The sequence below is a fragment of the Myotis nattereri genome (assembly GCF_964212035.1).
Source record: "Myotis nattereri genome assembly, chromosome: 11".
Taxonomy (NCBI): domain Eukaryota; kingdom Metazoa; phylum Chordata; class Mammalia; order Chiroptera; family Vespertilionidae; genus Myotis; species Myotis nattereri.
In genome coordinates this window covers 17,815,811-17,959,989 of record NC_138086.1, presented here as the reverse complement: position 1 = coordinate 17,959,989, position 144,179 = coordinate 17,815,811, and the positions used below count along the sequence as shown (strand labels likewise).

Genomic DNA, 144,179 nt, shown 5'->3' with positions numbered 1-144,179 from the left:
TCTGCCACCTGGGAGCAGGCCTAAGCCAGCAGGTCATTATGTCCCGAGGGGTCCCAGACTGCGAGAGGGCACAGACCGGGCTGAGGGACACCCCCTTTCCCCCTGAGTGCACAAATTTTTGTGCACCGGGCCTCTAGTACTGTAATAAAAGTTATGTGAATATTGTCTCTCTTTTGATACTGTACTCACTATTCTTGTGATAATGTGAGGTGATAAAGTGCATTATTAAGTCAATAACTTTCACCTTTTCACTTAAAGGAAGCACTCTATAGCTTCTCTTTGGCATATCTGAATTGCCAGTGTCACTACTCTCGCTTGGAACATTATTAACTAAAATGAGGACTATTTAAACACAAACACTTCAATACCACAACAGTGGATCTGATAACCGGGATGGCTATTAAGTAGTAACTAATCGGCAGGTAGCATATGCAACATGGAGACACATGACAAAGGACAATTCACGTCCCGGGCTGAACAGAGCTGGACGGCATGAAATTTTATCACACTATTCAGAATGCATGCAATTTAAAATTTATGAATTGTTTATTTCTGGAATTTCCTATTTAATATTTGTTGACTGTGGGTAACTGAAACTGCAAAAATAAAAGCTGAAGATCAGGGAAGGCGGGGACTACTTTGTTCATGCCCAACAGCACTACTCATTTTCTTCTCATTTGAGATTACAATAGTCTCTGGGCGAAACTTCACACTCACTGTGCTCTGAATGCTGAAAATTAAAGTTGGAGGCATGAGATATTGACAGTTTTTTATATGCATGGAGTCTCAGATGCTAGGCTCAAATGAGAAATACTTCTTTCCTGTGTAGTAACTGCAGGGTGTTTCACAATAACATTCTGAATTTTCTTGTGTAGTCAGTACCTTTGTGTCTGCTGGTTTAAAAGAAAAGTATTATGTTGGAGTTATAGTCCAACATGAGCTCAGATCTCACCAGCGGCTCTCAGCAGTTAACAGCATCTAAGTAAGCCTTGCAATGTTAATATTTTATGAAGGGACTGGCTTAAATTATCAATATAAGAACTACCTCTGCCAGAAAACTGTCTACACTCTGATGGCAATCCCACAGCAGTCAGCTATTTGCTTTTAGATTCTAACATCTATGGACAGCCAGGCAAGAACTAGTCAGGAGTGAAACTCATCTGTGTGAGATTAAAACAAAAGAATCTGCCTGGGATGGGGGCGGGGGGGGTGGCCTCCGCTTCAGGATTTTTCCTTTCCTTCCTTCATTATTTTTGCCTCACTGTTCTCAGGTTACATTGGCTTTGCACCTTCAATTGATGAAGATTTCTGATTCATCATGCTTTAACCAATCCATCTCCTTACGGCTGCTTCAGTTTCTTTGGATCACCCTGTTGCTGGTTACTTACATGAACCTAGACACCTGTTCTGCTCTGTCCCTTTTATCTACTTACCCAACATTAGATACTTCTCTGGCCTGGACATGCCATGTTCATCTGTGCTCTGCTTCCTTCATGCCATGTTTATATGTGTTCTACTTCCTTCATTATAGTTATGTGGGGGGCTTCTCCACCCACTACCTGAAGAGGCATTCACAAATAATGGTTTCCCACTTCTCAGTTTTTCCCAAATACCAGTTGTCACTCAGTTTATTAAAAGCACTGAATTTAAAATTTTTCACTGTGAAAAAATAGATAAGGGAAGAAAATGAGGTATTTGTTTCCCAGGGTTGCGTAACAAATGACCACAAACTGAGAGATTTTCTAAAAAACAAATGTCTTCTCTCAAAATCCTGGAAGCTAGATGCCCAAAACCAAGGAGTCAATAGCATTGGTTCCTACTGGAGACCCTGAAGGAAATACTCGTTTTCATGTTCTCTCTCAGCTGCTGGTGGTTGCTGGGCAATCCTTGGTGTTGGCCTGTAAATACATCACTCCTCTGTCTCCTCTCCTCTTCCTATAAGGATACTTTTTTATTGAATTGTGAGGCCTTCCTACTCCAGAATGACTGACTACATATTAATTAATTATATCTATAGCAACTCTATATCCTATCTAATAAAAGACAAAAAGGGTAATTAACCATACCTCCGCTATGCTTCCCATTGGCTAATCAGGGCAATATGCAAATTAACTGCCAACAAAGATGGCAGCCGGCAGCCATGCAGCTGAAGCGACCATGAGGCTTGCTTGCTCCAATGATGGAGGAAGCCAAGGTTCCCCGCCCGCCGGGGCCCAGCTTTGAGCCCGAAAGCAACAATGTTTCAATTATAGAAGCTAAACAAACCCCAGATACCTGCTTTCAACTGGCTGCGGCCTCAGAGCTGGGAGCGCCAGTGACAGCAACAATGTTTCAACTATAAGAGGTAAATAAATCCCAGAATTTAAAAAAAATAATAAAAAAGGAGAGGCTGGGAGCTTCAGTCACTGGGCAGCCTGAAAACGGCCCTCAGCCCCTCACTCAAACTGGCCAGGCACCCCAGTGGGGACCCCCACCCAAAAAGAGGTGTGGCCAGCCTGAAAACAGCCATCAGCCCCTCATCCATGCAGGCCAGGCACCCCAGTGGGGACCCCCACCTTAAAGGGGGTGTGGCCAGCTGAAAACAGCCATCAGCCCCTCATCCAGGCTGGCCAGGCACCCAAGTGGGACCCCCACCCTGATCCGGATCACCCTTCAAGGCAAACCAGCCAGCCCCCACCCGTGCACCAGGCCTCTATTCTATATAGTAAAAGGGTAATATGCAAACTGACCCTAACAGCAGAAAGACTGGTTATGACTGGTCACTATGACACACACTTACCACCAGGGGGCAGACGCTTAATGCAGGAGCTGCCTCTGGTGGTCAGTGCACTCCCACATGGGGGAGCTCTGCTCAGCCACAAGCCAGACTGATGTCTGCCAGTACAGCGGTGGTGGTGGGAGCCTCTCTTGCCTCCTCAGCAGCACTAAGGATGTCTGACTGCAGCTTAGGTCTGCTCCCCGCTGGTAAGTGGACATCCCCTGAGGGCTGTGAGGCTGCCAGAGGGATGTCTGATTGCCATCTTAGGCCCAATCCCCCAGAGAGCAGGCCTAAGCCAGCAAGTGGTCACCCCCGAGGAGTCCCAGACTTCAAAAGGGCACAGGCCGGGCTGAGGGACCTCCCCTCCCCCCAAGTGCACAAAATTTTGTGTACCAGTCCTCTATTATATATATAAAAGCCTAAGAGGCCATTACAACTGGTCGACTGAACAACCCATCGACCAGTTGCTATGACGCACACTGACCACCAGGGGACAGACTATCAATGCAGGGGCTTCCCCCAGGTGGTCAGTGTGCTCCCACAGCCAATTTCCCATGGCCAGCCAACCTCCTGTGGTCCCTCCCACCAGTGGCCAGGTGGTCAGTACGCTCCCACAGCCAACCTCCCAAGGTCCCTCCCCATGGCTGGCCGGTCCCTATCAGCCCCCATCGGGGCTGGGCAAGACATCCCCGATCGGAACCTGATCTCCGTCCAGGCTGAGGGACCCAACCCATGCACAAATTCGTGCACCTCTCCTCTAGTATCTAAATAAAGGCACATTCTAAGGTACTGAGGATTAGGACTTCAATATTTTTTGTTGTTGTTGGAGGACACAATTAAATCCATAACAAATAGTTATAGGCTAACCCAGTGGTCGGCAAACTCATTAGTCAACAGAGCCAAATATCAACAGTACGACTGAAATTTCTTTTGAGAGCCAAATTTTTTAAACTTAAACTATATAGGTAGGAACATTGTTATTAACTTAATTAGGGTTCTCCAAGCTGGCCTTTGCTGAAAATGTCCTCAATCTGATTGAGGTATGTTCGCTGAGGTCGACCCCGTCCAACTCTCCCATCCATACTCGTCTTGAATACTTGTTTCGTCTGTCTCCTTTCATTCATCCTCTCTATATGTCCAAAACCATCTCAACATACCTTTCTCAAACCTCGACACTACATCTTCTTTCACTCCACAACGTTCCCTAGAATTAACTTAATAAACTTTACTTAAAGTTTTAAGTCAACTTCAAATTGTACATGCGCACCCACACGGGGTATTTTGTGGAAGAGCCACACTCAAGAGTCCAAAGAGCCACATGTGGCTCACAAACCACAGTTTGCCGACCAGTGGGCTAGCCAGTCAAGATTGTTAGTAGAAATTTAGGACTATTCAAAATTATTAGAATTTTTAACTCCAGATAAACATACCCTTGCTCTTGCAGCTTTGGTTTAGTGGCTTTCTCTGCCTTTGTTTCTCACTTAAAAAACAACTTCTCAAATCTTGTTGTCTATGTATATTAATGGGATTTAGTTGTTTTGTTTATTTTGCTTGCCATGATTGCAAATAGCTTCACATTTATACCATCACAGGCTTACCTTTTATTCAATAAATATTTACGTTTCTTTTCATTATAAAATACTGTTTTAGGAGCAATAGGGGTTTTATAAAAAGGATATAAGGGCAACTCGTTCTTTTAGCAAACAATTTAGAAGATGACTAAATTATAAGGTGCTTACTGTACTAAACTTCTTAGAGAAAAAAGGTACAAATGAAATATTAAAGATTTCAATAGAAGTGAAAATGACATTAGCTGAAAGAATGAGGAAAGGCTTTCCAGAAAATACGGTTTTAAGTTTAGGTCTTAAAGGACAAATAAGGAGAAGAGCAATGAATACTGGATTAGGTGGAAGGTTGTATATCCTGTTCCCTAGAATTCTGTGATTTCATCTTCTCACAGATATGAAAATAGATAATGGCAACATTCCAGCCAGAAGAAAATCTAATTGTGGATAACTGAAGAAGGACAAGGAGTGTATATCCCTGTGCAACTGAGTTAAGGCTGAGGGAACCAACTGGAGATGGGATTGGAGAGATGGTACAACATATGTATGGCCCAGGCTAGTATCCTACAGCCTCAGCCCAACCTCCTGCTCTCAGGACCAATCTTGATCAGAAATAGGAGGTATACAAACACTTCCCAGACGACAAACTTGGGTTAAGTTTCAAGTCACCATTACTGCAAGTTCTGCCTGGTCCCTAAGCCTCCATCATGTCATTTGTGTCTGAGTCTATAAATATCTAAACTAGCACCAGGAGGAATGAGTACTCCTGTGCACTGCTAATGGAAATTTGAATTGTAATACCACATTTACAGAGCATCTTACAACATCTATTAGGAATGAAAATATATAAATTACTTACTCAGGAATGTACCCAGGTATTTTACCTTTGAAAAATCTATCCTAAGAGCTATAAAGAGCTAGTAGATAAGAATCTAGGTCCAGGATATTTATGATAGCACTAGAGGCCCGATGCACAAAATTCATGCAAGAGTAGGCCTTCCTTCCCCTGGCTGCAGGCATCGGCTTCCCTCTGGCACCCAGGACCCAGGCTTTCCTCCCAGCCTTGGCTTCACTCTGAAGGTTGTCCAGAAGGACATATGGTCTAATTAGCATATTATGCTTTTATTATTATAGATTGTTAATGGTGGCAAAAAAAGAAAAAAAAAACCTAGGTGAATAACCATCATCCATAAAGGATGATTGAATGAAATAAAATTTATAATAATTTAATTATCATGTATTAAATTGTTATTTAATCCAATTATTCTGTTTGTAAAGGATTTTTCTATTACTCTAAACATAGTATTCTTTCTCAATTTCCTTTATTAAATATGAGTACATATATATTACTGTTACTTTTGAGTGTTTTGACTAAAATCATGAAAACCATTTCTTTCATCCTTTAAAAATTCACATATTATAGAAGAAATGTATATTGTAGAAAATCTGAAAAAGCATATAAACAAAATAAAGAGAAATATTACTCGTTAATAAATCCTGCATACCTTACATTTTCTCAGTATTTTTCACCAAAAAAAAGAATCATATTGAACAATATGAAATGTTGTAGGTGAATTAGTTTCCTATGGCTGCTGTAACGAATTTTCACAAAGCTAGTGCTTAAACCATGAAAAATTTATAATTTCACAGTTTTGAAAGTCAAATGTCTCAAAAGGAGCCAGTTTGGCTCAGTCCCTAGAGTATCAGCCCACTGACTGATGGGTCCTGGGTTCGATTCCAGTAAAGAGCACGTACCTGGGTTGCAGGCTCGATTCAGGCCCTAATCCGGGCCTGTGTGGGAGGCAACCAATTGATGTGTCTCTCTCACATCCATGTTTCTCTCTCTCTGTCTCTCCCCCTCCTTCCCACTCTCTCTAAAAATCAATAGAAAAATATTCTCATGAGGATTAACAACAACAACAAAATCCCAAAATGATTTCAGTGTGAGCTGAAATCGAGTTGTTGTCCAGGCCAAGTTCACTCTGGAGGCTCTCAGGAAGAATTCACTTCCTCACCTTTTCCAGCTCCCAGAGGCTGTCTGGTTTCCTTGGCTCATTGACCCATCCCTCTATCTTCAAAGCCAGCAGATTAGCATCTTCAAATCTCTCTCTGGCTTTGACCCCTGCTTTTGGTTTTGCTCATATTTGTTTTATTTTGTCTTATCGCCTCCTCTGACTCTGATATTTCTCCTTTCCTCTAATAAGGACCGTTGTGATTCAGTTGCACTCACCAAATCACCTTCTCAAGATTCTTAACTTAATCACACCTGCAAAGTCCCTTTTGCCACATAAGGTAGCATATTTACAGGTTCCTGGGGTTCCCACATGGCATCTCCGGGGGGGCGGGGGCATTCTACCACAGTTGGGTTCTCCAGAAGCTGAGATTGAGTTTGGTGTGCAAGATGCTTTTCAGTGAAAGGGAGGGGAAAACAGATCTGACAAAGCTTCAACGCACCTCAGAAGTATTTCTAGAGCAAGTATTGCTTTACCTTTCATAGTGTTTTGTGTCAGGTCCCTTACACCCTGACCGGCATCAAATGCTGTGTGTAGGCTGCTGGGGAAGGGAGTGAGGTCAGGCAAAGCAGCTCTCTCAAGCTGGGCTGACCATGAAGCAAGTACCTGCTGGAAGCTGCTTGCCAAGCACACTCGCTGCGAGCAACAAATCTATCCTTGAAGGGGAAATCCTAGTGGCATATCCTATGTCACCTACATACTGTATTTAAGACATATCCATAAATTACTCTTTTATAGCTCAATTTTTCACTTAATATATTAGAACATTTCCAAAGGATTGTATGTTTATTAATGTCTAACGACTACCCATTCATAATGGATACCTTGTAGTTGAACATTTGGGTTATTTCCATTGTTTTTTATCTTATGAATAAGTAAGCCATAAACTATGAACACTGGAAATATTTAGTAATATTCACTATAGACTGGCTCTTTCCTACATGCCCAAAGTACTAATCACACTTTTTCTGTCATCCTCCATAACAATCATTGGGATAAGACATAGTAAGTCATTCCAAGCTAAAACTGCAAATTAGGGCAAAATGTATTTTTTCTGCCATTACAATCTATAGTCTTCCTTATAAACGTACTTTTACCGTAATGAATTTCCTATATCAGTGATGGCGAACCTTTTGATCTCAGCGTGTCAGCATTTTGAAAAACCCTAACTTAACTCTGGTGCTGTGTCACATATAGAAATTTTTTGATATTTGCAACCATAGTAAAACAAAGACTTATATTTTTGATATTTATTTTATGTATTTAAATGCCATTTAACAAAGAAAAATCAACCAAAAAAATGAGTTCGCATGTCACCTCTGACACGCGTGTCATAGGTTCGCCATCACTGTCCTATATCCTGATTGTCAAAGTTACACATTAATTCTAAAATAAAATCTGCCCCTGGCTCGTGTTTCTCAGTGGTTAGAGTATCTGCCCATGCACCAAAGTGTCAGGTCCAATTCCTGGTAGGACCACTTACCTGGGTTTCAGGTCCAATTCCTGGCCCAGGTCCAGGCACATGCGAGAGGCAACTAATCAAATATGTTTCTCTCACATCAATGTTTCTCTCTCTCCCCTTCCCCCTTGCCCTCCCTTCCACATTCTCTAGAAGTCAGTGGAAAAAAACATGCTAGGGTGAGAATTAACAAAACAACAAAAAAATCTGAATAAGTTTAGAAAATTTGAAGTTCACCACTTATTGGTCAAATTGCCTCCCCATTTCAGGTGCCCTGGATGCTCTCCATCTCCCACAGACCCAGTCTTTGGGCAGCTTTGACACACACGGACCCATCATCACAGTCTTTGCTTTTCTCTTCAGGCACAAAGGACTGTTTTCTCAGTCCTTGATATTTAAGCCTCGACCAGAATTAATATCTTAAAGCCATGTAGTCTAGAGAGACTTCTGCCTCCCTCTTACATTAAGCCAATCCTCAGTGCACATTTATATCAACCAAGAGAGCCAAGAATTCTCCAAACTCAGAGAAAGAGTGGCTGGGAGATTAACAACTTCATTCCTCTTTGGACCAAAAAAAGTTGTCTTAGGAGTCATGTCTGTTTATCCTTTTGGCAAATGCCTTTATTCAGATGCACTGAGATAATTAGGGCACATTTGGGAACAGATCCATACCAAATAGGAAAAATTTTGATAATATTTTCAAATATAAATTTCCTTTTAAACAGACACATTAATATTTTTGCCAGCATTTGGAAGTAAATTGCATTCGCAAAAATAACTCTAAGCATCCTTGAAAATATTCCCACATAATTGCTCAGGACTGAATGCTTCTTCCATGCCTTTTTCACTTTTAAAAGAACACCAATTTTCAGAATTCAATTGGCTACTAAATTGTCATGTCTCAGATTACATAGTCACATGTGATTCTTAAATATAATATAAAGAAATAATCAGGATAAATATTTGTAATGTTAAATGATCAGTGAAATGTATTAAAAACAATTTGAAGTTTGTAATAAAAAATCTCATGTATCTATGCTATTTTTCCTTCATTTAGAAAATCAAAATGAAATATACTTGAAGACACACAAAAAGTTATGTAATAAAAACTTGTTTACAGGTTTTTTTTAATCTTCCAAGGTAAGTAATATAAGTAACCTGAATATAAGAGCAGTCACTATAACAAATTATTGATGAAAACAAATAATAACCTATTTTATGGAAAGGTGTTGGTGGAGATGAAATTAATCGAATTAAATATGATCTGCCAGTAGGATGATAGTACTGAACTAATTAGTTTAACACTATGTGAAAGGAAGAGATAATTGGGCACAAAACCAAGATATCTCATTTTTAACAGACACTTCTGTTCCTTTTAAAGCATGTGAAGGAAATAACAATTTCCCAATGAATTTCTCACCTACCTCATTAGTTAGGAGTGCAAAAGTAGTACAAGCATCAGTGAGAACATTTAGCACTTCTATTTAAGTAGCCTTTGTTTTTTCATTGTAAGGCCATTTTTTTTTATAACAGTTAAGATTGTATTACCTTGAAACATAATGATTTTATAAGTACTGTCTACACCTGCCAACTCTTGCCCTGGCCGGTGGTTCAGCTGATTGGAGCACTGCCCCATACACTGAAAGGTCACGGGTTTGATTCCCGGACAGGGTAGGCAGGTAGGTTTTGGGTTTGATCCCTGGTTGGGGCATGTATGAGAGAAAACAAATCAATGTTTCTCACATCAATGTTTCTCTCCCCCGCCCCCCCCCCCACTTCCTCTGTCTTGAAAAACAACTAAAACAACATCAACAACAAAAACACAAAAGAATTAAAAAATGCAAATGTATCCTCCGGTGAGGATTAAAAAAACAAAACTGCCAACTCTTTTGTCAAAGCAACTGCTATTAATAGAAGCTGCCCAAGCAGAGACCGTGTGAAAGAGAATCATTCTCTGTAGGTCTTGGTTATAGAGCAGACATTTTGGCAACAGCGATATCAGCGATATCGTGTTTTGCACATGCTACCTCTCTATTTTTTTGTTGGGACAGATCGTAAATGTGTTGGGTGGACTTCACAGCGGAAGCATGGTAAAAGCACAGATCTTGAGAGAAGTCTGCAGTAAGGTCAACATTAAAAACTTTTAATTAAAGGAAAGAGAGAAAACACAGATCTACATGGATAGAGCATTCTTGTGGAAAAGGATGCTTAGGCTCATCCTTTCTATAATCCATATAAAGCCAGAAACTAAAACCCAAATTCATAGTGGTAGTGTTGATGTCAAAGGGTTGGTGGGTTTCTAAAAGCTATGGATCTTTATCTGAGGCTCATTCACCCCCATACTTGTATCCAGTAAGGTAGAACTTTGCTTGTTTCATACCTGAGTTGGACAAAATATCTATTATTGCTCTGATCTTTTCTTTCTTTCTCCGTCTTCTTCTCCTTCTTTTCCCATTCTTCTTCTTCCTCCTCCTCCCCCTGGCCCTTCTCCTCCTCTCCCTGCCTCCTCCCCTTTCTCTTCCTCCTTCTGACATAAGCTCACCTCTCTCCAGACCTGTTCTTTATTTTAATTAACTTTTCCTGCACCTGCATATTTTACCCTGGAAATTATAGAAGATTTGGCTTTTTGGTTTGATAGTCATCCCTTACTCTCTGACTCTCTTTACCTCTGGTCATACCAGGAGAAGAATAGGAATCAGAGTCAAGGAAAAGTTGCTGGCAGGAAAGTGGTATTAAATAAAGAGTCTAACAAAGCAATAAAAAAAAAAAAAAAAAAAAAAACAGGAAAAAAGGACATGAGGTCAAAGGGTGAAATGTTATAAACAAATTAGAATGTGGTGGATATAATGTTAGGATTATATTGCTAACACTGATGTGAAGTGCCAAGTACGTGTTGTAGAAGGAAGTTAGAAAGCTTAAACTTTGGAATTTGTTCCTTGGCATGACCTTGTCCATCCCACCCTATCTGCCCGAACAACTCTTATTTATTCCTAAACTCTCTCAAATTGTCTCTCTCATAACTCCTGCTTATTTCTTTGATAACATTTGCCATCATCTGTAATTAATGTATTTTATTAATTTATAAACATGTTTATTGACTCTATTTCCTAATAGAATATGTGCTGCATAATGTTAGGAGCTTCTCTTTTCCTTTTTATAATTTACTAGAGGCCCAGTGCACAAAACTTGTGCACAGATAAGGTCCCTAGGCCTGGCTAATCTGGGCCTTCTGGCTGCCGGCGAAGGCCTTCCTTTGTTCTGTGCAGCCCCCTGGTGGTCAGCGCACATCATAGCAAGCACTTGAACTGGTATCCCAAACTCCTGAGGAGACACTTTGCATATTAGCCTTTTATATATATTCTAGAGGTCCAGTGCATGAAATTTGTGCATGGGTAGGGTCCCTAGCGGCTGCCGGCTGCTGACCTGGGCCTCCCTTCCCCAGCTGCTGGCTGGGGCCTTCCTTCATTCCGCACCGCCCTCTGGTTGTCAGCGCGTATCATAATGATTGATCAAACTCCCTGTTGGTCGAACTCCCTAGGGGACACTTTGCATATTAGGCTTTTATACATATATAAACTAGAGGCCTGGTGCATGAAATTCATGCACTGGAGGGGAGTCCGTCAGCCTGGCCTGTGTCCTCTCACAGTCCAGGAGCCCTCAGGGAATGTCCGCCTGCCAGGGAGTGGGCCTAAGCTGGCAAGCGGACATCTCTCTCACAGTCCAGAACCCCTTGCTCCTTACCACCCACCTGCTTGCTGCTCCTTAGTGCTGCTATGGAGGTGGGAGAGGCTCCCGCCACTGCTGCTGCGTTTGCCAATCTTGAGCCCGGCTTCTGGCTGAGCAGTGTTCCCCCTGTGGGAGTGCACTGAGCACCAGGGGGCAGCTCAGGCATTGAGCATCTTCCCCCTGTGGTCAGTGAGCATCATAGCAATTGGTTGTTGTAGTCATTCTGCCATAATGATCACCTAGGCTTTTATTATATAGACTAGAGGCCTGGTGCACAAAATGTTGTGCACTCGGGGGAGGGGGGAAATCCCTCAGCCTGGCCTATGCCCTCTTGCAGTCTGGGACCCCTCAGAGGATGTCCACCGCTCCCTGGGGGATCGGGCCCAAGCTGGCAGTCAGACATCCCTCTGGCAGCCCGGCAGCCCTCAGGGGATGTCCACTTGCCAGCGGGGAGCAGGCCTAAACTGCAGTCGGACATCCTTAGTGCTGCTGAGGAGACAGGAGAAGCTCCCACCACCACCACTGTACTGGCAGCCATCAGCCTGGCTTGTGGCTCAGCAGAGGTCTCCCTGTGGGAGTGCACTGACCTTCAGAGGGCAGCTCCTGCATTGAGTGTCTGTCCCCTGGTGGTCAGCGTGTGTCATAGTGACCAGTCATTCCCAGTCTTTCTGCTGTTAGGGTCAGTTTGCATATTACCCTTTTATTATATAGGATAGAGGCCTGGTGCATGGGTGGGGGCCAGCTGGTTTGTCCTGAAGGGCATCCAGGATCAGGGTAGGGGTCCCCACTGGGGTGCCTGGCCAGTCTGGGTGAGGGGCTGAGGGCTGTTTTCAGGCTGGCCAAGCCCCCCACCCCCACCCCCCACCCCCTGGCGACGGAAGCTCCCAGCCTCTCCTTTTTTTCTTTTTTATTCTGGGATTTATTTACCTTCTATAATTGAAACTTTGTAGCCTTGAGAGGAGCTCAGAGCCAGCCAGGGCAGGCAGGAGGGAAGCTTGGCTTCCTCCATTGCCAGGGGCAATCCACTCCTGCTCACTCCAGCTCCATGGCCACGGCCCACTGAAAGCAGGTATCTGGGGTTTATTTACCTTCTATAATTGAAACTTTGTTGCTTTGAGTGGAGCTCAGAGCCGGCTGAGGCAGCGGGAAGCTTGGCTTCCTCCATCATTGGGGCAACCAAGCCTCCTGCTTGCTCCAGCTCCGTGGCTGCCAGCCGCCATCTTGGTTGGGTTAATTTGAATATAGTCGCTCTGATTGGCTGGTGGGCGTGGCTTAAGGCATAGAGAAGCTATGATAAATTTGCATGTTTGTCTCTTATTAGTGTAGATAGTCAGCACTAAGTAAGCACAGTGCCTGGCACAAAATTGTTGCTTAATAATTTTGATAAATGCATTCATGGATGAATAAATGAATTCAAAATCTAATTCAGGCATCAAAACCTTTCTGAAGTTTTTGCTATACATCTTAGTAACTCATTATAGTGATAGCACCTTCCATGTAAAACTATATTATATTCAACTCTAAATGTTTTTAATTGGTTTTAGAGGAAGGAAGGGAGAGAGAAAGAGAGATAAACATTGATGTGAGAGAGAAACTTTAATCAGTTGCCTCCTACACAGCCACAACCAGGGATTGAACCTGCAAGCTATGTGCCCATGATTTTTGGTGTACAGGACGATGCTCCAACCAACTGAGCCACACCAGCCAAGGCATTATATTCAATTTTAATAAATTAATGTTTACTTACACGTTAAAATAGAATATGAACCCCTTAAAGGTAGGGCCCTCTTTGGAAATCCAGACACTTAGTACGTAATTTTGTGAATGGATTTACAATTTTGAGAAAATATTAGGTTCCCAGAAGCATTTTGACTACATGAGAAAATTTAAATTTTACAAGTCAACAAATATGGAAAATAGACTTCCTTATAATTCAGATAACAGAGAGATTTATATAATTTGTTTATGGAAATATATCCTATTGTAACCACATATTTTCACTTTACTGTAAATTCCATAGTCTATTTTAAGCACTTCCTTGCTAAAATAATTATCTGTTTAATATAAGCAAATTAAAAGCTACAAAACATTTTTGAAATATTCTTTTTAAGAATTGGTGACTGGTTTCATAACTCCTTCACCTTCTTCAACTTAACAAACATTGCAGTATCTGAAAATAAGTGTGTACTTCTCTATAATGCTTAATAAAAATTTTATAAGTACCAGAAACTTCTTGGCAACAGATATTAGTTTAAGGGAAAAGTCCATTTTCCACCATTTTGAAAATGTTTTACTTAATGAGATGCCGTATATTCAATCAAATTAGAAAGAGATACTTAGGCTACAAAAGTGTAGACATTTTCTTTTTTAACAATAGAAATAAAGAACTCTGGTTAAGAAAAATTACTTTTTTTTTCTTCATTATGGACATTAACTTTTGATCTTTTGCCTAAAACTTTACTTAGATAAAATACTCAATAAAAAATGTAAGGTGTTTATGCTTTAGATTTCTTAACAAAAGATTGATATTATTGGGCACTATCCCAGTTTGCCTGAGACTGAAGGGTTTCCTGGGAAACAGGACTCTCAGTGTTAAAATCAGGTAAACTATTGCTGTTCACCCTAGCATTATATATAGCATTATTATTTTTTCCTTTTTTAACTTAAATATATACTTGGAAGATTTTCTAGAATCTTACAAGAATGTGTCCCTAAGGTATAGTTAAACAGAGGAAGGTAACTCATTTCTGTTTGAAAGGTTGACATTTTTATGTTTTATTTTTACCCCAAGATGGTGATGATTATTTATTTATAATAGTTGTAAGAATACGTGGCAGTTACAAGCATATAAAAGGCAAAGCTTCTGTGAGGTTTCCCATCAGACTCCATATACAATATACTGTATAAGAGCAAAATCAAAGATGGAAAGGGTTGGAAAAAATCAATACTGGAAGTCTTAGTGAAGGAAATGTATCCTGAACTTCCAAGGTGAGATGTCAAGAAATAAAAAAAAAAGGAAGTTTGCTGAAGTAGGCCTATTCTAGTTTTAAACATTTTGGGAATTATACATGCATAAATACTCAACAATGGGTTTCTAGATTTTTCTCTTACCATTGTTTTCTAGTGAGTACTTTTTTAATTTATCGTCTCATAGTGACGCTCTTTCACCTTATTGTTTTCTGACTTAAATTGTTTTTTCCCGAGTGTATATAGCTACACCAGCTTATTTTGATTAATATTTATTAGAGATATAATTTTTCTAACCCTTTCAAGTGTACCATATCGTTTATTTTAGATGTGCCTTTTATAATAGCTTATAACTGGAAATTTGTAATTCAGTCATAGAATTTCCTTCTTTTAATGGTCAAGTTTATTACTTATTGTGCGTTTTTAGTTTTTGTTTGTGCTACCTCACTTTGTGTTTTTGTGCTTTTTTCCTACTTCACTGTCTTCAATTGGGTTGAACAAGTGTCTTCATTCTATTTTTTCTGCTCTAAATTATTGGAAGTTATCATTATTTTTGTATTTTAGTGGTTCCCCTTAAATTTCTAATATGTGTAACCTAACCTGAAAAAGTCTAATGTTAGTATCTTTATACTCCTCATTGCCCATTGAATTGCCTTGACACCTATGACAGTTAAGTTTATGTGTCAACTTGTTTGGGCCACAGTGCCCCAATATTTGATAAAACATTATTGTGGATTTTTCTGTGAAGGAGATTTCGGATGAGATTAACCTTTAAATCAGTTGACTTTGAGTAAAGCAGATTACCCTTCATATTGACCTCATTGAATCAGTTGAAGGTTTGAATAGAGCAGAGACAATCTGCCCTCCAGCAAAAAGGAATTCTGCCAGTAGACTGCCCCTGGACTCAAACTTCAATTTTCCCTTCATCTCCAGTTTGTAGACCTACCTTACCAATTTTGGATTTGCCAAGCTTCCACAGTTGTGTGAATGAATTCCTTAAAATCAATCTCTCTAGTCCTAGCCAGTTTTTCTCAATGGCTAGAGCCTCAGCCTGTGGACTGAAAGGTGTGGGTTCAATTCTGGTCAAGGGTACATACCTCAGTTGCAGGCTCCATCAGAGGGTGGTCTGGGTAGGTGCAGGAGGTAACCAATCAATGTGTCTCTCACATCAATGTTTCTTTGTCTCTCCCCCTCCCTTCCACTCTCTCTAAAAATCAATGGAAAAAATATCCTGGGGAGAGGATTAACAAAAAATATTTCTCTCTCTCTTTCATCCCCCGCACCCCCCCCCCCCCCCCCCGCCGCATATATTTGTGTACACACACACATCGTATTGATTCCTTTTCTCTGGAGAATCCTAACTAACACAGCACCATCATTAAAAATCGCTGGCCTAGCCCGGCTGGTATGGCTTGGTGGTTGAGTGTCAACCTATGAACCTGGAGGTCACGGGTTCGATTCCTGATCAGGGCATATGCCTGGGTTGCAGGCTCGATCCCCAGTATGGGGTGTGCAGGAGGCAGCCAATCAATGATTCTCTCTCATCATTGATGTTTCTATCTCTCTCTCCCTCTCCCTTCCTCTCTGAAATAAATAAACTCAGTAAAAATAAAATTTAAAAAAATCGCTGGCCTTAATTTTACGGATTTATTTTTGAACTTTCAATTCTATTCCTTTTATTCCATTTACCTATATGTCTATCCTTATAACATAAGTACCAATATTAATACTTATGTTTCTATTTCAGGATTCGTACAGACAAGGTTTACACATATTAACAAGTAGTCTAGATCAGGCTTCAACCCTGGCATGGCACACACTTGGTTGTGAACTCATGAAATGTTTGTGTTTTCTGCCCAGAGAACTGAACGGACAGATGATGATTTGATTTAGATTAGTATTTTGTAACCCCCTTTTCACCAAAATTGAGAAACCAGAGGACTCCAGATTTGTACAAGTTCCTTAGTTCCAATTCATATCTTACATGCCCCAAATGTTTCATCTTTTGCGCCTCAACACTTAAACTCAAGTCTTTGGGCATTGTACTCCATCTCTGTATTTGACCATCACCTCCTAGATGTACAGCATCAACCTGTGTTGTTAATGGATCTTTCTTTTTTTAAAAAACACTTTAAATTTTCTTTTGTTCATTGCAAACATATATATATGTTTATGTATATAGATTATTTTGAGCTACAATATATCCATCTTTTTAAAGTTTTTATGAGGATAGACATATTTTGCTACAATCTTTGCTAGAAGCAGAATTCAAATATATTGATTTGTTTTTGTTTGACAACTTTAAAGGGCTGGATTAAAAATTCAAATACAGTTGGGAAAATATAAATATAGACTGTATTCACCTATAGAAACAAGAACATGAATGTCTTAAATTCTATTAATATAAAAACACTAAATTTGTAATGTATTGCATGTACAAAGTCATTATCAGGATTAAATGAGGTGGTCCAAATGAAGATATTGGTAACTGCAATAAGTTAGTAGCCACTTAATAATTTAAATTATTATATGAATTTTGTTATTAGTTATACATTGGATTACATGTATTTATGACTTACCTTGGATGTTACTTAACACTCACTATAGTATTACTATCTCCCTAGGGGACAGAAATGCATTTAAAGTTCTAAATGACTAATTTACAAATGGATTTTGAAATAAAAAGAAATTAGTGTCATCATTTTATTTTATAAACAAGGCTCTATTTACTTGAAGGTAAAGCCATTTATTCAAATACAAAGGCATGATATGTTCTAGTGTAGCAAGCAATTTCTAAATGTTCTCCCTCCCTCACTGCAATAAAATATGGCAATGCATGATTTAAAGAATTGATTTCTAAGGTCTCAGAGGGAAAAAAAAAAGAGTTTAGAGAAATTTTGTAACTATTTTACTCCAAAATTAATTAGCTATGGGGAACTCACCAACTTCAATTTTTTTAATCCTCACTCAGGAATACTTTTTCCATTGATTTTCTTCTTCTTCTTCTTCTTCTATTTTTTTAGAGAGAGAACGTGGACAAGAGGGAGGGAGCAGAGAGAGAGAGGGGAGAAAGAAGCATCAATGTGAGAGAGACACATTGATTGGTTGCCTCCCACACACTCCAACTAGTGCCAGGAATTGAACCTGAAACTGAGGTAGATTACCTTAACTGAGAATCTTACCCTCAACCCTTCAGTCTGCAGGCCGACCTTCTAACCACTGAGCAACCAGCCAGCTCCCAGTTTCAATTATAAATTCATAGAAATGATGCAACAAACCACAATACCCTTGAGAGTGTTTACCTTTAATTCTTGAAATAGAAATCCATGTTCTATTCTAGTGAAGGGGCAATAAAAAAAAACACCTAATATTTTATTTTAAAGCTCTTTTATTCACAGTGATGATAATGTTACTTTAAAAGTTCAGGTATGGTCCTGGCCAGTGTGGCTCAGTTGGTTGAGTGTCATCCTATGCTGGTTCCATTCCTGGTGAAGGGGCACATACCCAGGTTGTGGATTTGGCCATTGGTCTGGGTGCGAGAGATGTCTCTCTCTCACATTGATGTTTCTCTCTCACGCTCGCTCAACTCAATAAAAACATGTATTTTTTGAAAGTTCAGAGAAGAAATATATTTTTAACTAAAATTTTAAACATTACAATTTTTCTATCAAAATGTGTTTGATGGGGGCTGCGAGTAGCCGGGGAGAGGTCAATGGGGGAAAAAGGAGACATATGTAATACTTTAAACAATAAAGGATTTTTTTAAAAAAATCTTTGTTTCTGGAAAGCTTTTCTTGCTGTCAAATACATGTTGAGAAACAATAAATCAGTATTTTAACAACAAAACTGATTCTTTTCAAATAAATGTTTCAACAAAACTTTTATTCCAAATCAGTGATCTTCTTACAAAATAATGAATGATTTCACATAGATCCAAAGTATCTTCTAACTACACAGCTTGGTTACTTCTTTTTACCTGCTTAGAGAGATAGCAAGCAGGTGTTTATATTAACTGTCTATGGGGGTTACTGAGGAAAAAAGATAAGCAGAAACCAAGATACACAAGGGGCTTGGTATATGTATGAACTTATAGATACGGTTTACTCCACCAAGCAGAACAGTTGCTAAGATATACACCTCATAACTATATTGACCATTGTGTAACCACATTGTATAACCATATTTTGACAGGAGCAGATGGATATTTCTACAGAATGTAAAATTTTGCTTTATTTTATATATATATTTTTAACTTGTGTTTGGGGTGAAAATTGATCCTCAGTTAAGCATATTTCCAATTTATCAAAATAGGTATCTGGTTTTGCATTGTAGGAGAGAAAAACTAATTTTCATTCACCCTTCTAAGTTCTTCTGGCTGATCTCATAATCAAATTGACATGAGAAAGATTAACTGGGGAAACTAACCACACTTAATCAGGTATGTCCATATGGGTGTTCTATCGGAATATGAGGACCATGGGGAAGTGGAGTCTTATCTGCTATTTTGAACTAAGGAGAAGGAGGATTGGGATTTCAGATGGACTCTGAAGGGCAGGAAGGCAATTCACATAAAGATGTGAAGGAAACATTTGCTGGTCTACCTTTAACTGTGGGTCGCAGAAAGGGCTTGGATCAAAGGGGCCTTGCTGGGTTCCTCCCTATCACACAAAGGTTACATTAAACTATAGTTATCTATGATGATAACTCCTTTCCTGGAGCAGGTCCTCTATCGAAATTCTTTTAGGCAGTTAGTGGAAAGGTCAAAACTTCTTCCTGAGTCTTTACAGATTTTGCTATTATAAGGGGAAGGTTTGTGGTGCCCTTTAAGGAATAGAATATGGAATACTAAGTCTAAATTTAAGGAAAAAAAGTAGTATTGAGTGGGATATTTACTGTTGATTGAGATTAACCTTAGCAAATTAGTAAATGAGATTACTAATGGTGGAAAGGTTACTTCCTAGAAGTATGAGACTGATGTATTGCTACAAAAGGTGACATTTTAATAACACAGCATGTCTGTGTCCATGTTTACTCACTGTTATTGTTTTCTAATCCTCACCCGAGGATTTTTTTCCCCCATTGATTTTCAGAGAGAGGGAAAGACGAGAAACACCAATGTGAGAGAAAGACATCAATTGGTTGCCTCCTGCCTAAGCCCTGACCAGGGCCTGGGCCAGGGAGAAGCCTGCAACCTAGGTACATGCCCTTAGTCGGAATCGAACCCAGGACCCTTAGGTCTGCAGGCCGATGCTCTATCCACTGAGCCAAATCAGCTAGGGCGTCATTGTTGGACATCCTTTTGTAGTTTGTTTTAGGCAATCACTATAAGTCATAATTATGGACACTGCATCAGAGTACATAACCTTGGAATAACAAGGACATAGAGTTGTATATCCATATCTACTATAACATCTAAAATTGCATATGGATAAGGACTGAGAAGACCCATGGATGAATTAACCCAGCTAATTTTTAATTTTTTTGTTTTGTTTTATAAACACAAACAGCACTTACCATGTGCTGGGCTTTGTTTTAAATGCTTTTCTATTATTAACGTGTTCGGTCCACTTAGTTCTATGAGGTAGGTGCTATGATTATCCCAGTTTTACAAATGGAGAAACTGAGGCAGAAATGTTGAGAAAGTGACCTATGGACACAGGTAGGAAGGAGTGGCGCTGAGATTGTTTGGCTCCAGAGTCCATGTTTTTAACCACTGTTGTGCTGACTCTCTCCAGTGGTTTTCCCCCTTAATGTTTTTGTTGTTGTTGTTGTTATTGTTCAGTGTTTCTATGGTAGATATTTGCTAATACAAATCAATAAATTCCTAAAAAACAAATAAATAAAGTAACCAGCTTAGCCCTGGCCTGTATGGCTCAGCTGGTTGGAGCATCATCCCGTACACCAAAAGATCATGGGTTCAATTCCCAGTCAGGGCACATACCAAGGTTGTGGGTTCAATCCCCAGTTGGAGTGCATATAGGAGGCAGCCAATCAAAGTTTTGCTTTCACATCGATGTCTCTCTCTCTTTCTTTCTCTCTCTCTCTCTCTCTCTCTCTCTCTCTCTCTCTTTATTTCTAAAATCAATAACAAGATATCCTTAGGTGAGGATTGAAAAAAAGAAAAGTAACCAGCTTAAAATAATATCTCGAAGAGGCATATTTGGGTGGCAAACTCTGCCCTCCCAATCATAATTCTTTAGGTTCCATATTGTAGAATGAAGCTTTAAACAGGTGCTTTCTCAGCACAATTGATGGCTGACATAGCCTGCCTTAGCTCTGTGAGCTTATTTCATAAACATTTGTTTTCCTCTGTTGCATGTCTAAATTGATGTCAATCTCATTTTCCCATAATTAAATCTTTTAAAATTTTTAGAAGTGATGTTTTATTATTATGTTAGTTAACTTCCAAAGAACACTTATTTTCATGTGGAAAAAAATTTCACATTTAGGTTTTTTTATTTTTAGCATATCTGTTGCTTTAGCTCATTTGCTTTTATATCATGCACTAGAGGCCCGGTGCATGGATTCGTGCACCAGTGGGTTTCCTCAGCCTGGCCTGTGCCCTCTCACAATCTGGGACCCCTCGAGGGATGTTGGCTAGCCAGTTTTGGCCCAATCCCCACAGGCCCGATCCAGACAGGAGGGAACCTGATCCTGTGCATTGAGCATCTGTCCCCTGGTGGTCAGTGTGTGTCGAGCAGTCGTTCCATCGTTTGGTCACTTAGGCTTTTATATATATAGATTATTTAAGAGTTTCCTTTGAGTTGTTTGAAGTCAAATAACAATAGTGCCATAAAATAAACATAAGTGTTTCTGTGGTAGATATTTGCTAATACAAATCAATAAATTACTAAAAAACAAATAAATAAAGTAACCAGCTTAGCCCTGGCCTGTATGGCTCAGCTGGTTGGAGCATCATCCCGTACACCAAAAGATCATGGGTTCAATTCCCAGTCAGGGAATATATCTTTTCATAAAAGATATATGATGCAATAGTGTCTCGGTTAGATAAATAAAAAATGCCATTTTCCCGCCCAAATGACAGAAAAAAACCTCACTATATTTATCTAAGAACTTTTTTGTTAAGGTAAGGGAAAAGGTATAACTGCCTGCATTTCTCCTATTTGAGAGGTATAAATTCAAAGTTAATTTTCTGGTCCATCCCAACAGAGATTTTGAAAATGATGACAATTCCCTTGACATTAAAAATTACAAATTAGTCCTGAAATAATTCTTTAAAATATTTTTAATAAATTAGCAGAACTGTAAGAACAATGTCAAATACAATGTATAAGTTTTTGTCACTTGTTATATTTCAATTTTCTACAGATTCTCATCAGTATTATAGTATACCTAAGAGTTTTCCTGAAATATGTCCATTCACACAAAAATTTTTATGATCAGTATGACCTAATGATTGAACATAAGAGTTGAGAATAAATATGACATTTTTATTTTAAAATATCTTCACTTCTCAGCTGATTTACTTTAAAATTTCACATGAACTCAGTTATACAAATTATGAGAGAATACTCTTCTCACTGTAGATGTTGCTCTTTTCACAAACTAAGGTTTAAGTTATCAAGTAATATAAAACATCTAGCCCTGTGGTTGCAGAGAGTCTTCCTGCTGACAAAGCACCAGCTTCTTGTAAGTGGCTTTAAAGCCAGAGCCTAGAACAGTTTAACACTAAGTGATGCATGAAGTTCCTCTACTTAACTTAATAAAGTGTTTACTTAAAAGTATTTACATGCTTGCAGTTTTATTCTAAAACAAAAATCCTCAGATCCAATTATAGAAATGTAATTAAATCACTTTTTACTTCTTAGAATCTTTCTTAGATGCTGCTATTTAACTACTATACAGAGGCATAGATACATGGAATAAACTGACAGATCTGAGGGGGGGCTGAGGGCTGGATAAAAGAAGGTAGAGAGATTCACCAAAGAACATAGATGCATAGCCCATGGACATAGACAATAGTGTGGTGAAGGCCAGGGGATGAAGAAGGGGGACGAGGTGGAGGTGGGCAAAGGGGGGAGTAAATGGATGACATCTGTAATAATGTCAACAACAAAAAAATGGGTTATCTAGAACTAATGAAGATAATTAGTAAAATAAATTTTTTAGTATAAACTGATAAAACTTTTCACTATGCTGACAAAAATGTTATCTCTCCTACATAATAAAAGGGTAATATGCAAATTGTCCCCTCTACCAGGAGTTTGACCAGGGGGCAGGGCCAGCCTGCCAACTGCCCAGGGCCCCTCCCCCCAGCCAGCCCCACCCTTGATCGACCCCACACACCCCAATTGGCCTCGATCAGTGCAGGCTGGCTGGACCCCACCCATGTACAAATTTGTGCACCAGGCCTCTAGTATACATATAAAAGGCTAAGCGACCATCCGACCGTCTGACGGGTAGCTATGACACGCAATGACTACCAGGGGGCAGATGCTCAACGCAAGAGCTGCCAAGCTGTGGTGACATAGTGGTTCTCAGGTGATGCACCCCAGAACCAAAGAGGAGGGAGCCCAATTCCAGGGTGCATCACCCAAGAACCGCCCTCTTGCAATCTGGGACCCCTCGGAGGATGTTGGAGAGCCAGTTTCAGCCCAAGGGACTCCACCTGCCGGAAGGATCCGCTCACTTCGCAGATGCCCTTCAAGTCGCAGCCCTGCCCCAGGTGAGGCCAGCTGGGGAGAAACCAAGGGAGGTTGGCTACAGGGCATATCCGGCCCATCTCGCCCAGTCATGCCCCGCCAGCCACCTTCAATGTGCACGAATCCATGCACTGGGCACTAGTCAATAATAATAACATTGAATTCATTTATCATATAATAAAACTACAGTGTAACTACAGATTTATACATTGGGATAGAAGAGGACAACTTGGTTATAAAACATGGAGTCTGCAGTGAGATTTTTCTAGGTTCTAATCTTGGCTCTACTATTTATAATCTAAGATTTTTGGGGGGGGTAAATTATGTAACCATTTTGTACCTCAGTTTAGTCACCTGTAAATGGAATGATAGTGGTACCACCTCATAGAGCTATGATAAATGTTAACTGGCTTGATATTTCCATTTAAAACAATACCTGGAACATACAAATACGTGTTAAAAGAGAAAGTGAGAAAATTAAAATTTTGAATTTATTTGAGCAAAATTAAATTAAAATTTGTCAGCATCCCATCTAGCAGATAGAATAGAGCTCTGAGGAGCCGTGCAAAATAAACGACTTTTATAGGCAGAAGGGAGCAGAAAGAAGGAAATTCTACTAGGCGAAAAAGTGGATTGACTATTGAAGTTACTTTCTTTTAGGGGATGGCAGAGGTTTACTAGTGCTGATCAGGTGATTTGTGATTTCTGATTGACTGATTTCAGAACCCATTGCTAGGAGAACCGAAACTGCGATTAAGTTTCAGTTTGGTGACTTGGAGCTTAGCATAAGCAACTTTATTTTTTTGGCTTATTTCCTTGCTTTTAACATATATTATATATGTGTTCAAGAAATACTTGATATAATAATGTGTTATTATATCAGGTGTAGCATAAAAACCATTTTCAATTATGTGATGTCTGCTATCTTTATGGCAGTTAGATTGTTCTAGAGAATAACTAATACAAGTTAATCTTTCATCCAGAGGAAAAATAAAAAAAACAACACCATACTTATCAAATTTGTTAATAATGTGGAACTGAGAGCATAGCTAATAGTTTGAATAACACATCTTCATAAAGACCTGTTAGAAAAAAATGAGCTGATTCTATCCAGATAAAATTGAATCAGGAAAAACAAAGTCTTGCGTTCACATGTTTTTCATCGAAATGCCGAGTCTAAACTGGAGGACTTTGTTTTACCAGAGGTTCTATGGTCCAGTGTTAAAAAGCAAAGTTCAACTCTGAAAACCTGAAGATCTAATTATCTTTATTAAGTGATTCATGAATTGGGCAGCATCCCACCTAGCAACTAGGAAGGCTGTCTGAGGGATTGTAGAAAATGGTCAGATTTCATAGGAATGGGGTAGGGCAAGGGAGTTGACCAAAAAAAAAAAAAAACCACAAAAAACAAAACACAAAAAACCTGTTTTTGACCAAAAGGACATCTTCTTTTGTGGTGAAGAAAATGGCAAAGGTTTTTACAATGCTGATGGCCTCTTCTTTGGATGGGGGATGGAGATGACCCCCTAGACAGATTACTTTACTGGTACTTGACCAAGAAATTCCAGACTGGTTGACGAAGATTTTGTTTCTGGGAGCAGCAATTAGGTCAGGTTTTACATCTAGGTTCGGTAGCATGGGCTGTAGCATAAGTGACGCCATTTTGGGTTTCCATTTTAATGCTAGTCAATGGCAGGCTCCAAATTTACCAGCCATATGATACTAGTAGTTGCCAAATTAACTATTAAACTTTAGACTGAACGAATAAATATGGCCCAGCTAGAGTGGCTCAGTTGACTGAGTGTCGTCCCATGCACCCAAGGGTTGCCTGTTCCATTCCTGGTCAGGACACATGCCCGGGTTGCAGGCTCGATGCCCAACCGGAGGTGTGCAGGAGGCAGCCAGTCAATGTTTCTCTCTCAGCAGTGTTTCGATCTCTCTCTTGCTCCCTTCCTATCGCTCTAAAATCAATTAAAACGTATTTAAATTTACCTGGTAACTGACATGATTATCTATGGCTAGTTAATTGGCTATATCCAAAGGAAAAACAAACCTCTCATATACTTATGACTAGAGGTAGTTTTGCAACTTAAAGAAGACTTCCACCCAAGTGAGGCTTCATCCCTCCCACAAGGACAGAGAGGTAGGGATGAGTGATGGTTCCCAGGTCCTTGAGAGACATACCTGCTTCATAAAGTTGGTAGGAGGATTATTTAGCTTCTAAAAAGATTTACATATATTTCAACAAGGCAGAGAAAGAAGTTACACATTTTCTGAAGTAAGGTCTTTAAGAGAAGCGGTAAGGGAGAGTTTGTTCCCTTATTTTCAATGTGGAGAATTTTCCATTATATTAAATTTATACCTGCCCTTGAAATGTAAGGGAGAGATTGGAAAAGTGGAAAAGCAAAGAGAGTCTCATGTACCAGCAGATTTAAGATGTAGAAAATAGCCGAAACTGGTTTGGCTCAGTGGAGCCTGCGGACTGAAGGGTCCCAGGTTCGATTCCGGTCAAGGGCATGTACCTAGGTTGCGGGCATATCCCCAGTGGGAGATGTGCAGAAGGCAGCTGATCGATGTTTCTCTCTCATCGATGTTTCTGGCTCTCTAGCTCTCTCCCTTCCTCTCTGTAAAAAATCAATAAAATATATTTAAAAAAAAGAAGTCTTCTTTCCTATTAAAAATAAAGATGCAGAAAATACAACTGGCTAAAAAGAGAAATCAAGGCATACTTTGTTTTATTGCAATTTTCAGATGTTGCATTGAGAGAGAGAGAGAGAGAGAGAGAGAGAGAGAGAGAGAGAAATATCAATAATGAGAGTCATTGATTGGCTGCCTCCTGTATGCCCCCTACCAGGGACCTAGCCTGCAACCCAGGCATGTGCCCTTGACTGGAATCAAACCTGGGGTCCTTCAGTCCACAGGCTGACGCTCTATCCACTGAGCCAAACTGGCTAGGGCATATATTGCATTTTTTTCGTATTGAAGATAAAACCTTCTACCAACAGAAAGATTACCACTCCCTGAAGGCTCAGATAACAGAATTTTTTTTAGCAATGTAGTATTTTTAATTAAGGTATGTACATTGTTATTGTTTAAAGACATAATGCTATTGCACACTTAATAGACTACAGTATAATATAAACATAACTATTATTTGCACTTGAAACCAAAAATTTGTGTTACTCACTCTATTGTGATACTCATCTTATTGTGCTAGTCTGATACTGAACCCACAATATCTTCTAGGTATGCTTGTACCTATAAATGAGTGACAGGAAAGGGTAGAGACAGAGAAAGAGAAACATCCATGTGAGAGAGACACATGGATTGTTTGCCTCTCGCAGGCACCCCAGTCAGGGCCAGGGATGGAGTATGCAACCAAGGTACATGCCTTTGACCAGAATTGAACCTGGGCCCCTTCAGTCCTTGGGCTGATGCTCTATCCACTGAGCCAAACTGGCTAGAGAATGATTTTTTTTAATTTAAAAATTTTTTTTTTTTTTTACATTCTGCTCAGTCCCCAGACTGGCTTCATCTTAAATCTGTTGTTGTTGATGGTGGTGGTGGTGGTGGTGGTGTGTGTGTGTGTGTGTGTGTGTTCATAGAATGGTTGCCAGGAGTAATTGGTTTACATGTTTTGTTTTGTTTTTACTTGATTTGTCAAGGAGGGAGAGAGAGAGAGAGAGAGAGAGAGAGAGAGAGAGAGAGAGAGAGAGAGAGAGACTCTTCCAGAAGACCCAGCAAATATCTCTTCACCTCTCCCCAGTTTGCATTGGGTCATATGCTCATTCTTTTTTTGTTTGTTTGTTTTTTTAATATATTCCATTGATTTTTTACAGAGAGGAAGGGAGAGGGATAGAGAGTTAGAAACATCGATGAGAGAGAAACATTGATCAGCTGCCTCCTGGCACACTGGACGTGCCTGCAACCAAGGCACATGCCCCCGACCGGAATCGAACCTGGGACCCTTGAGTCCGCAGGCCGACGCTCTATCCACTGAGCCAAACCGGTCAGGGCAATATGCTCATTCTTGAATCTGTAACGGTGGGAAATAATATAGGATTTTTCTGATGGAGAAATAGATGGTTTGATATAAAGAATACCTGGGAGAAATGGAAAGAAAAGAGGCATTTCTAATTTAAGGGAAAATTAGGGAAGAGATTGATCAAAGTTAATGTTATTAGTATCTGTAAGTCTAATATGAGTAAAATTAGCAGATATTTGTCATACATAAAAAACTCTTGATGGTCAGAAATAAATGACAGGAAAAGAAGAATAAATTTCTTTTTCACCATTTCCTTTTATTCTAATAGAGACATAAAACTCTGTTAAATCAACATGTCTCTAGACATTAGTCCTATTTCACACCATCTTAATATGAAAATAAGCAGGAATAGTAAAGTGTTTTTCTCCATCTGTTCCCTTTCTTTGGCTATGCTAGGCTCTGACACTGCACTCTGGGTTGAATATACCCTAATTAAAATGAAGTTTTACAAATGTGATTATATGGTAATCATTTCTATTCAGCTTTAATCATAGGAAAAATACCCTGGACTAATTTTTTACTATTGAGAACTAAATAAAAGTAGGGCCAACACAAATGTTATTTTATTCTCTAATTAATCCAGTAGCTATAACCCTATCATTCTAACAACACACAATCTTTGATGGGCCATTGTGGGGAGACAAGACAAACTGTCATTTAGACATAAAAAATTTCACTGTTATCATATACAATTGAAAAATGTATAAAATCCCTCAATTTTCATCAAGAGAACTCTTTGCTGTTGACTTTTCCAGTTCCTGAAAAAGTGTATGAACATAATGAATAAGTGCAGATTCTATTTAAACCAGCAATAAAAACTTCTAACAAAGTTACAAAATGTCTTTCTGTGTTAAAAATGCATTTTGAATCTAAAGTAAATGGTCTCAAATATTCGTAATAATGATGATAACTTTAAAAAAGCATGCAATCTGCTAATGTGTTTTTCATTATTTAAAGCTATTCATTATAAAGGTTTTAAAGTTGCCTATTTCGGATCTCTCGTAAAAAAAGAGGGGAAAGAAAAAGGGAAAGATCAGACTAATTGCTAAATGCTAGTGTGCCCTCCATCTTTTAGAGCTGGACCATCATCTTTTCCAAGCAATCAAACCATCAACACAATTTTTTAGTCTGAGATTACATAGAAATAAGGTTCTTTGTATGAACTTTTCTGGTATATTCTCATGGTATAAAATGTAGGGAATGGCCTGGCTGGTGTGGCTCAATGGTTGAGCATTGACCCATGAATCGGGAGGTCACAGCTCTATTCCCAGTCAGGGTACATGCCAGGTTTCGGGCTTGATCCACAGTGGGGTCAAGAGGCAGCCCATCGACCATTCTCTTTCATCACTGATGTTTCTCTCTCTCCCTCCCTCTCTCTGAAATCAATAAAAACATATTTTTAAAAAATGTAGGCATGTAGAAAACAGGGACTCTAAGCTTAAGACATAAACCCCTACGTCTACAGTGTTAAGGAGCTGAAACAGCCCTAACTGGTTTGGCTCAGTGGATAGAGCATTGACCTGTGGACTAAAGGGACCCCTGTTCAATCCCTGTTTCAGTCAAGGGCATGTACCTTGGTTGCAGGCACATCCCCAGTTGGGGTGTGCAGGAGGCTGCTGATCGATGTTTCTAACTCTCTATCCTTCTCCCTTCCTCTCTGTAAAAAAATCAATAAAAATATATTTTTTAAAAAGCTGAAACATCTTTGTTAAATCTACCCTTCATGTGTGTTAATTTCCAGTAAGTCTTTTCCTCTTATTTTTTCCATCTCCCTCTATGTGTATGCTACCTCAATTATTCTTGTATCAATCTGAACATAAACCAAATTCCTTACTTCCTTACTGTGAGAACAATAACTTTACATTGTTAAGACAATTTTTTTTTTTTGTAATGGGTGAATGGAAAACAGCAGAGGCATCAAAGAGTGACAGCTCTTCTGAGAATCATCCATACCGTCTGGCCTTGTGATGATCCCTTCTCAATGTTTATCTCTTACCCACCTCTAAGAGAAGCCTGAAGAACCAACCATTTTCTTAGACAATGTGGTTCTTACATAGGCACCTGGAGAACTCCGTGTTTTCCTATAAGCTTGTCAGAGAAACTTTTCCTCAATTAACACTCACAGTAGTGTTTGTGAATCCATTTTTTTCTATCTCAACATAGCTTTGGTGTAACTTAATCAAAATTTATCTCTTTTGAGACAGCCTATCTCAACCCTGTGCCTTTTACAAACTATGAGCCACTTAGGTATCACGTGTCATGGCCCAAAATAGGAGAATGACCCATTCCTATTCACAAAGAAGTCTTGTTCCTTCTTGCTTAGCCCATGCCTTTCTTCACACATTGGGATTCCTTGTTACGCTAACTTGGCTTTTAGACGTTTATTTCCTCTTTTCAGAGAACCATTCACACTTCCCCTAGAGTTTCGTTTGTCCCCTAGGATTCCTGAGGAAGGGCTACATTTGATTTGAAGGAAACTAGAAGTTTTGCACTTCTGGTGCTCATTAGTTATCAGTGAGAATCCCTCTCTCTCTTTTTTTAATCCTCACCTGAGAATATTTTTTCCCATTGATTTGATTTTTATTTTTGAGAGAGAGAGAGAAAGAGAGAGAGAAAGGGAAAGGAGGAGTAGAGAAACATCAATGTGAGAGAGACATGTTGATTGGTTTCGGGCTGGGGATTGAACCCATGACTTTTTGGTCTGCAGGCCACCACTCTAACCACCTAGCTAAACCGGCCAGAGCAGAGAATCTCATTTTAACCATTTTTAAAATTGAACATTTTTACATTGTGGATTATATCAAAACTTTCTTCTTTACACCTTTAAAAATTATAACTTTTCGTAGTTACAGCCTTGTCTTGAAGTAGCTTTAATGCTGTGTCGATATAGAAAAACAGTAATGGATTGTTTTGGCATATATGACTTCAATGCGTTTGTGTAATTGAGTCAATCTCTTTTTTCCTCTCTTATTATCTTGAATTGTACTGTATATTCATGTTCAATTTTCTTTATTTGTAGGACAAACTAATTGCTAATCTTAGGGAAAGCAATATAGGTTCTTGAGCCTTATGCATCCCAGTTTCTGCCTCTAATTAGGAGACTAAAGAAGAAACAAGATTGAAATTTACTTGTATGTGTAAGAAGTGTTTAGTCCTAGAGAAATGAGAATAATCACAATAAAAGCAGTTATAGACACTTTTGTTTGATGTCTTCATTATACTAGAAAATGAACATTTATAGAGTAAATAGAGGAAAAGAAAAAAACGTTAAAAGATTAAGTTGACAGAGGATAAGAGGGAAACTAAGAACATGTGGTAGCAAAATGAAAACACTTTTTAAAAAAAGATGAGCAAGAAAGACTATTGTCCTTTTGGCTTAGAAATAAAGAGGACTTCAGTGATCTTGATGGGCAGTTTCAAAATATTTAGGCCCTACAATGTACCAGGCACAGCAGAAACTCTAAGCAAATAATAATAAACAATTCTCTCTCCCTTTAATAAGCGTAGGCTGTGGAAGAATGTGTTTAAATGCTGATGGCAAAGAATTAAAAAAAAAAAAAAGCAGTTGAAAATACGCAGAGAGAGACAATATGATTGATGATGGAGGTAAAATGAAACTATCAAGATCCACGTGGAGGTCTTCCCTTATGGGGAGGAACAGTTATTTCTAAGCTGAGTGAGGCCAGGATAGGAAGAGGGGCATCTAACTAAGCATAGTTTTCCCTTAAAAAATACCTTGTCACTGCTGATTCCTGCAGGGTATATAAATATGGGGATGGGAGGGAAGATAGGCTAACACCTAACTAATGCTTCCTGCTGAAAAAAGTGACTTTAAAAACTGTCTCCTCCTGCAAATGTGTGTCTGCAGCAGATATTTTAGTTCAGATTAGCTTTGAAAATATTGATGTAATTCTTTATGATGGTTTTGCACTAGCTGGTCTCACTGAAATGATCAGAGGCACGAATCATAAATTGCACAGGGCCTGGGGGGGGGGGGCCCTCCCAGCCCAGGCCAGTTCTGAATGCCCCCCAGGAAGAACTCCTTGGTTATAACAGAACTTTATGGTTGCACCTTTCTCCTCCCAATATGCTCTTCCCGCTCATGAAAGGGCTTCCCATGGACTAGCTCGCCTCCGGCACATGGCTAGTGGCGGGTGCTGGCCTGCGCTGCACCCCTCCCTGCCCCGCCCCAAGGAGCCCTTTCAGCTCAAGCAATGCCTGGCCCGCTGTTGGCCTGCGGTGAGCAGTTATTAATTATGCACGAAATCATGGCCCTATGAACAGTGAAGAGGTCCGTCAAGCCTGCCTGCACACAGCCTTGCTCACCGCTGGGACGATTTCTTTGTAGGATGTACACTTGGGCCATTGCCCCCACCCCCCCACCACCCCCACCGGAGGCTTCCAGTCCAGCAAACGGAATCTCTGATCCCACCCAGGTTTGGGAATAGTTTTTAATTAGTCACAGGAATTACAATCAGCTCCCGCCTCCCCGGCGGCCGCTTCCGGCCCGACCGCGGGAACTGACGGGGGCGGAGCTCAGGGGAGGCGGGAATCCGAGCGGACGCTACGGTCAGCCCCTCCTCCCACCCCCCTTCCCCGTCCCCGTCCCCGTCCCCGGGCCAAGCATGTCAAACTCGCGGCCGCCGGGCCGCATGCCTCGTTTAAATAAACGCGTGACGCGTTTCGTGTTCGGCTAAACTTCCAGGGCAGCGGAGACGCCGGGAGCCCTCAGGTCGCCTTCAGCGGGCGCGGGAGAGAATGGCAAGGTGGCCCCTGGGCCGGAGCACGCATGCGCGGGAGCGGCGCCGCCGGCGAGCGTGTGACGTCACCGGCGCGCCGGTCTGAACGCGGAGTTTGGCTCCGGAGCGCGGTGAGTACAGTTCTGGAGTTGGTAGTGTGCATCCTAGGTGGGTCGGGACCGGACCTGGCCTGATAAAGAGGCTGATTTCGTTTGGACCCAGAGGAGGCGTCGTTATTGCGGAGAAGCTCTTCGTGCGCGTCGCTGTCGGAGCTGCGTTGCCCAGCGCCCCGCTTGGGGTCGGGGAGCCCTTCGTGGGTTAGTCCCGGTGCCCGCCCCCACGGAGGCTGCCGGCGGGGGAGGTTGGCGCGCACACACCCAGTGTGAGTGTTGCATTAGTGACTGAGAAATAAGACTGGACCCACAGTGCACACGTGAACGTCAGTTCAGCAGTCATTTCTTTTGATTGTATCGGGCGGGAGGAAGGAGGTAACGGGTATGTTTTGGAGTCATTTGCTTTTGGTAGTGCACTTTGCCTACGCAATATTCACACTGTCAGAACTTCCCTTGCCCAGCAGCTTGTGCTTTTTAAAGCATGGTGGTAAAGGCTATTCTTAGCACAGTTATCACCGATATTAAAACTGACTTTTAGAAGTACTTTTTAAAATACAAAGCTAAAATTTCTGTTCTAGTCCATTGATCTATATGGCTGTTCTTGTGCCGGTCCCAGGCTGTTTTGATTACAGCCACTTTGTAGTATAACTTGATGTCTGGCATTGTGATCCCTCCAACTTTGTTCTTAAGATGGCTGCAGCTATTCGGGGTCTTTTTTGGTTCCATATAAAATTTTGGAGTATTTGTTCTAGATCTGTGAAACCTGCTGTTGGTATTTTAATGGGGATTGCATTGAATCTATAGATTGCTTTGGGGTAGTATGGACATTTTAATGATGTTGATGCTACCAATCCATGAACATGGTATATTCTACTTGTTTATATCTTCCTCAATCTCTTTTTTCAATGTCCTGTAGTTTTTGGAGTACAGGTCTTTCACTTCCTTGGTTAAGTTCATGCCTAAGTATCTTAATTTTTTGTTGTTGTTGCAATGATAAATGGGGCTATTTGTTTAGTTTCTCTTTCTGAGAATTCATTATTGGCTTATAAAAATGCCATCGATTTCTGGGTGTTAATTTTGTAACTTGCTACATTGCCAAATTCATTTATTAAATATATAAGTTTTTGGTGGAATCTTTAGGGTTTTCTATGTACAATATCATGTAATCTGTGAATAACTAGAATTTTACTTTCTCCTTTCCAATTCGGACGCCTTTTATTCCTTCTTGTCTGATCGCTGTGGTTAGGATTTCCAGTACTGTGTTGAGTAAGAGTGGTGAAAGCGGACATCCCTGTCTTGTTCCTGTTCTTAGGGGAAATGGTTTTAGTTTTTGCCCAGTGAGTATGGTGTTGGCTGTAGGTTTGTCATGTATGGCTTTTATTAAAATGTTTAGATATGATCACTCTATTCACACTTTGCTGAGAGTTCTTATCAAAAAAAGGTGTTGGATTTTGTTGAACGCTTTTTCTGCGTCTGTAGATATGAACATGTGATTTTTGTCTTTCAATTTTTTATGTGATGCATCACATTATTGATTTGCGAATATTGATCCAGTCTTGCATCCCTGGAATAAATCCTACCTAAGCCATTATGCTCAACTAATATTTGAAAAAGAAGGCAAGAATATACAATGTAGTCCAGACAGTCTCTTCAGTAAATGGCACTGGGAAAATTGGACAGATACATGCAAAAAAATGAAACTAGACCACCAACTTAAATCATATTCAAGAATAAACTCAGAATGGATGAAAGACTTACATGTAAGACGCGAAACCATAAAAATCTAAGAAGAAACCATTGGCAGCAAAATCTCAGACATCTCTCATAGCAATACGTTTACAGATACAATATGTTTACATCTCCTAGGGCAAAGGAAACTAAGGAGAAAATAAACAAATGGAAATACATCAAAATAAAAAGCTTCTGCACAACAAAAGAAACCATCAACAAAACAACAAGAAAGCCCACTGAATGGGAGAACCTATTTGGCAATGAAAAATCAGATAAAGGTTTATATCTAAAATATATAAGGAATTCATACAACTTAAAATTCATATACCTGTCAGAATGGCTATCATCAACAAATGACAAGCAAATGTTGGCGAGGATGTGGAGAAAAGGGAATTGTACTACACTGCTGGTGGGAATGCAGACTGGTGCAACCACTGTGGAAAACAGTATGGAGTTTCCTCAAAATATTAAAAATTGAACTCCCATTTGACTACATGATCCAATTTCTAGGAATATATCCTACAATACCTGGAATACCAGTCAGAAAGAATGTGTGCACCTATGTTCATAGCACAATTTACAATAGCTAAGATCTGGAAACAGCCCGTCAGCAGATGAATGGATAAAAAAGCTGTGCTACATTTATACCATGGAATACTATGCAGCTGTTAGAAAGGACTTCTTACGCTTTGAGACATCATGGAGGGACCTGTAGAGTACTATGCTAAGTGAAATAAGCCAGTCAAAGAAAGACAAGTATCACATGATCTCTTTCATATGTTGAAAAAATAAGCTGATGAACAAGATATATCCAAAGACATAGAAGCATAGGAACAGCTGTGGAACCTCAGAAAAGATGGGGGGAGACTGGGTGGGTGGGTGAGAAGAGATCAAAGAACTTGTATGCATATATGCATAACCCATGGGCACAGACAGTAGGGTGGTGAAGGCCTCTGGAGTGTGGTGGGGGCAGGCTAGAAGGAGTCAATGAGGGAAGGAAGGGGACATATGTAATACTTTCGACAGTGAAGATTTAATTTTAAAAAATAAAATACAAAAGCAAATAGAAGGGGATTAAGTTTCAGTGATTTAGAAGAATGTGTATATTTATCCTTGTAATAAAATTATAGCATAATCCATTCTCTAGCTCTTGTCCACCAACAGTGATAACTAACTAAAAGGAAAAGCAAAGCAAAACTAAGACATAGAAGCTTAAAGCAAATATTGACTACATTTTGTATAAAACACTGGTCTCTGTATTTTCAGCATCAAGATATCAACTTCCCTGATTGAATTTGCTTTGGACAGCAGATCTGATATGCCACTGTAAAGCAGATCTGATATGCCACTGGAATTAATAAAAGAAGTCAATGGGGTGCCTGAAAATGAGCCACTAAATAAACTACACAAAGTAGATTTCAGATCTCTACAGCTAGGTTGTGATTATAGCAAGAAATATGTCCAGGTAAGAATGTTTATAACTCAGAATAGTTAATCTTTTGTTTTTAGTAGTTAGACTGTTGTATGTCTAGGTGTGTTTTTTCTTTGTATTTCTCCTGCTTCTTAGTAACTGAGCTACTTGGATCCATAAGTCAATGTTTTTCATCAAGTTAGGGAAATTATTGGCTAACTAGAGGCCCGGTGCATGGGGTTTGTGCACTGATGTGGGACGTGGCCTGCAGGGATGGCCCACCATGGGAGTGCCACCTCCTGGTCAGCTGAGTGCGGCTGTGGACCTGCTCCCACTGCGGTAGCAGCTGCTCATCTTGGTCAGCCGAATGGCGCTTCCACTGTCAGAGCGCACTGACCACCAGGAGCAGCTCCAGTGTTGAGCGTATGCCCCTGGTGGTCAGTGCACATCATAGCAACCTGTCAACTACTCATTCTGGTCATTTTGCCGTTTGGTTGCTGGGCTTCTATTATATAGGATATATAAAATTCCTTGGAATTTTTTCCCTCTGACATTATTACTTTTTTCTCCTTCTGGATGTCAGTTACATGTATGTTTGTATGTGAGGGTATTTGCTGGTTACCTACAGGTCTCTTTTTCTTCAGCATTGTTTTCTTTTTTAGTGGAGAGAAATTTTTAGATTGAGTAATTTTTATTGATCTGTCTTCAAGTTCACTGAACCTTTTTTTCTTCCATATCTAATATTCTGTTACGCATATTTAGTGAACATTTCATTTTCATTATTGCACATTTAAGTTAGGGACTAAGGAGAAAATGATGGGAGGTTGGTGAGAGGCTTATTAGTATAGTACGTCCAACAGTAAAGGAAAGAGCAAGAAGGCTACATTTTGGTTTTGCCCTTCTGATCAATATTCTCCATGTAGATACTTGCCTCTCATCTCTCATTGGAGGTACTTCTCTTTTCCTAGATTTCTGGTTGTTTGCTTTCTGTTTTCAATTCTGGTATGTCAAGAAAAATTGTGAATTTGTTCATTGTTCCACTTTTTCTCGTTCTTTCCAGCTTTGTACCTCCTAAGTGAAACTATTTACCTTTACTTTGAATCATTTTGTGCTGCTGATAGTCATATTTTCTTTTTTTCTGATGCTATTAAGTTAAATTGATTTATGAACATAGCTGGTTTTTGTTGTTGTTGGCTATATCAAAGTTGGAATATTAGTTTAGGAGATATGTATTATAGGATCTATTGTTAAACTTTATTAAATCAATTATATTTCTGTGTGTAAGTTTTCAAAGAGCCCTATAATATATTTGATCATGGAATCATTAAATTTTAGAGCTAAAAGAAATGATAAAAACTATCCAGATTAAATAATTTATTTTTCTGAAACTCTGATTAAATAACTTTTTTTGACTGACAGAGTTGCTTAGTTAAGAAGCAGAACAAAGACTAAACTGTATTTGTGCCTTAGTCCATTGATTTGTCCACACTGTCCTTATTTATGAGATTATCATTTTTTACTTTAAAATGTTTCCTTAATAAGTTTTAATTTCTTTCTAGGGGCAAACTCTTAATCTTTTTCTTTAGTAGAAAACAGTTTTACAGGCTAAAATAAAGTTGAAGTTGATCTAGTTCATCTTTATATATAAAATGAGGAATTGTTAGTATTTAACTAATGGATTAAGAAATTAATTTATGGGGGAGGTACAGGGTTAGAGATCAACCAAAGGACTTGTATGCATGCATATTAGCATAACCAATGGACATAGACACTGGGGTGATGGGGGCTTGCTCTTGGGGGTAGAAATTGCTGGGGGCAGTCAATTGTGGAAAAAGAAGACATGTAAAACTTTAGACAATAAAAAACAAACAAAAAAAAGAAATTAATTTATGAACGAAAGTATTTTTAGGCCCTCATTTTTCTCTACATAAATCATTTTCATGTCTTAAAAATACTGACTTAAATATGGTACTGTGATTTCTTGCAAGATAAAAGTCAATTGCCTTTAAAAAATGATTCCAATCTTATATCTTGTTGTTATAATAACCTCTTTTGACTTCTGCGTAATTCTTTTTCTCTCATTTCAGGGAAAACTTTCACATATCTCTTCTTTAACCTATGGTGGAAACAGAACACCTATTTTGAAGATTGGACTACAAGGTATATAAGATCATTTCTATTAAACTTTTTTCCTGTAATTTACAAATGGGTAACTTTGTATATAAATGTATACACACAGATAAATACACACAGAAGTGCAATTTTACTTATACGATGATATAATTGAGTCTTAGCATTCGGCCTTGCTGCAGTGGTTACAGGAAGTGATTCCTAGAGAATGAAGATTATGGAGATTCTTTCCCAAAGCCTAGAAGATCCAAATGATGTGACTTGTACAATGTTTATTTCTTATAACCAAGTAATTTTTATTTTCAAAATTACAGATATCTTAGTTTTTATACAGCTCTTTTACTCTTCAATATATGGGTGCTGGGGGAGAAGACCACACTTGTCTAAACTAAAACTTAATATGCCAAAAACTGTAGTTACTAGAAGTTCAGTAAATGAAATATTTGTGGGGTGATATTGTTATATTAGTATAAAAGTTGAACAATTAATATCTTGTTCAGTTTCTTTTGATTATAAATATGGGAAATTAAATAGAAAGTGGTCATTAGGTGATATTTATAGAGATTTATAGAACATATTCTACTTGAAACTTGTTATAGTTTTGGTTTTTATGCCCAGTAGCATTGTCTTCATTGTGTTTGAAATGAAAGTAGTAAACCAAAATTGAATTGTAAACATTGTAATTATTCTTTATAATTACATTTTGAAGTAACTATTGTTTTTATTTTTTTTTCAAAATATTTTTAAAAATATATTTAATTGATTTTTTATAGAGAAGAAGGGAGCGGGATAGAGAGTTAGAAACATCGATGAGAGAGGAACATCGATCAGCTGACTCCTGCACACCCCCTAATGGGGATGTGCCCGCATCCAAGGTACATGCCCTTGATCGGAATCGAACCTGGGACCCTTCAGCCCGCAGGCCGACGCTCTATCCACTGAGCCAAACCGGTTAGGGCTTCAAAATATTTTTAATTGATTTTTAGAGAGACAGTAAGAGAGAGAGAGAGAGAGAGAGAGAGAAACATTGATATGAGAGCTTCGCATCTATTGGCTGCTTCCTGCATGCCCCCTACCAGGGATCCAGCCCACAACTCGGGTATGTGCTCTATCCCAGAATGGAACCAGCAATCCTTTGGTGCACAGGATGATGCCCAAGTAGCTGAGCCACTCCGGTCAGAGCATAACTATTGTTTTTAGAATGTAGTTGCCATCACTTTTCTGGTGTGTATAAAACTGCTATATCGAATAAGTGTTTTCCTGTGTGTGTGTTTTTCTCTAGAACAAGAAAATTCAGATTCGGAGAGTAATGCCATCAATGTGTTATTTTTTGGAAAATTAGCAAAGGACTGTGCAAAAGTTTTCTCTGAAGGGGTAAAATATTTTCATATTACTTTATCATTTTAGAAATGGGTTTAGAATTATTGATGATGCTATAGTCATCCTGTAGACTTTTTTTTTAGAGATTCATTACGTATTTGCAGGTATGTAAAAGAATGATACTTAAAGAAGCAACATCTTTAAAATTGCAGCAACCCTAAGATAGTAAAACTCATCATTGACATAAAAAGGGACATTTTTTCCTTTTACTTCATTTTAATTTTTAGTGTTCAATAGAATGTCTTAAAGATATATACATTTACCGTCAATTAAAAAAAAATTCTTACTAAGAAATAATATGAGCAGTAGCTCTCTGTATGTTTATAATGTTTTCTTTTTTTTTTTTTAATCCTCACCCAGGTATATTTTTGGAAGGGAGGGAGACAGAGAGAGAGAGAAATATTGATGTGAGAGAGACACATCAATTTGTTGCCTCCCTCATGCTTCCCAACCAGGGCCAGGGATTAAACCTACAAACCAAGTATGTGCCCTTGACTGAGAACTAAACCCACATTTCTTTAGTGAGCAGGCTGACACTCTAACCGCCAAGCTTCACTGGCAAGGGCTATAATATTTTTTTGTAATTGTTTTAAAAATACATGCCTGCTAAATCCTCATCAAAATGCTGTCAAAACGAACCCAGCAGCATATTAGAGCAGACACACAGACCAAGTGGGATTTATCCTGGGAGTGCAAGATAAGAAAATCAATCATTGCAATACATCACCTTAATAGAACAAAGGAAAAAAGGAAATGATCATCTTAATTGATGCAGAAAAGGCATTTCATAAAATCCTACACCTGTTCATAATCAAAACACTTAGACAACTAGGAATAGAAGGGAACTTCCTCAACATTATAAAGAACATATATGAAAAATCCACAACTAACATTATACTCAATGCTCAAAGACTGAAAGCATTTCCCCTAAGATTAGGAATAAGACACAGGAAGCTCACTTTCTCCACTGCTACTCAACATTGTACTGGAAGTTCTAGCTAGAGTAATCCTATATAATAAAATGGTAATATGTAAATTGACCCTAATGGCAGAATGGCCACTGGAGCAGTCACTATGAGGTGCACTGACCACCTCTTGGTTCCTTTCCCCGGCCGGCTGGCTCCGATTGCCTGATGGCCGCCCGTGGTGAGGGCAGGGCCAGCGAGTGGGTGGGAACAGCCAACCTCTCAGTCCCTTCCCCCAGCCATCAGGCAATAATCACCCAATGGCGAATGGGGAACCAGGGATGGATGGTGGCCGGGGGTGGGGCTGGGGAAGATGGCCCTGATTGCAGGCCAGGCCTAGGGACTGTACCCGCGCATGAATTTTGTGTGCCGGGCCTCTAGTTAAATAATAAGAAGAAATAAAAGACATCTAAATTGTACAGGAAAAAGTACAACATGATAACATGATCCTATATTTGAAAATCCCAAAGGATCCAAAAGAAAGCTATTAAAACTAATGAGTTAGCAGTATTTCAGGGTGTAAGGTAAACACACAAAACTCAGTAGGATTTCAGTACACTTAACAATGAACAATCTGGAAATGAAATTATGAAAATTACTCCAGAGATGATTGCATCTAAAGCAGCGGTTCTCAACCTGTGGGTCGCGACCTCTTTGGCAGTTGAACGACCCTTTCACAGGGGTCGCCTAAGACCATCCTGCATATCAGATATTTACATTATGATTCATAACAGTAGCAACATTACAGTTATGAAGTAGCAACGAAAATGGTTTTTATGGTTGGGTCACAACATGAGGAACTGTATTTAAAGGACCAAAAGGTTGAGAACCACTGATCTAAAGGAATAAATTTGCGACTTGTACACTGAAAGTTAAAAAACATTGCTAAAATAAAATAAGAGCTGTATAAATGGAAAGACATGCATTCCTGGGTAGGAGGACTTAATATTAAGCTGTCAAAACTACCTAAAGTGATCTATAGATTCAATGCTATTTCTATAAAAATTTCAGTGACCTTTTGTGCAGAACTGGAAAAGTCAGTTCTCAAATTCATAATGAGTTTCAAGGGACCCTGAATTCCAAAATAATCTAGAAAAAAAAAAAGTCACAGGACTCATGTTTCATGATTAATAAAACTTACTCAAGTGATACTGTAATCAACAGTATGGAAGGGGCATAAGGGCATGTATATCAATGGAATAGAATTAAGGGTTAAGAAATAAACACATATCTATGCATAGTTAATTTTTTAGAAAAATATATTTTTATTGATTTCAGAGAGGAAGGGAGAGGGAGAGAGAGAGAAACATCAATGATGAGAGAGAATCATTGATTGGCTACCTCCTGCACACCCCATGCTGTGATCGAGCCCACAACCTGGAATCTAACTGTGACCTCCTGGTTCATAGGTCAGTGCTCAACCACTGAGCCACCCTGGCTAAACAGTTTAACCAGTCTTTTTCTAATCTTTTACTAAAAATACTCTATTACTAATCTTTAACATATATGACATCTTTTTTTTCTAATCTTTTAGTAAAAATATTGTATTACATCTGTATGGAATTTCACAAATTGCAAAGTGCTTCCATATGTTTATCATTGATAAACGTAGTAACCTTTAGTAATCCCCTGTGGTGATGGTCATTAGTACTGTTCTGAAAATAACCATTCAAAGCCTAAGATTTGCTATAGAACTTGTAGTAAGTGTAGAAACTGTCTCCACAAATGTATTTTTTTCCTGCCTCAGGGAGATATAGTGGACTTGAATTAGGTCTTGAAAATATTTATCTTAAGTATTGTTCTTATGTGGCCATAGTTTTGAAAACATTTTAGCAATATGCAAAGGTATAACCAGAAAAGCAGACACTGCCCCGCTACCTCTGAACACACTCCCATTGCCTTGTCCCATTGTACTGCGCGCTCGCTCTCTCTCTCTCTCTCTCTCTCTCTCTCTCTCTCTCTCTTTCTCTCTCTCATGCTCTCTCTCTCTTTCTCTCTTTGGTATCCTTTCAGCTTTTATAAATACATATGTGTATATATGGATAACTGTATATGCACATATATACATAAAGAATTTTGTATCCATATACATTTTGCCAAGTGTCTTCTATCCATATTTTGTAAATTGCTTTTTTTTCATAATATATCTTGGCTATCTTAGAAGAGGATTTTAAAAATAATTACATGTTTTTGAATGTTAAGGAGTCTGTTTGCTTATATTTTTCAATACATTTCCACCTTTATCCTTTAGAATTCTAATATTAAATTTTTATTTGAAAAATAATATAAAAGGTTATAATATAATGAATTAGCAAAACATGTATAGTGCATCTGCAAAATATATACTGTATATTAGATATTAGTATTTTACCTGACATGTGAAAAGTGTTTTCTTCTATTGAAATTTTTTTTTTAAATATATTTTATTGCTTTTTTTACAGAGAGGAAGGGAGAGGGATAGAGAGCTAGAAACATCGATGAGAGAGAAACATCGATCAGCTGCCTCCTGTACACCCCCCACTGGGGATATGCCCGCAACCAAGGTACATGCCCTTGACCAGAATCGAACCTGGGACCCTTCAGTCCCCAGGCCAATGCTCTATCCACTGAGCCAAACCAGTCAGGGCGTATTGAAATTTTTAAAATAGATATTAAAATAGAATAGAACTACACTAGCTAATTAATACTTGTCAGGTAATAGAGGATGTTAACAATGATAAGTAAGATTTCTCCTTTTTAAAATACAGTGGTGAAAAGACTGAGGTCAAGTTTACTTTAAATTCTTTCTGGGTTTAAAATCCACAAATGCTGGTCATGTGGGAGGTCTAAGTAGGCTATTAATTCAAGCTTATAGTATTAAGGTTAAAGATTATTGCAAATCAAAGGTAAAACTTACTGCATAAAACAATGAATTTTCTGTTTTGATTCCTGTACCTTTATTTGTTTCGTGCTCGTGCCCTTAAGGTTAGCTCTGTATTTGAATACAACAAATATCTTAAAACATTAAAAAAATTTTTTTAACAGAAGTTTAATTTTTGCTTTGCTAGACTGATGATACATTTTGCTGGAATACATATGTTCTCACTTTACTAGTTCCTCCCTCAGTATGAGACCCCTTTTTTCTTTTTCTCCATTTTTAGCTTTTATTTAAAGTAAGTTTGAACATTTAATATCTATACTAATAAAAGGGTAATATGCTAATTAGTCCGGGAGACCTTCTGAACGTCCTTTCAGACAAAGCCATGGTGGCGGGGCCGAGGTAGAGGTGGTTAGGGGCAATTAGGCCAGGAGGGGAGGGCAGTTGGGGGTGATCAGGCCGGCAGCAGGGGGGGGGGGGTTGGCGGGGGGCAGTTGGGGCGAGCAGGCTGGCAAGGGGGATCATTTGGGGATGAGCAGGCTGGCAAGGCGGGGGCAGTTGGGGGTGAGCAGGCCAGCAGGCACGGTAGTGATCAGGCAGGCAGGCAGGTGAGGGTTAGGAGCCAGCGGTCCTGGATTGCGGGAGGGATGTTCAACTGCCAGTTTGGGACCGGGCCTAAACTGTCAGTCAGACATCCTCCAAGGGGTCCCAGGTTGGAGAGGGTGCAGGCTGGGCTGAGGGACACTCCACCCCCCTCCTGCCCCCCATGCACGAATTTTGTGTAGCAGGCCACTAGTGTGGATATAAAATATGAGGAAAGACTTTTCCAAAGTATTTTGAAAGTTTTAAAAATATTTTATTACAGAACTGTCCAAAAGTAGACATTTATTAATCAATTTTTCTCATTTCTGTAAGATTTGGTTGTGAGAGAAGTAGTAGAGCAGTGCCTGTCTTGGAAGTCAGGAGATCGGGATTTTTGTGTTGACCTATAATTAATTAGCTGTATGTGACCTTAGGCTACTCATTTATCCTTTCTGGCTCTTATTTTCTGAAAAATGAAGGTCCTTTTCCATTCCTACAATGCTAAGATGCTATTAAGTGAGGTTTGTAGTAAGTTCAGCTTATTGAAGATTTAATACAGGTATTCTCTTTTTATATTTACATTCATATGTTTGATAATACATTTGGTTGTCTAAACATTCATTGAATGTTTTCTGCCCTCTACTATGCTAAGTGTCGGGGACTTAACTGAATAAGGCAGTTATGGACCTTGCCACTATGGAACAGTGTTTAATGGAGAAGAGTGGAATTAAATATTATGGAATTAATTATTTTATCCAGTTGTAATATATAACTGAGAAGATTGAATAGCAGAATGAGAAAAGTAGCAGGAAGAATGAGAGCAGGGGTACTGTGAGAGTGGATCAGTAAGAAAAGAACAGCGTATTTACAGACCCTGAGTGAGGATCCTGAAATGCTAAAGAAGTATGAGAAGGTGTAATTCCAGATTGAGGAACACAACATGTAACTGGTGAGATAGGATCAGTGTAGTAAAAATTACTTAATGCCTTTTAAAGTCAAATAAGTGTTTTTGTTGGGTGGTTATTAGTTGTTTCATATTGTCTGTGTCCTGTCCCTCCTCACTAAGAATGCCTGAAAATTTTAATGTATCGTCTATTGAAAATTAGCAAATTTATACTGTGTCCTTGTTCACATTTTTGTTACTGAATTTATCTATTTGTTTTTTATTTTCATTGCTGAATAGTTTATAAATGGAAGTTTCTTATGTCTCATACCCTGAATTTATAGGCACATATATTAGCTTTATAACAATGTGGAGTTTTTGTACTGAGTTTTCTCAAGTCTGAGATTGTTTCATTTAAATTCCACTCATAATACTGTTGGATCATGTGTTTTATCTTCATTTTGTTTATATGTACAAACTTATTGACATAAATTGAGATAAACTTTGATTTTTGAAGTGCCAGTAAAAAAATAAAATTTTCCAAATGATTTAGTGTTTTCCTGGTCTATGAAATGGGATGTTATATCATCTATGGCTGCACTGTTGATACCCTTTTAGAGGAGGTGGTAGGCTCAGTCTTATATTCCATAAGCATTAAACAAGTCCAGCAAACCAGTTTCCATTTTATAGCAATGATTCCTGTTTACAAATAAAAAAAAATTATAGATATTTTGATAATGGAAACTTTTTTTTATGCAGGACACCATTGCAGTGGCTGGTTTTATTGTTTTGTCTTCACCTACGACAGGCAAAGATGGTGAACATTGCTTATTTTTGAAAGCACTTGAGGACTTCAAGTCAACTGTTTATGTAAGTGTGTAACTTTTAGTCTCTGCTCATGTTATGGTTTTAATGAGGTAAGGTGATGGAATAGAAGTAGTGTTTCTATAAATCTGCAGGTAAACTATTTAGCCTGACTGAATTATTTTAATTTAATATTTTAAGTTTTAAAAATAGAAAATATTTTTTTCTGACTTTATGTTTAGATGACTCCAGGTAGAAAATAAAAATCCCTTAAAGATAGTTACATATTGATGAAAATGTTGAAACTCCACAGGCACTCCAGACTTCATCTTATTCTTTGCAGTTATATTGTCAGCCTCTTTGATGATCTATTGAATTGCACTTTTAAGTTGATCAAGTATCCCTTTTTAGGTAAAACTGATTTTATTCTTTATGAAAGTGCTCATTCTCTCTGTCTTTACTTTTTCCCTCCTCCAGACCCACCCTCCACCCCCACACACATTTGGAGACTACCTGTTTGAGGAAACCTGTCATATAGAGTTGGGTCAAGCCATGTGTGTACAGGCCAACGTCTGCCTGTTTCTCTCTAATGTGCACAGGGCATTATTGGGCTAGAGGTTGTCCTGTGGTATTAAAATTAATGAATTAGACTGAAGCTTAGCTTAGACAACTTTGCACGTCATTGTTAATTTATAAGCCATAACTTTATGCCACTGATGCGTTTGAATATTATATACAGTTAAGTGTGTAGTTTTACTACAATTAAAGGTCTGTAACCACATTGGAAGTTGTTGTATACAAATAAACCCTTTCTGTTTTTTTTGTTTTTTTTTTTAGGTTTATGTTAAATCTATAATAGATTTTTCTACAGAGTCAATGTCTTTGGTAAGATGATATTTACTTTAATTTAGAACATGAACACACACCCCCACATATACACAACTATAGATACACACATGAATATATATGTATATTTATAATCTGATTTTGAAGTAGTATTTGATTCAGTGGGAAAACATAATCTCTCCTTTTTTGATATCTGATGTCCATTCAAGGTATATATTTACCTAGTAATTATTACCTGGTTATTCTGTTGTCTGGAAGATCTGCTGATGTTTTCTCTAAGCTACGTGCATAAGGAAACTGAAATAGAAAAAAATTTTATTTGTGTGAAGACATTGGGATTTCTACTACTTTTAAACCTTAGCCAAATGTATTTCTTTAATTTTAATCAGATTGTATTTAAACAGATTTTTATGTGTTGAATTATGTAATTAGAAGTTTACATAATTATTAGAAGTTTATTATGCTTTTCAGACATTTTGCTCTTTTTTTCTCACTTTTTTCAGTATTTAATACAATTTTATTATAACACTAGGAAGTTCCCATTTTTACAGGTGAGCTACTTGTAGCTGAGTGAAAATGGAAAGAAGCTAATCCTATATAATATACAAATGGGCCGAACGGCGGAACAACTGTTCGCTGTGACGTGCATTGATCACCAGGGGGCAGACACTCAATGCAAGAGCTGCCCCCTGGTGGTCAGTGCACTCCCACAGGGGGAGCACCGCTCAGCTAGAAGCTGGACTCATGGTTGGCAAGCGCAGTAGCGGTGGCGGGAGCCTCTCTTGCCTCTGCAGCAGGCAGACATCCCCCGAGGGGTCCCGAACTGCAAGGGGACGCAGGCTGGGCTGAGGGACCCCACCCCCAGTGCATGAATGTCGTGAACTGAGCTTTTAGTGTCACGATAACGTTTAATACAAAATTTGTATTCTACTATGTTCTTAAGCCCTTAGTTTCTAGTGGGCAAACAAGAGTTCAGAGATTTTGTTTCTAGTTGACAATGACTATTAGGTACAGGTTTTAAATTCTGAATAATTCTATAATGGTATAATTTGAATTTTTGATTTAGGCAAAGTATAACCAATTAAAGGATTAATGTACTTTGTTAAAAAAAGTAAATTAACCCCAAATATTAGTATTTCTCAGAATTAGTATAAATAGATCGGGTTCAAGCATCCATGAACCCATAAATAAGGCAGAGGTAAACAAAGGAGCCTCTAAACTTGAGGTAAGTGGTTTTTCAGAAAGCCCAGGTATTCTGAACTATTAGGATATAACTTAGCTGCTCTGCATACATATACTAACTTATTTACATGGAAAGCCAAATTATGGTTAAGTTGTTTGATGGCTATGAATTAACAAGTACATTATTTAGATGACCAAAATAGATATAGTCATTCATTTATACATTTGGGAGATATTTCTTAAGATAGTATATTGGTGGTTAGTAGGACCAGATGTTTGAACTCTTTTTTTTTTAAATAATATATTTTATTGATTTTTTATAGAGAGGAAGGGAGAGGGAGAGGGATAGAGAGTTAAAAACATCGATGAGAAACATAGATGAGAGAGAAACATCAATGAGAGAGAAACATTGATGAGAGAGAAACATCGATTCGGCTGCCTCCTGCACACTCCCTACTGGAGATGTGCCCGCAACCAAGGTACATGCCCTTGCCTGGAATCCAACCTGGGACCCTTCAGTCTGCAGGCCGATGCTCTATCCACCGAACCAAACCGGTTAGAGCATGAACTCTTTTATTGATTGTTTGACAAATATGTAGACTTAAACTTGGGAATCACTTTCCCTTTTCTTTCCAAACTTATATACAGTTATTTCAGAAAATTTCATTTCTCTTACCATTTTTAATGTCTTCACACCATTTATAATCAAAACCTAGCTTTATTTAGGCCAAAGTAAAATCTATTTCCCACAAATTCTGAAGTGATATTACTTAGGGTTAAAAACCAGAACCAAAATCTTTTAAATGTCATTACTTAGAATTGTGTACAAATTATACTATTTATGATCAAAGTTATTCCTAAGAAAAATTAATACTAGTGGTTTATATAGCAACCTTTTAAGCTATACATTTCCTTTTTCAAGCTTCAGCCTCTTATCAGACACTCAAAAGAAGAAAAATGTGGTTAGATGACTCTTCTTTGATGATTATATGATTCTAAAATGTAAATACTTAATATTGACTTATTTACTGTTTTTCTTCAGGTTCCAGCAACACGTTATACGTACACACCGCTGAATGAACTCAAAGGTGGCATGATTGTCAATGTCTATGGTGTTGTGAAGTTCTTTAAGCCTCCATATCTAAGCAAAGGAACTGGTAGGTATTAAAATTGGTCAAGATTCTAATAAACTGGCGCTCTTTTATTGGTTTCAGGAATACAGTTTCAGTATCCTGTCTTAGAAGCTCAAGTCATATTTACAATTGCCAACCAACACTTATGTGTTGGCCTGGGGCTTGTGGGCTGGGGTCAGCTCCTGTGTTGAGCGCCTGCCCCCTAGTGGTCAGTGCACATCATAGCGACTGATCGTTCCTTCGGTCGATTTGCATATTAGGCTTTCATTATATAGGATAGACAACACACTTTTACCTTGATTTAATTCAGTTAAACTAAATCAACATTACTCTGTTTAATCTAATCTGAAACATTATTTGTAAAAGGCATTATTCTATGTGGTTAAGAAGAGAAGAGCACTGCCAGTTAAGCTATGCTTCACTGTCAAATGTAAGATGTGGTCAAATTTTAGATATGTTAAAAATGTGGATCAGTGGTGGTGTTGATGAAGTACTTTACTACCTGCCAGGAACTGTGGCTCATGTTGGGAACACAAAGATGTTCTCACTGAAATCATATTTTTAAAAGATTTTATATATCACATTATGGATGTGCAAATTTTATTATGATAGAATGAGCTTGAAGTGTGCTCTTTAGTGGGGTGACGAGGGAAATATCTTATTTTCATATGGTCAACTATTTTGTTAATGTGTAATGTAAAGACAGTCTATATGAAAATGGTGAAGCCTGCTAGCATAGAGATGAGAAGTTTGAAATAGGTGTTAACTAAGTCTGAAGACCACAAAGGGGTGTTTTATTGGAAAGCCTGTTTTAGCGGAAAGAGAAACAGTAAACATTAAAGTTAAAGCAGATAAATGCTTGTTTAAATATGTATTTTTCACATATTTTCATTTGACTTTATTTTTTCCAAGTCTTCATTTCCCACCCCATCATACCATTTGAGATACATTTTTGCATACTTTCATCTTAGTAGTGTCTTCTGACCATCAGATTTTTTCCCTCTCTGAATCTTACATGTGCTCATTCTGGGAATTTGCTATAAAGAAGTGATAACTTTGATCCTCCTCCATTTGCAAGTGTTATCTGGCTGGCTGTAATTGGCCTGCCAAATTGAGGATAAGCCACATTGCTGGTAATAATGTCCACTGAACTTGCTTAAAGATATAACTTAAAAATTTTTTTGCACTTGATATGTTGCTAATTCTTATCATTAAAAGTTTTTAGTAAATTAATCAGTAAACATATTATCAAAAATAATAAAATGATAGTAATATAGAATAAAAGTATAACTTTAAAAACATTGATAACTCAATATTAATTTTAAATAATTAGCATAATAAATTTCTTCAACAATGTTATTAAATCATGTACATATAATGAAAGCATTGGGGAATTATAATATTTATTATCCTATGTAATAAAAGCCTAATATACAAATTGTCCCCTCGACCACGAGTTCGACCGCTCGCTATGACATGTGCTCACCACCAGGGGCTGGCGTGAATATGGCATGCGTTGGCGACGCAGCGCCGGCAACAGGCAGCAGTGAAGGTGCTGCTGGCCCCAGTGGGTCCCGACAAGGGTGGTGGGATGGTGGAGCGGTGGAGCAGGTGAGCAGGCAGGTGAGCAGGCGGCACCAGGCCAAGGCAGGTGCTCATGGGGGCCAGTTGCCCCACAGACTGTGACCAGTGGCAGGAGGCAGGGTTGCCGCCTGGCGCCCAGGCACTGAGGGAGCTGGACAGGGGCCCAATTGCCCCGCTGATCGCCCCACAGATGGCGACCAACATCCATTACAGAGAAAGGGCAAATAACAATATTAAAGTATTTCTTCTAATTATTTTCCTTTCAATGTGCACAAATCCGTGTACCAGACCACTAGTATATTCATAATTGTCCTGTATGTCTATCAGATATGTTTAGTTGGATCCAATCCCTTATTTAAAAAAATCATGAGCTCTAGCCTGTTTGGCTCAGTGGATAGAGCATCAGCCTGCGAACTGAACTCCCAGGTTCAATTCCGGTCAAGGGCACATGCCCAGGATGTGGTCTGGATCCCCAGTTGGGGACTTGCAGGAGGCAGCAGATCCAGGATTCTCTCTCATCATGGATGTTTCTATCTCTCTCTCCCTCTTCCTTCCTCTGTGAAATCAATAAAAATATATATTTAAAAAAATCGTGAGTAGTAATAAGCCATCTGTTGTGACAAAGATATTTCTGTATTTATTATGAGGTAATAAATTAAAATGTCATCAGTTTTATCATTCATATTCATTGAAATACTACTAGCAAGATGGTAAAGTTTTAGAACTGTCTATGTTGTAACTGTAATTACACCTATATTTTTATTTCTGATGATAGAACCCATCCTTCAACATGCTACAGGTGAGTCAAACAAATAGCACTGGTTTTATGTTCAGGAAAGGAACCCCTTCATTAGTATTAGCACTGAGAAGTACCAGAATAAATATACAGGAACAGTCCACAGCTGTGCCTTTTTTATACTATGCTAGAGGCCCGGTGCATGAAAATTCATGCACTGGAGGGGGGTCCCCCAGCCTGCCCCCTCTCACAGTCCGGGAGCCCTCAGGGGCGGGAGGCGACCCGGCAATCAGGGGAAGGCGACACCCCGTCACACCTTTGTTGCTGCCACTGTTGGCAACGCAAGCCTCAGGCGGCCCTGGGGCTGTGGGGACTGGGCGCTGCCATCTTTGAGGGCGGGGCAGTCAATTAGCATATTCTCTCATTGGCTGTGGGCGCCACCATATTTGCAATGGCATGAGGGTCAATTAGCATATTCCCTCTTTATTAGATAGGATAAAGAATCCTATCTAATAAAAGAGAAACATGGTAATTAGCGTACATCCGCTACCCTTCCCATTGGCTAATCAGGGCAATATGCAAATTAACTGCTTGGCTAATCAGGGCAATATGCAAATTAACTGCCAGCCAAGATGGCGGCTGGCAGCCAGGCAGCTTGAAGCTAACATGAGGCTTGCTTGCTTCAGTGACAGAGGAAACCAACGTTCCCCACCTGCCTTGCCGGCTGCTGAGCTTGCAGTTTGAAACATTGTTACAAATATAGAAGCTAAACAAAACCCCCAAACCTGCTTTCAGCAAGCCGGGATCTCAGAGCTGGAGTAGATACAGTGTTTCAATTTTAGAACCCAAACAAACCAGATACCTGCTTTCAGCAGCCTCAGAGCTAAAGCTGGCCCAGAATAAAAAAAAAGAAAAAAGAAAAAAGGAGCGGTTGGGAGCTTCAGTCACCCGCCAGCCTGAAAACAGCCCTCAGCCCCTCACCCAGACTGGCCAGGCACCCCAGTGGGGACCCCCACCCTGAAGGGTGTGTGACCAGCTGCAAACAGCCATCATCTCATCCAGGCAGGCCAGGCAACCCAGTGGGGACCCCCACCCTGAACTAGGACACCCTTGAGGGCAAACCAGCCGGCCCCCACCCATGAACCAGGCCTCTATCCTATATAGTAAAAGGGTACTATGCCTCCCAGCACTGCGATCAGCGGAGCTGAGAGGCCTTCCGGCACCGGGATCAGTGTGACGGGGCAGCGCCCAAACCCCCTGATCGCCCTGCGGCTCTGTGTGTGACAGGGGGCAGGGCCACAACCTCCCTATCTGCCCTGCTCTGTTCGTGACAGGGGAAGGCCTCCCAACCCCCTGATCAGCCCTGCTCTGTGCCTGATAGTGGGGAGCTCCCCAACCGTCTGATCGCCCTGCGGCTCTGTAAGTGACGGTGCGGCGCCCAACCCTCCCCTACCCCCCCCACGGGCCCTGCTCTGTGTGTGATGGGTTAGAGCCATAACCTCCCCATCGGCCCTGCCCTGAGTGTGAGAGTGGCGGCGCCCCAACCCCCTGATCCGCCCTGCTCTGTGACAGGGAGCGGTGCCCCAACTCCCCTATCGGCCCTACTCTGTGAGTGACAGGGGGGAGCTCCCCAACCCCCTGATGGGCCCTGCTCTGTGAGTGACGGGGCAGCGCCCCAACCCCCTCATTGGCCCTGCTCTGTGCTTGACGGGGTGGCGCCACAACCTCCCCATCAACCCTGCCTTGAGTGTGACGGGGTGGTGCCCCAACTCCCCAATCGGCCCTGCTCTGAGCCCGACCAGGGGCTGCACCTAGGGATTGGGCCTGCCCTCTGCCACCCGGGAGCAAGCCTAAGCCAGCAGGTCGTTATCTCCCGAGGAGTCCCAGACTGCGAGAGGGCACAGGCCGGGCTGAGGGACGCCCCCTCCCCCCCGAGTGCACAAATTTTTGTGCACCGGGCCTTTAGTTATTTTATAATACACATCTAAATATCACATATAATGTACATAACTACTTATGTGGAGGAAAATTATCTTTATGCCACTCAAATTTAGGTAGGTTGAAAATAATTTATTCTGTTATATATCATTAGCTGGAATTTTTTATTAAAATTATTTTATTAATGTTACATTCAATGTATTAGAGGCAATTTGGTACAATTTAGCATCCTTTTTGACAAAATTTTTTTAGAGACTTTTCTCTCATCATTAGTAATAATGATTACATATGACCTGTAGCAGACTGCAACCTTATATAAGGTATCAAATGCTTTATTTCCAAAGCTTTATATTCAGTCTTGAAGAAGTTGTAGATTTAATTTTTGCAGAAGTTTATCAGTCCTGTTGTTAAAAAAGCTACAGATATGTTTTTTATTCAATTGTGGTAACATTCATTATGAAAAACAGAATTTCTCAGAGATTATGTAAACAGCAAATATTAAAAGATTATTGTATTATCAAAATTGATTTTGATAATGGATCATCAGTGGAACATACTGTGGCCTCTTTCAAATAGGAAGACAGGGTCATTGCTGCCTTCATAGTATTTTGGGATTTTATAGCAATTATCTTCTCTGAAAGCCTCACATTTACTTTTGCTTTAGAGAGCTGGCTAAATGGAGTAAAAAATGCAATTTTTTGTCTTGTACAGATAACATTGATCATATTCTTTTAGATAACACGTATAGAGAATTTTAATTTTAGCTTTTTCTCAGATTTTAAAAAATTGCTTAGTCCGGCCAGTGTTGTGCAGTGGTTGAGCATTGACCCATGAACCAGGAAGTCTCTGTTAGATTCCCGGCCAGCGCACATGATCGAGTTGCAGCCTCGATCCCCAGTAGAAGGCGTACAGAAACATCTCTCTCATCATTGATGTTTCTATCCCTTTCTTCCTCTCCCTTCCTCTCTCTGAAATCAATAAAAACATATTTAAAATATAAATAAAATAGCTTAATTTTTTTAAAGCTTGAGACATTTTCTTTTTTTTTTTTTTAATTGATTTTTCGAGAGAGGAAGGCAGAGGGAGAGATATAAACATCAATGATGAGAGAGAACCATTGATCAACTGCCTCCTGCACAGCCCCCCCCCCCCCACAGGGGATTAAGCCTGCAACCCCGGCATGTGCCCTGACCAGGAATCGAACCGTGACTTGGTTCATAAGTCAGTGTTCAACCACTGAGCCACTTCTAAACCATAAAAGTCTCTAAAGTCATGAGGAAGATTTTCTCTATGAGGGACTAATTTCACTCCCACCTTCTGCTAATGATGTCTTTTAAAATATAAAATTAAGACTAAAAGGAGTTTAGAAACAACATAGTACTAAACTACAGTTGTAAATGAAACATTTTGTTCTGTGTAATTTGTATTGCCTGTATTCTTCAGGGGCATGACCCTCTAAATATTTTAGTTCTTATTTACTAAATTCTGTTATGTCTTTCATATTGATTGTTGTTTACATTTACAGGATGCCCTAAGTGTGATGTAGTATCTTCTCTGTTGTATAAATGTGGAATTAAAAGTGGTACCAGTTATGCTATATTGCAGTAAAACTTAATAACAATGGGCAGCTGGCCCACAGCCATGTTTGCCTACCTCTGATTTCATTAATGATTATGGTTTTCATCACATTTTAGAAGGATTCAGACAGTAGAGTGCCTGTATTTATATTTGCTCCCTCTGAAGTTACAATTAAACTCCAAGTTTAAAAAAGGTCTGATTTTAATGTCAAATAGAAGGAAGAGGAGATGATAGTTAACAAGATATGCTAGCTAAACTTCAATGCTGAGATTTGGATGGTTGATGCTAACTGATTTAACCAAGAAGATAATTTTATTTTGATGCATGGGGACAGCATACACAAGAAACACCATATCCCAAAGTCTCTATTCTGTTTGCAGTCAATCCTCATTCCCATCCCCAGTCCTAGGCAACCACTAATTTTCTTTCTGTCTGTGTATCTTTCTGGATACTTCATATAGAAGACTCACAGAACATATAGGCTTCCCTTCTGGCTTCTTTCACTTAGCGTATGATTTGAGGTTCATCCATATTGTAGCAGGTATCAATTTTTATTACTGAATATCAATATACTTTTATAGGTATTTTAAAATATATTTTTGTTGTTTGGTCTTTCTTGTTTTAAATACAACCTTTGTGAAGATAGGGACCGTTGTTCGTCTTTGTAATTCCAGAATAGCAGTTATGAACTGTGAACTCATGGAATACCTATCTGTGTACCTGCCTACCTATTTATTTAATCTCTGTCACTATATATATCAAAAGATCATAGTGATCATGCTTTCTTCTTTTTCCTGCTTCCCATGATCGTTTACAATATAGTAAAAACACAAAGGGAAATTATATAACCTCACACCAGCCTATTAAAGGGAGTACTGTTATATGTGTTGTATAATGCTTCCTTGTGAAACAAAGATTGTAGCGTATAGTATGACCTTGATTCGGTGATTTGCCTTCATAGCTTTTACTTGAATGTTTCAATAATAAACTTTTATAGGAGCGGAAAGCTGTAGCTGAAATACTGATTAGTTTAAAAGCAGTGCTATAGTAGATGAAATGGTGAAGTAGCTTTCAGGAGGTATTTTTTGTGGGGGTTACATAATTTATCCATGGATGATTCTTTGATTAAGGACCTTGCTTAGATGTGCTACCAGCTTTTTCTTATAATAAAACTCCAAGGCAATTTACACTTAATCATACTGAGGAAATTAGGTGAATTGCTCAAGATTACAGAGCATAGGGCTTAATTTATCGTTTGTTATCTTTTCCATATTTATATCAAGTTACATGAAGTATTACCTAAGTGTTAAAGTAGTTAAGTACTTCGTCAACAGTTTAAATATAAAGTCTTACTAATGCGTTAAAGTAGTTAAAGTCATTACTGTAAAGGTCGAATATCTTTTTAGATATTATGGACTCTTTCGGTAAAGTAAGAATACTGACTTATAAAGGTCTTTTTACTGTTTCTACCTTCCCTGCTGATGTTAGCTGTCGAGAAAATAAACTGTAAATTTATCTTCTTAGCCTTTTAACTTTATTATTAAAATGCGAAGTTATAAGTTATCCCTAATTCCACAGGTTAATTTTTTCTTCATTTGGGGATAAGTGAAAAGTGGATCATGGGAAATTAATATTTTCATTTTATATAGTCATTATTTAAGGATTATATATGTATGTATGTTTGTTTGTATTTGGTAGAACACTGCTTAGAGTAGTTAAATAAAGCTTATTTTAGTAGTTTGCCTTTTTAGTATTTGTTAAAATGGGTAGCTTGTGCCCAGCCACTGTGACTCAGTTGGTTGAGTGTCGTCCCATGCATTAAGAGGTCATTGGTTCCATTCCTGGTTAGAGGCAGCTGATGGATGTTTCTTTCTCATCGATGTTTCTATCTTTCTCTCCCTCTCCAATCTTCTAAAATCAGTAAAAAAAAGTGTTAAAAAATAAATGGGTACCTTGTTTTCCAGTCATGTCATGGATCTATTGCCAATTGAAAGAACTCAAAAGCTATTTAATATTTCATTTAGATTGCTACTTTTCTTTATTGTTCTTGAGTGCAAATTATTAGACAGATTTTTAAAATGACACTTGTTTTTTCAATCTGAAATTGTGTTTGCTTCTCAAAAGTATATTCATATTTAAGTACAAAATCAAAGTATATAAAATGGTATTTTATTTTGAAGTCCTCATTACTTTATAGATAATCTTAGGAGATTCTGAGAGCGTCCTTATGTTTAGTTATGCCATCCCAGAGAGCTTGCTCTGCAGCAGGTAGATGATATTTTGAAGAATACTGCTATTGTAAGTCTTTTTGGGCCTGCAGCTCAGTAATTGAATAGAACTGGTGTGTGTGTGTGTGTGTGTGTGTGTGTGTGTGTGTGTGTGTGTGTGTACCTGCAAGGAAAGTACTTATAAAGTTAGATTTAATATACTGACAAACTTCGCATGAAGAAACAGATGACTAAGATCCCATATGTATCTTAGATTTTTAAAAGGTATGGTAGATCCATATGACAATGGCAAGCAAGAATGTGTTTTATTCTATTTAAAAAAGTAAAATTTATCTTTTTTGTGATCTTTGGAAGACTGCTAAGATAGAAAAAATGTCATGAAGTAACCTCCTTACATTTGATAGAACTACTAAAAAGGGAAACTCAGAAACTAAACTTGGGTTCAGTGGATCCTGCTAGTATAACAAGAGATGAACATATAATATCTTTTTTTAAATTAAGGTTTTGTTTTTATTTTTAAGTTCTTTTTTTTTAATGTTCTCTGAATTGTTTCCCCCTCATAGAATCAGGTTTCTCTTTTTCCATCCTCCCTCTTTACCTTTCTTCCCTCTTTTCCCTCCCACTTCCTTCCCCTTTCTCTCCAATCTTGCTTTCATCTACTCATCTCTCTCCTCTCCCGCTCCCAGTGTTCTCCCTCCTTCCCTTCCTTCTTTCCCTCCTTTCTTTTCCTCCTTCCCTTCCCTCTTTCTTTCCTTCCCTCTTTCCCTTCCTACCATCCTTTATTTCTCCTCCTTTTCTTCCTTCCCTCCCATCCTTCCCTTCCTTCCTCCCTTCTTTGGTCCCTCCCTCCCTCCCTCCCTCTTCCCATCCTTCCTCATTCCCTCCCTCTCTCCGTCCCTCATTCCTCCTTTCATTCCTTCCAGTTTTGTTTCTGGTAATTGCTGTCTTTACATTTTAAATATGGTCTAGATATGGTTTATTTGGGGTTGTAGACATTTGTATATGAGTAGTTTATTCTTCTAACTTGATCTCTTCCTTGCATGGGAAACCTGATGGAAACAGTACTTGCATAGGGTATTGATTGAAAATGTCAGCCTAGGGTGGTGGGAAGAGAGCTGTCTGTCAAGCTGTGGGCCCACTAATATGACTTGACCCAAGTCAAATCTCTGTCCATCACCATTATCCCCCTCCTTTCCCTCGCTCCCCCTTCCCCTTGGCAGTCACCACACTATTGTCCTTGCCCATGGGTTCTCTTTTTTTGCTCAGTCTCTCCACCCCTCTGGACCCCACTCTTCAGCAGCTGTCAGCCAGCTCTCTCTGAGTCTGTCACCTATTTTGCTTTTTAGTTAATTTTGTTCATTAGATTCCACATTTGAGCGAAATCATCTGGTATTTGTCTTTCTCTGGCTGGCTTGTTTCACTTATCATATGCTATCTAGGTCCATCCATGCTGTCACAAAGGGTACGATTTCCTTTTTTATGGTGGAGTAGTACTCCATTTTGTAAATGTAACACAGCTTTTTTATCCAGTCATCTACTGATGGGCATTTGGGCTGCTTCCAAATAATCTTGGTATTGTAAATAAAGCTGCAGTGAACATAGGGGTGCATATATTCTTTCGATTACATGTTTTGGAATAAATTCCCAGAAGTGGAATGGTTGGATCATAAGGCAGTTCCATACTTAACTTTTTGAGGAACCTCCATACTACTTTCTGTAATGGCTATACCAGTCTGCATCCCTCCAACAGTGCTCAGGGGTTCCCTTTTCTCCACATCCTCGCCAGCATTTGTTGCTTGTTGTTTTATTGATGATAGCCAGTCCATCTTATCCCGTAACCATTTATTTTTCCATCTTCCTAAAACATATTGATATCCTTTGCCCTTTATTTTTCTCTTCCCTTCTCATCTCCCTTCCCTTCACTGTTCTGGGTTATTCTTTTCTATTTCTATGTTGTAATTACTAGGCTCTTGGGAAGGACAGGAGTCAACATATTTTTTTGAGTGTGCAATTTTCTGAAACTTGTATATTAAAAGGCAGCATATGTTGCAGTTTTACTACTACCAGTATTTGAAGTTATTGTTTCCATTGCAACTCAACTATCATTGTTTTCCAGTTTAAATTATATAAAATATGTCTTGATCTAGTGTGTAAACTCATAGATGTACTAGTAAATCATTTCCCATTTGAGTTTGTTGTTACAATTTTCAATGTATTGTTCGTTCATTGGAATTACATATTTACTGTGAAATCCTAGGTTTTATAACCAGTTCTCATGGGACCTTTATGCAGTATATTGACTCATCTTCACATTTGTTGCAAACATCTTTTAGTCTTTTGCTTTCACTCTAAAGTTGTTTATTTTATAAATTAGATTATATTGAATGTTTTTGTCTGCATCATAATTTTAAATTTTGATAAGTTATTGCCACTCCAGATAAGTTATATTAAGTAAGATTTTAATTTTTGTTTTACCAAATTTAGTTTTTATGAAACACTTGTAAAATAATTTTGTAGTGCATTTTGAGAGCAAAGAAAATGCCTCTGTGCTTTTATCTTATTCTTAGAATACTTAAAGACATAAAGTTGGTTTGATATTTTGAACTGAACATATTCTCATTTTGTCAAATCTTTTGAAATAATAAAAGTCAGGTAAAATATTCTTGTGTTTTCCAGATTATTGTTCGGTTGTTACAATTGTGGACCAGACAAATGTAAAGTTAACCTGCCTACTCTTTAGTGGAAATTATGAAAGCCTTCCAATAATTTATAAAAATGGAGATATCGTTCGCTTTCACAGGCTGAAGGTATAATTCATACTGTCTAGAACTTATATTTTTTAAGAGAGCACTGTATTCACTAAAACTAGTTAGCACTAATTACGTGGTTGCTTCGTTAGAACATGACATCAAGCATTTTCAAGAGATTAGAAGAAATGTAAGTCATATCAGACTTCAAATAATGTATATTAGAAGACCTCTTTATTTGAGCAAGCTGCCTGCCTTTCTTCCATGCAAATGTGTTAGATGCCATGATTCAGACTGGTTGTGCTCTGTCTTCTTGCTTCTAAATGTAGATCGATGTTTTAAATGTTTTCCATGCAGAGTTTAAGACAGAACTTTGTTTTAAAAAAAGTCTTAGGTCAACAACAACAAAAGTGTACAAAAGATTGGGAGATTGTATTATTCTTTCCTGATTGTTGTATTAATTCTGGTACAATGAAAGGATTGAGAAATTAAGTATAAAATCAAAACAAGTTGATCAAATGTGTTAAAATGTGAACAGATACTTAGATAATTTTAAAGTTCTGCTAGCAGTTAAATAATTAAATATAAGAAAACCTTTGATATAAAAGTAAAGCTATTAAGTAGTATGTGTGTTTTTTAAATCAGTTTTTCAGCATTTTAATATTTTCAGTCCCTTAGGTTGTAAGCATTTTAGTCCCTCATCTTTTCCTCCTGTTACATGGGTTTCCATGCAACCCCTTCATTTTCTTGGTTGTCTTTTTTTCTAACTACTTCAGTTTGTTTGTGTCCCTCATGGTCAACATGATACCCATAAATGAGCACAATATTCCAGGTGTGTTCTGTTCTGTGGTGGGCATTACATCTCTTGATTTATCAGTACTTTTCCCCTAAGAATAGATGAATAGTAGAGAATATGTTCATAAAGATAAAAATGAAATATAATAGCACTATATTACAGTTTTATTCAAATTTCACAAAGTAGGTTATTTTTCACACACTGTGGGATCCTGTAATATTCATATTCATACAGCACACCCTACACTTCTAACGTTTCTAGTTTCTCTTCTGTTGTTGAATTGAAGTAGAATATACATTTCCTGGTTCATATTCATAGTGTAAGCATATTCATAGAACTAGCACTCTAGAAACTTCCTTCATATCCCCACCCAAGGTTGTCATTAACTTTCTCCACCTTCAGTAGTAAATAGTCTTGTAACTTTTAACAACATGTATTACTTTCATCTGTGTTTGTTTTTTTTATATAAAGCGGCTAGATTATAGTTTTTTGCTTTTTATTTAATGTATGGTTTGTGTTTGTTTTATTCAACCATATTACTGCGTATAGTTTTATTTTGCTCATTTTCATTGCCAAATGGTATTCCATTGTGTGACTACATCAACATTGTTGATTTGATTCTTGGGATCCTCTACTCTAGCGGTCGCCAGACTTTCAGACCTCACAGACCACCAGTGGTCCGCGGGACACCGGTTGGCAACCACTGCTCTATTCTACTGATGAATCCTTTAAATTATTCTTTATTTCAGTTAGTGTGTGCTTGATTTCTGACTGGTCCTTTTTCATGTGTTTGACTTTCTCACTAAGATACTTGAAAGTCTCATGAAGGTCTTGAGTAACCTTATAACCATGGCTTTGAATCCTGTATCCAGAAGTTTGCTTGCTTCCATTTCTTTCATTTGAGACATGTTTCTTTGTCTCCCAATTTTGGCTGCTTCCTTGTGTTTATTCCTATGTATTTGGTAGAGCTGCTATGTATTTTGGAATTGGTAGAGTGGCTTTGTGTAGTAGGTGTCCTATAAGGTCCAGTGGCTCAGCCTCCCCAGTCGCCTGAGCTGGGCTCTCTAGGGACATCCCTGTGTGGGCTGTGTATACAGTCTTGAAGTTGAGCCTTGATTGCTGTTGGCATCAGTGGGAGGAATTGACCTCTAGGCTAATTGGATGTGAGGACCAGCTGTGACTGGTGGGAGAGCTAATGTGCAGGAAACACCCTGGGGCTTTGGTGCTCACTGAGTCTGCCCCTTGAGTGTGTTGCTTATGGATGTGTAGAGTTGTAATCTGCTATGGTTTGAAGCTGTCCACCAGGTGCACTAGCTCTAGGGCCTCCAGGGAGGTGCAAATTCAGCCATTGCCTGGGGCCACCTTGCAGGAGGTATTTGTATTGGGCTTGGAGGTGCCCAGGCGAGGCCCAGCTGTGAAGCAAGGCAGTCTGTTGCTTGTGCCAGGTCTTGGGCCTTTTACTGATAGGTTTGGGGCATGCTGACCCAGCTGCAGCTTGTTTTAGAGATTTTAGCAAAGTCTAAAGCCTGAGCAAGGATAGGCCATTCATATGCAAAAGCTTCTACAAATAGGTTGGGTGGGGCTGCAAATTGGATGGAGTGGGATCTCAGGGAATTGTCAGGGCGGAGCAAACAGCTATGGCTGCCAGTCAGCTCTGTAACCAGGGAGGTCCCAGCACAGAAACAGTGATTCCTGGGACCACCTCCCTCTGGGAGAAAGCCTCCAGAGTTCCTGTCCTAATGCCAGACAGTCCAGTTCTTCCTCGTGTGTGTCTGGGTCACCCAGAGCAGCGATTGCCAACCAGTGGTCTGCGAGGTCCAAAAGGTTGGCGACCACTGCCCCAGAGCCTCACCCTACCACTGGAACTCAGAGGAAGCCGGACCTTGTAAATTCAGTTTGTGAGCTGGCCCTTTAAAAGGAACACCTGGGTCACCAGCAGCCTCCATGTCACTGAGCCCCAGTCCCCGCTGATTTTTACAGCCCATAGTTATGGGCACTTCTTCTCCCAGCTCTGGGACCCTGGGCTGGGGTTCTGGTGTGGGCCTGGGTCCCCTTGCTCCTCACACGGGGCCTCCATAGGGACGATCTCTCTCTGGATTAAAGTGGCACACGTGCGTGCCAGTCCAGCCCGTTCCGCACATCCGCCTCTCCTGCCAGTCTCAGTGTGCTTTCTTCTTTACTTCCCCAGTTGTAGGGCTTCAAGTCAGCCAGCTTTCGGGCGGTTCTGAATAATGGTTGTTCAGTATTTTGATGGGAGGCAGCAAGTACAGGCGGTTACCTCCACCGCCATCTTGGTTCTTTTACCCAGATGTTAGATTTTAAACCCAGACTTTAAAAGAGTTATAAATATTTTCAAAGAAATAAGCAAATATATTTAGTAAATCACATGAACATTTGCTTAATGCAAAATAAGAAATTTCTGTAGAAAAGTGGAAACTGAAAAAGAACCTAATAAATTGAGTAACTGAAAGGAGCAGCAAATGAAATGAAATGAAAAATTTACTGGATGGGCTAAACAGCAGTTACAATAGGATCGGTCAGTTGAAATTATGTGATCTGAAGAATAAGGATTAAAGAAAAATTGACAGGCTTTTAGGGATCTGTAGAATAATATCATACAGTAGAACATGACATTTGAGACAAAGGAGAAGAGACCGGGAATAGGAAAAACATAGAAATAAGGGACCAGAATTTTTTCCAAATTTGATGAAAATATTGACTTACAGATCCAAGAAATTCAGTACACTTTAGGCATGATATACAAGGAAAAGCACATCTAAACAAATCATGGTGACATTGAAAAAGATAAAGAAAAAATCTTGAAATCAGCTGGTAGAGAAATGATATATTTCGTATTGGGCGACAGTGATACTAGTCATCTTTGATTACTTACTGGAAATAATGACATCTGAAGAATAAAGTAATGGTACATTGTAAGTTATAATAAAAAATGAATTTACCCAGATTTTTTTTATAGAGAGAAAATATTCTTCACAAAAACGGTAAAGACATTTTTATATAAATGAAATTGAGAGGATCCATAGCTAGCATATCTTCACTATAAGAAAGTATTCAGGGCAAAGAAGAATACTATCAACCAGAAACTGGATCAATAAAAAATGACCAAAAAATAAAAACGAAAGAAATGGTTAATGAACAAATATGAAAGACAGTGTTTTGTATTCCTATAATTTAACTAAAATACATATGGCTATTTAAAAGGAAAACTTATTTTGGAAGGTGAAGTGTGTAAAATATGTAGAAAAGCATGACACCAACAGCACAAAGGATGGTGGGATGGTTAAACGGAATTATACCACTGAAAGACTGTTACCTTTAGGGGTTATTATACTTTCAGTAAAGAGTGTAAATGGGATAGGAAAAGTGGGAAATGGAAAAGAGGAAGTGTTCCAAATTGACTGAGATGTTAGGATTCATCCACAGCTAAGGAGCAGTCAGTGGGACGCATACTAGTATTGTTCAAAATAAGACAGGAAAGAAACAATGGAAGAAATTATAAAAGGAAAATATGATAGTAGACTAAATATAACCATATCAATAGCTACTACGTTTTCTTGTGAAAGAAAAAAATTGACAGATAAAAAGCAAGAACCAAATATATCACTACAAGAAATAAATATGCAAATAAGTTGGAAGCAGAGCTGTAGAAAAGATGTGATATACCAAACAAATAGTAAGTAAAAAATAAAATAACTATTAATATCAGATAGAGTTTACAGAAGATCAGAATGGGGGAACATTTCACAAGGTCACCAAAGGGTTGCTTTGTAAATACATAACGATCATAAATGCCTCAGTTGCATTTAATTCACTTCAAACTTACATTTTGGGTGTTCTAGTTTTCTCTAGTATGCTCATAAATAACTGGCACTTGTTGTTTTTCCTTCTGTAAATTCTGTCTTAAACCTAATAAATGTAAAAGAGCAAGCTTGGTAGGATTAGGGAGTCTAACACCTAGTTCTGTAGAAAATAGAAATAGATTTTGCATAGTGTTTTACAGTTTACATGGTGTTTGTGGATCTTGATAGAACCCAGTTAATTTTATAATTCATATACTAATTAAATGAAATACTAAATAATTATGTCTTCTGTTAACTATACTGGCAAGATTTTATGATGTTTCTGATGTTCAGCCCCCAGGTTTTGCATCAGTAAGCAGTTCTCTGTGTTTCTGTTTTGTTTTCTACTTCGTCCCCTTTTCTTAGATCCAAGTATATAAAAATGAGACCCAAGGGATCACCAGCTCTGGCTTTGCGTCTTTGACATTTGAGGGAACTTTGGGAGCTCCTGTTATACCTCGTACTTCGAGCAGGTATTTTAACTTCACAACTGAGGACCACAAAATGGTAGAAACCTTACGTGCGTGGGCATCTACTCATATTTCACCTTCTTCAACGTTAGTAAAATTGTGTGATGTTCAGTCGATGCAGTATTTTGACCTGACTTGTCAGCTCTTGGGCAAAGCTGAAGTGGACGGAGCATCGTTTCTTCTAAAGGTAGGTATTTTTAAATACTTGCAATTATTAATTAGTACCACCTACATGCCTTTAAGGTACTTATGTTTTAGCATTCTGATGGAATAATTATATATACTGCGTGTTATATGATGAACTTAAACTCCAACTTACCATGTTTGTTAAGCCTGGAAATTCATGCAACTCTACTCCTGCATTTCTTCTTTATCCTATGTCTAGAGAAAAATGGTATTATGAGATCTACATTTTAAATGTAGTATACTCTATGTTATATTTATTTAGTACGAATAAAATATGTATTTTTATTTTAGTACTATGTATTTTTAGCACTAACAAAATACATATTTCTTATTTTAGTACTAAAAATATTACTATTTTTTAGTTGCAGTTCTACATATGCATATTTTTGCTTCCTTGTCAAGGTAGCCTTCTCATTTACTTTCGTGGCCCTCTGATACCACATTCTCCTCTAATGTCATTTCTCTGCCTGCTTCCTGGGTAGATCACAGTTTTGAAGTGTTCGTTGCTCTTGTGTTTTTAAATCAACAGAATTTAAAAAGTGACACAAGACCCATCTAGTCTTTGTTTACCACTCTCCCTGTTAAATCATGAGTAGCTTTTGAAGAAGGCAATTGTCTGATAATATCCTCACCTACGCATCCTAGGCAGGATGCATTTAAACAAGCACTGCTTCAGCCTTGCTCCTGTGGGTTTCCTTAACTTCTGGCCCTTTGGAACAGTAGGGGAGGAAATGGATTGCAGTAGTTCTTGGACCAATATTGGTTTAGCATTATTATCATTTATATCTTGCCCATATTAAGGAATGGTGAAGATATAAATCTTTGAGGAAAATGTGAAGTTTTTAAAGTTGATAGTAGCACATGTTTATATACACATTAAATACTCTGACTATGTAAATGCATGTTATTGGCTTAGTATTCACAAGCAAATATCATTTATGTGTTCCTAGTACTTACAAGATATGAAAACCCCAACAATAAACTAAAAAGCTATTTGGATTAATAAAAATTATTCAGTGAGCTAAGTGGTTTAAAACATTAGTAAAATATAGCTCTTCTACATATCAGTAATAAATAGAACAGATAATTGAACAAAAATCTTTCAGCCCTGCCAGTGTGGCTCAGTGGTTAAGTGTGGACCTATGAATCAGGAGGTCGCATTTCCATCCAGGTCAGGGCACATGCCAAAGTTGCGGCTGCCTGGATCCCCAGTAAGTGGCATGCAAGAGGCAGCCAGTTGATCCTCTTTTTCATTGATATTTCTATCTCTCCCTCTCTCTTCCTTTCTGAAATCAATAAAACTATATTTTTAAAAAATATCTTTCAAAGTCTCAATGACTGTAAAATAAGAAAGTTCATGTAAGAAATATCTGAATTTCTGTGAGGAAAACTTTACTAAGGAGCTTTAAAGAAAACTCGAACTAATAAAAGATTTTTGATTTTTTTACTAAAGTGTTTTAAATAAAGTAAGGTTTTAATTAAAATCACATTGTTTTTTTAAATTGATTATAATTCTGAAGTTTATTAGAAACAAATGACTAGAAATAAAACAAGAAAGGCTTGCCAAAGAAAGCTAAATGGGAGCTGTCTATCAGATATCCTATCTAATAAAGTGGGAATATGCTAATTGACCCTCACACTGTTGCAAAGATGGTGGCACCCACAGCCAATGAGGAGGGAATATGCTAATTGACTGCCCCACCCTCAAAGATGGTGGCACCCACAGCCAATAAGGAGGGAATATGCTAATTCACTGCTACACCCTCAAAGATGGCGGTGCCCACAGCCACAAAATGGCCAGCAGGGGAGGGCAGTTGGGGGTGATCAGGCCAGCAGGGGAGGGCAGTAGGGGGCGACCAGGCTGGCAGGAGAAGATAGTTGGGGGTGACTGGGCTGGCAGGGGAGCGGTTAGGTGTCGGTCAGGCTGGCAGGGGAGTGGTTAGGGGGTGATCAGGCTGGCAGGCAGAAGCAGTTAGGGGCAGTCAGGCAGGCGAGCGGCTGGGATCTAGCAGTCCCTGATTGTGAGAGGGATGTCCGACTGCCAGTGGGATCGGGCCTAAACTGGCAGTCAGACATCCCCCAAGGGGTCCCAGATTGGAGAGGGTGCAGGCTGGACTGAGGGACACCTCCTACCCCCCAGTGCACTGATTTTGTGCACCAGGACTCCAGTTTAAACATATTATGCAGTTATAATAATTAAGGTTATAGTAAGACTGATCAATGGAAAGAATTAAAAACCTCAGGAACGTCCTTATACCTATGGTAATTCAAAATGTGATAAAAATAACATTTCAAATTGGTAAAGAAAGGTTGTTAAAAGTCTGATTTCTAGGCAATTAAAACTAGAGCATAAAAGCAATGTAGCGACACTGTATCCTCTCATTTCCTCCTTCAAAAGGCTTGTGGATTGGTCTGTAAAGACATTTTAAAATCACAGAAACAGTCTGCACAAAATGGAAGAACAAATTACAAATGGAGAGTCATGTTTGTGCATTGTGATGTTACTGCTCCCAAAGTAATTGTTCTGCGTCTCTGAACTATTTAGGAAATGGAATGAGTGACACAAACCCATAATTGTTTATTAGAAACTTGCACTGTCACCAGCATTATTCAGTCCTTCCTCTGTAACCTGACCCTGGCAGACATCTTCTGTTTAGCAATGTAGTGTTTTTTATTCAAGTCGAACTCCTGACATGCAGAGACATTCCCACTTGATACCCTTTTGCAGCACAGCCCGGGCTGGCTCTTGTCTTAAGGATGGGGCAGCACATGCGGGCCCTCTTTATCCGAGTGCTCCTGACACAGCAATCAGTATCCCTATTCCTTTTCCAGCACCCATGACGTTCATGCATTTGTATTGGTAACATCTAACATAAGCAAAATAGTCCTGTCTGTACATTTAAAGGCCTTTTCCAAATTGAAACAAACTGAACAAACATTCCTAAAAGCTAGGAATTTATACTTAAGAATATTAGCAGAGGCACTCATAAAAGTTTATATATGTAAGATAATTATTGCTAAGTTATTTGAAATAGTATGAAAGGTTTGAAACAACTCATATGACCAATAAAGGGTTTATTGGTTTAATAAATTTGTGCATCCATACCAGGAAATAATGTGAAGCCATTGAAAATTGTATTTTAGAAGAATATTTAAATTTCCTGATAAATTTCTCAAGAATATACTAAGAAATGAAAAACAGAATATAATGCCAGTTCGTTAAAAAATAATAATACAATACATAAATGCATAGGAGAAAAAAGTATAAAGTTCAACACTATGTCTTTTCTACGGTCATAGTAGTTTGAACTTTTTTCTGTACATCTTCATATGTAGTCCTTTTACAGTCAGAGAAGGTTATACATCACATTTAAAGTTTAGCAGATATTTGGGAGTATACATTTAATTACTTTTAAGTTACATTGCCAGCCAGTAGAACTCCTTTAGCCTCCACAGTTTTACGAACAGGTCATTCAACTTCGCTCTGCCCTCTTCCGGCAGGTATGGGATGGCACCAGGACCCCGTTTCCGTCCTGGAGAGTCTGCGTACAAGACCTTGTTTTCCATGGTGATCTAGGTCATATCCGGCGGCTGCAGAGCCTGGCAGTAGACATTTTAGTCTATGACAACCATGTTCAAGTGGCAAAATCTCTGAAGGTGAGGTTGAATAGCGAGCTGTTTGCTTTTTTTAAATTTTCATAAATGGGGGTAAATCACATTCATAGATGATATTTGAGGTCTAGAAATTAACTCCAAATTTATATTCTTTAATATTTAATTTGTAAAATGAATGTTCATAATAATTACTAGTGTACTAAAATATAATGGCTTGAACAGCTTTTTCAAAGTAATGTTTCCTGAATATCTTAAATCTGTATGCAATATTACTATAAAAATAGTAAAGAAAAATTTTGTTGTGTATGATGTACTGCTTTAAAATGACAGGATTTATAAAATATTTGTATATTTAAACATTGAGCTTTGCTAATTTTCAGTTTGATAAAATCTAGTCTTTGTACTTACTAATTTAAGAAATTATTAATCTACCTCTACCATCATAAATTGTGTGTCTGTGTGTGTGTACTGTACAGTCTATTAGAATTTGCTCACTGTTTTGGGGATATAGCTTTAGGAAAGCATATACTGTTTAGGTAAGGTAGTTTTTGCTTAGTAATAATATATTTTAAGGCATATTTTCTTTATTTTTTAATATCTTATTTGCAAGTGTTCTTTCCAGCAAAGAATAGCATCATTAATAACAACAGTAATAATAGTAATATTTGTTAAGCACTTCCTCTGTATTTAGCTTTATCCTGCTCAGTAGATAACTGTCATCATTTCCATGTTACAAATGAGAAAACGGACACACTCAGAGAGTAAGTCCAAGAGCTCACAGCTACTTGTTGAAACCAGTATTTGAATTTACACTGTCTGTTTCCAGAGCCAATCCTCTCAACCAGTATAAAGAAATGATTTCCTTTATTGCAAATAGCTCCCATCCCACCTTTAGGGAGTTAGGTACACAGCTTACTTACAGAAAGTTATACAACCAACTTATAGGAAGAAAACTAAAAGTGAATTGCAATTTTTAGAACTGAATTTTAGTGCCCAGTTTTCCTTTGTAAATACATGTTTTTGGAGAAGGAAATATTTCCACTTGCACATTGTGTTACACATAAAGCCCACTCAACCCAAATCAATAAATTAGATTAAGTCAGGCTCCAGGATGGTGATAACTACTGCACTTTCTTACTCCTTTATGCGTGTGTGTTCATTCATGTTCTGACATATTTGAGAAAATTAACTGTTGGAGGTAGATCTTTGATGCTTTTCCCTCATTTTATCTACATTGATTCGTTATTTTAACAAAAATGTAATGTTAAAGCTAGTGCTAAAATCTTTTAAAAATATAGATTTCTTTTATAAGTGAAAATGATACACATTTTAGATCTGTTTTCAAATGCCCTTGTCTTTGCCTGTGCTGCTTCTGCATGTCTTTCTGTTTCCCTCACTTGTCCGGACTTTCTTATCCAAGTCCTGAGCAGCACCCAGCTCAGTGCTTTCCGTGTAGTAAGGATGAAAGCATAGTATTTGCTGGTAAATGAGTGGATGAGCAAGGACTGTGAATTCTTTTTCAGTTTTTCCCTCTCCCTTTTTGTCTGCTTCATCTCACCCACTAGAGGGTGCTGTGAGCACACCATTAAATATTGAGCTCTTAGGTTTTTTTCTGAGAGAGGACATATGTATCTGCAGTGTAATAGTAAATGAAGAGGATTTTTCTATGTATAAGTAATATAACTGTAGTATTTTATTAATGTACATTGACATCACATTTTAATTTTTCTGAGACAACCTCTATATCAACCATTTCATATTAATTTAAGAAATCAAGACAGATGACATTGATACAAATGAATTCTTATCAACACTTGAGGGTAACTATTTAAAATTCCATTTCTATACCGAAATACATGGAACACATTTTTACTGTTTAGGTACAGTTAAGAAAAAATATATATTTTTTTAAATAAAGAGGACAGTTAAAGCAATTATAAAATAAATATAATTGACTTCTATTTATAACACATTTTTTACAGCATAAGTTGCCCATAACATTTTTTATATATCTTGTTTTTAAGTTATCTCATTGTCTAAGCATTTTACACAAACAGACAGTTTAAACCTTTTATCTGGAAGTTAAAGCAGTGTATATTCAATCCCCAGTCTTATCTTGACACAATTTTAAAATAATCATAAAACACGTAGTAACAATTTTGTTTAGCCTTCAGTGACTCAAGAGGTATAATTTGGACATGTGTAGATCTTTAAAAATATTAAACCTAAAGTGAAATTCATGAGAGTTTATAAGGAATCTTTAAATTATTTCTAAAGGGATAGTGATTTCTTAATACCTGTACTTGCTTTGCTTTATTTTTAATGTTTCTGCATTGAAATGGGCTTTTGTAACAATTTTTAAAGTAGTTTTTGTAATTGTTTGGTTCTGACACCATCACTTTTATTTCTGGAATCTTATCACATTCCCGACAAAATTAAGTAATATTTGTCCATTATAATAGAGCATCTGGCATATTTCCTAGTATATTTAGTAAGCTTATAAAAATACAATGCTGCCTCCAGAAGGAATTTCTGGAAATAACAATTTGTCATCTTTATATAAATAAATTCTCTCTTGGTCTTTAAATTTTGTTTTATTTTGAAATACAATAATAGAGAAGATAGTATGATAAACATTGATATGCTTACCATTCATACTTAACATTTCTAAATGTTTTGTCACATTTATTTTAGGTACTGTTAATTTTTAGAACTAAAACTACATACTGAACCTTCTTTGTATCTCTGCTTATTCTCATTTTTGTAGGCATGAATACCCATGTTTATTATACTTTTGTCTGAAAAATGTATATTGTATATGTATCATTCTGTAATTTGCTTTTTTCCTTTGACATATTTTTAGGATTTATCTATGTTCATACATATATCTGCATTATACGAGACTGTCTTAATTGTTGTACCTTTATTTTAAAATGATATTCCATAATTCAAGACCCCCCTCGCAGTTGTCTTCAAAATTGACTTGTCTGTTCACGGTTATATACATTTTTCAGAGCAGCTTTTTACATTTCATGAAAGACATTGGGGATTTTAATCTATATTCCATTGATTTTTAAAGATGAATTAATCAAGGGGAAATTATCTTTATAATGTAGAAGATTTTTATTCATGAATATGCTGTCTTCCTCCTTGTGTTTCGGCCTTCTTTAAGTCCTTTGTGGGACTTATGTGTACTGTACTGATATATTATGTATATTAAAAAAAGTCATCAATTATAATAAATGTTCAGAAAAGTCAGATAAAAGTAAATAGAAATAGACTGTTTTATATTTTGTTTCAGTATCTTACTTTGGATATCATGAGGAAAATCAGTTCCTTTTTTTTTCTTCTTTTTGTGTTTTCCCTCTCTGACCACCCTGTTCCACTGCCATGAAGTAGATGTTAGTGGAAGAGGTCAGAGAAGAAAAAACTGCCTTGCCTCCTCCTCACAAAATCCATTATTGGATGGGAAAAACTCTTGTGAATGAAGGAGTAGCATCTGGGAGTGTGGGTTATACCCCTTTACTTTTTTCTCCCACTTCTCCCCTCCATCAAATCCAGAGGTTGGGGAGGAGAAATACAATTAACTGAGACAGCAATAAGCAGAGATGGCAGATTGGTTTACTATCTCATCTTATTTATTGATTTACTAGAGGCTCAGTGCACCAGATCCATGCACTGGGGCAGGAGGGGGTCCCTCAGCCTGGCCTGCACCCTCTTGCAGTCCAGGACCCCTTGGGGGGATGTCCGCCTGCCGGCTTAGGCCTGGGGATCAGGCTTTGCTGGCAGGCGGACATCCCTCTCGCAGTCCGGGGCTCTCGCAGTCCAGAATCCCTCGCTCCTTACTACCCGCCTGCAGCAGAGGTGAGAGGCTCCTGCCACCACTGCTGTGCTCACCAACCCTGAGCCCAGCTTCTGGCTGAGCACACTCCCCCTGTGGGAGCGCACTGACCAGCAGGGGGCAGCTCCTGCATTGAGCGTCTGCCCCCTGGTGGTCAGTGCACATCATAACAACCAGTCGTTCAGTTGATTTGCATATTAGGCTCTTATTGTATAGGATTATTGATTTTTAGAGAGAGAAGTTGCCTCCCATAGAGGATCAAACCCGCAACCTAGGTATGTTCTCTGACTGGGAATGGAGCCACAACCTTTTGGTGAATAGGATGGTAGCCCAACCAACCAAGCCACCTGGCCAGGGCTTCTTTTTTTTTATACTTCCCCTTATATAGCTTTGCTGTTGCATAACATTTCACCACTGTTACTCAATTCTGAACTTGAAGTGAAAAAGAGAATTGTATTCCTGCAATCATCAGCAGTCAAGAGTGCTGTTTTATGCAAATAAATTAAATTTCCAATTTGGTAACTCCTTTTGTTTATAACTCTTTATAAAAATATGATTTAGGTTATATAGTTTCTACTTTTCGTGGGTGTCAATTTCTTTGACAAACAATCTCTATCTGCCTCATTTTAAGTCTTCTACATTAAAAGTATAGCAAACACTCTGTAATTGAAGGTATTTTTAAGATTATGCTTAACAAAACTTAACCATAGAAATTAACTATAGAACATTTAGTTCCCAACTATAATTGGTTTAATCTAAAAGTTTTCATAGAACTTGTGGGATAAGGGATGTATTGTTCTGATATAGTAGCAGATTTTAAATTATTGTATACTATTCTTATGAGTATTTTAGTGATCAGATTTAATTAAATCTTACATTAAAGTAGTTAAAACAAGTTATTTTCAGGAACCTTAATCAAATAGGTTTATTAATCTTAATTTATTAATCAAATAGAGGGCATAGGCTTGTTTTAGGTCATTTATCAATGCTAAGACTCAATCTTTCATACTTTAATACAGCCGTGGGCAAACTACGGCCCGCGGGCCAGATCCAGCCCGTTTGAAATGAATAAAACTATTGAAAAAAAAGACCGTACCCTTTTATGTAATGATGTTTACTTTGAATTTATATTAGTTCACACAAACACTCCATCCATGCTTTTGTTCCGGCCCTCCGGTCCAGTTTAAGAACCCATTGTGGCCCTCGAGTCAGAAAGTTTTCCCACCCTGCTTTAATATCTCTGAAGTAGAAATGACTTATTTTTAACATATATATGTATGCTATATATACATATATATATATATATATATATATATATATATATATATACATTTTGGGTTTGATACGGTGTCATTGGGGCTGATGTTCAGTACACAACCTACCAGTATAACATACCAGTATCTTTTCTGGTATGTCATTGGCCTTTCTAAACTGCCCTGGTGGTTGGTCTGTACCCCATATGGTTGTTAAATATTTTGAGTACTAGAAATGGTTTGGTTTTTCTCCATTTTCTAAAAAAAATTAATAATCTCTTTTTAGGTTGGAAGCTTTCTTAGAATTTATAGCCTTCATACCAAACTTCAATCAGTGAATTCGGAGAACCAGGCTACATTGCTAGCGCTAGAGTTTCATCTCCATGGAGGTACCAGTTATGGTCGGGGAATCAGAGTCTTGCCAGAAAGCAACTCTGATGTGGATCAACTGAAAAAGTAGGCTTATTAGACATCTATTTAAAAATTGTAAATAAGGTATCAATTAAGCAGATTTTCAAGACAATACTATTCTGGGGTGGTAAGGGGGAATCTAAAAGGTTCCTTGTAATTGATCCTCATAGCCTTCTGTGGCATTATCCATTTTTTTTTTAGTGAGGTGAACCAAATAAAACAAATGAAGTGATTGTAGGTTCAAATAGCTAAAGAGTAGCAGAGCTGGGATATAGTCTAAGGTTTCCACTTCAGTATGTACTTACCTCTATTCGTCTATTCTTGCACATATGCTCTTCTGTCATTTACCACATTTTCCAAGGACAGCAATGAAGAGTGGAAACGAGCTTAGCTAAAGTTGGAAAATTGCATATATATCTAGCATTCCAAATATACTTGATCCTGATATGAAAAAGAAAATGGCCTTTCTAAAGTGCCTGTTGCTGATAAAATAGGTAACAGAAGTGTTTTAGGGTGTCATATTTTTAAAACTTTTAGATGTTTCCAGAAAGTGGGTAGTACCCTAAGTCCTATATGCAGTTCTTTTTCCTGATGTGTTTGTAGTCTCTGTGTATAAGAATTTTTGACCAGTATTCTAGAGAAATAAAAGTAAATCTTCTGCATATCTTCAAAGAGTTATAGAAAATATCCCATTTAGTACTTTGAAATGATGTAGATATTTTCTAAATATTAAAATATTGAAAGCAATGACTTTAAAATCCATTAAATTTGCTATTTTAATAATCTTAATATGAGTTTCACTACTTTATCATGTTATATTTTACTTCTTGGCTCTAGAGTGAGATTGTTCTGACTAAGAATGTTATCCATTAAATTACAAACTTATTTTTGTTCACAATATTTCATCATCCCAATGTTACACTTGTATCTTCCTAGACTCAGTGTTTGTTTTTTTTAAATTTTGAGGACCCTTGGAACTCTAGATATATAGACCTTCTATGGAGAAATGAATACACACACAGAATTTTTTATACAATTTTAGTGAGTTCTTGGTTCTTATGGGTAGAGCTAAACTGACCATATTAACTTTGTTTCATGTGATTTTAACTTACAGTCTTCCAATTATAGGGCTTTAGAATGTGCAAGTTTGACAGCCAATCAGTGTTCAGATGGTGTATGTCAATCGGAATGTGAGGACAGCTTTCCAACAAGTAAGGACAATTTTTAACGTTCACAGCTTAATCTCTGCCAAGTAAAATGGTTTTATCAACATTAATTCTCTATTTTATTATCTTCCTATATCTGTCTCTTTTTTTAAATCCTCACCCAAGAAGTGAGGATATTTTTTTTCATTGATTTTTAGAGAGAGTGGAAAGGGGAGGGGGGAGAGAGGAGAGAGAGAGAGAGAGACAGAAAGAGAGAGAAACCTGATGTGACAAATACATTGAATGGTTTCCTCCTACACACATTCCAACTTATTTTCTGTCCTAGCATGTGGTCTATCTTTGAGAATATTCCATGTGCACTTGAAAAGAATGTATATTCCGCTGCTTTGAGGTGAAATGTTCTGTAAATATCAATTAAATCTATCTGATCCTGTGTTCCATTTAAGGTCACTGTTTCGTTGTTGATTTTTTTGTCTGGAAGATCTATCCATTGATGACAGTGGGGTATTAAAGTCCTCTACTATGACTGTTTTGCTGTTGATCTATCCCTTAAAGTCTACCACCAGTTTTTAAAAATATATTTAGGTGCTCCTATATTGGGTACATATATGTTTATAAGGGTTATATTCTCTTGCTGGATTAATCCCTTTAGTACAGACAGTTCTCAGGTTATGTCAGACTCGACGTACGTCGTTTGTGGTTACGTCACCATCTCCCATTTATCTATTAAAAAAAAAAAAAAGTTCCGTCATTTGGACGTATGTGCATATGTGCTTTATGTTTTTTATTATTTATTTACCACAAGTAAAGGTCAGGAATTGTTATCTTTCTTTTAAATTTTGTTTACTGTTTCACTTTGTTACTGCTGTTTGTGTGTTCCATGTGATGACGTAGGTGCTTATGTAGGTGGGTTCTGACTTGGCGAAAATCACGTTAGGTCACACCTTAGGAACGGATCTCTGACGTAACCCGAGGACCTACTGTATTATGTAGTGAACTTCTTTGTCTCTTGTTATGGCCTTTGTTTGGAAGTCTATTTTGTCAAAAATAAGTATTGCTACCCCAGCTTTATTTCGTTTTTATTAGCATGGAATATTTTTTCCCATCCCTTCACAAGTCAGCCTATGTGAATCTTTTGTTCAGAGTTGTATCTCTTGTAGACAGCATATATATGGGTCATATTTTCTTATCCACTCAGCTACTTCATATCTTTTGATTAGAGCTTTTAATTAGTTTACATTGAAGGTCATTATTGATAGGTACTTATTTATTGCCATTTTTTTCTTTATGCTTATGTTCCTTTCCTCTCTATTTTCTTTTTCTTCTTAAAGCAGTCTCTATAGCATGTGATACAATGTTGGTTTGGTGGTACTGAGCTCCCTTAGCCTTTTTTTGTCTGGGAAGCTCTTTATTTTGCCTTTGAATTTACTAGTAAGTGATAGCATGCTGGATAGAGCAGTCTTTGTTTCAGGTTATTGCTTTTCATTGCTTTGAATACTTCATGCCACTCTCTTCTGGCCTGAAGTGTTTATGTTGAGAAATCTGCTGACAGCCTATGGGAACTTGCTTGTAGGTAACTAATTGTATCTCTCCTGCTGCCTTTAAGATTCTCTCTCTATCTTTAATCTTGGCCATTTTAATTATGATGTGTCTTGGTGTGCGTATCTTTGGTTTCATCTTGATTGGGATTCTGTGCTTCCTGAACTTGCATGACTTTTTCCTTCAGCATGTTAGGGAAATTTTCAGTCATTATTTTTTCAAATAGATTCTCTATCCCTTGCTCACTTTCTCCTTCTTCTGGAAGCCCTATGACAGTGATGGCGAACCTTTTGAGCTCGGCGTGTTAGCATTTTGAAAAACCCTAACTTAACTCTGGTGCCGTGTCACATATAGAATTTTTTTGATCTTTGCAACCATAGTAAAACAAAGATTTGTATTTTTGATATTTATTTTATATATTTAAATGCCATTTAACAAAGAAAAATCAACCAAAAAAATGAGTTCGCGTGTCACCTCTGACACACGTGTCATAGGTTCGCCATCATTGCCCTATGATGTGGATGTTGCTAAGTTTCATGTTTTCCCTAAGTTCCCTTAAAGCAGCGGTTCTCAACCAGTGGGTCGCGAACAATGAAAATACATCCTGCATATCAGATATTTACATTACGATTCATAACATTAGCAAAATTACAGTTATGAAGTAAAACGAAAATAATTTTATGGTTGGGGTTCACCACAACATGAGGAACTGTATTAAAGGGACATGTTATTAGGAAGGTTGAGAACCACTGCCTTAAAGTATCCTCTTTCTCTAGTTCTTTTTTCTTTTTGCTGCTCTAATTGGATGATTTTTTTCTACCTTGTCTTCCAAATTGCTGATTTGATCTTCTGCTTTGTCAAACCTATTGTTTATTTCTTTCAATGTATTCTTTATATCAGCATATTCTTTATTTATACCTGATTTTTTTTCATGGTTTCTATGTAACTTTTCATGCTGTTAAGCATCCTTATAACCACTTTGAAATCTATATCTCATTAATTGCTTGCCTTCATTTCATTTAGCTCTTTTTCTGGATTTCCTTCTTTTCTTTGACTTCGGGTTTTTTCTTTGTCTCCCCAGTTTGGCTGTCTCTTTGTGCTTGTTTTATGTCGTATATGGAACTGCTAGGGCTCCCAGCCTTGGTGTGGTGGCTTTCTGCAGTAGGTGTGCTGTGGGACCCCATGGTGCAGTCTCTTTGATCTCCTGAGCTGGGCACTCTAGGAATGTCTCTTGTGTGGGTTATTTGGGCCCTCTTTTTGTAATTAGGTCTTGATTGTTTTGGGCATGTTCATGTGTGGGATCGACCCTCAGGCTGGCTAACTGAGGCTTGACCTTGACCCTGGTGTGTAAGCTGCTGTGCAGGTGTAGTCTCGAGGTGTCTTGTTGGGCTCAGTGGCACAGTCTTCCAGATCACCTGTGCTCAGTACTCCAGGAATGTTTCTTATGGGTTATGTGCATTCCCTGTTTTAGTTGCATCTTGATGAATGCTGTTGGCCGTTTGGTGGGTGGAATTAACCCTTCAGGCTGGGTGGCTGTAAGGGTTAACCTCAATCATTGAGTGAGACATTGTATAGGGCTGCCCTTTGAGGCAGAGTTGCTCCCAGCAGGATCTAGTGGCTGCTAGAATCTTCCTTTGGGTGTGTCTCTTGCGTGGCTGGTTGAATTGACCTCTGGTGTTGTTTGAATCCCACCACTGGCTGTGTCGGTTCTGGGTCCACTTGAGTGATGTTCAGGTACAGGTCACTATCAGACATTGTACGTAACTGGTTTTGGTCTGCCTATCTAGTGCTACCAGGCTGTTTACTCTTTGTGTCTGCATCTACTGGACCTGGGTTGCCACAGAGGGTTAATCTGTATATACGGGTCAGCTTCCTGGAGTTCTGAGCTGGGCTCAGATAAATAATAGGTCAAGGTTCCCTGAGATCTGCATCCACCTGTTGGCTAATTTGCTCCTCCTCAAGGTTGTCTGGACTTCCTCCAGAGTCTTATGCAGAAAGGCTGTAGAGTGGGCCAAGCTAGCCACGCCCCACTGAGCTCAAGCTTAGTAGGTCGAGGTGACCAGGTCAGGCAGACAGGGCTAATGGGTCCCCTAGTTTGGGGCAGCATGGTCCGGCACTCAATGGGGAGAATGTGGACCCTACTCCAGACTCATGCTGTGCAGTCTGTTCCAGAGTCTTCAATCGTAGCTCCCCCAAGAGGAGTGTGTCCCAGGTTCAGGTAGGATGTCCTCACTGTAGGATCATGCTCAGCGACACAGAACAGGGTCACTGGGACTTGAGCATACAGATCAAGAAAACCTTTTTTGGGGGGTAGCACCAACTGTGCCATGGGAAGTGAGTGAGCTGCTTGCCTTCACTTAGCTCAGCAGCACACCACCAGAGACCCCAACAGGAGGCTTGGAGGGGGTCAAGCCAAATGTCCCGGTTCTGAGTTGTGCTTCCTTCCCGCTGCAGAACTGTGCTTGGCAGGCCAGTGTCCAGCAGAATTTGGGAATGCAAATCAAGGCAGCCTTGTGTTGGGAGTGGCGCAGGACCGGGAGAGGGATGCAAATGCATGCCTCCTCCTAGCTACTCAGCTGCCTGCTCCCTGTGACCCTAGCATGGGAGTCTTCCATTGCGGGTGGTGCCTGCCTAACCTGTGGGAAGGGGGAAAGACTGGCCCTTGTTCCAAAGCCACTCAGTTCAATGATCGTCTTAGAGTCATTTATAGTTTCTCTAGAAGAAGCGTGCACCTCAGGTCCCTGTTGGATGCAGCCAACAGTCCGTTCTGCTGGTCTCAGTCTTGGCAGGGTGGTGTCACCAGTATTTGGAGGGCGGGGTTAGTGCACTTTTTCTAGCTGGTGCTCTAAGAAGACAAGTGCTCGACCTTGAAAGATGGCGCCTGAGGGTGGTGTGGGATATTGACTCAGGATCCACACCTCAGAAGCTGACCTTCCAGATCTCCATAGCTATGCCCCCCAGATCTTCTCTTTATGGCTTACCTATACCCCGAGTCTCCTTCCCTCTTCCAGAGCCCTGGGTGAGTGCCTAAGAGTGAGCCCCAGTGCATTGGCCCTGGTATTCTAGCAAACCTCACACTCTTTTCAGCAGACAAAGTCCCTGCTTATTTTTGCTGCCAGATGCTATGTAGGCTCTTCTTCCTGGTCCTGGTACTCTGGTTTGGGGTCCCAGTGTGGTATTGAGACCCCACTTTCCTCAGGGTGGACTTTTGCAGCCACAATATCCCTCCAACTTCTCAGTCCCTGCCACCTGGGTGTAGGGACCAGCCTTCTCCATGTCTACACCCTTCTCAAAAGATTCAATGTAGCTTATTTTTTTCAATTTTTGGATGTAATACTCCTGTTCAAGTGCCCTTCAGTTGTTTATTCAGGTTGATTATTCTAAATTTTAGAATAATCAGTTGTTTATTCAGGTTGATTATTCTAAATTTTAGCTGTAAATCCAGTTTAGTGTCAGAAGGAGGTGTGTGTTGCTTTCATCTACTCCACAGCCATCTTGAACCCAAACACATAAAAAGTTAACATATATTTATTGGCCCTTTTTACTCCCTCTTTGAATTGTCGGCTCTTATCCCTTATCTGATTTCCTGTTGGATGGATTCCTTATAGATTCTTTACCATTTTTATTTATGAGAGACCATGTATATATTTTACACAGATTTTCTCATTACTTGACTACTTTTAAGCCATGCAGAATGGCATTTACTAAGAAATCAGATTCATTGAAATTATACTTTCCCAGTTTAGCATGTCCATTCAAGTTCTCTTGTCATAGATTCTTATGTAATCTATTGGTCATGCTGAGGAAGAAGGACAACTATTATACATGATAACCCTAAATTATAATAACATAATATACTATCCTATATAATAAAAGGGTAATATGCAAACCGACTGGTGGAATGACCAGTCACTATGACACGTACTGACCACGAGGGGGCAGATGCTCAGTGCAGGGCCTCTTGGTCCCTTTCCCTGGCCAACAGGCTCTGATTGCCCAGTGGTGAATGGGGAACCGAGGGTGGGTGGCGGCGGGGCACAGGGCTGGCTGCCAGCAGCCAGGGAAGATGGCTCTGATCGCAGACCAGACCTAGGGACCGTATCTGTGCACGAATTTCATGTGCCAGGCATCTGGTTTTATATAGTAGAACTAGAGGCCTGGTGCACAAAAATTTGTGCACTCGGTGGGGAGGAGGGGTCCCTCAGCCCAGCCTGTGCCCTCTCACAGTCTGGGACCCCTCAGGAGATAACAACCTGCTGCCTTAGGCCTGCTCCTGGGTGGCAAAGGGCATGCCCAATCCCTAGATGCAGCCCCTGGTCGGGCTCAGAGAAGGGCCGATTGGGGAGTTGGGGCGCCGCACCCTGTCACACACAGAGCAGGGCCGATCAGGGGCTTGGAGCGCCGCCCCCTGTCACACACAGAGACGCAGGGCGATCAGGGGGTTTGGGCGCTGCCCCCTGTCACGCTGATCCCGGTGCCGGGATGCCTCTCGGCTCCACTGATCCCAGTGCCTGGAGGCCTCGCGGCTCCGCCGATCCCAGTGCTGGGAGTCATGTTACCCTTTTACTATATAGGATAGAGGCCTGGTGCACGTGTGGGTGCCAGCTGGTTTGCCCTGAAGGGTGTCCTGGATCAGAGTGGGGGTCCCCACTGGGGTGCCTGGCCAGCCTGGGTGAGGGGATGATGGCTGTTTGCAGCTGGTCACACACCCTTCAGGGTGGGGGTCCCCACTGGGGTGCCTGGCCAGTCTGGGTGAGGGGCTGAGGGCGGTTTTCAGGCTGCTGGGTGACTGAAGCTCCCAACTGCTCCTTTTTTCTTTTTTTTTAATTCTGGGCCAGCTTTAGCTCTGGCTCCAGCTCTGAGGCCTCCGCTGCTGAAAGCAGGTATCTGGTTTGTTTGTGTTCTATAATCGAAATACTGTATCAACTCCAGCTCTGAGATCCCGGCTGGCTGAAATCAGGTTTCTGGGGTTTTGTTTAGCTTCTATATTTGTAACAGTGTTTCAAACTGCAAGCTCAGAGGCCAGCAAGGCAGGCGGGGAATGTTGGTTTCCTCCGTCACTGAAGCAAGCAAGCCTCATGTTAGCTTCAAGCTGCCTGGCTGCCAGCCGCCATCTTGGCTGGCAGTTAATTTGCATATCGCCCTGATTAGCCAATGGGAAGGGTAGCGGACGTACGGCTAATTACCATGTTTCTCTTTTATTAGATAGGATGTAAGGTAGAGTAATTACAAAATATAGGTACTTTTTGAAGTCTTAAATTCTTCATTTTAGAAAGTATTATTAAAATTCAAGTTTATTGCTCTGTTCACTACTTTTGCTTTCTTGTTGAATTAAAATTCTATCTTATGGTGTTCACCAAGTCATCCTATTAAATTTAGTAAGTTTATTATTTTATTCACTTTTCCCTTTATTTCCTTCACATTGTATTTTTCCAAAATAATGAAATTTTTAAACATACAGAAAAGTTGAAACAACATAAAGTGAGCACTCATATTCTTATAACCTGTTTCTCAAGTTAACCTCTTACTCTATGTGCTCTGTCATTTATCTATCAATCCATATTATTTCTTGATTCAAATAAGTTACAGACCTAAGTATATCTCCTAAACATTTCAGAATGAGCATCATTAATTAGAGTTCAGTGTTTGTTTAGGATATTTTTTATTTTTGAGATAAAATTATATGCAATGAAATGGACAACTTATGTGTACGATTTTATGACTTTTCACTAATACACAAATCTGTGTAACCTAAATCTCTCTTAAAATCTAGAGCATTATCCTTGTCACAGAAAGTTCCCTCATGCTCCTTCCCAGTGAATCCTCATCACTACCCCACCCCAGAATTTCTGATTATTTTTCTGCCGTAGATTAACTGCACCTCTTCTAGAAATTCAAATAAATGAATTACTATGTACCCTTGTATAAACTATGTTTTTTAGATTCATACTAGACTCCTGGTGCATAAAATTTGTGCACAGGTAGGGTCCCTAGGCCCGGCTGGTGATCAGGGCCAATCGGGGCCTTCCAGCTGTTGGCCGGGGCCTTCCTTTGTTCTGCGCCACCTCCTGTTGGTCAGCGCAAATCATAGTGAGCAATCAAACGCCTGGTCGAACTCCTGAGGGGACACTTTGCATATTAACCTTTTATATATATAGATTGTTTTATGTATCAATAGTTTATTCCTTCTTAATGCTAGTAGTAGTGTATGAGATAGACATTTTTAAAATATGAATTTACAGTTGTATCACCTGCTTGTTTTCTTTTCTGTAAGATGGCTTTGGCATATTTGTCAAAAATTAAATGGGCATTAATGTGGATTTATTTCTGGGCTTTCTGTCCAGTGCCTACTAATATTATAAATTAAGCATCTTTTCCCCTCACACTAATTTCCAGTTGTAGCCCCATTTGTTGAAAGAGTTTTGCTTTCCCTTTGGATTGCTTTGCTGCCTTTATCAAAAATAAAATGATCATGTAACTGTGGTTTTATTTCTGAGCTTTCTATTTAATTTTGTTGATATGTTGGTTAGTCTTTATGTCAGTACCATATGGTCTTAATTTAGCAAGTCTTTAAGTCTTGAGTAAGTTCTCCAATTTTGTTCTTTGTCAAGATGTGTTCTAGATTCTTATATTTCTACCTAAGTGATAGAATCCACTTGTCTCTTTCTACAATTAACCTGCTGCAATTTTGATTAGGATTATATTGAATCTACAGAGTAATTTGGGAAACTTTCCATCACTTAACATGGCATATTTTACTATTTGTTTGAATTTTTTTCAGTTTCTCTGCAATGTATTATGGTTTTCAATGCCTCATTAAATTTTTAATGGATTTTAAAACTGTGTAATTCCCTATTTTTCTTCCTAAAGGCTCTGGATCAGTATCATTGTATGAGGTAGAAAGATGTCAACAACTATCAGCTACAAGTAAGACCATGTTTCATTTTTTAAATACAGGATAATCATGAGCATATTAAAACCTGTTCTTCCACATATCAACAAATTCATTTCTATTAAATATTGAGAGCAGATGTCCATGAGGGCAAAAACATATCTATATTTCTCTTTTATTCCTCTACCTCATCCTAACTAGCATAAAATGAAACCCAGAAAAGAAATTCTCAGTTAATGATGGAACATGTCACATCTTGTTCAAATTGAGCATCAAAATAAAACATACTAGTGATGGAATAGAACTTACTGAATAAAGTAGAATCCACTAGCTCATGTGGATAGTAAATAAAAGAACAAAACAAATGAAGTTGAATGGAAAACTCTTTAAACTTTTTTCCCCATTTATTTTTAGAGACTGGGAGGGAAGGAGGGAGTGGGGAGAAAGAGAGAGAGAGAAACATCTATGTGAGAGAGACACATCGATTGGTTGCCTCCCATAGGAACCCTGGCCAGGGCCAGGGGTCAAACCTACCAGGTATGTGCCCTTGACCGGGAATCGAACCCAGTACACTTCGGTGCAAGGGATGATACTCTCACCACTGAGTAGCGCCAGCCAGGACTGGAAGCTCTTATTGAAAATAGAATGGCAACTAATGAATGTAAAAGGAATGATGAAGCTAGGAAAAAAGACAAAACACCATTTTGCAACCATGATAGTAATTGATTTATTTGTGAATCGCCAGTGTGTCCTAAACTAGTGGAATCTTTAATGTTTAATAAGATTGGGATATTTATGTTTTCCCCAATTACTTTCTTATTAATTAAAAAGGGGAAAAATAAATTTATAGTCAAGAAATCTGTTGAACACCACCTTAACCAACAAAATTAAATCCCCAGGAAAGAAAACACTGATATCGTATGCCTCTTGATGTGATACATTGAGGAGGAAGGTCACAGTATTATTTATATAGTAATATTCCTGCCAGAAATGCATATTTTGTATCTGATCATGAGAAAAGCCAGGCACAACCAAATAAATGGCCTCTTCTCAAATACATCAGTATCATGAAAGACAGAGTAAAGCTGAGGAACCATTCTTCACCAAAGGGGTTCAAAGAGATTTGAAAAGTAAATGAAATGCATGGCTCATGATTGGATTCTCAACCCAGAAATAAAATGCTGAATAAGAATATTATGAGAGGACTGTTGGAGAAATTTGAATAAAGTCTGTTCTATTATGTAAATGAAGTCTTGTTTTTGCGAAATACACACTGAAATATTTAGGGTTAAAGGGGTGTGATGTCTGGAAATTATTCTCTAAGGATTCTCATATATACACAATTACAAATGAATTATGTATCTGTAAGGTATGGGGTGTCCCCAAAAAATGTATACACACACTATCAACTGTTAGAATGTACATACATTTTTGGGGGGACACCCTGTATATGTGGAAAGAGAGAGACAGAGATAAAGACAGATGGAGATGATGATAAATGTGGAAAAATCTTATCCAGGTTGACAATACAATTTAAATGGATTTTTTAGAATATATTTTCAAGGAGATTCGTGTCATGAATATACTTGTTATTCTTATAGATTATTCTGCCTTAATCTAAAATTTCTTTATAGTACTTACAGATCATCAATATTTGGAGAACACCCCACTATGTGCTATTTTGAAACAAAAAGCTCCCCAACGATATCGTATCCGAGCAAAATTGAGATCGTATAAGCCCAGAAAACTCTTTCAGTCTATTAAACTTTATTGTCCTAACTGTCTGTCAATGTAAGTATCTTCCATAATATCATAAGTTTCATTTCATAATACTTATGTATATAGGTTTTCATATATGTCAGTTTAAGTCCTGGAAATGAGTAAATTGTGATTTTCTGCATTATGTTTAGATAGAATGCTAACATTTTTAAGAGAAAATACTAAATTCTTAGAAAGTAAATCCTGATATTTCTTAGTAATAACAAAAGTAGGGGCTATTTTTAGATGTGAAATTCAACTTAGTAGCTCTGTCAAATGCAGACAAATAATATACTATGAAAATATTTGGGGAGACTTACTCATTTGTCACAAAAAATATTCTTAAAAATAGACCATTAACTACTATAATTTTTTACTATTTAAATTAAATTTATTGGGATGACATTGTTATTAAAATTAATGATTTCATGATTCTTTACATAGAAAATGCTAAAGACTCCACCAAATAACTATTAGAAACAATACACAAATACAGTAAAGTTGCAGGATTCAAAGTCAATGTACAAAAATCCACTGCATTCCTAAATTTCAGAAAAATAAATGGAAAAAACAATTCTTTTGCATTTGCAACAAAAATATAAAATACCTAGGAATAAACTTAACAAAGAACATGAAAGACCTATATACTGAAAACTATAAAGCATTATTAAAAGAGATTGAAAAAGACACAATGAATTAAAGATATTCTATGTTCATGGATTACAAGAATCAACATAGTTGAAATGCCCATATTATCCAAAGTAATATACAGATTTAATGTAATCCCATCAAAATCCCAATGACATTTTTTAAAGAAATAGAAAAAGTAATCATCACGTTTGTATAGAATTACAAAAGATCCCAAATAGTCAAAGCAACTAAAATTCTTAAATAGAAAAGACTTCTGATTAGTTGAAAATTTTAACTGACATAGAAAGCCTTGTTGGAAATATTTCTCTCCTGTTTAATAACTATAACATAGTAAATGCAACTTAAATTACTGTTAGTAATTGAAAATTTCTCAGTACCTTAAAGTCTTCATTCTAACCATCAATTATTATAATACTAGGGGCCCCGTGCATGAATTCATGCCCTTGAAAGGAATTGTGGGCCTCGAGGCTGCGGTGGGCACAGTTGCAGGTCTCTGCTCATCCTCCACGCCCTCGCCTGGCACCTCCCGCCACAGGTCCCGTCTGCCGGCAGCTCCTTTCCCGCTGCTCCCACACACTGATGGCGCCAGCCCCGCTCGCATCCGCTGACGGCAGTAACAGGTGTGAGCGGGGCCGGTGCCGTCAGCAGGTGCGAGCAGTGGCTGCTGCCCCAATTGCCCCTCAGGAGCAGAGAAAGGTGGAGAAGCCCTCAGGGACAATTGGGGCCAGTAGCCGCAGCTCTTACCCGCTGACGATCCTGAGCAATCGAGACCATTGCCGTGCGCCAGCAGCGGGGTGCAAGCGCCGGCAGGGTATCAGTGCGTGGGAGCAAAGAATTTTCAGTAACCACCGTAGGCTCGCCCTGATGACAGCGACCAGTGCCCTGCCTTGGTCTGGTGCCCCCACTCACCTCTATCATCCTGCCACAGTCAACGTCCACCATGTTTCGTGTGCACCCCCTGGTGGTAAGCGCGCGTCATATAGCAACTGGCTGTTTGGTTGTTCCACTGTTCGGTCTATTTGCATATTAGGTTTTTATATAGATAGATAGATAAACATATAAATGTATAAGACATTAGAATGAATGTGTACTTACTAGCTTTTAAGCTCAACAATCTTCCCTCTAGATATATGATGTATAAATACTATATACGCATCTCAATTATATTTGTGTGCTTATATATTGTTTATGTTTATGCCTCCGTGTACACTGATATATGTATAGTCCCCTCTAAAATCTAAGTGTAATATTGTTTGTAGAGATTTTTGATCATCATGTCTTCTTAACAGAAAGGGGGGACTGTCTTCTGCCTATTTGAATTTTAAATGATAGTTGGAATTAAAGTATCAGACAGATTTTAGATAGTTCTTGAAGCATTATCAAATGATAGTTTGTCAAATTCTGTAATATCACTTAACTTTGTGAAACAAAACCACCCTCTGTGATCATTTTTTACACAAATAAGGAAATTGCCTCACAAAGGTTAAGAGGTGTTACCTAAAGTTACACAGCTGGTTGATTCCAGATCATGCCATTTCTACTCAAGCATACTTTACCATGTGACTTTTCAAAACTATTACTCTAGATTAAAAGGAATCAAAACAAATATTGGTTTGTGAAGTAGATGCCCTATGACAGTGAGAGTTCTTAGGTGGTAAGTGGGTTGAAGACAAGGAGGGGACTGCTGCATTTTCTTATCCCCCTGGGAAGTTGAGCATTCCTTACAAAGGAGAACAAATTGGTACTAGAAATAATTATAATTAAAAACTTGGATATCACAAAACCAGGCAGGGAAGTTGCTGGTGGTTAATGTAAATATTGATAAGGAGCTACTTAGCCATGAAATACAATTATCTTTCTATTGAATAACAGTCTTTAATCAGGAAAGTGAATTATCTCCATATTTTAAAATAAGCTGGTTCTTCAGCACATAAAGAATTTTTTTGTTGGATAATTTGGAAAATTTGAATTTACAAGCTTATGCCAATTGTTTTGTGTTTTTTCATTGTTGATTATTTTAGGCAGGAAGTTCTGCACGAAGGTGATTTGGATCGAATTTTGCAAGAGAACGCAACTAAAACTCCCAGTACTCAACTACAAAATACTTCATTATATGATTCGAAAGTCTGGGCCACTAAAGATCAGGGAGAACGACAAGTAGCTGTTCATTTTGTGAAAAATAATGGTATTCTCCCACTTTCAAATGACTGTCTAATTTTGATAGAAGGTAAGATATTTAAGTTATTGTTTTATTAGGTTATAGCTTTCTTATGTCTTTCTCTAATTATTATTAAACTTATTTTAGGGGCAACCTAGGACAGTGATGGCGAACCTATGACACGCGTGTCAGAGGTGACACGGGAACTCATTTTTTTGGTTGATTTTTCTTTGTTAAATGGCATTTAAATATAGAAAATAAATACCAAAAATATAAGTCTTTGTTTTACTATGGTTCCAAATATCAAAAAAATTCTATGTGTGACACGGCACCAGAGTTAAGTTAGGGTTTTTCAAAATGCTGACACGCCGAGCTCAAAAGGTTTGCCATCACTGACCTAGGATATATTAAGTCAAAATATTGTTAATTTAAATTTCATAAAATGGAATATATTATTAATAACAACTAGATTCAAATATATACATACACACATATATATATTTATCTGAATGACATTTTGAAATTATACATTAAATTCAGGTGTTTGCATTTGTTCATTTTGTTGAATTTTTGCATGTAATTTTAATCAGATCCAAGCTGATTATCAAGCTGAGTAATAATTAAGAGGCTGCTTATGATGTACAGTTGCTGTTATCTTGGCCTCTGGATGTCACTATCGCTTCATAAAAGTAGAATGAAATAGATATCATCTATTGATATCTAACCAGAGAAGGGACCCTTGAGACAAGTAAAGATAACTTGACATGTTTTTAAAAAATTAAAATTTGAGTTTTATTTATTTTTGCATTGCTTTTCCACTTTTGTCTTATTTTTATCTAATATATCTACCACAGATTTTTTTCCCATGCTAAATTTAGTTTCATTATTTTCTTTGAGACTTTTTTCTTAAGAATATTCCATAATAAAAGGAAAACATCATCTTTAATTTTGCATTATCGAAATCTGTAGTTGCATTGTATAAATGAATGCTCTTTATTACAATGGGTTATGATCATTGTTATTACTGACATTTTTGTATTTATTTTGTAGAAATACATAACCCTTTTAGAAAATAGCTATATCTAGAATACACATTTTATCATTTTCATGAGCATCTTGTTTTAATACATTTATCGTGTATCAGAAACTATTTAATTTCTGTGCAATAATTAAATCATTACGACAATCCTATACATTTGGTACTATTATAAGCTGTTTTGACGCATGAGAAAACTGAACTGCGGAGAAGTTAAATGTCTTTCCCAGTGTAGGTGGTAAGTGGTGGAACTGAATTGTTTTCCGTTTTTTGACATAGTAACTCTGTGATGAACTTTGGATAAAATATAATTATGAGGGCACAGTAATTAAGTAAATGTTGCCCAGTTCCTTTGTACTAAAGTTATCCTAGTTGCATATGCTTTAGCAGCATAGGCCGTTATCTGCTCCCCTACCCTCATGATCATATACTAGCACTTTAAAGAATTTGGCTACTTTGATGAGTGAAATGTGGTATCTTAATTCCATTAGCAATATTTTAATCTGTACCAGGAGATAGATTTCAAAACAAGAGCACACAGACACATGCATGCAAAGAAATGGAGTCAGAGTATTTGTAGGCTATAAAAATAAAAGAAAGCTGTGGTATTTGTAGGCCATAAAAATAAAAGAAAGCTGTGGTCCTAGGAGGCTTATAAGAACTGTCCTTAGGGCCAAAGAGAGGGTGTCCTGTGTGGCACTGCCTCCCACAGAATTCTGTGCTAAAGCCAAGATGGCTTTGAAGGTCCAAGGGAGCTTGAATTACAAAGTCCCTTTAGCTCCTAGTCCTATCTTACCACCCAGCCACAGACTTTCAGACTCCTCTCCCATAATTCCCACCCCACTCTCCAGCCATCCTGAACTGGTAGCAATTCCTAAACCCTTCATCTTACTCTGTGCCATTTTGCCATTCCATTGCTCTTCTGGGAATTTGTGCTCTAGTACATCTTCAGAAATAAATTCAATAATTCCCTTTGTTTTGACAGCGGTTCTCAACCTGTGGGTCGCGACCCCTTTGTACATCCTGCATATCAGATATTTACATTACGATTCATAACAGTAGCAAAATTACAATTATGAAGTATCAACGAAAATAATTTTATGGTTGGGGGTCACCACAACATGAGGAACTGTATTGAAGGGTCGCGGCATTAGGAAGGTTGAGAACCACTGGTTTAGCAATTCATGTGGAATCTAATCTAATAAAAGACAAACATGCAAGTTGACCGTACCTTTGCTATGCCTTAAGCCACGCCCACCAGCCAATTAGAGCAACTATATGCAAATTAACCCATCCAAAATGGCAGCCGGCAGCCAGGGAGCTGGAGCAAGCAGGAGGCTTGGTTGCTCCAGTGATGGAGGAAGCCAAGCTTCCTGCCTGCCGCAGCCAACCATGTTCTCCACTAAAGGCAACAAAGTTTCAATTATAGAAGGTAAATAAATCCCAGAATAAAAAAAAAAGGAGAGGCTGGGAGCTTCCATTGCCAGGGTGCTTGGCCAGCCTGAAAGCGGCCCTCAGCCCCTCACCCAGGCTGGCCAGGCACCCCAGTGGGGACCCCCACCCTGAAGGGGGTGTGGCCAGTCTGCAAACACTCATCAGCACCTCACCTAGGCTGGCCAAACCTCCATGGGGTGAGGGTCCCCACTGGGGGGGGGGGGGGGGGCTTGACCAGCCTGCAAACAGCCATCAGCCCCTCACCCAGGCTGGCCAGACACCCAAGCGGGACCCCCACCCTGATCCGGGACACCCTTCAGGGCAAACCAGCCGGCCCCTTCCCATGCACCAGGCCTCTATCCTATATAATAAAAGGGTAATATGTAAACTGACCCTAACAGCAGAATGACTGGGACTGACTGGTCACTATGACACACACTGACCACCAGTGGGCAGATGCTCAATGCAGGAGCTGCCCCCTGGTGTTCAGTGCACTCCCACGGGGGAGTTCTGCTCAGCCACAAGCCAGGCTGATGGCTGCCAGTACAGAGGTGGTGGTGGGAGCCTCTCCCGCCTCCTCAGCAGTGCTAAGGATGTCCAACTGCAGCTTAGGCCTGCTCCCCACTGGCAAGTCGACATTCCCCCTAGGGCTCCCGGGCTGCCAGAGAGATGTCTGATTGCCAACTTAGGGGATTGGGCCTAAGCCAGCAGGTGGACATCCCCCAAGGGGTCCCAGACTGTGAGAGGGTACAGGCTGGGCTGAGAGATCCCCCCGCCAGTGCACAAATTTTTGTGCACCAGGCCTCTAGTATTTAATGAGCACCTATACATTTGAAGGTCTTTTTCTGATTGACCAGACAGATTTGAGTGGTTTTTATAACATACTGCTTGTATTTACAATAGAGCACTTTTCTTCTTGTATTATATTTGTGTTTTATCTGACTGTTCATAGAAGTTTTTTCTTATTAGAATGTAAGCTCCCTAAGGACAGGATACATGTTTATTTTAATCTGTGTACCTTCAGCACCTGGCATAGAATGCCTGGCATATAACTGGCTCTCAGTAAATATTTATTAAATAAATAATTCAAAGCAATAACACTTTACCTTACAGAAATTTAAAGTGTATGTTGAAAGCACTTTAAAATATGAAAGGGTTTCATCAAAATATAATGTTTTTATTTTATTGTGTTTCTGAGTATTGTAACCCTGCCTAACCCGAGGCTAGGACCTAACTGCAGTGTGACCTGGCAGAGCTGTGGTTTCCAGCTCCCACAGAGCTGCAGACAGAGGGATAGGAGGAAAGTTTATCCTTGCATTGTTGCAATGCCGGGAGCCGGTCCATCCTCGCTGTTTCAAAGGACCTGGCATATAGGGCATACTGTTCTTAATATGTTTGCTCACCTTCTTGGCACTATGTGTTTTAACCAAGGTCTCTGAGAAAGGTTGTTTCCCCAGGTAGGGATTTTCCCCTGAAGTTAGGGAGGGAATAAAACCTCTTAACTAAGTGCCAGGTGGGTAATTAATCACTTTAACTACGAACAATCATGCTTAAGCTACATAATCTTTACTCCCTGGAATGGGATAAGAAACGCCCTAACCTTTGAAATAGAGATTGATAGGATTGGAATCAACTGGTATAAATACAGATGTAAGGAGACAGAGAGAGACAGAACCTAGGCACAGAACCTACACAGAACGTTCTCTAGAGACAGGAGAACTTTGCTGGAGAGAACATGGCAAAAGATCCTGGACTGAACCTGACTACAGAAATTGGCAAGAGAACCTGACTTGAACCTGGTGACTGAACCTGGCTGGAGAACCTGGCCAGAACCTGGCTGGAGAACCTAGCGAGGGAACATGGCTACAGAACCTGGCTGGAGAACCTGGAGAACCCGGCTACAGAACCTGGCGACCGAACCTGGCTGGAGAACCTAGCGAGGGAACATGGCTATAGAACCTGGCTGGAGAACCTGGAGAACCTAGCAAGAGAACATGGACACAGAACCTGGCTGGAGATCCTGACTAGAACTTGGCTAGAGATCCTGGCTAGGCTGCTGATCAACTGAACGCTGCCTCCGTGTCATTCCTTCTTCGCCGACTCCGTCCACACCTTTGGGGACGCCTGGACCTGCTGGGGTTGGACCCCGGCATATGGCGCCCGAACAGGCACCCCTAGGTAAGCGCCCCGCACTCGGGACAGATAGGACTCCACCATAGGAAGAGGGTGGATAGTCTTCGCCGACTCCGTCCACACCTTTGGGAACTCCTGAAACAGGATTCCCCTAGGTAAGCCCCCCTCCCCATTGAGAACCCCCACACTCGGGACGGATAGGACTCCACCAGGGTGCTACAGACCCCCCTATAGAGGATAAGTAGGGTAAGAAGGTGGATAGAACAGAACTTAGATTGAGAAGATGTGCCATACTGAGTCCAAAGAAAGAAGACTCTGTATTGATCTTTAGATTAAGAAGATGTGCCACACTGAGTCTAAAGAAAAAAGACTCTGTATTGATCTTTTAACACATATGCTTGCTAGCAGAGGAATTAAGGTTACTCCCAGTCAGACAGAACGTTTTATACAAGAAATATGTCCATGCTTTTCTGAGGAAGGAAAGGTAAATGTAATGGCATGGGAGAAGGTAGGCCCAAGGAGCCTTATCCTTAACCCCACTGCAGCCTTTCCACCCCGGGAAAGTGCAGGATTGGCAAGCTCTCCCTGGGGTGATAGATCAGGACTCAGGTAATAGCGGAAAGCGTCAATCCTACTCTTAAAATGGATACAAGAGAGCATTTGGGGTTTTTTCTTTTTAATGCCTGCTTTTAAAAAATAAAAAAGGGGGAATTTGCCGGGAGCCGGTCCATCCTCGCTGTTTCAAAGGACCTGGCATATATGGCATACTGTTCTTAATATGTTTGCTCACCTTCTTGGCACTATGTGTTTTAACCAAGGTCTCTGAGAAAGGTTGTTTCCCCAGGTAGGGATTTTCCCCTGAAGTTAGGGAGGGAATAAAACCTCTTAACTAAGTGCCAGGTGGGTAATTAATCACTTTAACTACGAACAATCATGCTTAAGCTACATAATCTTTACTCCCTGGAATGGGATAAGAAACGCCCTAACCTTTGAAATAGAGATTGATAGGATTGGAATCAACTGGTATAAATACAGATGTAAGGAGACAGAGAGAGACAGAACCTAGGCACAGAACCTACACAGAACGTTCTCTAGAGACAGAAGAACTTCGCTGGAGAGAACATGGCAAAAGATCCTGGACTGAACCTGACTACAGAAATTGGCAAGAGAACCTGACTAGAACCTGGTGACTGAACTTGGTTGAAGAACCTGGCTACAGAATCTAGTGACCGAACCTGGCTAGGGAACCTGGAGAACCTGGGACCTGGCAGGAGAACCTAGCAAGAGAACATGGACACAGAACCTGGCTGGAGATCCTAACCAGAAGTTTGCTGGAGATCCAGAGCAGAACCTCTCTGGAGATCGAGACCAGAACTTGGCTGGAGATCCTGGCTAGGCTGCTGATCAACTGAACGCTGTCTCCGTGTCCTTCCTTCTTCACCGACTCCGTCTACGCCTTTGGGAACCCCTGGACCTGCTGGGGCAGGACCCCAGCATTGCAAGCCTTGCATTAATTTCTAGAGCTCTGGAAGAATTGCATTTGACAGTTTTGCCAGTGTTCATTTTGTCTTTATGGAGAAGTGTATTTTTGGACATCCTTAGTCGGCTATGCCAGAAATGCTTCCCATCACAACCGAATTTTAATGTTCCAAATTTTATATAGATTTTAGGAAATACACCAAAGTATTTTTATAAATCATATTCTTTTTCCCTAAAGAGGAACAATTATCAATCTAAGTAAAAAGTACACCAGAAAAGGTACCAAGAGGTGTGAGTTTTCCCCCGAAAATACCGCCTTGTAATAATGGTGCACCATTGGGTGTACTGTTTCTTCTCAGCCAGCGTGATGGTTTTAATGCTCACCCTGTCATAGAATTGAGGTAATTGAGATGGTTTTCCAGGAAAAAATGAACCAATACTATAATAGTACATGAATTCTATTACATGGACTATGCATCTTTTCTTAATGCTGACCTGAAAGTTAAAAGAGTTGTCTCAAACTCAGGATTGAACTTGCCTAGACATTAGTAGTAATAGAAAATTTAGTAATGAGAATCCTGTGTACTTTGGCTTTTAATTTTATTCTTTTGATTCTTTGAAACCAAGTGTTCCTGGCATAAGGAGCAACTTGTATACATTTAAGAAGATGATTAAAATTTCACAAGCCTTGTATTTTGCTCTGGTCTCAGCATTTTCTGTTCAGTGGTTTCTGTGCAGGAACCTGTTTACAAAACATTTTTCAGAATGAATGTATAAATGTATTAAATCTCTAAATTCATGGCTTTGTCTTTTTCTCGTTTATTATATCTTACATTTTGCCTACATTATATTTGTACTACTTGAAGGGTTTTTTTATTCTCTTAATAGGAGGTACACTTAGTGAAATCTACAAACTGGCAGACAAGTTTCATAGTGTAATACCTGTGAAATCTGGCCATGAAGACCTGGAACTGCTTGACCTTTCAGTACCATTCCTTATCCAAGGAAAAATACATCACTACGGGTACGTTTTTAATTCTGGGAACTTTATAAATTAAAAATAAGAGTAATTTTTACTGTTATTATTTTACCCACTTGCTTCTGTATAGTCAGTAGATACTTATTGAGTACCAATTTATATGTACTAGATTTTTCATATATATTTACTGTTTTGATAGCATATATATTGAGTGCCTACAATGTGCTAGATATATAGCTACCCAGAGAGTAATTACCATTTGTTTGCTTTCACAAGGATTTAACTACTTACAGAGAAAGGTTCAGAGCTGCAGCCTCGTCAATGTTAAGTGATTGAATTCCAGAATTTCTGTGGCACAAAGTTACAGATTAGTTGCCACTGAGTAATTGGAACATATCAGAGTACATTAGGAACTAGAAATAGATTTTTACCTTTGGAAGGAAGTAGTGGGGATAACATCTCCTTTCCTTCACTTGATGAAACAATCATCTTGAAGTGCTCTGCTTTGAGAAACCTTGAATTATAGAATACATCCTATACCAGCCCTCCCCGTTGCATGCTCCTATATTTGTAGCCATTGTTCATTGGTATAATATGAAAATCTTGATTTCAGCTGAAAACTGCATCCTGCAATCACGTTATCACTATGATTGTGACTGTTGAAGTCATTGGTAGGCATGTGGAGATTGCCCAGGGTTCTGTTCCATATACAAAATATCAAACTTCAGGTATAAGTTGGAACTAGTGTGCCACTGAGTTAAAGCCCTGGGTTGTAGCTATTTTTACTCTGATGTGCCCTGTGTTTTTAGTTATATCTCTCATTGAACTCATGACTTCAGAGTCAAGCTCATCAAGATTTATCCAGCAATTAGTTCAAAACTAAAACTTTATTGCCCAGCCAGAGTGGCTGGTTGAGCATTGTCCTGTGCACCACCAAAAGGTTGCCGGGGCACGTGCAGAAGGCAACGGATTGATGTTTCTCTCTCACATTGATGTTTCTCCCTCTCCCTCTTTTCCTCTCTCTTTCTCTCTTCCTCTTTCTCCCACTTTCTAAGCATGTCCTTGGGTAAGGATTTAAAAAATAATAATAAATAAAGTTTGTCAAATTTAGTTTCTTTTTTTAATAAAAATATTTGTATTGATTTCAGAGAGGAAGGGAAAGGGAGAGATAGAAACATCATTGATGAGAGAGAATCATTGATTGGCTGCCTCCTGCATGTCCCCTACCGAGGATCAAGCCTGCAACTCGGGCATGTGCCCTTGACCAGAATTGAACCTGGGTCGATGCTCTATTCACTGAGCCAAAACAGCTAGGGCTCTTTGTTTCTTTTTAATAAGTCACTAACATGGGCCTTCTCGTTTTTTACATGCCCATCCTCATTTGTTTGCACTTTCTCTCCTCTTCCTCTCTTCCAGTATACTTCCTAGTATCAGTCACTTTGGCCAGTCTTGAACCAGAAAAAACAATATTAGTTATTAAGCTTTGGAATATCCTTCACTTACTAGAATACTATCCTATCTAATAAAAGACAAATAGGGTAATTAACCGTATCTCCGATACGCTACCCATGGGCTAATCAGGGTGATATGCAAATTAACTGCCAACCAAGATGGCGGCCGGCAGCCACGCAGATGAAGCAAACATGAGGCTTGGTTGCCCCGGCAATGGAGGAAGCCAAGGTTCCCCTCCTGCCACGGCCAGCTCTGAGCTCCGAAAGCAACTACGTTTCAATTATAGAAGCTAAACAAACCCCAGATACCTGCTTTCAGCAGCCGAGGTCGCAAACTGGAGCCGGGCCTCAGAGCTGGAGCCGGGTCTTAGCTCCAGTGACAGCCATAGAAGGTAAATAAATCCCAGAATAAAAAAAAGAAAAAAAGGAGAGGTTGGGAGCTTCAGTCGCCCACCAGCCTGAAAACGGCCCTCAGCCTCTCACCCAGACTGGCCAGGCACCCAGTGGGAACCCCCACCCTGAAGGGGGTTTGGCAGCCTGAAAACAGCCCTCAGCCCCTCACCCAGGCTGGCCAGGCACCCCAGCGGGACCCCCACCCTGATCCAGGACACCCTTAAGGACAAATTAGCTGGCCCCGACCCGTGCACCAGTCCTCTATCCTATATACTAAAAGGGTAATATGCAAATTGACCCTAACAGCAAAACGACTGGGAATGACTGGTCACTATGACACACACTGACCAGCAGGGGGCAGACGCTCAATGCAAGAGCTGCCCCTAGTGGTTAATGCACTCCCACAGGGGAGCTCTTTTCAGCCACAAGCCAGGCTGACGGCTGCCAGCACAGTGTGGTGGTAGGAGCCTCTCCTGCCTCCTCAGCAGTGCTAAGGATGTCTGACTGCAGCTTAGGCCTGCTCCCGGGCTGCCAGAGGGATGTCTGACTGCCAGCTTAGGCCCATTCCCCCAGGGAGCGGGCCTAAGCTAGCAGGTGGACATCCCCCAAGGGGTCCCAGACTGCGAGAGGGCACAGGCTGGCCTGAGGGACCCCTGGAGTGCACAAATTTTTGTGCACCAGGCCTCTAGCTCTAAAATAAAAGGTGCTGTTAAGGCTTTCAATATTCTCCCATTTTCAGCATAAACTGGGAAATTATACTCAAATTCCAACTTTTAAGACATTTTTAGACTTTCCATTACTTTGATATCAGCCAAAGCCAACATATCTTCTTATTGACTTTTTAATTTTGAAAAAATAATTTTAACTACAGAAAAATATCAAGAATTATTTCATAAACAGTTATGTATCCTCCACTTAGAAATCTAAATGCCTTAACATATTTTTTAGGTCTTCTCCTTCCCTTTCCTTCTCAGAAGTAACTACTTTCCCAAACTTGGGAGTCAGTTCTTCTCAGCAATGTTTTTATTCTCTTAGTATAATGTATGTGTGAACATGTAAGGAATAAGCGTATTATTTTGCTTTTAAAATTCATGTAAATTGTTTCATACTATGCCTGTCCTTTTGCAACTTGTTTTTTTCCCCATTCAATATTGAAAGATTTATCCATATAGATGCATATAGATTTAGTATTATTTTAATATCTATGTGGTAATTTATTTCATATGGGATATATTATGGTTTATTAATCCATTTCCTATTAATAGGTATATGTTATTTTCATGTATTACATTTACAGAAATGTTAAGTGAAGTCCTTTTATATATTTTTTGCATATTTCCTTCGTCATAGCATCAGTTGGATCATGCCCAACATTTCTTTTTTTTTAAATCTTTATAGTTGAAAGTACAGTGGTGCCTTGACTTATGAGTGTCCCGACTAACAAGTTTTTCGAGATACGAGCCGTCTCTCGGCCAATTTTTTGCTTTGAGTTGCGAGCTAAAATTCAGGTTACGAGCCAGCTTCAGATACCCCTCCGCTAGTTGGCGCAGCAAATGTCACAGTGAACGCCACAACATCAGCCCAGCATCACGTGTCTCACTCATTCACTTTTTGATTTGACATACGAGTAATTTGAGTTACAAGCTCCGTCACGGAACGAATTAAACTCGTAAGTCAAGGCCCCACTGTATTACATATGTTCCCCTTTTTCCCCCCATTGACCCCTTCTAGCCTGCCCCACCCCCTGCCCCAGGCCTTCACAACCCTATTGTCTGTGTCCATGGGTTATGCCTATGTGCATACAAATTCTTTGGTTAATCTCTTCCCACCCACCCACCTAAGCTCCACCTTCTCACTGAGATTTGGCAGTCTGTTCCATGCTTCTTTGTTTCTGGATCTATTTTGTTCATTAAATTCCACATATGAGTGAGATCATGTGATACTTGTCTTTCTCTGACTGGCTGATTTCGCTTAGCATAATACTCTACAGGTCCCTCCATGCTATTTCAAAGGGTCAGAGATCCTTCTTTTTACTGCTGCATAGTATTCCATGGTGTAAAGGTACCATAGCTTTTTTTATCCACTTGTCTACTGATGGGCACTTGGGCTGTTTCCAGATCTTATCTATTGTAAATTGCCCCGCTATAAACATAAGGGTGCATACATTCTTTTTGATTGGTATTTCGAATTTCTTAGTATATATTCCTAGAAATGGGATCACTGGGTCAAATGGTAGTTCCATGTTTAATTTCTTGAGGAAACTCCACACTGTTTTCCATAATGGCTGCACCAGTCTGCAGTCCCACCAACAGTGTACTAGGGTTCCCTTTTCCCCCTATCCTCGCCAGCACTTGTCATTTGTTGATGCTCAGCATTTCTTTTTTAAATGACATGATGTGGTATAATGGTATGGTGTGGTCTGGTATAAAATGGAGTAAGTCAGAAGGATAACAAAGACCTTTTTTACATAGTAAGATTCAGTATTGTTTTCTAAACCTTTGTTTCAATTGTGCATGTATGTTGTATTCTGCGTCATGATATAAAATAAATTTCCTACTGTAGTTCTTGCCAGAAAATTTAACTAGAATTGGAATTAGTAGTATGCATATTTTCTGCTTTAGTAGAAGGTACCAGATTGTTCTTTGAATAATAGTAACATTTTATGGTCCTATCAGTGGTGTGTAAAACGTTCACTTTCTCCCAGGTTTTCTCTAACACTTAGTGTTGGTCTAACTTGATATTTTGTTATACTGATGAGCATCAAATGGTACTTATCTATGTTATTATTATTTGGATTTCCTAGGTGACTAGTGAGTGTAAACAGCCCTCATTTTTACTGGCTATTCAGTTTTCTATTCTTTGAATTCCATATTTACATCTTTTACCTGTTTTCCTTTTGAGTTACTAGTCTCTGTTTTGGTTGTGTGTTTAACTGATTTTAGAATTATTTTTATGTAAGAGATACTAATCTTTTGTCAGTTAATTATTTCAAGAAACTTCTAGTCTGTCTTGTACCTTTTAAGCTCTGGTTTCTTTTGTTTTACAGATTTTTAAAATATAAATATAGTCATGTTTACCAAAATGGTTGTCAAAACCTTAATGGCTTTATAAATTTTTACTTTGATTTCTGGATCCAATACATTTTCAAAGAATTTAAACTAATGCTTGAGTTTCTTCAACAGTTACATGTCTTTTAAGGATTTCTGTTTCTTAATGAATCTATTTTATTAATAAAAGTTTTCTAGAGAAGTATTCATTTATTTTTAAAGTATAAATTTATTGACGTGCAATTGTTCATAGTACTTTCTGATGATTTTTAAATATCCACTTTGCCCATTCTTTAATTCATTTCATATTATTTGCACCTTTTTTTTCTTGGCCTTTTTTGCCAAAACAACAAGCTCTTGTTTTTGTTGTTGCCCTCTATTATTTTGTATTATTCTTTTCTTTATTTTCTTGCTTTCATTAGGTTTCCTTGTTTTTTTCAAATGCTTTTAATTGAACAGTTACCTCAATTCATTAATTCTAATGTATTTTTTAATATTTATATTTAAGTCTATAATTTTCTCCTAGAAAAATAATAGCCATTGCTTTAACCCAAGATTCATAACTAGTGTTTTTTTTTGTCACTGCTAAATGTTTTATAATTCCCATTATATTTTTGGCCCATGAATTCTTTAAAAAAATTTTACACACACATTTCAGGTGCCTTGTTTTTGTTTGTATTTTGGTTAGATGACTTTTTAACCAAACAGTATGATGCATTTCATGATTTTTTTAAGATTTCTTTAGCTTTGCGTTACCCTAGAATATGTCCATTCAGATTTAGAATGTATTGTATAGACTTTTAAAGAATTTGTATTCTTTAATTGTTGTGTTTAGTGTTTACTCATGTTCATTAGACAGACTTGCTAATCATATTCAAAACTGTGTTATTTTTCCATTGTAATTTTATCTGTTTAATCACTTCTTAGAGAGTGTGCTTAACATATCCTGTGATTGTGGGTTTGTGACCTTTTATTCTGTCAATGTGTGCTTTAGGTATTTGAGACCTTCCTGGTTCATCAGGTTCAGTGTTTAAACTTCTGGTGAATTCGTTGTTTGGTATATCCTGATCCTATATAATAAAGAAGTAATATGCAAATTGACCATCACACCATCACAAAGATGGCTGTGCCCACAGCAGAGGCAGGGTTCACGTAACACAAGATGGCTGCACTCACAGTGAATGCAGGGTTCCTGTAATGAGCCATAATGAGCGATCAGCAGGGACCAGAGGCTGCGCACCCCACTTGGTGGGGCTTGACAGGGGACCTCAGGCCACACTCCCTGCCCAGCACCACGCTGGGAGATCTGAGGCTGTGCCCCCCAGTTGGCGGGACTTGAAGGGGGACCTCAGACCCTGCCCCCTGCCTGGCACCAGGCTGGGGGACCTGAGGCTGCGCCCTCTGTCCAGCAGGGCTTGACGGGGTACCTGAGGCTGCACCCCCCACCCGGCAGGGCTTGACGGGGGCCTTGAGGCTGCGCCCCCTGTCCAATGGGGCTTGACGGGGGACCTGAGGCTGCACCTCCCACCCAGCGGGGCTTGACGTGTTTGGGCCGGCCAGGTCTGGGTCTCGCGCAATTTTGAGGTGCATGCAGGTGGGCGAGGACTTGACTCTGGGTCCCGTGGTGTGCCCCAGACTCTGACAGGAGGAAGATTTTCACATACATTTTACTAATTTTCTTTTATCTCTCACACTTCTATTATAGAAAAAGGGCAAATAGCAATCTACACTAATAAAAGAGAAACATGGTAATTAGTGTCACTCCGCTACCCTTCCCATTGGCTAATCAGCGAGATATGCAAATTAACTGACAGCCAAGATGGCGGCCGGCAGCCAGGCAGCTTGAAACTAACATGAGGCTTGCTTGCCTCAGTGACGGAGGAAACCAACGTTCCCCGCCTGCGGCTGCAGGCCTCTGAGCCTGCAGTTTAAGAAACTATGTAACAAATACTGCCAGACTTCAGCCAGTAGGATGGCAACATTGTAAGCAAAGGCCAGAAACCTACTTTCAGCAGCGAGGCCTAAGAGCTGGAGCCAAGCCTCAAGCTAAAGCTGGCCCAGAATAAAAAAAAAAAAAAAAAGGAAAAAAGGAGCAGTTGGGAGCTTCAGTCACCCCCAGCCTGAAAACAGCCCTCAGGCCCTCATCCAGACTGGCCAGGCACCCCAGTGGGGACCCCCACCCTGAAGGGTGTGTGACCAGCTGCAAACAGCCATCATCCCCTTACCCAGGCTGGCCAGGCACCCCAGTGGGGACCCCCACCCTGATCAAGGACACCCTTCAGGGCAAACCAGCCGGCCCCCACCCATGCACCAGGCCTCTATGCTATATAGTAAAAGGGTAATATGCCTCCCAGCACCGGGATCAGCGGAGCTGCGAGGCCTCCTGGCACTGGGATCAGCATGACAGTGGGCAGCACCCAGACCCCCTGATGGGCCCTCCTCTGTGTGTGACAGGGTGTGGCACCCCAATCCCCCCCCCCCCTCGATGGGCCCTGCTCTGTGTGTGACAGGGTAGAGCCATAACCTCCCCATCAGCCCTGCTCTGTGTGTGACAGTGGTGTCGCCCCAACCCCCTGATCTGCCCTGCTCTGTGGGTGATAGAAGGCGGTGCCCCAACCCGCTGATCCGCCCTGCTCTGTGTGTGACAGGGGACGGTGCCCCAACTCCCCTATCGGCCCTACTCTGTGCGTGACAGGGGGGAGCTCCCCAACCCCCTGATGGGCCCTGCTCTGTGCATGACAGGGTACGGAGCCCCAACCCCCCTGATGGGCCCTGCTGTGTGCGTGACAGGGGGCAGCGCCCCTACCCCCTGATTGGCCCTGCTCTGTGTGTGACAGGGGGTGGCGCCGCAACCTCCCCATCGACCCTGCCTTGAGTGTTTACAGTGGGCGGTGCCCCAACCCCCCAATCGGCCCTACCCTGAGCATGACTGAGGGTGGCATCTCAACCTCCCAATCCGCCCTTCTCTGTGCATGACAGGGGGCGGTGCCCCAACTCCCCAATCGGCCCTGCTCTGAGCCTGACCAGGGGCTGCACCTAGGGATTGGGCCTGCCCTCTGCCACCCGGGAGCAGGCCTGAGCCAGCAGGTCGCACAGGCCAGGCTGATGGACCCCCCCTCCCCCCCCCCCCGTGTGCACAAATTTTTGTGCACCAGGCCTCTAGTATTAAAATATTTCCTCTATTTAATTCCCTTTTAATGTGCACAAATTTTGTGCACTAGGCCACTAGTACAATAATAAAAATATAATAAAACCCCAAAACCTTAGGGCAATAAGTCATGATTGCCCTAAGGTTTTGGGGTTTTATTATATTTTTATTATTGTATCAGGATTTTTTTCAGTTCAGAATTGCTTAGTATCTTATTCCCCTCTCTGCTTTCACGTTCCTTTGTTGTTATCCTTTAGTAGATCTCATGAATAAATAGTTACGAGTAAATTTTAGTTATTTTTAAATAGATGAGTTTAAAATGTTAATTTTTGATATAATTAGGTCTTCTACACTTTATGTTGTTTTTCACCTATACTATTACTATTCTCTTATTTTTGTTATTATTTTACTTATTTTTCTTCAATATTCTTTGGAATTGATTTATAAAAAATGTTCTTAATTTTCTCCTTTTTTCTCTTTCACTACGTTAGAAGTAATGAATTCTGTATTTAATTCTTGTTTGTTACCTTTAATTTTTCCTTTGCATGCTAATTTTTTATTTGTATACTTGCTTTATCAATGTCTAAAGTTAATATTGCCATTTTTAAGGCAATAATATTTCTTTCAATTACCTTTTTTTGTTAAAAAACACACACACACAAAACAGATTTGTTTGAAGGGTGGGAGGTGATAATACTTGTTATAGTTAACCCTCCATTTTCCCCCAGCTTGCAAATAAAAAGGAGTCTGCATGAACCTCTTGAATATTGAGTTTTATGTTTTCATTTAAATACATATTTTATCATCTAAAAATTATGTTATGTTTAAAAAAATCACTTTAAATATATTGTATATAAGTTAATCAAAATACCTATACTAAATAATGTATAATTTTAGAATATTATATAGTTTTAAATTGATTTATATTATGAAGAATAACTATAGTATTAGGCATCACAAACTATACACCTCTAAATATGTACTTACTGAATATAATACCCAAATGTTGCTAATACAGCCTTCTGTAGTCACAATATTTTGCTCATATTAAGACCTTGGCTATTATTTATTGTTCACAGAGCCATAAAATGAAAGTTTGTAAAGATTGTCTGTTTAAACATTTTTGTTTTACCAAATAAGGCAATTAGCCAAATTAATTAATTATCTGGACTTGAAACCTCTCTCTTATTCTCTTATTCTCAATTTATTGGTTTATTCTGAACTATACTTTCTTTTTGATTGCTTCTATTGTTAAAAGCTTATTAAAATAATTCTGATTGCAATATGCACAATATAGGAGTGACAATACTATTTTTTTAATTTGTTTTTTAAAACGTGCATAGTCGAATAGCAAAAATAAGTTATAATATTAAATGAGTTATAGTAAGTAATTTAAGTTATTTTAAAATGTTTGTTTTGTTTTATTAATTTCAGATGTAAAAAGTGTTCTAGTTTGAGACCAATACAAAATCTAAATAATCTGGTTGATAAAGCATCATGGATTCCTTCTTCTGTAGCAGAAGGTTAGCTAAATTTCTTTGTCCTTCAATTTTTACTGTCTTTGTGTCAGGTGATCTCACTGATTATATTTCAGTACTTGTGGATATAGTAAAGCCAGAGCAAAGTGATTGTAATAAAAGTATAAAGTAAATGCTTAAAATATTTGGAAACTTAACTTTCAAGCATCTGCCATTATCTTTTAATTTTTACTCTTATTTTAATGTTCAGTAATTTGTTTTAGTATTAATCATTAATCACAAATACAGCTTCTGAAAAATCTCTCCAGCTCATAGTACCTTGAATTTTTTTAAATATATTTTATTGATTTTTTTACAGAGAAGAAGGGAGAGGGATAGAGAGTTAGAAGCATCGATGAGAAAGGAACATCGATCAGCTGCCTCCTGCACACTCCCTACTGGGGATGTGCCCGCAACCAATGTACCTGCCCTTGACCGGAATCAAACCTGGGACCCTTCAGTCCCCAGGCCGACGCTCTGTCCACTGAGCCAAACCGGTTAGAGCAGTACCTTGAATTTAAAAGAGTTTTCGAGATAGCTATTACAACTTTTTGCCCAATACAAGTCCTTAGCTGGAACAATTATCTTTTTATTTCACATGTTTAATGATGGTTGCCTAGCCTTAGCTTAAAACTCTTTCAGTGACAGGGCACTCATTACACTGCAAGGCAACATATTCCCTTAATTTTTAGGCAGTTTTTGATAGTGAGGCAAAATGTGCCTACCTATGATTTTAACCTGGGCCACATTCTATTTACTAGAATTAGAGGATATCTATTCCTTCTTCCAAAGATCAACAGACTTTGTACGTTTGAAAATATCTATTGAGCCTTCATTTAGTCTATTTCTCCAAGCAAGCATCTCACTTCCTTTGGTACTTTCCCACATTCCTTCGTATTTTATTTCTCCTCCTCAGTAAACATTTCACTTTGCCAATGCTCTCCTCCAAGTTTACCATTCAAAGCTGAAAATAGGGCTGCAGATACTGGCCAATTCAGAATACAAACAAAACTTCTATTTCCCTAAAATTGGACGCTTTGCTTCTCTACTGGCCAGAAAATTTCATTGTACAGCAGGTTCTTGAATAACATTGTTTTGTTCATTGTCATTTCCTTGTAACATTGAGGAGATGCCTTAGGAACTTAACTCTTGTTTATTATCAATTAGCCTCTGGTAAAATTGGTTTTGTTATATGTTGTTTTGCCATAGTTCCAAGAACGTGTTGATAATGTTGCTAAGAACTTACTGTGTTGATATTAATTTTTATATTAATTTGTTTTTTATATTAATTTGTATACTTGGTTTTGTTTTCCTCTTCTTTTAATTCAGCTGTATGATACTGGAATCTCTTATTTTGTTTGTGGTCCAGTGAAATTCCAGGTTACTTTCACATGAACTTCTGTGCAGACAGCATGGTCTTCCTATCCTATTCTTAACGCAGTTGTCTGTTTGTTTGTATGGTCCCTCAGAGTAGGCTTTGTGTTCATATTTCTTGGTTTTAGCTCACAGTGTTAACCTATTGAGACCCCTTAAATCCTAAAAGTCAATTCTCTGTTTTAACAATCACTGTCACAACTGTGTGCCCTAATTTGTTCTTCTTAGTTGCCCCCTAATTAATTCTGTTCTTTCCATTCTGTAAACATATTGAATGTCTTCCATTTCCAAACACAAAGATGTGCATTTAACTTGTAAATTTTGCATATGATTTATTTTCTCATTAATTTCTTCCTTTTTCTTCATCTTAATAAATTATTAAATCTCAGATTCCGATATTTTTGTCCATTCACCTGATGATGTCTCTTAAAAAATAAGTGATCCCTATGCCTGTAGTACAGAGGGGAGAGACATGTTACATAATCATAAATATTGAACTGCATGCTATTTTTCAGAGCATTCTAGTATTTTACTTTTGTCTTTCATAATGTTAACATGTAATAAATTATATTTTATTAATCCATTTTTATAGTTTCTATCAAGATCAACTCATTTTAAAGATATATTAATATTTAATCAAAAAGATACAGTTGTTTATAAGTCATTGCCTCTATATAGGTATATTGTAATGTTCCAAAATGAACCTGCTAAAATGAACTTAATATGTTGGTATTACAAAAAGATATGTTAGAGAACAAAAAGATATAATTATATATATATATATATATATATATATATATATACACACACACATATATATATATATGTTTTTCTTTCTCTTTTAAATTATTTTAGTAAACAAAATTAACAGGTACATACTATCCGAAAGCAAATTCATATCATGTAATCTATTTTTCCCTTCACTAGTATTGGGTATTTTACCCCTTCAACATGTGTTTGTGATGACATTCACTCTTGATGATGGAACAGGAGTATTGGAAGCTTACCTCATGGATTCTGTAAGTAATAGGTGGTGAAGATATTTCTAACTAAAAAAATATTTTTTTGAATTTTAATATATTTATTCATACCTGCTTTATTACTAACGAGATTTAAGGCAATGTAGAAAAAATAGTGCATAGATCTTAAATTGTCTATGTGTTTCTCTCTCTTTTGATATTACACTATAAATCTTAATGTCCAAATAATGAAAAATTGAGGAATAGGAATTTTAGGAGAGTCATTTTTTATACCACCCAGAAATCTGTTCCAGGAGTCAAAGGCAGTGAATAACTATGCCCTCTAGGCATTAACCATCAGCATTTCACTAGGCTTCTAAAGCCTCCTCATTTCATATTAGAGGGAACACAATTACGTTGGTAGGGAGATAGTGACGTGGGTGAAGCTAGGGAGCTTTCCACAAGACCACCCTCCTTCCCAGCAGCAGTTCCAAGTTTGGGGATTTCCAAGACCAGCCTCTGACGCAGGTTAGATGTCCCCAAGACCACCATTAGTTTTGATAATTCACTAGAAAGACCCACAGAATTGACTGAAAGCTATTTTTTTTCCCTTCTCCACCTTTTTTTTCCTTTTTTGCTCAGTCTCTCCACACTCCATACCCAGCCGCACTCCCACCCCCACCCCATGCTATCTTTGAGTCTCTTTATTTTGCTTGTTAGTTTTACTCACCATTATAGTTTATTACAGCTAAAAAAAAATGCAGATTAAAATCATCCAAGGAAAGAGGTGCATAGGGCAGAATCCAAGGAATTTTCAAATGTGGAACTTTCATTGTCCTCTTTCGTGTTGTAGAAGAAAGCAGACAGAGTGACTTTCTCGCAACAACGTGTAAGGCTACCTATGGAGTATTGCCAGCCAGAGAAGCTCCACTGAGCCTAGTGTCCAGAGTTTTCGCCGGAGCCCTGTCACGTAGTCATGGTTGAATGTACACGTGACTGATCTCAGTCTCCAGACCCTGCAGTGGTCAAGCTAATACTACATGACACAAACTCACATTGTTAGACTATCCAGGGTGACCCTGTGTCCCCAGGCAAACAAGGGCACTCCCAGCAGGCATGACATCCACGGGTTTACAGATTACCTCCCAGAAGCCAAGGGAAAGCCTGGTAACATTTTTTTATTACACACATTGTGAAAGAATCGGGTAAGGTTGAGAATTTTCTCCTGCCTAAACAATTCATGTATCCATTTATTAACTGAATGTTTAATGAGCACCTTCTATGTGCCAGGTACTATTTTTTGTGGTAAAGACATAGCAGTGAGGAAGGCAAGCAAAATCCCTTTCCTCCTTACATTCTAGTAGAAGAGGAAAAAATTAAATAAATATGTTTTACTCTTAAACTTAATGTTTACATATTGTAAGCACTCTATATGTGTTATTAAGCGAATAGTAAGCCTCCCTGTTTTCTGATTATTATTAAGTCAGAGCCATTTAACTCAATTGTATATCTCAAATCTGTTATTAAAGTAAATCAGATTTTAGAGTTCAGACTAGCACTGTCATTTATGAATTCTGGAATTTTGATAGAGTGACATAGTCTAGATCAGTGGTTCTCAACCTTCCTAATGCCGCGACCCTTTAATACAGTTCCTCATGTTGTGGTGACCCCCAACCATAAAATTATTTTCGTTGTTACTTCATAACTGTAATTTTGCTACTGTAAACAATATGTAATTGTATATGTGTTTTCCGATGGTCTTAGGCAACCCCTGTGAAAGGTTTGTTCGACCCCCAAAGGGGTCGCAGCCCACAGGTTGAAAACCGCTGGTCTAGATTATTTTAATTAGATAGTATTAAAATACAGGGGTAGGCAAAAGTAGGTTTACAGTTCCTATGCAAAAAGATATGCAGGATTATGATTATTACAATAGCTTTATTAACCCAAAAGAATGTCAGTACAAATGTAATCCTACCTTTGCCCACCCCTTTTATATTAATTATAACATAAAGATTAATATCATTTCCTTTTTCTTCTATAATTTTTAAGGACAAATTCTTCCATATTCCAGCATCAGAAATCCTAACCAATGATTACCTTCAGGAAAGTATGGATATGATCATGAATATGCTTTGCCCTCCAGGAAAAAAAATTGGTAAATCATAATATTTGCCATTCATTCTTTTTTAAAAAATAGCACCAGCATATACCTAAATTATGAACTTTTAGAGGTATGCAAACTTTGAAATGTGAATCCAAATAAGTTACTAAGTAGTGCTTGATGACTGTATGATCTACCTTTTGATGAAGACGGTGACAGGTATAAAATAGGTATGAATCACCCTGACCGATTTGGCTCGGTGAATAGAGAGTCCGCCTGTGGACTGAGGGGTCCAGGTTCGATTCGGTCAAGGTCTTGTACCTTGGTTGCAGGCACATTCCCAGTAGGGATGGTGTGCAGGAGGCAGCTGATCAATGTTTCTCTCTCATCAATGTTTCTAACTCTATCCCTCTCCCTTTCTCACTGTAAAAAATCAATAAAATATATTTAAAAAAAAATAGGTATGAATCATAGTTCCTGAAATGAAAAGGTTTTTTAAATATTTTGAAATACAATAAAGGGGAGGCAGTTTTGATCAAAGGAAATTTGACACACTGTTTATACATACAAATATTTTATTGAAATTATATTAACAGGGAGGAAACTTTTATAAGAAACATTTTCTGTGACAAACTCCATTTAGCCAGTTTAATTAATTGATGAATTTTCTATTCAGTATTAACTATTTTCAGATTTTACAGTTTTTTATTTTACTAATTATTTTTAGCAGCTTTAGTTGCTTTTGATTTAACATTTGATTCATCAACCAAATCTTCAGGTCAAATGGTATAGATTACTATACCGAAAGCCACTGAGTGTTTCTTTTGTGGCCATTCTGAAAATCCCACATTTTCCTGTTGTTAGAAAAAAGTTCAAATTAGTCAGAATCACTGTAAAATAATAACATGAATCCAATGTGCAATTTGGAAGAGTAGATAACATTACATTTTATAAGTATATTTATTTACTTTTCTATCTTCAAATTAAGTATGTTAATTTTTCTAGCTAAGCATTAGGCTTAGATATGCCAGAGTTATTTGTTTAATTTTAATGGGTAAGTAACATTTTCTTTTGGATTTGTAGATACATATCCGTGGTTGGAATGCTTCATCAAATCGTATAATGTCACAAGTGGAACGGAGCAGCAAATTTGCTATCAGATTTTTGACACCACAGTTGCAGATGATGTTATCTAATATTGATATTCAACCTGGCATATGTAAAATATTGTAATTTTAAAAACATTATTATTTTCTATGAGATTGCTATCAACATGTAAAAGCTTTAGCTCAGTAGTTTGTTTTCCATTGTAACCACTATTTAATTTTAAAAAATAGACATTGTGTTATCTTAACACCTTGTTGTAAGTTGAAAATGTTCCTGTTACTCAGAAATATCCAGTATGATGGCTGCTAGGGTTATAAAAGAAAGAGAGACAATGAATAAATAAAGACTTCCGCTTATTCTTCGTAGGCCTTTCAGAGAAGCTATTTTGTTCCTGCATTAAAGTCACTTTCCCATTGGTTTTGCCACTGATTTCTCTGCCGTCCCCCATCCCTGGTTGAGCTGCTTTTCTTGCCTAGGTCTTTGGATCAGCAGTGTTGCAGTTAGCATGGTTATGGGATTAGAAGAGACGGTGGCCTTAAGTCTGAGCTTTGACTGAGTTCAAGGATGTAGTGGATAGTGGTTCTGCTTTGCTTTAGTTTTGTACAAAGGGATCTGCTTAAACCAATACCCCTCAAAAAAATGCTTCTCCAAATGAGCCCCAGTGTACTTTAAAGAGAGGTTTACTTTAAGTGAAAGTGGTAGAATTGTTTTCTTTGGGTGCTGATATTGATCAATTTAGGATAAATCCATTTTTTAGACCAGAATGATATGCTTTGATTGCTTATTTCTCTATATGATATTAGAAGTCATTCTATTTCATCCCGACTTAAGAAAGTGGTTCAGATTCACCTTTAGTGTATCTGGGTGCTGGGAATGTGGTGTACTTTTTTTTTTTTTTTTTTTTTGCTGTGTTTACCTAGCCCTTCTTTAAACTTGAAACTAACCATGTATTATGTGAACTGCCAATGTATGCATGTATGCTACTAAGAATAATGAGCACAATCATTACTGTCAGGAATTCTTAGATGTGATAAATTCCAACAATTGGGATATCTTTAAAACACAGAAGGGGCAGGGGGTGGGGGGAGTACAGACTGCTCAACTCATTAAATAATGTTAAAACAACTGAAAAAATAAAATCATGAGTATTCAGTTTTATGAAACTATATATCTGTATATATGTGTACATTTCTGTATATTATTTGCTAAAGACAGATACAGATTTTTCTAGTTCAATCGTGAATAAATGCACATAATTCAGCTCTTTTGTTTGTTTGCCCTATTTGAACTCAGGCATGATTTGAAGCAAAGAATCAAAGCAGGTATATCAGTATAACATATTTAGGACTGTCTACACACCACATACTGTGCTAAGCACTTAACATGTATTGGAGTTTCACAACAACCCATTTTCCTGATAAAGAAATGGAGGCTCGATTGATGAGCCGACTTGTCTAAGTTCATACAATTATTAAATGCTAGTCAGTACTCTCCAGAGGTTGCACTGTTCACTACTTGAGGATTTTGAACAGATAAGTTTCAGTGTTGCCAGTAAGCTTGGGCTGCAAAGGGGAGAGAGACATTTTCTCTGCCTTCGGGAAGCACCGGGTCTAGAGTTGGGGCCAACGGTGCCCCAGGCTCAGGGCCAACCTGTGCTTCTCTGAAGTGAGGAGGGGAAACTGACGCTTCATGATGATGGGCTATTTCTCTTTTGTTTTCTTTTTCCTGGACGCCCTACGTTGTCATCCTTAGTTTTATTTTTTAACTTCAGTTTTGAGCAAGAGTCCCATCGACACTAGTACTTACCCAGTGGTGCTGTGTGCCTTATGCTGGTCAAGAACCCAGAGTAATAGGAGAATTCTGTTCCTGGAGCAACAACATGATGGTAGTTCATTGTGCCCGGATTTGAGCCCTGTCTCTTGTGTTGTCCCTGTGAATACTGGCAAAGTCTTCCTGTCAGTTTTAAAATGACATAAAGTGAAGGAAGCAGTGAGTACAGCCTCGAACTCAGTTTCAATCTCTGCAGCGTCCATTGTTTTGGACACTCCTGGATTGTTCTTATGGGGAAGAGCATGCCTGTCTTACAAGATCTGAGGCAGTCGATGCTTCTTATCTCGATATGACCATGAAATATGCACTGCTTGCAGGCTCTTCCTGTGTCCCCCCTCCCCCCATCACACTGCTTTAGTTGAGGAAGCTGCACATGCCCAGATGCAATGCATCATTCCCGTTGTTTTTTTCACCCCTGGGCTCATGCTGTACATCCGGGTTGTTTCTAAGTGAATATAGAAAAACTGGTGTGGATGGAAGTGAGGAAGCTGAATACATCCCTGTCCACCTGAGAAAGCAGTCTCCACATCACGGGGCAGTGGCTGCCCAGCTTTGTGACTCGGGTAGATCCTGTGCTCTAGCTACTTGCAGATCACAGGAGTGGGCCAAAATCTCACGTCATCTGTTTCCAGAGTCAAAGCATGAGTTTGTGAAGCTTGTGATTCTCAATCCAGCCAATTCTCTGCATTTTCTGGAAGCTTTCCTTGGTGTCTGGGGGGAAAGCTATATTATTCTAGTTATTTCAGTGATTTGAATTTGACCATGCATTTCATCAAGTTTTCCTTCCATCCAGAATATTTTTTCGTATAAGTAATATAAGGATTTAAAACAACATAAAATATGTAAAGTTGAATTAATTGCTGTTCTAACTAGTACCCCAGAGGAAACTACTTTTCACAGTTTGGTATACAGTTTTCCAGACTTCTTTTCCATTGTAAAAAAAAAAAAAAAAAAATGTTATATAAAATATATAAGGAACTCATATAACTTAACAAAAGGAACACAATCCAATAAAAAAATGGGCAAAGAACCTAAATAGACAGTTGTCCAAAATGGACATACAGATGGCCAAGAGACATAAAAAATGCTCAAAGGCATTAATCATCCCAGAGATGAAAATTAAAATGACAATGACGTGTCACCTCACACCTGTCAAAATGGCTACCATCAACAAGTGCTAGTGAGGATGTGGAGAAAAGGGAACCCTTGTGCACTGCTGGTGGGAAGGCAGACTGGAGCAGCCTCTGTGGAAACGAGTATGGAGTTTCTTCAAAATATTAAAAATGGAACTCCCATTTGACTCAGTGATCCCATTTCTAGGAATATAGTCTGAGAAACCAGAAACATCAATCAGAAAGAATATATGCACCCCTATGTTCATAGTAGTGCAATTTACAGTAAGATTTAGAAACAGTCAAAGTGCCCATCAGCAGAGGAGTGGATAAAAAAGCTGTGGTACATTTACACAATGGAATACTATATAGCTGTAAAAATATAACTTACCATTTGCAACAGCATGGAGGGACCTGGAGAGTATTATGCTAAGTGAAATAAGCCAGTCAGAGAAAGATAAGTATCACATGATCCCACTCATATGTGGAATGTAATGAACAATATAAACTGATGAACAAAATAGATCAGGGGACATAGAAGCATGGAACAGACAGAATTTCAAAGAGAAGGTGGGGAGTGATTAACCAGGGAACATATGCATATAATCATAGCTTGTGGGTACAGACAATAGAGTGGTGAAGGCTTGGGAGGAGTGGATATGGGTGAAAGGGGTCAATGAGAAAAAAACAAAGGGGATATCTGTAATACTTTCAACAATAAAGATAAATTTAAAAATTGTTTTAAAAATGGCATTACTATAAATACATAAAATAGCATCACACTATAAATATATTTCTGCAACTTGCTTTTGTCACTTTATAGAGTAGACATTTTTTATGTCAATACACATAGAGTAAGTGTTCTATTTCTCATTATGCCAATACACTTTTGTAAGGATGTATTCCTATTACCTCTTTTGTTAACTTTATTACTTTACTAGAGGCCCGGTGCACAAAAATTTGCGCACAGGGGGGAAGGAGGGGGCCCTCAGCCTGGCCTGTGCCTTTTCGCAGTCTGAGACCCCTCGGGAGATAACGCCCTGCTGGCTTAGGCCTGCTCCCAGGTGGCAGAGGGCAGGCCCAACCCCTGGTTGGGCTCAGAGCAGGGCCGATTGGGGAGTTGGAGCTCCGCCCCCTGTCATGCACAGAGCAGGGCGGATTGGGAGGTTGCAATGCCACCCTCAGTCACACTCAGGGTAGGGACGATTGGGGGGTTGGGGCACTGCCCCCTGTCACACTCAAGGCGGGGTCGATGGGGAGGTTGCGGTGCCACCCCCTGTCATGCACAGAGCAGGGCCAATCAGGGGGTTGGGGCGCTGCCCCCTGTCACGCACAGAGCAGGGCCCATCAGGGGGGTTGGGGCTCCTTACCCTGTCACGCACAGAGCAGGGCCCATCAGGGGGTTGAGGAGCTCCCCCCTGTCACTCACAGAGTAGGGCCGATAGGGGAGTTGGGGCACTGACCCCTGTCACACACAGAGCAGGGTGGATCAGGGGGTTGGGGCACCGCCCTCTATCACCCACAGAGCAGGGCCGATCAGGGGGTTGGGGCGCCGCACCCTGTCACACACAGAGCCACAGGGCGATCAGGGAGTTGTGGAGCTCCCCCGTATCAGGCACAGAGCAGGGCTATTCAGGAGGTAGGGGCGCCTTCCCCTGTCACGAACAGAGCAGGGCGGATAGGGAGGTTGTGGCCCCGCCCCCTGTCACAGAGCCACAGGGTGATCAGGGGGTTTGGGCGCTGCCCCCTGTCACGCTGATCCAGGTGCCGCGGCTCCACTGATCCTGGTGCTGGGAGGCCTCGCGGCTCCACTGATCCTGGTGCTGGGAGGCATATTACCCTTTTACTATATAGGATAGAGGCCTGGTGCATGGGTGGGGCTGGCTGGTTTGCCCTGAAGGGTGTCCTGGATCAGGGTGGGGGTCCCCACTGGGGTGCCTGGCCAGCCTGGGTGAGGGGATGATGGCTGTTTGCAGCTGGTCACACACCCTGCAGGGTGGGGGTCCCCACTGGGGTGCCTGGCCAGTCTGGGTGAGGGGCTGAGGGTTGAAGCTCCCAACTGCTCCTTTTTTCTTTTTTTTTTTATTCTGGGCCAGCTTTAGCTCTGGCTCCAGATCTGAGGCCTCTGCTGCTGAAAGTAGGTATCTGGTTTGTTTGGGTTCTATAATCGAAACAATGTATAACTCCAGCTCTGAGATCCCGGCTCAATGAAAGCTGGTTTCTGGGGTTTTGTTTAGCTTCTATATTTGTTACAATGTTTCAAACTGCAGGCTCAGAGGCCGGCAAGGCAGGCGGGGAACGTTGGTTTCCTCCATCACTGAAGCAAGCAAGCCTCATGTTAGTTTCAAGCTGCCTGGCTGCCGGCCGCCATCTTGGCTGGCAGTTAATTTGCATATCACCCTGATTAGCCAGTGGGAAGGGTAGCGGTCGTACGCTAATTAGCATGTTTCTCTTTTATTAGATAGGATAGTTATTCATAATATTATTTTATTACTAGAGACCCGGTGCATGAAAATTCATGCACTGGAGGGGCGGTCCCTGAGCTCGGCCTATCCCTCTCACAGTCCGGAGCCCTCAGGGGCAGGAAGCGATGCCCCATCACACCTCTGCTGCTGCCACTGCTGGCAGCATAAGCCTCGGGCGGCCCTTGGTGGCTGGGAAGCTAAGGGGATGGAGGCTCCGGAGGCAGGTGCTTAGCAAGGCTGAGTGGACAGTGTGCCGCCATATTTGAGGGTGCGGCAGTCAATTAGCATATTCCCTCCTTATTGGCTGTGAGCACCGCCATCTTTGCGACTGCATGAGGGTCAATTAGCATATTCCCTCTTTATTAGATAGGATTATCTTTTTTTTAAAAAAAATATATATTTTATTGATTTTTTACAGAGAGGACGGGAGATAGAGAGTTAGAAACATCGATGAGAGAGGAACATCGATCAGCTGCCTCCTGCACATCTCCTACTGGGGATGTGCCCTCAACCCAGGTACATGCCCTTGACTGGAATTGAACCTGGGACCTTTCAGTCCGCAGGCCAACGCTCTATCCACTGAGCCAAACTGGTTTTGGCTAGATAGGATTATCTTAATCTGTATTTTAACTGGTGTTATTTTCCCTTTAACACATTAAGCGCCCAGTCAGTCACCAGTGACTGACACTATACTTTCTGTCCGGAAGACAAAACAGGCTGGGTGCTTAAGGTGTTAAATAAACCTAGAGCCCCTGGGATCTAGTTTCAGCATATTTTCTGGAGGTTTTCAGGTGATCAGAATTTTGACAGCCTGTCCAGACTTCCTAATACATATAGGAATTCTGCCATGACATAGGTACCTTGAAATAATCTTTCATACGTTAAGGAGCTCATTGCAAAAAGAATTACGTTACTATCAGAAAGGAAAATGCCTCCTGTATTACTTTTACTATGAAACTCAGGCTTTGTGAAGGCAGTGAGGTCACTGAAGTTCTAGAACATCATTTTAGGGGAAGTAAAACTATCTCTTCCTGTGCCCTCCCCTCAGGATCTTTGCTTAGTGTCGAAGCCTCCTACACCCAGAAAATGGAGACCTAGTCAGCCAGTAAAATCTGGGCACAGTGATCTCTTCCCTCTGCTACTTGGAAATGGTATCGAAACTCCCCAGTGTGCTCTGGTATGTGAGATTCTGTCTGCTTTTGGCAGTCGGGAAATGAATCAGTAGCAACCTGCAATGTTGTCATTTGAGCTGTTAGGAAATTTGAGATCACTTGCAGTTTCAAAGTGATGATCCTCTTACATGGAGATGAATGTCCCTTCCATTCAGGACTGCATTAGTTGGTTGAGAAGTGCTAGGCATCAATTACATGACAAGGATAATGCATCGATGCATATGGGAGCTCTCCCTCAGATGTGCCAGTTGGTGAAACATGGACAGTTCAGAAACTCCTCTGCTATTTTTAGACAATAGCAACATCTTAATTTCTATTTTTTCCCCTTAGAATCTAGGCCACAAAGTCACATTGGTGTTTGTGTGTGTGTGTGTGTGTGTGTGTGTGTGTGTGTGTGTGTGTGTATGCATGCGCACGTGCGTGTGGCTTACTTTTATTCTCTGTTTTGAGTTTACTTTGCAGGGTATTATATTGTATTTTACTCGACAATCTAGTCATCAACTGCCAAAGAAAGACATTTTTTAACTGTGTGAAGTTTCTTTTATTTCAGCTATTTGTTCACAATGTTTTGAAGATTTGGAGCATGTGTTCACTGAAAACCTATTTATCATCTCTTCATAAAATATTCCATCAAATATTGTAGTTCTGGACAAGTACCTTTTCGCATCTAATCTTAAAGTTCAAGTATATACCTTCTTTTTTCCTACACGTTTAGAATGATTTTTGCCTTTGAAATGTGAACTCCCACATAAAAGCCAACTTGTCATTACATATAACTCTATTCGTCAGCCGATTTTTGTCCTCCATTAGACGGCAAAGTCTTCCTAGAATTTAAAATCTCTTACCTAGTTTAATGACCTCTTAAATGACTTTCTGTCCCACTTTCTGTCCCAAGCTTCTGTAACAGTTAGTAGGAAAGGTAACACACTTTTAAAAATCCAACTTGTGGAGTCAAATAAAAAATATAGCTTGCATTAGATAGGCATCACTATGATGTTATTTTATTGGATAGGAAATGCTATGTCCTTATTCCCCATTAGATAAGGCTCTAGAATGATGAACTTGTTCTTAAATTTTGAAATAATTGACAAATATTTCTGTACAATGACCAAAACTTAAATGGAGGTTAAGATAAAGAACACAGAATACAAAATTGGTATTTAAAAGTCTGCTTATACATTTGTATTCACTTATTCATTGTCTCTCCAGAGGGATTTGATGTGGTTTACAACAAAAGACTCAACCTTTAAAAAATGGGGCAAGAAGACAGGAGCTAAATAAAGAAAAGACTTAAAAACAACTCACTATTCCTAACCTCTGGGATGCCACAGGTTTTGAATAAAATTTATGCATGAAAATGCAACAGTTCACATTGCTGTTATTCAATAGCAAAAGTTAGATCATGTTATTCAAAAAGGCAAACCTTTTACTTATCTCATTATTAGGAGTAACAAGGTGAATTTTTACATTAACCCACTAAGCAATGATTTTTGTGATTGATAACAGTCATTTTAAAATGCAGCAATTTGATGCAGGAGGTGGGAGGCAAGCCCTACCGGTGAAGAAAGGAAGCAGGGATTCTCGGTTGTCCACCTTCGGCTCTTCTTTGAGGTACTTTTCTGTTTGGGTTTTATTAATGATCAAAGCATTTCAAATATCTCTGCATACGCAAGAGTTATTAGGAGCCTTAATGAAGTACAACCTGGTCAGCCTGCATCTGAGGGCCTCCTACACCTACCTCTCTGGGCTTTATTTCAACCTGGACAACGTGGCTCTGGAGGACATGGGGCCACTTCTTTTGCAAGTTGGCCAAGGAGAAGCAAGAGGGTACGGAGCGGCTCTTGAAGATGCAAAGCCAGTGTGGTAACCGTGCCCTCTTCCCAAGGTGAGGCGGGTAAAACTCAGAATGCCATGGAAGCTGCCATGCTCATGGAGAAGAACCCAAACCAGGCCCTTTTGGGTCTCATACAGACCCCCATCTCTCTGACTTCCTGAGGAACCATTTCCTGGATGAGGAGGTGAAACTCACAGAGAAGATGGGAAACCACCTGGCTACCCTCTGCAGGCTGCCCAGCCCCCAGGCTGGGGCTGAGTGTCTCTTTGAAAGGTTCACCCTCAAACATAACTGGCTCCATGGAGCCCAGAGTCATCTGTGGGGCCCCTCTGCATCCCCTGGTACCTGGCTTCTGCCTGAGCCTCTCCCTGAAACTACTAGACATCCTTTTAACCACCCTGAAGTGCTCTCCCATGCATTGGACCAAATGGAAACAATAAAGCTTTTTTGCAGCAATAATTAATAATAATAATAATAAATACTGCATGGATTCAACCCATCTGTACTCCAAACTAGTTTGACTTTAGGCAAATTGGTTAGCCTCTTGAAATTTGAAAATATTCATAGTGCACCCCTCAGAAAACCATGAGGGGGATGCAAGGTGTATTAAATGAAATCAGATATATAAAACGCATAGAATGTGGCACATAGGAAACCCTCATAAAGGATTAGATATCATTATATTTTGATGCCAAAATAATCATTTTTAAAAATTTTGTCTTTATTGTTGAAAGTGTTACAGATGTCCCCCTTTCTTCCTCCATTGACTTCCTTCACCTCATAGCCTCCCCCAGGCCTACTACACTATTGTCTGTGTCCATGGGTTATGCATATTTACTTATATAAAAACCCTGGGTGTAATATCACAGCCAGAAGCGTGACCAACTGGAAGGAAGTCAGTCCTGCAGGGGTTGTCTTGGAAATGGCTGCGCCCTCCCCCAGCTGTTTCCTGGAGGGCGAGGTTTCAGGCAGGAACCCGCCCTCAGGGTGAGGTTTCAGGCAGGAACCCACCCTTGGAGCAGAGCATGGAAGTGAAATGATTTGTAATGGCTCTATTATTGAAGCTACCTTTGGAAATACTATATCTATAGATCAGTGGTTCTCAACCTTGGCTGCACATTAGAATCACCTGGGAATCTTTTTAAAATCCTGATTTCTGGGCCTCATCCTCCAGAAATTTTGTTTCTTTGTTACTAATGTTGTGGTCCCACCCTATAACAAAGAAACAATTTCCGGAGGATGAGGCCCAGGAATCAGGATTTTAAAAAGATTCCCAGGTGATTCTAATGTGCAGCCAAGGTTGAGAACCAAAGCTATAGATAATATTAAAAATATATCTAAACATGCAATTCTTTGTCCAAAAAATGAGCATGTTCAAAAATTAAATGAAGAAAATTTGGATATACTCGATTGAGATTTTCACACATATTTGAGTGATGATTCCATTGATTCCACAGATGATGCTGAAAGGAAAATTTTCCCATCGAATTTCTTAATAGTATTACTCCTTTGGGAATGCTGTGTCATAAATTAAAATTGAAAGTGGGTGCAATCATCATGCTATTGAGAAAGCTCAAAAGTAAATGGGGTCTTTGTAATGGTACTAGATTTATTATCCAAAGATTACGACCTAACATTCTTGAAGCTGAAGTATTAACAGGATCTGCAGAGGGAGAGGTTGCTCTGATTCCAAGAATTAATTTGTCCCCATCTGACACTGGCCTCCCATTTAAATTGATTCGACGACAGTTTCCCATGATGCCAGCATTTGTGATGTCTATTAATAAATCACAAGGACAAACTCTAGACAAAGTAGGCATATTCCTACCTGAATCCGTTTTCCCACATGGTAAATTATATGTTGCTTTCTCTCGAGATTGAAGAGCATGTGACGTTACAGTTAAAGTTCTAAATACTTCATCACAAGGGAAATTAGTCAAGCACTCTGAAAGTGTTTTCACTCATAAATGTGGTGTACAGGGAGATATTAGAATAAGTTAAATCACTTTATCAGTCATTGTTTGCATCACTGTTTTTTTTATATCATGCCTCTGTTGTTATATCCTTTTGTTACTGTTTATTTATTAATAAATTTATATATTATTTTCATATACATTTTACTAATTTCCTTTCATCTCTCACACTTCTATTATAGAGAAATGGCAAATAGCAATATTAAAATACCTCCGCTAATTAATTCTTTTTTAAAAAATATATATATTTTATTGATTTTTTACAGAGAGGAAGGGAGAGGGATAGAGAGTTAAAAACATGGATGAGAGAGAAATATCGATCAGCTGCCTCCTGCACACTCCCCACTGGGGATGTGCCCGCAACCAAGGTGCATGCCCTTGACCGGAATTGAACCTGGGACCCTTGAGTCCACAGGCTGATGCTCTATCCACTGAGCCAAACCGGTTAGGGCAATTAATTCCCTTTCAATGTGCACGAATTTTGTGCACTGGGCTACTAGTATGCATATAAGTCCTCTGGTTAATCTCTTCCCATACCCTCCACCCCCAACAAAAACTAATTTTTATTGCTCTTCTTTAAAAGAAGATTTGAAATTCATCCTTCTGTTTAGTGTCCAAGCAAGCCCTGGTCAGTGGTGACAAGGGAAACAACCACGCATTCCAGGTCATTGCAGGTCCCATCTACTGAAGCGATTGCAAACGTGGGAATGGAATGGAGTAAAATCATTGGATCAATTGAACAAAGAATCCTCTCCTAAGAGGGTCACCTTACATAGTTTCATTATTTAAAATCCCATTTTCTCAATATTTCATTCTTATTGTGAAAAATACAGAAAGACAAACAAACTCAAGATAAACTGCAAGCATGTACCAGTAGAGCTGATACTGGTTTTGAAATAGGGAATAGCTTGACTAAATGACACAGGGAGGAGTCTGAAAGCAGCACAGTGTGCAAACCCTGAGAAAGAGAGAAAATACTGTCTCTGATTGAAAACAACCCTAAAGTGATGGTGGAGAAGAAGAAGTCGGGTAAATGTTATGGGGAACGGTTTTTGTAATGTAGTCTGTAAAAGTCTCTTCAGTTTCTTCATTTGAGTCACGTAAAACTAAAATACAAATAAATCTGTGGATTTCCCAATGCTTTTATCACTCAAGAGTGGTTATATTTAATAAGTCATTCCCTGTCTATTTATTAGTTGTTTTTTAAAGTCATCAAGAAAGTTTCTTAATATTTGGTAGCATCTAATTTTGGAATGAGCTATATGGCTCCATGTACCTGTCTCTTCTTGTTATACTAGAGATTTAAACAGAATATGGATGTAATACACCCCTAGTGTTCAGTCCCTGTGGTTTTAGTTAAATCTAAATGCAAATCAAAATGCATTTTTTATGCCAGGATATTTGGTGAGCTATTTTAATGCTTATTTTATGGTTCCACAGACCGTAACTGACACCTACTCGAAATCATTGAATTTCCAATATTGAATGTGCAAAATTACGTTCTACTCTAAGATCACCAAAAGGGAATGTGACACATATCATAATCTAAATGCCTCAGAAAATAAGATTTGGTTCTTATAGAAATAACACAGAAGAGGTACTTAAAATTTACCTAAACCTGGCTTCCATGTCTTCTTGTCTTTATGACACAACACTTGGTTATCCTAAGACAGTGATAAAACAGATCTTTCAGAACCAGACCACACCTGAAGGAACATGGCAGAGGAGGTTAAACTACAATCCAGTTACTTCCCTTAAAAGGGAAGCCATCCATAACAGGATTCCCCCGGATCCACTCTTAATAGATCAATGCTTTTTGAAAAGTTAATAACCACTTCAGGCTTGCCTTAATCTGGCTCTTTACCAGAAATTCCTCTCTGCCAAAAGAACACCTCATAAGAGATTGAACTTGGAAGAGCTTCCTTTGTTTGGTTCAAGGCCTTAGGCCTTCACACAATGCAAACAAGTTTGGAAGAAAAGCAATACTTTATGTTGTTATAAATATTTAAAGTTAGGATAAAATCTTAAGTGGCATTCTACTGAAGATAGAGGACTATCCAGGCCTTCCAAGTACAAGAGTAAGAGGCCACATTGCACAACTCCAGGGATCACCTCCCACGGACTCAGTGCAAGGGCACCAGCCTCCAGGAAGAAGTTTGGAAGTGGAGGCGGGTCTAGAAGATGAGGTTGCTTGGCCCACCTCTCCCGGCTGGGAGTCAGCACACCTGAAATCCAGTTCGAGCCTTCACGCACTCTGATCCTGTTCAGTACCTGTGTCCACACATTTTTTCAACAAGCACGTTTCCAGAGCACTGTGACGCAAACTGGGAATGCAGCAAAAATAAGACAGTCCCTTCCCTCAAAAATCATACCCATGCCAAATACAGGCAGAGCCAGTCTGAATGCTAACAGTTTTAGATTTTTGAACCTTGTCTACACTTTTCCAAATCTTGTGAGGATCATGTATCAACTCATATTCAAACTAAAGCATAAACACATTTTTGTCAGTTTACTCTGATTAGGTGAGGAGAAACCCTAGCATGCGGTTCTCAACCTGTGGGTCGCGACCCCTTTGGGGGTCGAACAACCCTTTCACAGGGGTCGCCTAAGACCTTCGGAAAACACATATATAATTACATATTGTTTTTGTGATTAATCACTATGCTTTAATTATGTTCAATTTGTAACTGAAAATACATCCTGCATATCAGATATTTACATGACGACTCATAACAGTAGCAAAATTACAGTTATGAAGTAGCAATGAAAATAATTTTATGGTTGGGTGTCACCACAACATGAGGAACTGTATTAAAGGGTCGCGGCATTAGGAAGGTTGAGAGCCACTGCCTTAGCAGAATAAAAGCGTCTTCCTTAAACAGCTTGAGAAAAGTAGTTTCATTACATCATAGCATTAGGATAATTTTCACAGCATGTACCTCCTCTCTGGGATAAGGGGGAAATTAATAAAAAGAGCACACTACTTTTGCATATTTTCATGTTGCAACTTAGAGAGGTATTCTTTTTAAATGTAATCAAATGTCCCCAGGGCACCTACTGCATTTATGTAAAACCAAGGCTGTGTGGAAGGTGGAGAATCTTCCAGAAATGCTGGAGTCCATTGGGACCAGCAGGACATCATAAGGCAAGTCATGAGACATTCACTGTGAGCCAGTCTCTTGTGTCCCTACATGTCATCTTCCACCGTGTTGAGAAGCTCTCATAGACACCCCTGATGCTCACCATCTGGGGAGCCCAGGGATCTGATTTGGTGCTAAAACCACAGTAAGTATGACACATCCTCTAGATTCAACATGTCTTGGTGTATCATGTGCACAAAAATAGTGCCTATCTTAGCCAATTTTCCCTGCCAATCAAAACAAAGAAAATACTACTGTCAAAGAAATAGTATGCACCTCTAAATTCACCCCTTTCCTCTTCATCTGCACCCAGAATATCCAAGAGGGCTCTAAATCCTTGCCTGATAGGCCCCATTTCAAGAATAGACCTTCCTTTAAGAAAGGTGGAGTGGACTGAGATTAAAAAAAGGTCATTTTGAACTTATAAAAATACAATTCAATTCACAAGAAAAATACAGATACTAGTATTTTCTTCTTAAAAGGAATGTACAAAATGTAGGACATTTTAGAAATGTCTTTTTTTTTTCACTTCTTTCCATAAATATGTAGACTTGTTACAAGCTGTCAGAGTGGAAAGGACATTGCAAAGCTGGGTGAAAAAGGTGAAAGGATTAAGCAAACACACACACACACACACACACACACACACACACACAAAAAAAAAAACAAACAAAAAAACCAACAACACCCAAACATCCAAAACTCATAGACACAGACAATTTGTTACGGGGTGGGGCCACAACATTAGTAACAAAGAAACAGAATTTCCGGAGGATGAGGCCCAGAAATCAGGATTTTAAAAAGATTCCCAGGTGATTCTAATGTGCAGCCAAGGTTGAGAACCACTGCACTAACCTCTGGAGATGCCATCTAGACTTCGGCTGTGTTTTAGCTCCAGGCCCAGAGAAGCAGCAAAATCAGACAGAATGAGTCATGCCTGACATCAGGACCAGCTTCAAGGAGTGATGACCCACTGGCACTGACCAATCAGTGAAGACCAGGACCCTGATGACGCACAAGGGGAAAGCTGGTGAGTATTCTATTGAGATCCACCCCTGAGACCTTAGATAAAAGCTCCCTCTATGGAGCAGGCCTGTGTGTTTCCTCACCCTCTTCTTGCCCCAGACTGAGTTTCTCTCTCTCTCTCTTTCTCTTTCTCTCTCTCTCTCTCTCTCTCTCTCTCTCTCTCTCTCTCTCCCTCTCTCACCCCCTGGAGCATGCTCAGACTTCTCCCTCTTTGGTCTCTCAAGGCAGGTATCTCTCTCCTAAGCTCCAAGGCCCTTCTTTTGTCTCTGTAACTGTTTCCTGAGCCTGTTGCTTCTACAGCTCACTTCTACCTCTGTGGCTTTCTACGTAAACTTTCTCTTATAGTTTGAGTCTTGGTTCTGAATTCCTGGTTGATTTTTGTCTCCACTTTATAATTAAATTTCTTTAATGTACATTTTAAATTTGTCATTCTGCATTTCTAACACCTTTTCCATTCTCTATGCCTGGCTGTCTCACTGAAGCCCTCTTATTTGTTAAATTAGTCTCTGCCCAGAGCCTGTCCAGATCTGCTTACCTTCTTCACAGTTACCCTCTTCTGACATCCTGTTGTCTCTCACGCCAAAAGCTAGTCTATTTCCTTCTCGAACTGTTTCTTGGCATTACGGGTGCTATCCTGGACCTTGTAACTCCACCTTTAGTTCCACACCAAATTCATTAACCAGCAGTGTACCCATGAAATGACAAGGAATTGTGGGAGAAAGCATTGTTGTTAGTCTATCATTTAGTCTGAGATGGACAGTGCAAGGAGTCTGGGACCAAGCCTTGATTGAAAACATAGCTCTACTACTTTTTGGCAGTATGATCTGGTCAAATTATTTCATTCCTTTGGCCTAAGTTTGGTTCAATTTCCTTCAATTCCCAACATTTAAAGAGAATAATGAATGTAATGCAATTAGCACACTGTCTAGTACAGAACTGTAGCTAACATTTGACTTGTGTTTAATCATATTAACCTGAGGATCTTCCAAATGAAAATTACTTTAATTACTTTGTGTTTCACTTTCAATCTCATACCTTTTCAAAGAAACTGCTTTTTAAAATTTTATTGATTTAGAGAGAGAGGAAGAGAAAAAATAACATTAATTAAAAGTCTCTTTCTTCCACTTATTTATGCATTCATTTGTTGATTCTTGTATGTATCCTGATGGGGGATTAAACTTGCAACCTTGATATATTGGGACTACATTCTAACTAACTGAGTTACCTGGACAGGACACAACTCCTTTCTTTTATTCAGAATCTTGTGAAGTTTCTAACAAAAGTTGAACTTTCATGATTGAGATTCAGAAACAGGAGTCCATTTTTAAATATTTATGAACAGAAATTCTACCTTAAAATGGTCATTTAAATGTACCCATTTTAATCCTGAACACATATCTAAAAATTATATTTATTGGGATGGATATTATAACAATGTGTTGTGATGGAGGTGGCAGGTGAGGTTTTGAGTATGAGTGTTTTCTGACTTCCTGCATTTTGAATATTTTATTTTATAGCACTTGTTATCAACAAGTGAAAAATTATCTGGCAAGCATTAATTAAAACTCTCTTGACCTTCAATATATCTACAGGTAAGGCAGATCTTTCTGTGGTTTGAGTCACTTTCATTCCAAGGCTAAAGCTTTAAATTTTAATATTTGGCATGCATACTTCTGTCAAAATTTATTTTAACTCATACATAAACATGTAATTTGCATGTTGATTAACTGCCACAATTTCCTCTGTAACAATTTCAGATTGGAAGTGCACATAAATCACAACTGAACAGATTTCTATTAATTCCAAAACCTCATATGAAATAATATTTGTTTTTCTGAAGAGAATCTGTAGCCAATGAGGAATTTACGCATTTTGTTTATATATGCACTCTAATGGCTGATGTTTTAATTATACATTTATTTATATATGAAAGCTGGGTTTCCAGATGAATACAGGAAAGATCTAGCCAGACTAACATGCACACTTCACGTGATCGGATGAAACAGATTGGCTGCGGGAGGCAGTTAATGAGCCCACCCTGGCATGACCTTCTGCGAGGCAGCGAGGGAGCTCCTCACCTAACCCTCCCGGAGAAAATCAGGCGTGAGAAGTCAAGCGTCTCAGAAAAAACACCCCACAAGTTCAGCAGCATCATGGCAATGCCATTATTTGGAGACCTTGAGAAATATAATGAGGCCTAACGCAGCTGGGGACAGGAGGACCTTTCACAACTGTGGGGAGGTTCTCAGAGATTCTGGGTAGTTTCAGAGGAAGACGAAAGTTTCAGTGTCCACTCAGACTGAAGAAGGGAGGGCTTTCCATTCAGCTCACCCATGTGCACTCCCAGCCCACAATCTTTTTTTTAAAATATATTTTTATTTATTTCAGAAAGAGAGAGGGAGAGAGAGAGAAAGAAACATCAATAATGAGAGCGAATCATTGATTGGCTGCCTCCTGCACACCCCCTACTGGGGATTGAGCCCACAACCCAGGCATGTGCCCTTGACCGGAATCAAACCTGGGACCCTTCAGTCCGCAGGCCGGCCCTCTATCCACTGAGCCAAACCAGCTAGGACCCAACCCACAATCTTGAATGCGCTGGACTCAGACTAGACGGACTGGGCGAGTGCCTCTGACTAGATTCCCTGGGTAATTAGGGCTGCTAGGTTAGGACAGCTTTACTCTTGGGTAAGGTTCTAGAAAGTGGAGGAGGCCACAAGCCTGAAAATAAAGCAGATTTTAGCCCTGGCTGGTTTTGCTCAGTGGATAAAGCATCGACCTGCAAACTGAAGGGTCTTGGGTTCGATTCCAGTCAAGGGCACATGCCCAGGTTGCGGGCTTGCTCCCCAGTGGGGAACTTGCAGGAGGCAGCCGATCCATGATTCCCTCTCATCATTGATGTTTCTATCTCTCTCTCCCTCTCCCTTCCTCTCTGAAATCAATAAAAAATATTTAAAATAACACACACACAAAAATAAAATAAATAAAGTAGATTTTCTCTTTGGCCTCTGGATTTTCCCCTTCATGTATCCTTTACGCATTCTGAAATAACTTTGGAGGGCTGAAGCTTTGAACTGCCGCTGCTCTCTTCAAGGAAGGATTTTAGGGACATATTTTGGGAACTCAACACTTAGAATCTTCCTGCATCCCTTTTGTTTTGTTTTAATTTGCACTATGATTGTCATGAGCCTCACTTCTTTACTTAGAGCATTATCAATAGCTGGGAGACATTTGTTTTACTTAACAATGAGAGTGAGGATTGCACACTCCCAGGCCTTAAGACCGAATCTACAGTAATTGTATTTATAACATATGTAGGCTCCCGTCCTTCTGCGTTAGTTTTATGTGTTATACATTCTAGAGCAGCAGTTCTCAACCTGTGGGTCGCAACCCTTTTGGTGGTCGAACGACCCTTTCACAGGGGTCGCCTAAGACCAATCTGCACAGCAGATATTTACATTATGATTCAGAACAGTAGCAACATTACAGTTATGAAGTAGCAACGAAAATAATTTTATGGTTGGGTCACAACATGAGGAACTGTATTTAAAGGGCCAGAAGGTTGAGAACCACTGTTCTAGAGGCTTTGAGGTACTCATCACCCCAGTCACTGTCATTAACGCCCCAAGTGGGAGCATTATGTTCTTGTTTTTAGCAAGTCAACAGACATGTAGTTTCAGCAGAGGGCTGAACATAAAAACCTGGGTGACACTGAAGTGTAACAGGATGAACTCAATAGTTCACATAAAATGTCTTCTGGGAAATAAAAAACATCTGCACACATAGATTACCATGTGGAAAAGACATATTTCAATAGGTTTCTCACATTCATAAAATAGTGCAAGGGGTATGTATAGAGTGTCCCCAAAATGTATACACGCACTTTGAATAATTTTAAAGGCAGTGCTTATTAAAATACATTTCACTTTCACAATTGAGCTATCAGCTGTTAAAGTGTGTATATATATTTTGGGGGCACCCTGTATATTTTCAAGAAAAATGAGGAAAATGGAAACCAAATGGCACATAATTGGAAAATTGACATCTAGCTATTCTTCAACTAAAATCTTCAGCAAGGGAGGCAATCTGGGTCCTAGACAGAAAAGCAGGACACGGGGCCCCTGGCTCTACCCCTAAGTAGCGGTCACAGCACAATGCTTACATCCTACTGAGTCTCAGCTACAGAGTTGAGATGGAAAAGTCATTTGAAAGAAGTCAAACTTATCCATACAGATGGTATTGATTAGGAAAAAACAAAAGCATATACTTCATGTATATGCACCTATGTCTATACAGGCAGCTATAAAGACACTAATCTCTGTATGATATGTATGATATCTACCTAGATATCTCCACTCTGGGTCATAGGTGCACATGTATGGAACGGGTTTCTTTTTCTCTTCATCCTGCTCACGTGACAATGTACTCACCACCAGCCTCCCTGCCCTTTTCTAACAGTTCCATCCGCAAAGGATTCCGTAGTGTTGCTCAGGGCCTCGACTCAATTGCTTGTTCGTGTGATGAGTCACTAACGCTCAGAAGCGCCTGGTCTTCATTTCTAGAGTGGGAGCGGTCATTTCCACCTCACAAGGCATGTGATCAGCAGAATGACGTCAGGTTCCAGGGGCAAAGGGTGAGGAACCTTGTGGAGATGGGAAAAATGGACAGTTGCATGAAGCAGGGGATTGATTCCCAGAGACGGGGATGGCTCCTCACGTTCCCCCGCACCCAGTGGGATGATGCAGCTGGGCCGGTGCTGCCTGAATGGAGTGAGGGCTCCTCCAGGTGGGGAAAGCTTCCTTTGTCATTTTCAATTTTTTTGAAAAAATAGTCTGCTCTTGGTTCCAGGCGGGCTGTTCCGGAGACCCTGGCTACATGCCTGCCTCCCCACTAGGTGCAAATGACTAGTGCAAAACAGAATTAGCACCTTCCTGCGTGTTTACGCGGAGGTGGGATGCAGTGAGGTTCTGTGATCCGTGCTCAGGCCTCAGCAAGCCCGGGACGCAAGCTCTGTGAGGACCCTCCTGCAAGCAAAGATTCAATCTGGAAACGTTGAAAGCACCTGACACATAACAGGCAAGAAGTCCATGAAAAACTGGAGTTCTGCGACATGTGTAATAGTGTCCATAATTCTATAGGTATATGACTGTGTTACTAAATTGATTTGAAAAGAGAATATTCTATGAGCTGGGTTCTCTTTATTGCTGAAGTCACCCATGTCAGGAAGTTATTATTATTATTATTATAATAAAAATGTGTTAATTTGTATATTGTCGTTCAGTGTGCTATGCTTAGAGTATATTCAGATCTTTTATATTTCCAACCTCTTGTACATGTACTCTATCTTAAATTCTCTAAAATAGGAAGACTATTCACTTTTAATGTAACCAATACTGGTGGGTATATAATATTTTATTCATTATTTTGCTCAGGAACAACTGTGCATACGCAAAGGGTGATTATTCAAGTATTTAATTGGTTTTAGTATTAACAAGCTTTCTCTTGATCCTCTTCATGTGAAAAGCAAATTGTAGTACAGGGTAGGGCAAAAGTAGGTCTACAGTTGTGAGTGCATGAAACAAGGTGTTTATTCTTGTATTATTTCTTAATTGTTGTAGTATTTTCCATCCAAACAACTGTAAAACTACTTTTGCCATACCTGAATTTTGGAATACAGACCATACATTTAAAAAAGCCATTCAGTTACATTATGTTACAAATGATGTGCAAAACTTGTGATTGATATCTTCATAAATGATGCTATATTTGTGCTTTCCACAATCTAGATAGAAACTACTTTATATTCAACTCCAATTACTCCTTCCATATGGAGAAACTGTTAACAAGGACAGTTGTTTGTTGGTAAAATTGAGAAATGATTAAGTAAAATATAAGAGTATGAAAGAAAATTGGATCAAGCCATGCCACTCAAGTAGTATGACACCCTCACTACCAGCAGACACACCCATGCGTGAACACGCACACACATGCAGAAACAAATACACACACAAGTCATACACTCCTTTGACTTTATATATCTCTCAAGATAGAGGCAAAACCATGTATCATAGCTGTGAGGTCCTTCGTGCTCTGGCTCCTTCGTCTCTCTTTCAAACCCATGGCATGCCACAGCGCCTTGGCACGCTCTGCATTAGCCAATGACCTCCTTCCAGTCTCAACGAATCAGACCCTCTCTTGTCTCCATGCTTCAGAGGGTGGATATTTCCTCTGCCTGGAGTATCCCTTCCTCCCTTTTTGAGTGATTAACTTCTAAGAATCCCTCTGAACTTCTTATACAGGCCATCTTTGGCCTTCTGGATGAGATAAAATCGTAGATTCTATGAATCGCATAGCTCGCCATCAAATTTGCATTTACTGCAGTTTCATATCTGCTTGAGTGAAGATTTAATTACTATGCCTGCTTCGCCATCGCCACCCAGTAGACTCAGGGCTTGGTGAGGGAGAGTCCTTGCTGCTTTCTGTTCACCATGACATTCTCCCCGTGCCCAGCACTGTGCCTTGGAGTAGTAGAAGCTTGATAAACATTTGTAGGAAGAGTGAACAATGACTAGTAGCAGTGTACGAAAGCCTGTAACGTTGGCCAGGTTTCAAGCCCGTTGTTTGTGTAATTAAATATCAGAAGACATAAAAGATGGTTTAATTTACGTTTGGAATATTGAAATCAAGGGATTATAATGAATGAAGTGCTATTTGTTTCTGCCCTTGCTCTTGATTCCTTAGGGCACCTACTAATTTGTCAAATGCCTTTGATGAAATTGTTTGCATTGTGTTTGATGTTTATTTGTTTCCTTAGGGAGCAGAATGCCTGACTCACCCTGACAGATCAGCAATGGCAGGTCTGCTGCTTCAAAAATTTTTCACCCCGAAGGCTGTAGCTCTCCTGTGGGGAAGGCTCAAGAGCAAATGCCCTCATTGGCAATGCATTGCTGAAGACAGTGAGAAAATGCCAGGCATTGATTCAGTGTGCAGGTTTTAGTAGAAAACTATGCTGAATTTTCAGATTAACACAACAATAACCTTTAATCTAAACCCTGAGCGCTCCCCTTGTTATTTTTATTTTCTTATTTTTCTTGCCCACTGTTTTAAATTTAATGCATTTGTCTTCATATTATTCATGGAAACATGCCTTTATCAGAGAATTATTTTAGCTATGCTGTTGGCTTTCACTTCACTTTTTACATAGTCTATTTCATACTTCGTATTTAAAATCATCAAAAGAAAACTTCCCCAAAGTGAGGACAATAGGCATATCAGGTTTTCTTATATAAGGTCTCTTTTTTTTCTTTTTTAATGTACGTACAAGTACATTGCACTGTCTTTCACATAACAGATAGCAAATATTTGTTCAAGTAATAAGCACATAAGCCTGGCCTTGTGGTTCAGTGGTTGAGCATTGACCCATGAACCAGGAGGTCACGGTTCAATTCCAGATCTGGGCACATGCCCAGGTAGCAGGCTAGATCCCCAGTAGGGGGCGTGCAGGAGGCAGCCAATCAGTGATTCTCTGTCATCCTTGATGTTTCTATTCCTCTCTCCCTCTCCCTACCTCTCTCTGAAATCAACTTTCTAAAAACTTTAAAAAAAATAAGCACTTAAAATAATTATATCTGTCTATTTCTCCCCTTACAAACTATTCTGAAAAATAGTAACACTTTAATTTAGTCAAGGTAAAATGTTTTTTATTTAAATATTCAAAAATATAAACTATAGTGATAATCCTTTGCTCTATAGGAGCCAACAAAGTTGAGTGAATGGACTGATTTGACCAAGAAATGAATTCCCTAAAAATTGTAGTAATTAGAAGAATAGTCAGGATTAAAAGCCAATAGTTAATGGGTACTTCTGAGATAATTTTGCTCAGCCTGTTTTCTTTAGATCATTATAGTTCAGGGCGTATCTAAACTTTGTTGATAGTTAAAGGATTTGAAAAGAAAGGAAGGGCTTGAGGTTCAAGTGTAAGATCGATGGAGCCACAGAATAATTATTTAACATACTGGCATCTAAATAAATAGTATGATAGGAATTCTCTTATCTAATTCGAGGAAAATCTATAGTTTGTTACATAATTGAAAAGCAATGAATGTGAGGACTCATTAAACAGTGATGAACACATACCTTGAATACTTTTTGGTAATATAAACCTATAAATTTAGTGTTTATTCACCAGCCTTTTGAGCGTCTTCTGATGCAAGGTCCTCATCTTTTTTCTTGTATACACCACACCCATAACACATCATTTACATTTCCGGTTTAGTTTCATTAAGGAAAAAAAGGACTTATCACTCGTAAAGCAATCTGAAAGTATAAGCATTTTAAGTTTTTATCATAATATTTCACAGTTGTCTCACCATCACCTAACTTAATAGCATTTTAATCATTTCTTTATAAAATATTCAAAGATAACAACACTTTATTTTCATAATTACCTCATTAGATTTTACATAATGGTAACTTAAATAATTAGAGTGATAAGAACAACTGGGTTTCACTTTAAAGAAACAGACACAGCTGATTTTGACGCTGTAAGCCACACAGTTCAAGGAGAGGGAGGGAGCCAAGTGTCTGGGGCTGCCGGGGGGCGGGTAACTGTCAGGGACTGGGTGGGCCATGGGCAGACCGACCGTGTCTTAGAGGTGAATGAAGCGCATTAGTGAATTCAAAATTTTGGTTAATTCTAAGTGAACAACATGCTTTTAAAAATTTACTTTTTCCTCATCTTAAGAATAATGTTTTTTACAGAAATTTGAAAAAAAAATATATGAAAATAAAACCACACATATGAATTCAAAATTTGGTTAATTCTAAGTGAACAACATGCTTTTAAAAATTTACTTTTTCCTCATCTTAAGAATAACGTTTTTTACAGAAATTTGAAAAAAATATATGAAAATAAAACCACACATATGATGTACCACCTGAAAAACCACTATAAATATTTTCAATCATTTTTTCAATCATTCTCAGTTCATAAGTGCACAGACCACATGCAACCCAATAGTTTTAAACACAGTCCATGATTTTAGCTAATAGTACATGTATCATTTACCATATGGTAGACACAGCAACATGTAATTATAACAAGCCACTATTTCTTTATAACTCATAAAGATTAGTAGTGAAGTTGGTCACCTATATTGTTTTTAATTTTTTTTCTTTTCTACAAAGGTCTTGTACCAAAGAGATATATTTATAAATAATATAAAAATGTATATCACTAATATGGACATTATGTGAACATTTTAAAAAATTACTATTTTTTGGAATATTACATTTTTTAAATGCCTTACCCATTTACAAATGAAGATACATGACGATAGGAAGATTAGAGACTCTCCCAAGACTACCTTGCCTGGTACTTAATGAAAGAGTTGGACATCCTTAGCACTGCCATGGAGGCTGGAGAGGCTCTAGCCACTGCCCCTGCGCTCGCCAGCCATGAGCCCGGCTTAGGGCTTCTGGCTGAGCAGCGCTCCCCCTGTGGGAGTGCACTGACCACCAGGAGGCAGCTCCTGCATTGAGTGTCAGCCCCCTGGTGGTCAGTGCAGGTATAGTGACCAGTCGTTCTGTCGATTTGCATATTAGCCTTTTATTATATAGGATTTATGAGGTGCAAAAGTAGGAAAAGCTACTGGCAGAAAGAAGAGAGTCAAAGGGTGGATGTTGTTCAGATGGGTTTCCTGCACCTCCACTGACTCCCGTCTCCCCCTCAGGGCATCCTTGTAGGGGGATGCTCTGGGGAAATCACTAGCTTTTAAGTGCATTCATAATGTGTCCTTTTATCGCCTCTCTGACCTGACTCTCCCTAGTTCATTTTTAACTCTATTCCCAGTCACATTGTACCGCTGCTGCTGTTGTAGTGTCTATCTTGTTGAATTTCAGCTCTGTCCTAGTTTCTTCTGGGTGTCCAACTCTCCCCTCCCCTCCCCCACCCCATTCACTTGAAGGCCTCAAGGGAAGCTACTATAACCTTATTTAGACAGTCTGCATAAGATAGCTCTTCATGTTTTCATTAGCAGCCCCACCTCCCTATTCTAGAACTAACTTTGTCATGGTACATGGTAGATTCTAATTCAGTGCCTACTTGCCTGATTGAATTTCCTATTATAGTGTAAGTTCCTTGAGGAGATGGACCATAGCTGTTTTGTTTGCCACTATATGTCTTGCACACACAGCACAATTCTTGGCACAGAAGAGGTAAGCGATAAATATTGTTGAATAAATAAAAGATTATATTTAAATATTACCAGACTCAGGATAAGTAGATCTCCAAGTCAAATATCATGTAATTACTTTCTTTATTAAGTACTCTTCAAAAAATAAAATTGACACTAACCTTTTTAAGAACAAAAATTCTCCTACAGCCTGGCTGGATGGCTCAGTGGTTGAGCATTGACCTATTAACAGGAGGTCGAGGTTTGATTCCTGGCCCAATTGTGGGTTCAATACACCAGTTGGGGGGGGGGGGGGCTGAAGGCAGCTGATCAATGATTCTCTTTCATCATTGATGTTTTTCTCTCTCCCTCTCCTTTCCTCTCTGAAACTAATAAAAATATATTTTCAACATAATTCTCCTACATTATGCTAGCAACACCGAAGTGCTCCTTGCTCCATAATCTTGCTTTTTCTCTTCTCCCAGTCTTTTCTGAGGGGCAATCCCTCTGCTTGCAGCACGGATTCTTCCTCCTCCCACTTCAATAACCAACTCCTCCCTCCCTGCCCTTTTACCTCCCACCTCTTTCAGGAAGCCTTCCTGACCCACTGACTGATTGCCTCCCTCTTCCCTTTCAGAGAACTTGGTTTTTAGTTCAAAGTCTACATGTGCTACACTGCACGAAGGAGAGCAAACAACCTCACCCACTTTGGTCAGTGTCTTTATTTTGAAAATGAAGGATTTGTGCTAGATCATTGATCTTTAATTTCCATTTAGCAGCCAAATTCTTTATTTTATAAATAAAATTATTTATGAAGTCCAATATATTCATTAATAGAAGTCCATCATAGAGCAAATGCGTGTTCTCTTTTCCAGTGAGCTAAAAAGCATCTTGCAATCATGGAAGCTACCCTTCCCTATACTGCCTAACAGGGGCCAACCTTGTGGACATAATCATCAGGGTCACCTCCCCGGGAAGGTAGAGCACTGCAAGGGGCCTCAGTCATATTATCACATGCATGTCCTCTCTCTAATATACGAGGAGCTGATGGGCTACTTTGTTATCTGAGAGTGAAAATGAAAGGCTTCCCTACCCCTGAAGGTGGATGCTTAGGGAAGGATATTGAATTTATGAAGGGATGAACATGAACCTGTTGGCGGTGGCAAAAAAAACAGCACCAGGTGTTAGAGCCGTGCAGTCAGATCGGACCTCAGTTCAGTAACCACGGTACTGGAGTTCCGGTTAAGACAGAATTCAGAGGCAAGACTCAAACTATAAGAGAAAGTTCATTTAGAAAGTCACAGAGGTAGAATAAGTGATACACAGCAGAAATGGGCTCAGGGAACAAGTTTCAGATGCAAAAAGAAGGTTCCTTGGAGCTTAGGAGAGAGGAAGGTAAAGGCAGCTCACCTGGAGGGAAGAAGAGGTGGAGAGGAAAGGTTTTGGCATGTCCAAGGAGGGAGAGCCATAAGGACATTCAAGGGTGAGGATTTTTAGGGAAGGTCCCAGGGGTGGATTTCAATGGAATAGTCATCAGCTTTTCCAGCTGTATAAGAATAAGATTAGAAAAGATTAGGGTCGCTGTCTCCACTGATTGATCGGAGCTAGGGTAGGGGGTCATTAGTCAATGCAGCTGGTCCTGGCAATGTCTGGAGCTGAAATACAACTGAGGTTTAGATGTCATCTCTGGGGAGGAAAGGTCAGGGGGTCTAAATGGCAGGGCCATTGATATGCCGGGGAAAAAAGGCCACCCTGGGGGTGAGGTCTGGCACCAGTTTTGCCCATTGCTAGGCACCCAGGGCTTTCCATCCTGGTGACCTTGTGTATGTGGCTATAAGTTAGTTGCTCACCCATTTTGTTCAGCTATCCATCTGTTTCCCCCTTCCACTTGCCAAGGAATTTTTCTAGCTTCTTACTGTCCTGCCTCAGCACAATTTATATTTTAACTATTAATCAAGAATGTAATTTGCTCAAAGTAGCAGATAAGGCTTAGATATGTCCATTGAATCAATTTCTTCGCTGGAGCTAAAATTTAATAGATTGCCGAGAGAGCCAAATCAGTGATGTGTTCCTCACTTATAATCCTTCTATCTCAGCTTTTCAATTTTCTTTTTTTTTATATTTTATTGATTTTTTACAGAGAGGAAGGGAGAGGGATAGAGAGTTAGAAACATCGATGAGAGAGAAACATCTATCAGCTGCCTCCTGCACACCCCCTACTAGGGATGTGCCTGCAACCTAGGTACATGCCCTTGACCAGAATCGAACCCGGGACCCTTCAGTCTGCAGGCCGACACTCTATCCACTGAGCCAAACCGGTTAGGGCAGCTTTTCAATTTTCATATAGAAATGTATAAATGTTCTTCACTGGTTTTGTATAGAAAAATTACATTCTAGTCAATTGGCTAAAAATTCAAATTAACTAGTATTGAAAACTTTTTAAAAAGAATGTTCTGTAGTTTGGCTTTACGTGCTTTTATATTTGAGTATTATTCAGTGTCAATATTACACAGAAAGTTGACTTAAAGTATAATACTGGATCAGAGAACCAGCAATAGTAGAACAGGAAGATTTGTTTTGGAGAGTCTTAGAAGGAATCTTATTGAATCAATCAATATACAGCTTGGATCCAAATAATAGAAGGAAGTAAAATAAGTATCTTTATAATATCACATTTTTCTTTGGACACTTGAAAAGTTCTGCTTACTATAATTATTTATAGGATTTAGAGCTAAATTAATAACTAGGGGGAATATATTGCTTGAGAAGTGTGCTGAGCCAGCTCAGCCAAGGGTTTGAAAGCCTGAGTGCGGGTGGCAAAAGGATGAAGAAATGACAGAGAGAATAAGCTGGGTCTGGGTGGATCTTCCTGTGCCTGGCTGAGGCCACAGAGAGAGATCCAGAGGCAAGCTGAGCCTTTATTTTACAGCCAGAAGTAAGCAAGGTAGTGGTCACCATAGTTACAATGTTCTTGTGAGTTTCACTTGTTTTGGCAGCACTTGTTTTGGCTGCACCTCCCACAGCCCATTAGCTACCTAGGAAGGATCTAGGGAGCGTCATAAAGTCAAGACTAATTATGCTAAGAAGGCTGTGCCCTCTAAGCTGGGACTTGTTTGTGGTTTTGGCCACAGGTCAGTCCGAGGCTTAACCATATTAGTCGCCCTACAGAGAAGTTATAAGGGCCTAAAGCTTGAGGTCCTCTGGTCTCCAGTGTATCTTACCGGCTCAGTGCCAACTGGTATCTTTGCTTCTCAATGGATTTTCATCACAAAGTGAGGCTGCATTTCACAGAGCATTCACTTCCATAAAGAGTTGCTAAAGGTTAGAATGTATGTGTGTTAATTCATCTTTAATTTTACCCCTTTTTACATTCATGTCTCTTTCCAATTAAAAAAAACAAAAAAAAACACTTGGCTATGCAATATGGTGTATTGATCCAAACATATTTTACGTAGCCCAACAGACACATTTTTCTGTCTTAAATAAAGGATTCTTTTCATTATTGTTCTTTCATATTAAATTTTATATAATTGTATATTGGTAGGTGAATTTTGAGATAGACATAATCATATTGGCGATTTGTCCCGAACAGTACCATTTTTGTTATTGATTCTAGAGGGGTTGTTACATGTGGCAAAGGGGAAGGATAGTCAATGAACGGCTTTCAAACTAACAATTAGTAATTTAGGGACAGAGAAAGCAGCCACGATCTTTTAAAAAGACATATTTTAAATCTCAGAAAATAATAACCTACTGGTTGCATGTTAGAATTTCCCTTCGAGAAATGGTCCATTTGTATTCTCTGGAGCCAAAAGGAAAGAATAATTATCTGAGAAGTAAATTGAGTGCTGTGTAAGACTTTTCCTGTTCAATGATGTATCTTAAAACTTAAAATAGTCACTTCTCTGCCGAAACCGGTTTGGCTCAGTGGATAGAGTGTCGGCCTGCAGACTGAGAGGTCCCAGGTTCGATTCTGGTCAAGGGCATGTACCTGGGTTGCAGGCACATCCCCAGTAGGGAGTGTGCAGGAGGCGGCTGATTGATGTTTCTCTCCCATCGATGTTTCTAACTCTCTATCTCTCTCCCTTCCTCTCTGTAAAAAATCAATAAAATATATTAAAAAAAAATAGTCACTTCTCTTATTTTGTAATATGTCTTTTTTCACACACCAAACACTAAATGAAGTTAATAGATTGTATAGAAATGCCAAGACAGGTAATAATTTACATGTTCTCTTTTGTATATAAAAAATCAATATTATGTATTAGAAACCCTGTGGCATGCTGACACAGAAAAATCCATGTTCAAATCAGTTTTTGTGCAGACAAATGACCTCTGATGTGAACCAGACAATGATTAGCCAACATATTTTCCAATTATATTTCTAAACTAGAACCTACAGAAATAGATGAGCTGCGACAATTTTCATTTAAAAAAATATAATTACAGATGAGATAAGCTTTGGGAAAAGATTTGAAAGACATTTATTTTTTCTTTTTGCAGTGAATGCTTTCTAAATTTTCTTATAAAATAAAACTCATTACTTTAGATTAATTTATTAAGCATGACCTCTTTCAAGACTTATATGTTCTTGATGGCATTTAAATTTTGCTAATAGCAAGAAATAGTTGAACTACTAAGAGGAAACAAATATTGTACACTTATAAAGTCTTTTCCTATGTGCCTAATTATTATAACAATTTGCATGGGCAGAGCTGAGACCAGGAATGCGGATCCCTGTTTTACTGATAAGAAAATTGTATTTCCAAAAAGGTAGGTGATTGGCATTGTGCAAGCTCCAACAGAGCGGCCGGAGTTCTCTGTGATTTTATTCATGGTCACCAAGTCTTTATTTAAGGTGCCAGAGCATGGCAGTCATCCAAGTAGGAAGGCATCATTGCTCAGGTTAAGGAGGGGACTTCTTCTGAGGCATCCCCACCTCCAGGATTTTCCTAAACCACTCTCCAAGTTGGAGACCTCAGCTGCAGCTGACCGCTTTGAGAATGATGCTGCAATCTTGAGGTTCTTTACCACCATTTTACCATTTTCTATCAAATAAACCGCATTCCACACAGATCTTTGCTGTGTTTTATTAGTTAATATCCTATCTAATAATAGAGAAACATGGTAATTAACCGTAACTTTGCTACCCTTCCCATTGGCTAATCAGCGAGATATGCAAATTGACTGCCAGCCAAGATGGCGACCGGCAGCCACGCAGCTGAAGTGAACGTGAGGCTTGCTTGCTCCAGTGATGGAGGAAGCCAAGGTTCCCCGCCTGCCGCAGCACAGCTCTGAGCTCCGGATGCAACAATATTATAATTATAGAAGCTAAACAAACTCCAGATACCTGCTTTCAGCCGGCAGCGGGCTCAGACCTTAGAGCACCAATGATGGTAACAGAGTTTCAATTACAGAAGCTAAACAAACCCAGATACCTGCTTTCAGCCAGCCACAGCCTCAGAGTTGGAGCCGGCTCTCAGCTCCAGTGACAGCCATAGAAGGTAAATAAATCCCAGAATAAAAAAAAAAGAAGAAAAAAAGAGGCTGGGAGCTTCAGTCACCCGCCAGCCTGAAAATGGCCCTCAGCCCCTCACCCAGACTGGCCAGGCACCCCAGTGGGGACCCCCACCCTGAACAGGGTGTTACCAGCTGCAAACAGCCATCAGCCCGTCATCCAGGCTGGCCAGGCACCCCAGTGGGGACCCCCAACTTGAAGGGGGTGTGATCAGCTGCAGACAGGCATCAGCCCCTCACCTAGGCTGGCAAGGCACCCCAGTGGGACCCCCACCCTGATCTGGGACACCCTTCAGAGCAAACCAGCCGGCCCCCTCCCATGCACCAGGCCTCTATCCTATATAGTAAAAGGGTAATATGCAAACTGACCCTAACAGCAGAAGGACTGGGAATGACTGATCACTATGACACACACTGACCACCAGGGGGCAGACGCTCAATGCAGGAGCTGCCCTCTGGTGGTCAGTGTGCTCTCACTGCGGGGAGCTCTGCTCAGCCACAAGCCAGGCTGATGGCTGCCAGTACAGCGGTGGTGGTGGGAGCCTCTCCTGCCTCCTCAGCAGCCCTAAGGATGTCCGACTGCAGCTTAGTCCTGCTCCCCGCTGGCAAGTGGACATCCCCTGAAGGCTGCCGGGCTGCCAGAGGGATGTCTGATTGCCATCTTAGGCTCAATCCCCCAGGGAGCAGGCCTAAGCCAGCAAGTGGTCACCCTTGAGGGGTCCCAGACTGCGAAAGGGCACAGGCCAGGCTGAGGGACCTCCTACCCCCGAGTGCACAAATTTTTGTGCACCGGGCCTCTAGTTTATTATATTAAGGAAACTTCTCTACTTATAGTTTGCTAACAGATTTAATAATGATGATTGAATTTAACCAAATGTTTTTTCCTGCATCTGTTGAGATGAATGTATCTTTGTCCTTCAATATCTCAATTTCATTAATTATTTTTAAAATGTTGTAAATGTTAAGGTATCTTGGCATTCCGGGGACAAGCCTTATTAAATGCCATATTCAACAACAACAACAACAAACAGGTGGTGTTGAAATCAACTTGTCAGGATTTTCTTTGGTATTTTTGGATATGCGTGTGTAAATACTAAAACATCACTTTATTAAAGAGACTTTCACTACCATCTTTATAAAGGGGCAGCCATTACCCATTAATTGCTGTATTCCTTTACTCTCTATTTTTTTCTCCTTAGTACTTATCATCTGACGTTATATATTTATTTGTTTATTGCTTATCTCCTCCAAGAGAATATAAATTCAGTGAGAGCAGACCTTTGTTTTTTTCACTAATCTACCTACATAACTTGGGAAACATATTTGTTTACTAAAATAATTCATATGATATAATTAATTAGTGTATATATATGAATAACTTACTATACACTGAGTGGCCAGATTATTATGACCACCTGACGTTTGTAGGCAAATTAGCTATAATTTCCCGCTGAAGTTGCTAGAGGGCCAGACCATTATAAACAGGAAAGCAGGTTGTTTACCACGACAGTAGAAGTGATTTTTTTCTGAAGATATGGGTAAACAACACGATTTAACAGCCTTTGAACATGGGATGATTGTTGGCGCTCAGAGCCATGGAGTGAGTATCAGCAAAACAGCCGAAGGCCTGTTTGAACACCTTTGTTGTCTGCAGTTACCAAGATAAAACATCTCCAATTCACACAGGAATACAAGGATTGGACAGTCGAGCATTGGAAAAAAGTCATGTGGTCTGATGTATCACGTTTCCAGTTGCATCATGCAGATGGCAGACTGAGAATTTGGTGGAAACAGCAGAAAGCATGCATCCCACATGCATGAGTACAACACTTCAAGCTGGTGGGGGCAGTGTTATGGTTTGGGGCATGTTTTCCTGGCATGATTCGGGCCCTTTAATTCATGTGAAACAATGTCTGAATAGCACAACATACCTAAGTATCATTGCTGATCAAGTTCATCCTATCATGTTGATGGCGTATCCCAATGGAGATGGCTTCTTCCGACAAGACAATGCGCCATGCCACGGTGCTTGTATTGTGCAGGAGTGGTTTCAAGAACATGAGGGAGACTTTACCTTGCTTAGGTGGCCCCCACAATCACCAGATCTCAATCCAATTGAGCATTTGTGGGATGGAGTTAAAAGAGCCATCAGGCAGCTGGTTCCACAACCATCAAATCTCACAGAACTGGACAGTGCTATTCATCAGGCATGGTGTCAGATTCTTCGCATCACCTTTCAACATCTCGTGGAGTCAATGCCAAGAAGAATTGCTGCAGTATTGAAGGCAAAAGGTGGCCCAACGAAGTACTGGTTTGTCATAATAATATGGGGTGGTCATAATAATCTGGCCACTCACGTTCAAATATATCCCATATTCAAAGGCTCTTAAATCGCGTTGTTTACCCATATCTTCAGAAAAAAATCACTTCTACTGTCGTGGTAAACAACCTGCTTCCCTATTTATAATGGTCTGGCCCTCTAGCAACTTCAGTGGGAAATTATAGCTAATTTGCCTACAAACGTCAGGTGGTCATAATAATCTGGCCACTCAGTGTATAAGTAAACTAGAGGCCTGATGCATGAAAATTCGTGCAAGGGTAGGCTTTCCTTCCCCTAGCTTCCGGCACCGGCTTCCCTCCAGTACCCAGGACTCAGGTTGGCTTCCCTCAAGCCCTGGCTTCGTCAGGAAGGATGTCCAGAATGACTTCCGGAAGACATTCGGTCTAATTATCATATTACCCTGTTATTATTATAGATAAGTCTATAATTTTTTCTCTTTTTCTGTCATTGTCTGATTTTGATAGTAAGGTTATTCTGGCTTCACAAAACGAATTGTGTAACTGTCAAACATTTTGTATAATGCATATTTTATTCCAAACACTTTGTATATATGTATATTTATTTCTTTGGATTTGCTATGGTCTAGTGTTTCCTTGTGAGTATAGCATGATGATTTGATTTCTTTAATGTTATAGTTCTACTTGTTTCTAAAACATTTCTTCTTGAGTTATTTTTGTTTGTATTTTTCTATAAAATTTTTCTTGTTAACCTACATTTTCAGGTTAATTGGTATATTAGTTTACTATTGCTGCTGCAACAAATTACCACAAACTTAGTGGGTTCAAACAACACCAATTCATTGTCTTACAGTTCTGGAGGTTAGAAGTCTAAAATGGGCAAGTAGGGGCCTTTTCCAGCTTCAATAGATTCCCAGCATTACTTGGCTCATGGCCCCACTTCAGTCTAACCCTCCTGCCTTCCCCTGTGACCTCAAGGGCCCACCTGGATAGTCCATGATACTCTCCCCATCCCAAACTCTTTATAACTGAAACACAATTGCAAAGACCTTTTGCCATGCTCACAGGTATTAGGAATTAGGATGTGGACATCTTCTGGAGGGCCATTATTCTATCGACTACAATTGGCATAGTTTTCACTGCACTTTAGCCTGAGTCTAGCTAGATGCTGCCTTTTTTTCATTTCGAAATGTGTTTATCTCTCCCACTGTCACTTTCTCTCAAACAATTTGCATATTCGCCCACTTTAATAACTACACCCTGACAGCTGTGGTGGGAGTGGTTGAAAAGGCACGGTCAGCCGTGGTGACACATTTGTGCAAGTGGATTTCCCCCATCTCCCATCTCGCGCTACTTCATCAAGCAAAACTACTTGCATTATGTTCTGGATGGTGCGTAGAGCGCCTGGTAGACTGCTTCCTAACCGCCTACGAAGTCAGGGTGGATACTGAGCATTCGCACTCTGCATCCCACGCTGGAAACTGTCCATTCTCTCCGAATGAAACCTCGGAGCTTCCTTTCTCTCCCGGAAAACCCGAGGAGGTGCGCGCCTCATTGTACTACCCGCTGGGGCCCGAGGCCTGGGCATGCGCACGGGCCGCAGCGGATTGGCAGCGATCGCTCGGGCCTCCCCCCCCCACCCCCACCCCTCCCGCCTCCCGGACCGGTCGGGCTGGTTCCCACACCTGGGGAATGAGCACATCCCACCCGTCCCTGGCCCAGAGCGGCTCAGGACCGCGCCTCCGCCCTCCTTCCCGACCGGCTTCCAGCTCCTAGGAGTGGGAGCCGCTACAAAGGGCTTGAATGAAGCGTGTGTAGGATTAGTGAGTCGTAAACCACCAGGGGATCCCGTCTCCCCACAAACCAGCATCTTTCCGCGGAGGCCGCCGCGGGGGAGGAGGCAGAGCGCGGGGCGCTGGGGGTCGCGGGCGCGCGCAGCGGCTGGAGCCGCGGGGAGAAGCCAGGCCGCCTCCCCCTTCCCGCCCGGCACCGCCTCGCCCGCGGCGGTTCCAGGCACCGCGCTCCCCGCCCGGGCTGCACCGGCTGTCGCAGCAACAAGCTCCCGTGGCCGCCGGCACCGTCCCCGGAGGAGCAGCGCCCGCCCTCCCCGCCCCCTCCACCGGG

The 144,179-nt window shown here is 39.5% G+C and overlaps 1 protein-coding gene across 1 annotated transcript; it reads left to right on the top strand.

Moving 5' to 3' along the window:
• Nucleotides 1–32,051: 32,051 nt before the first annotated feature.
• POT1 (protection of telomeres 1) lies at nucleotides 32,052–110,776 on the top strand. The gene is made up of 20 exons (XM_081102564.1): nucleotides 32,052–32,316; nucleotides 35,045–35,243; nucleotides 37,277–37,349; nucleotides 38,602–38,693; nucleotides 44,746–44,856; nucleotides 45,628–45,675; nucleotides 47,861–47,975; nucleotides 58,692–58,822; nucleotides 63,785–64,075; nucleotides 67,576–67,731; nucleotides 73,070–73,239; nucleotides 74,323–74,405; nucleotides 82,770–82,826; nucleotides 84,426–84,582; nucleotides 87,222–87,427; nucleotides 94,329–94,464; nucleotides 103,893–103,981; nucleotides 106,277–106,368; nucleotides 108,358–108,463; nucleotides 109,493–110,776. Exons 2-20 carry the CDS (start codon nucleotides 35,121–35,123, stop codon nucleotides 109,603–109,605), a joined length of 2,349 nt encoding a protein of 782 aa, XP_080958690.1. The 5' UTR covers nucleotides 32,052–32,316; nucleotides 35,045–35,120; the 3' UTR covers nucleotides 109,606–110,776.
• The last annotated feature ends 33,403 nt before the right edge of the window (nucleotides 110,777–144,179 follow it).

What these genes read in the sequence shown, in the direction of transcription:
- POT1 (XM_081102564.1), top strand. Translation starts at nt 35,121, where the DNA reads ATGCCACTGGAATTAATAAAAGAAGTCAATGGGGTGCCTGAAAATGAG. An exon ending in AAGTGGCAAAATCTCTGAAG is followed by an intron (nt 67,732 to 73,069) that starts GTGAGGTTGAAT and finishes ATCTCTTTTTAG; the next exon opens with GTTGGAAGCTTTCTTAGAAT. An exon ending in CTGTCTAATTTTGATAGAAG is followed by an intron (nt 87,428 to 94,328) that starts GTAAGATATTTA and finishes TTCTCTTAATAG; the next exon opens with GAGGTACACTTAGTGAAATC.